General features: G+C 33.3%; 14 protein-coding genes and 1 long non-coding RNA gene across 21 annotated transcripts in view; 4 read left to right on the top strand and 11 right to left on the bottom strand.

Annotated features, from left to right (window-relative positions):
- Positions 1-31,277: 31,277 nt before the first annotated feature.
- Positions 31,278-32,474, bottom strand: LOC116338304. Of its 2 annotated transcripts, XR_004200863.1 has the most exons (5): positions 32,419-32,474; positions 32,037-32,071; positions 31,933-31,979; positions 31,450-31,609; positions 31,278-31,387 (listed from the first exon to the last, which is right to left on the bottom strand). XR_004200863.1 is itself a non-coding variant. In XM_031763445.1 (4 exons), exons 1-4 carry the CDS (start codon positions 32,212-32,214, stop codon positions 31,284-31,286), a joined length of 489 nt encoding a protein of 162 aa, XP_031619305.1. In that variant the 5' UTR covers positions 32,215-32,239; the 3' UTR covers positions 31,278-31,283. The 2 variants fall into 2 exon arrangements, 1 of the variants encoding a protein (XP_031619305.1); XM_031763445.1 differs by lacking the exon at positions 32,419-32,474 and having other exon boundaries at positions 32,037-32,239.
- A 585-nt stretch (positions 32,475-33,059) lies between these two features.
- Positions 33,060-39,739, bottom strand: LOC116338218 (sodium-coupled monocarboxylate transporter 2-like). Of its 3 annotated transcripts, none has more exons than XM_031763342.1 (15): positions 39,557-39,739; positions 36,816-36,939; positions 36,569-36,727; positions 36,468-36,491; positions 36,262-36,397; positions 36,085-36,150; positions 35,675-35,806; positions 35,450-35,477; positions 35,269-35,383; positions 35,060-35,200; positions 34,614-34,731; positions 34,258-34,539; positions 34,044-34,115; positions 33,719-33,956; positions 33,060-33,636 (listed from the first exon to the last, which is right to left on the bottom strand). In XM_031763342.1, the coding sequence occupies exons 1-15, from the start codon at positions 39,570-39,572 to the stop codon at positions 33,356-33,358; spliced, it is 1,932 nt and encodes a 643-aa protein (XP_031619202.1). In that variant the 5' UTR covers positions 39,573-39,739; the 3' UTR covers positions 33,060-33,355. The 3 variants fall into 3 exon arrangements, with proteins under 3 accessions (XP_031619202.1, XP_031619201.1, XP_031619203.1); XM_031763341.1 differs by lacking the exon at positions 39,557-39,739 and adding an exon at positions 39,376-39,483; XM_031763343.1 differs by lacking the exon at positions 39,557-39,739 and adding an exon at positions 39,286-39,416.
- Positions 39,740-39,939: 200 nt separating this feature from the next.
- On the top strand, positions 39,940-44,427 carry LOC116338093 (manganese-transporting ATPase 13A1). The gene is made up of 8 exons (XM_031763154.1): positions 39,940-40,398; positions 40,506-41,178; positions 41,242-42,197; positions 42,268-42,475; positions 42,572-42,919; positions 42,997-43,380; positions 43,452-44,071; positions 44,150-44,427. Exons 1-8 carry the CDS (start codon positions 40,132-40,134, stop codon positions 44,264-44,266), a joined length of 3,573 nt encoding a protein of 1,190 aa, XP_031619014.1. The 5' UTR covers positions 39,940-40,131; the 3' UTR covers positions 44,267-44,427.
- A 209-nt stretch (positions 44,428-44,636) lies between these two features.
- Positions 44,637-51,338, top strand: LOC116338064 (NFX1-type zinc finger-containing protein 1). Its single transcript, XM_031763119.1, has 10 exons — positions 44,637-45,525; positions 45,597-46,240; positions 46,309-46,524; positions 46,595-46,898; positions 46,961-48,061; positions 48,132-48,205; positions 48,294-48,522; positions 48,588-49,668; positions 49,728-49,875; positions 49,946-51,338. Exons 1-10 carry the CDS (start codon positions 45,066-45,068, stop codon positions 51,203-51,205), a joined length of 5,517 nt encoding a protein of 1,838 aa, XP_031618979.1. The 5' UTR covers positions 44,637-45,065; the 3' UTR covers positions 51,206-51,338.
- Positions 51,339-51,788: 450 nt separating this feature from the next.
- On the bottom strand, positions 51,789-58,285 carry LOC116338320 (E3 ubiquitin-protein ligase Su(dx)). Its single transcript, XM_031763483.1, has 14 exons — positions 57,770-58,285; positions 56,646-56,755; positions 56,224-56,514; positions 55,238-56,118; positions 54,927-55,168; positions 54,759-54,835; positions 54,488-54,679; positions 54,326-54,420; positions 54,155-54,259; positions 53,838-54,074; positions 53,256-53,755; positions 52,976-53,174; positions 52,798-52,884; positions 51,789-52,702 (listed from the first exon to the last, which is right to left on the bottom strand). Exons 3-14 carry the CDS (start codon positions 56,276-56,278, stop codon positions 52,520-52,522), a joined length of 2,853 nt encoding a protein of 950 aa, XP_031619343.1. The 5' UTR covers positions 56,279-56,514; positions 56,646-56,755; positions 57,770-58,285; the 3' UTR covers positions 51,789-52,519.
- Positions 58,286-58,438: 153 nt separating this feature from the next.
- Positions 58,439-62,124, top strand: LOC116338322 (ATP-dependent RNA helicase WM6). Its single transcript, XM_031763485.1, has 10 exons — positions 58,439-58,572; positions 58,946-59,174; positions 59,303-59,365; positions 59,442-59,783; positions 59,997-60,115; positions 60,845-61,123; positions 61,217-61,383; positions 61,475-61,563; positions 61,648-61,861; positions 61,963-62,124. Exons 2-9 carry the CDS (start codon positions 58,976-58,978, stop codon positions 61,659-61,661), a joined length of 1,272 nt encoding a protein of 423 aa, XP_031619345.1. The 5' UTR covers positions 58,439-58,572; positions 58,946-58,975; the 3' UTR covers positions 61,662-61,861; positions 61,963-62,124.
- Positions 62,125-62,473: 349 nt separating this feature from the next.
- LOC116338321 (anaphase-promoting complex subunit 2) lies at positions 62,474-65,727 on the bottom strand. Its single transcript, XM_031763484.1, has 9 exons — positions 65,612-65,727; positions 65,100-65,541; positions 64,784-65,022; positions 64,312-64,492; positions 63,835-64,236; positions 63,476-63,757; positions 63,148-63,411; positions 62,912-63,073; positions 62,474-62,840 (listed from the first exon to the last, which is right to left on the bottom strand). Exons 1-9 carry the CDS (start codon positions 65,672-65,674, stop codon positions 62,569-62,571), a joined length of 2,307 nt encoding a protein of 768 aa, XP_031619344.1. The 5' UTR covers positions 65,675-65,727; the 3' UTR covers positions 62,474-62,568.
- Positions 65,728-66,194: 467 nt separating this feature from the next.
- On the bottom strand, positions 66,195-67,280 carry LOC116338274. Its single transcript, XR_004200860.1, has 4 exons — positions 67,144-67,280; positions 66,856-66,959; positions 66,412-66,662; positions 66,195-66,225 (listed from the first exon to the last, which is right to left on the bottom strand). It is a non-coding gene; the product is annotated as an uncharacterized LOC116338274 (long non-coding RNA).
- Positions 67,281-67,958: 678 nt separating this feature from the next.
- On the bottom strand, positions 67,959-70,576 carry LOC116338016 (zinc finger protein 2 homolog). The gene is made up of 4 exons (XM_031763041.1): positions 70,533-70,576; positions 70,337-70,471; positions 70,145-70,267; positions 67,959-69,499 (listed from the first exon to the last, which is right to left on the bottom strand). The coding sequence occupies exons 2-4, from the start codon at positions 70,461-70,463 to the stop codon at positions 68,085-68,087; spliced, it is 1,665 nt and encodes a 554-aa protein (XP_031618901.1). The 5' UTR covers positions 70,464-70,471; positions 70,533-70,576; the 3' UTR covers positions 67,959-68,084.
- Positions 70,577-70,708: 132 nt separating this feature from the next.
- Positions 70,709-73,752, bottom strand: LOC116338051 (glutactin-like). 2 transcript variants are annotated; one of them, XM_031763095.1, is made up of 11 exons: positions 73,377-73,752; positions 73,127-73,286; positions 72,893-73,060; positions 72,676-72,831; positions 72,099-72,620; positions 71,987-72,038; positions 71,810-71,926; positions 71,491-71,690; positions 71,319-71,434; positions 70,991-71,226; positions 70,709-70,928 (listed from the first exon to the last, which is right to left on the bottom strand). In XM_031763095.1, the coding sequence occupies exons 2-11, from the start codon at positions 73,259-73,261 to the stop codon at positions 70,807-70,809; spliced, it is 1,824 nt and encodes a 607-aa protein (XP_031618955.1). In that variant the 5' UTR covers positions 73,262-73,286; positions 73,377-73,752; the 3' UTR covers positions 70,709-70,806. The 2 variants fall into 2 exon arrangements, with proteins under 2 accessions (XP_031618955.1, XP_031618956.1); XM_031763096.1 differs by having other exon boundaries at positions 73,460-73,752.
- Positions 73,753-78,256: 4,504 nt separating this feature from the next.
- Positions 78,257-79,573, bottom strand: LOC116338052. Of its 2 annotated transcripts, XM_031763097.1 has the most exons (3): positions 79,384-79,573; positions 79,191-79,250; positions 78,257-79,099 (listed from the first exon to the last, which is right to left on the bottom strand). In XM_031763097.1, the coding sequence occupies exons 1-3, from the start codon at positions 79,528-79,530 to the stop codon at positions 78,764-78,766; spliced, it is 543 nt and encodes a 180-aa protein (XP_031618957.1). In that variant the 5' UTR covers positions 79,531-79,573; the 3' UTR covers positions 78,257-78,763. The 2 variants fall into 2 exon arrangements, with proteins under 2 accessions (XP_031618957.1, XP_031618959.1); XM_031763099.1 differs by lacking the exon at positions 79,191-79,250.
- A 1,920-nt stretch (positions 79,574-81,493) lies between these two features.
- Positions 81,494-85,459, bottom strand: LOC116338145. Its single transcript, XM_031763229.1, has 3 exons — positions 85,063-85,459; positions 84,418-84,596; positions 81,494-84,248 (listed from the first exon to the last, which is right to left on the bottom strand). The coding sequence occupies exons 1-3, from the start codon at positions 85,140-85,142 to the stop codon at positions 83,560-83,562; spliced, it is 948 nt and encodes a 315-aa protein (XP_031619089.1). The 5' UTR covers positions 85,143-85,459; the 3' UTR covers positions 81,494-83,559.
- A 220-nt stretch (positions 85,460-85,679) lies between these two features.
- LOC116338101 (probable NADH dehydrogenase [ubiquinone] iron-sulfur protein 6, mitochondrial) lies at positions 85,680-86,608 on the bottom strand. Its single transcript, XM_031763170.1, has 4 exons — positions 86,358-86,608; positions 86,149-86,218; positions 85,961-86,067; positions 85,680-85,881 (listed from the first exon to the last, which is right to left on the bottom strand). Exons 1-4 carry the CDS (start codon positions 86,493-86,495, stop codon positions 85,813-85,815), a joined length of 384 nt encoding a protein of 127 aa, XP_031619030.1. The 5' UTR covers positions 86,496-86,608; the 3' UTR covers positions 85,680-85,812.
- A 24,248-nt stretch (positions 86,609-110,856) lies between these two features.
- Positions 110,857-143,457, bottom strand: part of LOC116337993 (neurotrimin-like) — a 49,072-nt gene continuing 16,471 nt past the window's right edge. The window contains exons 2-14 of one of the 2 annotated variants that reach the window (XM_031763001.1): positions 129,578-129,679; positions 128,601-128,724; positions 121,504-121,654; positions 121,385-121,417; positions 120,147-120,287; positions 119,559-119,622; positions 118,587-118,662; positions 118,222-118,235; positions 118,094-118,135; positions 116,566-116,685; positions 116,129-116,302; positions 115,029-115,241; positions 110,857-113,867 (exon numbers count right to left, since the gene is read on the bottom strand). In XM_031763001.1, coding sequence (XP_031618861.1) covers positions 113,593-113,867; positions 115,029-115,241; positions 116,129-116,302; positions 116,566-116,685; positions 118,094-118,135; positions 118,222-118,235; positions 118,587-118,662; positions 119,559-119,622; positions 120,147-120,287; positions 121,385-121,417; positions 121,504-121,654; positions 128,601-128,724; positions 129,578-129,656 — 1,506 coding nt within the window. In that variant the 5' untranslated portion in view covers positions 129,657-129,679 and the 3' untranslated portion in view covers positions 110,857-113,592. The remainder of the gene's footprint in view (positions 113,868-115,028; positions 115,242-116,128; positions 116,303-116,565; positions 116,686-118,093; positions 118,136-118,221; positions 118,236-118,586; positions 118,663-119,558; positions 119,623-120,146; positions 120,288-121,384; positions 121,418-121,503; positions 121,655-128,600; positions 128,725-129,577; positions 129,680-143,457) is intronic. The other variant, XM_031763002.1, reaches the window with a different exon arrangement.
- Positions 123,374-127,315, top strand: LOC116337995 (trimeric intracellular cation channel type 1B.1). Its single transcript, XM_031763003.1, has 5 exons — positions 123,374-123,776; positions 125,523-125,967; positions 126,040-126,105; positions 126,188-126,354; positions 126,443-127,315. Exons 2-5 carry the CDS (start codon positions 125,650-125,652, stop codon positions 126,717-126,719), a joined length of 828 nt encoding a protein of 275 aa, XP_031618863.1. The 5' UTR covers positions 123,374-123,776; positions 125,523-125,649; the 3' UTR covers positions 126,720-127,315.

Genomic DNA, 143,457 nt, shown 5'->3' with positions numbered 1-143,457 from the left:
ATGATAAAGTAACGGTCCGATCACCCGAGTGTATCACTCATTTATAATACAAAAATATTTAAAACATTTTATGTTGTTAGTATTGTATTTCCCAAAGTGATCACTGAGTCTTAAATGTTCAAATAAACTTATTCTAATTCGGAAGTGTTACTCAAATATTTAAATTGACGACCCTAAAAATAAAAACAACAATAGCTGTGGAACGGTGTTTCGAACACTCATACTAGCTAGCGCGTGCATAGATTGGAAATTTCAAAAGTCATGAGTAAATCACTCGGGGAATGGTGTTAGCACTCATTCTGCATGTGTTTATAGTATGAAATCTACAAAAACTCAATATTCCAATGTTGACCATATGTTGCAAGTCGACATGTAGCCATCAGATTTGAACAAAGTTGTTATTAGTAGGTGCGCTCTTGTGTGTGTGGTGTTTGTACCATTGGCATTTACACTGAAAACTCTGGCGTCTGGACTCTGATTTTTTTTTTGCGTTATGTTTTGCCTCACACAGTTTTGTATATTTCTCCACAATAACACCGAATTTAATCAAAATTGTTTCTATCTCGTTCATCCAAAAACTGTGTGCAAAACTGACATGTTGAGTTTTTAAAAGGGCGACGAGAGCGGAAAAAAATCACAATATCAATTTGACATCACTTTTGCTATTCGTGTTCAAACGAATGGAAATTGAAAAAGTGACATTTAAATCACATTCAGATGAAGTTAATATATTGAAACAATTTCCACCGCCAAATGCTTCAAATAAATTGGCATTTTATTAAAAAAAAAATAAGACGAGTGAATGTGAACTAAATTATAAAAAAAGAAATATAAATCAAGTTGCCAAATTAAATGCTTTAAAAAAATGGCAAACATGGAATAGACTCTTCCATATCATTATTTGTTTTAGTTATTGTACATGAGTCATTTTCACCGCATTTATGTGGCAAAAAAAAAATATTTCATTTTCCTCATTCTCTGGCATTTCGTTTTGTTTTCATAATCATCGCTCTCATAATCGTTGTCGGAATGTAGCGAAAATGAAGGGAAACACAACAAAAGTATTTTCAAGTGGACACAAGAGTGGAGATGCAGAACCAGAAGAAATACAACAACAAGAAATATTGTAGCAAAGAATACGAAATGCCGTGCTTTCAAGGAGTAAATTACCTTTCTCGCGCAGATAACAAGCAGAGGCTATACATAATTAATTCATTAGCGTATGCCAAACAACAGGAGCTACATTTCAATTGCAAACGTAAACAAATATTATATCTGTGTAGCACCAGATGGATGATGATAAAAAGGAAGAAAAAAAAAGTGAAGAGAACGAGATAGGAGCAGGAGGTAGTAAGAGAATGTTGTATTGAAGCCTTACAAATACTGTATCTCTTTGCGTGGCATTTGGCTATGGCTTGCTTCTTTATGTACCGCGGTGTACAGTGTATACGGTGTACTCTGGCATTCCACCATCCCACACTTGGCGTTCATATGCCGTGTACTGTACATAAATGGCACACAATTGCTACATAGAATTTGAACACACAAGAGCATAGCACAAATGAGAGGGAGAGAAATACTACACACCAATTAAAACTAAATTAGGATATTTTAATGAGACGTAATTAAAGACAAATATTTTACAAAAATTAAATTAAAAACTTAATTAACAAGATTTTCGTACCATCATCACAGTTTAATCGTACAATAAACGGAAGAACAATAAAATATGTTGGCGCTTGCTTGGGTGACGAAACGCTCTTTCGAACCGATGGTGTGTGTGCAATGCACACGCTTTGGCCAAGTACCAGATGCGAAAGAAATGTTATTGCTGGATTTCGTTCCGTTTATTTTCATTTTTCCATCTCCATCTCATAAAACAATCGAAATGTCTCTATATTCTAGTATCTATTTCATGCTTTCTCATCAGCTTTCTCATCGTTCACATTCTTTTTCTCGATTTTGCGTGCGATCATCATTCAACATTTGAATGTATCCTTTGGTGTTTCCACACCTTTATACCGGAGCCATAGTTGATTGCTACTTTGTTTTCACTTTTTGTATTGTGCTTTCCCTTTCCTCTTATTACTTCTTATTCTTTTGGATTCTGTGTCCTCGTGTTGCATTAGATTTTAATGTGTCTATTAAATGTGATGCGTCAGCAATTGAAGAACATCATTATCGTCGTCATCGCCGTCGTCGTCAGTTATTCGTTGCAATAATAGATCTATTCACGCAAATTTTGTGTGGATGTAGTATGCTATACGTTTAATTTTCCTTCATTTTTATAACTTAAACAACAGGCGAACAGACACACGATATAATTGGATGGAAAGCAAGTGAATATACCTGCAACGTGTATTGTACATTGATAATAATACCAAACACAGAAGCAACGGCAACAACAGCTTTCAGCACAATCAAAATGGATGGAGATTCCAAACGGTGCACGAAAATTTTCAGCTCAAATGTTATGGGTAGTTGTATGCACAAATGAAAATTAAAATGAATGGAGGACAATGAGCTTGGCCGCTTTGCTAATACAGTATTGCCATGATTTCAGAAGAAACTAGTCTACCTTTGTCTACGATATATATAAACCATTTTTGGATTCACTTATATTCGCAATACCACACTACTACTCTCCACATACTGATTGCTGTTGTTGCTGGTAATGGTGGAAGTGCGCGCCCGACGACGTAGAGAATGGGTAAATTTATTAATTCAAAATGTGCGGCAATATCAAGCACAGTATATAGCTTTAAAACCTTTTACCAAACAGCACACGCACGCACACATTTGCTCATTGTGTATGGCATTGCCTTTCATTGTTTTGCAACATTCGGTGAAATTAAGCGTTTCACTTAACTCTTTAAACGGCATTTTCTGCTCTTTGTTTTCGAAATCTGTATTTCAATTCATCCCTCTCTCTTCCTCTAGATTCCAAGACCATCACAGGCTAATATAATAATAGTCTCCGGCTGCACTAACCATATCAAGCATCATCATCATCACTCGCACAAACAAAAACACATAGACACAGAGATAGATGTAGAGAGAGAGAGAGAGAGAGAGAGAGAGAGAGAGAGAGAGAGATTGAAAACATTTCTTTATTTGAACTCTTTTCCTTGTTCATATAATAGCTTTCCTATATGCAAATTCACCTAATTTTCTTGTCTCCATCAAAAACAATTTCGAACACACACACACATTTAGCGATGAAGAATGGCTTGTTTGCGCTCTGTACTGAAACTCACATACATACCGAGAGCATAGCGCACACCGGAGCCATGGCCGGGCATATGTGTGGCTTCGTGCTAGATTTTAATGAGAACCAAAGCAAACGAACGAAACAAAAAGTTAAACATTAACAGAATTAAAAAAGAAATAATGGCATTTGCATGAACGCAACGACGTCATCAGAAGCAGTAACAGCAATTTCTCTTTCCTTCAGACCACACAATACCGATGGAATGAGTTCGCTCACCCGCGCCTCATTCATTTCGCCAAGGAAATTCATTAAATATACGTGTGTACAACTGTACACTGTACATGCATCTGCACTATACCATATAAAATATATGAACATTTACGGCGGAATTTCAATTAAATATCTTCATTTCGATGTGCTGCGTCATGTGCGTTTTTTTTGCTACCCCTTTTTCAATGCTTTAATTAAAGGAACTTTTATAAACTTCAGCCAATATTAAAATGTCCAAGTTCTTCCTTTCATATACACTCACACATGATTGAGAAAAAAAAACGTCATCAAAAAAGCGAAGTCATTTTTGGTCATTTACACATTCAATTAGAAAATCTATTCACAAACATTCACACACTTCACCTCTATTACGCATCTAAGAAGATTTTACCAAAAAACTATATTTTTACACGCGTTTGAATTTCAAGAAAAGCATAACGAACATAGAAAAATTGAAGTAATTTTCAGTTGCCTTGAGGATTTTCCAAGCGCAAGACTCAATCCAATGTGTATTCTTTTTACCACATCAACCTGTATGTATGTATCGGACGATTTTCCATGAACTCAACAAATGTTTACACACATTGAACGTATGTAATGAAAAGTTTTCGTGTGCATCACAAAATTCGTCAGTAAAAGCAGTTTTATTAATAATTAGACTTGCACGGAAATTTGCATGCGAATAAAAAAAAAGCAGACGTCGCACATTGAAATGAAACCGACAAAAAAGCAATTGGTTTTGAAAGCCAAGAAAACGACATACAGCCAAACCAATATGCTGCATGATTCCTAGAGATGCGCATTTTACCTTCAATCATGACCGAACTTTATGCGAATGCACACAGAGTTCAGAAAGCAGAGAGATTCGCACTTGGCATTTTGTGAAAATTGCCTTTTTCGTATATTTATACACGATTGCTTGAATTTCGTTCGAACAATTTCGAACCACGTTGGATAAATCAACAAAACGCGGCCAACTTATGCATACAGGTCCCTCTCTCTTTCTCTCCCTCTCATTCTTCGATCTGCACTGTATTTGCCACACGCTGCTATTGAAAGAAAGAATCCATAATTAACTACGGAATTAATTAAAACTTTTGCTAAAATTGTTAATTAGTGTGTTGCTTAAGTATGCGCTTGAGAGCTGTGAGGAATGTTGCAGTTTTCTTAGTTTCGGAGAAGCAAGCAAAATGAAAAAGAAGAGCACCACGTCAACACATGGAGATATACGCAAAATTTTTGAGATTTTAATTGGTATATTAAAGCATGTATGTGCATGCCACATGTTTTTACGAGATGAAAGTCTACGAGCAAAAGTGGAGCATCATCATCGAATGGCATTACAGTGGCAATATATTCGACACTCAATTTATGAGAGAAAATATATATATTGCACTACACACTTTACTCCAATACACCATTCGATCCAACCAAAGATCCCTTTTCAAACTGGTATTCCAAATGAACAGATACGCACACATATACAAAGTGTATTACTTTATTAATTACCGCTTTCCCACGAAATACTGATATCGCTGTCATTTTTCACTTTTTATTTTATTCAAAAATAAATACCCAAATTTTTGTTCGTAGTTTGTTAAATATGATATATCTCAAATATATGATTCGTGAGAGTTTGTGCATCACACAATTTTTTTTATTTTCAAATAAGTTATTATCCGTATATGCACAAGTATTTGTAGTTTCCTCAGATTACACACTTTTGCCATGTTCAAACACAAATTCCTTCACCTCAGACGAAATTCGTAGTCGAAATTGTTCGGTCATTGTCCATGTGAATTACATTTAAAGTCACGTTCATTCAAGTGTGCGTCTCGTCTCGTTTTCAATTTTCAAAATCAGAAATAGCAATAATTATGTGCAAATACGTAGCCCCATCTAAGCGGTAGGTGATTACATGAATCCGATTCATAGCGGCTTTTTTTTCTGAAATCCGATATTATTTGCAATTAGTTATTATAAAATAGTTTAAAGATTTTATATACATTTATGCTGCGTTCGATGCATACACATTGTATGTACAGAACATATACAGCGACATGAAAGGCGCATAGCATTCAGAGAGATAGTGAAAGAGAAAAAGGTTTCATTTTCCTAATTACGTTCGCATTATAATGCAACCGATGTCGATTGAAAATAGTGATTAATAGCATCGATCCATCTTTGCAATGAAATCCGATGTACACACGCTCACATTTTTGCTCTTTCTCTCTCTCGCATTCACGTTCGCGTCTATAATAATGAGTTCGCCCGTTCAATAGCACCTATCCAATTAAAATACACGTATATACATATTACATTTGAAACCGGCGATGCTATCAATTACGCTACGCCACTCATTTCAATTCAATTAAGATTTATGTCAATTAATCTATTCGCGCCATTAATTAAAATCATCATTGGATCATCATTGGCACACAACACACAAAGTATGTATTCAATTCAGTCGTCAACGCTGTGTCATCGTCATTATCAACAGCAACGAACGAATATATCGTTGCTGTTGCCATTAAACATGAGTGTGGAACAAAAAGAGAGACAAAGAGTGAGCGGATAAAACATGGAAAAACGAAACGAAGATGCGATTGGTATTTAAATTCGATACACCATTATTTGATACAGCTCGTTATTGTGCTTGCCATCTCTCTCTGTCTCTCTGTCTCTCTGTCTCTGTGTGTTGTTTGCTTTTCAGCCAAAAAGATGTGAATTTTTAAACAGCAATTAAGAACACATAATGATTTTCAAATACCAAACGAGAGACGAAAGGTATAATACATCTTGCAAATGCAATAACGAAGATGAGAGAGAAATAAAAAAACAATAACAACCGCTTCATTAAAAGGCCGAAGCAAACTGATTTTACTTCGACGTCATTGCTGTCGCCGTTGTTGTCAACATTTGATTCGATGGATGTTCGGGTATATGTGTATGCATGAGAATCAGAGCCAACGAAAAACTTCGCCATTTCACCATCCATGGAACCATCTGAATAAATATGTTCTGCATGCCATGGTGAATAATTTTTCGGACCACAACCCGATACATATGCTTATACACACTAGAGTGGTTCGGTTCTGTCATTTTTTCGAAAATTAAAAAAACGTATCCATAAAACCTCTGTGTGAAGGTCATAGGAATACGACTAAAAAAAGAATTATAAAAAAAGAATTTCCTTAACGCGCCAAGAGTAATTTTCCAAAAATGTCGATTTATTGTCAATTTTCAATAATTGATCATAATTTGCTAAAACATTTGTATGTCATGTCCCAAGAGCTCGATATGTAAATCTTTTGAAAAATGACATTTTTGGCCAATAAAAACACCTTCTCACCTGACTAACTACTTTCAGTTCAAAATATTTCATCAATGTATCATTTTGGTGACATAGAACTAATTAACAAATTATTGAAAAAATGAACAAAAATCGAAAGTTTTGAAAAACTGAAAACTCCTGGCGTTAGTTCATTTTTTTAAATCTCTTGTTATAGTCGTGTTTTTATGACCTTCCTACAGATGTCATACAGCCACGATTTTTTATTTTCGAAAATATATCAAAATTGAACCACTCTAATACACACATATGCAATCGAACGCACATTCACAGCGCACACACAATATACGTAATTAATTTAAAATTCTTTTTGGCTTGTTAAAATACCTTTGGCCATCTCATTTTGTCGTTGCAATCGCAATTCTGCCAAAGTGGATGATGAATCGCAGAGAGAAAGAGACCAAACAAGAGATGCTGCACACAGGTACACTGATGCAAAGGCATCAAGTGTTACGAACGATGGAAAAAGGTGAAAAAAATGTGCTGCTACATTGATACAGCCTCCAAGAGCGACGACAACTACAGTGGCAAACTACGAGACCGGCAAAGAATATTATAAAAGGAACACATTGATCGAAAGTGATGTTTATCGAATAGAGAATGACATAAATAGGAAATAGCAATAATTATCTGCATGGATCTTTTGCGCTTTAGGCATTACACACAAACATATATATATAACGAAGCCAGAATGCGTTGCCATAATGATGACGATTGAATTCTCAATATTCATTTCGACATTGATTCTCTGATTATATTTGTTGTTGCTGATTCTCTCAGATTTTTTTTTATCGTTTTGTTCTGTTGTTTTTCGTTTTGGATTTTTATCTGTTCGTCATCAGCACATCATTATTCGTGATTTTGTTTTATTTCGGTGCGTATGGATATGCGAAAGTGAGTCCAGAGCAATCAATTTATAGTACTGTTGCTGCTGTTTCTGGTCTCAATATATTCTCGGTGCTTTTTTTTCTTGATTCAATACAATGTCCTCTACTGATGAGGACAACAACAACGACTACGACGGCGGCATTCTTCAATCTTTGTGTAAATTAAAAATAAATTCAAAAATGCAGAAAACAATGATTCCTGCGAAACATCGATCGTGGTATTTTTTTTTAACTTGGTTGCGTTGTTTGGGAAACATTATCGGTAATTGGCTGTTTGTTGACGATATACGGTTCATCGCACCCGCCGAAAACCAAAAACGAATGCGTTATTTATTATGCGATTCATGCTCATGCAACACAGCTCATTATTTTAATCAGTTCAACAACAGAAAAAAAACAATTTTCAAATAGATTCCATGCGTTCGCATCAAAATGCGAAGAAAAAACCAAAATACGCAACATGTGAACATAATGAACTCGCATAGCATATTGATTGAGACCAACATCGAGCGAAATCAAAGAAAATGTGATATCATTTCATATTGTGCTGAAAACCTTCCTTTTTTCTGGAATGATGATGACGACTGTTATTAGCCATTTTCATTAACTTGATCGTGAAAAAAACTACTTTCGGTTTTTGGTATATAAGAAAAAAAGATGCCGAACGTGTATTTTTTCTCAATTAATTCTTTATGCACTCTTTTATTCATCGATTAGTTTCAATTAATGAATTTGCGCAGTTTCTGTCAAACAATGATCGATTGAAATTTGAAAATTCAACAATTACATCTTGGCTTCGCAGATTAAACTATACGTTCAAATTATGTTTGAATATATATTGCGCACATATGTATATATGCCAAAGGATTTTTGTCGCATATAAGCAAATTATATTTTCTCGATTCGAGATTGAATACTTGTGGAATGAGAACAGCAAAAACAGCAGCAGTAATGGGAGCCCAAGTAACAGTAACAATAATATAAGCACCGTTCACATATGCGAACAAATTTGTTGTTTTTTGGAATTCCCATATGCTTCACTTCAAATACAATTTTTGTTCAATTTATTATTACTCGTTGTTTATTTTGTTTCAATAAATTACCACAAAACGAATTTACCATAACTTGTTCAATTTCAAGTGCAATCATTTCACCCGGTGCACACACATCCGGATCGAGCACGAGCACGATGAGGTGGATTGAAATTCCACATGCGAAAATATTTCATCGACATATGGGGTATTTAAGCACATTTTTTTCACTTTCTTTCTCTGCCTGACTCATTGGTATTGCATTGCCCCCGTCTTTGGCGGAGAGGGAAAAAATTGATATATATCAATTGAGGAATCTGTGTAATTGAAATTTGCTACGTTTTGTTTATTAAGGACCATATTCATACATATATGCTAATATCGATTTATTTTTTAAAAGAACAATAATAAAAACCGAACAGTTTAAGTATAAACAATGTTATTGAAATATTTTGCAATGATTCGTATTGAGCGAATTTATCGAGATCCGCCTCGATACCTGCTGCAATTGCAGTTCATTCTGATTCATTGTTTTCCTTCCGCCCCTTCTGTTTATTTTATTTTAAATTGAAGTCATCAAAAATTGGAGCTGTGTATGTGTGTGTAACGCACAGTTTGGTTGCAAAATAGTAGCCAGCAAAATTGTTCTTCCCAATCGAGCGCACCAAAATGTGTGACTTATTAGAGCAAATCGATGTCGACTTGATATATTAATAAATATATGTGAAGGCAGTAACAACATAAAAGTATCGATGATGGGAGAGTGCTTACGAAGAGTCGACTTTTCGTATAACAAAATTTGCATGGTAAACTCAAAATACGCTTCAACGAAAAATGAAACCGCATACATTCAATAATTTTCTCGTAACGTCAATCTCATTCGTTCGCTCTCTTGGTTTTTGTTTTTATTCAAACATGTTATTTAGTGAATGGCAAAACCAAATCAATTGAATTCAATAAAATGCTGCCCCAATAAATCAAATTTAGCCCTAATTAGGTTATTGCTATAGCTGGTATTACATGGCACGAGGGAAGCATGGCGTGGGGGCACTTCCATCGTGTCACCGTAGCATACCATTTTTACCACGATGAAAAATACACGTTTATATATTCAAACAAATATTGGGAAAAACAAACTTCACTGTAAATAACATGATGATTGTTGTCGCAAGTAATATGTCGAAATTACGAACCAAATTTGCCGATTCAATTCGATTTCATTTTATGTGATATAATGATTTTCGAACATAACAAGCAAGCAGCCAAGCAAGAACTGAAAAGGGTATGGAAATTTTCCATTGGAAAACCATTTGGTACACGGGGCATAAATGGCATTTTCAACTATATGAAGTATTCAATTAAAATCATCTCTGAATTTAAATGAAATATATATATAATGTATGCACTTCTACATACCATATGCTTGCTCGATGCAAGTGTGTATGTTTTCGATGTGAATATGCAATTTATTAGTGAATTAATAGTCAATTTGCAATGTCTCAATGCTTGACTTCAATACTTTTGTGCTACATCACGCACATGGAGCATCTCTCGTGAAAGGCAGCAGCACAACTACCACTATCGTCGTGTATATTTCACCAGAGAAAGCTATAAAATATCAAAATGGAAATTTATAATTTGGAAAACGTAGGCAACATGTGCATGATGCGAGCAATTCTCTCCTTTTCCAATTATGGGTATTTGAGTTTGGCAGCATTTTTTCTTCTTCTCTCACTCTGTCTCTCTGTCGCTTGCTCTCTTTTATTCATTTCCTTATCACATGGCATGTATTGTACTTGCCTTTCTTTTGCTCATTCCCTATTCTCGATATGTGTTTTTATTGATGAAAAATAAATTTGACAAAACAACAAAGATATATACAATATATATGGCATGTTTCGATTTCAGGCATTTTGGAAGCCAATATACATACGGCATATATATATAAAAATTTAAAAACGTTCGATGCCATCCAAATATTTAATAAAGTCGCCGCACAAATCACAATACATATTCGTTAAAATTTATAACGCATATACACAATCACACATATGCTTTATGTTTGTTTGTGCCAATCCGTACTCACTTCATTCTCATTCTCTTGCCCATGCAGATTTATGTCGAGAATTTTCTATTGTTTTGCCGTCTCCGATAATACGTTTAAGTTCACATGTATTTGTCCAAAAATTTTAATTTAGTTTTGCTATTGCAAAACGAACGATGAATAGCCAACGAGTAACGTGTTAACCCGAGCAATGCAAGCAAGCGTGCTGACGAGAAGGAGAGCATATATGCACCGATTATGTTCGTTTTCAAAATTTTAAAGGCAATTGAATAGCGGGAATAAGTATGAGCACTCGAAGCACCGAACATTATCATGCATTCTATGAAATTTGTGGTAAACAATATAATACGTTTGCCAAAATTATGTAGCACGCATACGCAGATACGAAGCGATTTTATACACACAGTACTTGCATACACATTACATACAGAGAGAGAGAGAGAGAGAGAGAGAGAGAGAGAGAGAGAAACATTCTCTATCGCAAATGAGGAATGGCAGTAAAGCATTAAGCCCAGGAATAAAAATGAATAAAACTACAACAACGGCAGTGGCTGATGATGACGACGATAGAACAAAAACACTGAATACCATAGGTAAACGCACCTGAGACTCTATACAAAAACGTAATAAACACTTGCGTTTTAAGCGGAGCAGATTTCGGGCGCATTCCATGTGTTTCATTGTGCATAAGCGCGACTCATAAGCGCGTTTTTCGGCTGGTGCACACATAACCAGAGCAGCACAAAGAGGGAGAGAAAATGAAAGAGATTCGGAATGAGAATGGGTGGGTGACGTTGAATGTATAACAAGAGAAAGAGAAAGAGGAGCTGAATGAGCTAATGAATTGTAATATATTGGTTGCAATTTTGGGTTTTGATTGGATTTTAAAGATTTATATGTTATTGTTTAAATTCAAATAAGGGCTGTGGAAACATACATCGACACACAATACCCCCTCAACGACAACGACAATGAAAGAGTAAAAGGGATAAAGGACGAATGGAAAAATTGTTAAAATGGATTGGAATGAAACAGCCGAACAAGAGCCGCATTAACGAGCGTGTTCAAAACGAACAATTCAGAAATTTTGCATGTATGGAATAATAATAACGGGCGGCTAAATAAATTTTGCGCTTAAGAGGGAGGCCAACCGACGCTCTCTAGACATATTATGCCGTTGCTCATTGTTTTGCCAATATCCATTAACAGCATATATATATTCAGTATGAATGTGCGACCGAATTGTTATATGTATAATATTCTAGTGAATATAACTATTGCAAAAGGATCGCTCAAAAATTCATATCCATGATTGAGTGGGTAAAAGAGAAAGGGAGAGATTGTATGTTGTGCTACAAGTTATTTTCGCTGGAGCAACGAATCTCTGTTCAATTGTGAAGGCGCAAAAAGACAGCTCAATAAAAATTTGTTATTCCATAAAGGAATTCAATGCATTTAATAACAACAATTTAATTATTCAGTTCAGAATATATGTTTTTCAGGCTTAATGCGCAAAACTGCAACATGAAACTGAACATTTTGGCCATATATTCAGAATAAAAGTGCAGCGCAAATATTGCAGAACGGTTGAGGTGTATTTTTGATGAATGCATTTTTCCTCTCTCTCACTGTCACTCTCTCTCTCTCTCTCTCTCTCTCTCTCTCTCTCTCTCTCTCTCTCTATCTCGCTTATTATCTCCCTTTTCTGAAAATGCACCAATCAAATTGATGCGAAAAATAGACATAACCGAGTGCCAATCATTGATTACTAATACTAATCAGTGTATTGACCTTTTAATGTACAATTCAAATGCTAATGAGGCGAACACAATTCCAAACTAAAACACATTGTAGTTGTTTGCGAGTGCTCTTTAATTACATCAAAAATGTATTTTAGCCTTATTGTATTGAAAGCACATGATCACATACAGTCCAACTACGAAAATGGAATATACGCTAATTAGTTGTGTATGGAATGTGTGCACTAGGATAGCACCAAAAAGCAATTCAACATCTCTCACACCCGCTCACGTTTTCGACCGACACCACCGTCGCCGACGTCATCGGTGCCGCTCAAAAATCCAGCAAACCGGTATCTCTGCATAGCGATCACACAAATGACGTGAATTTAGCAAAAGAAACACATACACACAAACAAATATATCTAATTAAAGTGAGAAAAGGCTCAAAAAACACGAAAAATTGTGAGCTATAATGTATATAGCCACCGCTATATCCACGAACTTTGCACATAATTCATTTTATATGAATTTGATGGTGGATTACAAGAATCAACCAAGCCTTCTCATAATTATACGTTTAGTGCACGTTTTTAATTTAAAAATCAAGATAAAAGAACCAAAGCGAAATCGAAAATCAACACCAAATTTCAACTGAGAATTTAAGTCTTTTTCTTCTTCACAATGAACGTTTACATAAATATATATTTAGTTGTAAAATGAGAAAGAAAACGAAATAATACACAAAAAATCTATCTTGATTTTATTTTGGTGTTGGCTATGGGTCTGAATGCCGCAAATTATTTTCAAACGGTTTTCTTTCTCATGTGGTCGAATTCAATGACCATTTAAAGAAAAGAACTGAGATGAAATTAATGCATGGGAATTTTTTGGGCTTAAATCTCAATCTCTCGACGTGTCTTATCTGTTATCGCTCGTTTTGATTCTATTATACAGAACATTATGAGAAAATGAGCTGCAATGAACCGTTACACACATACACACCTGAAATATGTGGTCTCTTCACAGTTTGCGAATGTGTTCACATGAATGTGAATGTGAATTTGATTACACATTCCAAAATATATTTCCAAATTGAATTATGTCCGATAACGTAATGGATTTGGTTTATTATGATTGAAAATATTGAGTAATGTATTTTCTACATTGTATAAGTGACGTGCAGACAACAAAATGGTATCGGTTGCATAGTTCATTTGTATATATTAAGCGCATTCCGATATACATTCCATTTTCACTTCGCCATCCATGCAAAACATTGTTATTAAATTTGTCGAAAATTGACTGTTGTAGTTATTGCTAAAATTTATTAACATTTACATGCATATATGAAGTGTAATTTTGTACTAGTAAATATCAGTAAATAATAAGTAAAAATTACATCATTGTCGGTCCAGTTCATGTCACTGAAATCAATTGTTAATTTTTCAATATTAATTATATATAATGAAAAATAATTAAATGAAAAACACTGCACATATTTCTGAAAATTTTATAAACAATCTCTTCTTGCAAACACTTTCTTCAAATTGGATTAATTTTAAAAGTAAGCAGTTGAAATTAACTTTTAAATTGGATGAATAAAAAAAAGGTTAAACGTGTCAAAATCAGTCATTCCCGAGTGGAAAAAAGTGACTAAGTTACTATAGTAATATATTGACTGTAAGTGACTATAGTTAGCTATATTCATGAATTTAAAAATTTTGTATGGAAAACAATCGACTATAGTTACTCAGTCAGTCAGCCGATTATTTTGGAACGTTTTGACTATCGGGTGACTATGATTATTGTCAACTATAGTTAGCTGTTGCAGTTAACCATAGCTTACTTTAATTGATTGAAGTTAACTAAATTTAACTAAGGTTGCTTGTTTTTACAGTCAATAGTCAGTCAGTTTGTCCCCAAAACAGTCAGTCACTTTTTTTGTACACGGGTTGTTAGTTTGATTTGAATAATTGTTTACCCAACATTATATGGAAACTATAGATTTTTGTAAAAGACAGTTTATGCTTTTGGAATTCGTTGTTGATTTACCGTTTTTCACTCTGCAACATATACGTAAAGTTATGTTGGAAATTGTTCTTATTCTTCTCCCTCTTTCACTCGCCAAAATGTATGCTTTTGACTGCTATATTGATTGGATTTTGCGATGAAGTTTTGATATGTTGGTTTTTGGTGTATAAGGTAAGCCTCTTGATTGCCTTGTTCGTATTTCGTAATACAGTTTATTAAAAGTTGCGTCAAGCCATTTGTGTGTGTATGTTTGTGTTTGGTTGAAAAAACCTCAAACATTTTATTACACTTCATTACACTGTCAAAATTCGACTGCAATTTCCAGGAATAACGTAAAACGCCACATTTTCAGAAGCATAATAATTAAAAGTTAATGAAATTATTTTGGTTTATCGAGAGACAGAGTGAGAGGGAAGAATCGAGATTAATATTTTTCGTGGAATTTTCTATACAAAAGTTGTATATTTGGTAGAAAGTAATAATGGAAAATCAAAATTGAATATCCCAGTTAATATTATCAAAATTCAATTAAATCTCTCGCAGCACATTCAGAACAATTCTCTCGCACGGCAATATTAGATGAAATTTGATGAGTTAAGTAGCCAAATGTACACCGAAGTAACATATTGAACCTATTTTGTTATGAGCTTATATTTAGTTTTTGACTGATTCGCTCTTGGAATCACGTCAATGATGATATATACTATTACATGTATCAATTATTTTTCTTCTAAAATCGTGCATACTAGAAAATTCAGAATTGAATGTGTCCGAATAAACACTCAACTTCGCATTTCACCTCTTGCTCTCTCCTGAAGAATTTTCCATAAGTGTGAGCAGGAGGTAAGATATGAAGTTGAGTTTTTATTCTGACACATTCAGAAGAGTTGATGAATAATTGAATTTTGTGAAGTCTGTTTAATAAATTATCGCAAAGCCGCAAATTACATACCAATGGCTTGCGGACTTTGAAAAGTTCTGTCCATAATATTTGTTTTCGAAAAATTCACCATTGTAGCGTCTAATTTTCATTAATTTTAGTCCAGGCCAATAACAGTGCAGTCGAGCTCCATTCTAAAGACTGACCAACGCAGAATCAAAGAAGCATATTGCCAAAAGCACACATCTACAACTTTACCAAACAAAAAGCATATCAGGAAACAAAAGCAATACATTAACTGGCGAGCCTTTATTAGAACATCATTCTTTATAAATTTTGAAAACAAATAAATATTTTCGAACAAACAAAAAAAAATCACTAATTAGATAAATCAAGAGATTCTTCATGAATAAACGATTTTAAATATTCACCTCATTAATAAAACTGAAAATTCCATTATTCTGTGTAACAATTATAAAATTATCGTCCTTTTTTATCAATGTGCGTACAACCACCACGAATCCCTGTATATTAATATAGACGAGAAAAAAGTCGCACAATAATGCGCCATCTGTTGAGGTGGTTATTAATGTATGTAATTACAAAGACGGAATTGTTGGATGGTGTCTCAACTAAATTTTCATATCGCTTGTTTTCAACCACAATTCGCACACGTCACCAGATGGCGTTTTTACAATATGACATCTCTCAGTCATGATGGTTGTGTGCGTATGGATAAAAATCAGCATTAATATGATCTACCATGCAAATCTGCTCACCAAAATATTCATCCATATACACTAGGGAAAAAAACTTCTGCATGTAGAATATGTGCTATTGTTTTGCAATATTCTTCATGACTTAATCATCGCAAAGAGTACAAGGTATATATTCAAAGTGGAATTCCTTTGAAGTAATTTGTCTGCATAGTGCATACACAAAACCGCAGAGTCTATTAATTTTAATTAGCTAATTTTCCACTTCACAATGAATGAAATGTATAATGTTGGTTTTATAGCTATGTGTTGGTTGAAATTTGTGTCAAAAGCAGCTTTTTGCGCTGTCTTTTATATTGTATTTGCCACTCACTCTCTTCCACTTTTTCCATTTTTTAGATGCCATGCTTTTGAAACAATTTTATCTTCAATGTAATATCATAAAACAGGAAAATCTGGCATTTCACCCTAAATTTATTTTTGCACTGCTTGAGACTGGTTAATTGATAACTGGAGCTCAAAGTAAATGAAGTGACACGCAAATTATAATCAAAATGCTTCAGATGGTTTGAGCTGTACAATTGCTTCAGTTTTGGAATTTTGCATGGTTTTAAGCAATCCACATTATGATTGTTTGTAGTGTCGTTATAAAATAAATGCTCCTTTATGTACGTTTTGTTTGAATTTAATCTTCAGTTGACTGCTTGGATTTTTAGCTCATCATTCTCTCACAATTTTATGATATTTTTTGTGAAAAGTATTATTTGGTAAACTTAGTTCTCAGAGTGATTGAATAGACATCATTCTCTTTTCATTTGAGCAGTCTCTTTTATTCTGTCTGACATTGAATTAAGACATTTTCAATTATTTCGAACATGACACAAAACGATTAAAATCTAATGGATGGATATAATTGAACAATATCGAATTTGAACAGTAGCAGAATAACATTTAGTACATTGCTTACGTTTTTTTCATATAATGTTCAGAAGAAGACGGACTAAAAACTTGAAGAACTGCAATGATAGAAAATGTAAAATTTCTGTTCGGCTTTTTTTAACTTAAATTAAGTAGACGTTAAAATCAAATAAATAAATAAAAGGGAACAGTTCAGAGAACAACATCAGGGACATTCATCAAACTAGTTTTTTTTTTAACTTCTTCTAGTACTCTCTTGTTAGTTTTACGTACAGATTTTACCCACATTTGTGTGAATTTGGCTTCGTCATATGGTGGGTTTTATTAGTTTTCTAGTTTGTTGGATCGCCCCTTGAGTTGCATTATTATAGAATTCAATATAATACAATGAAAACATCGTATAAGATATAAAAATTGTATTAATTTAATTTAAATGATTTAAATAACTTTACTCTTTACTAAGCAGTTAAAATTTCATGTATGAAAATTATGTCATATTTCTAAAAATTGTATTGATTTTCCGAGCAAAAAGATTTTCATTTTGTAAATTGGTGCCCCAAAGAATTTTTACTTCAAAGAGAAAATAGCAGAAATTATTATTTGGAATGATGTTGGTCAAGAGATTTACTTTTCTTAATTATTCAGATTCGTTGAAACTCATTGATCTTTTCCAATTTTAATTGATGTTTGTTTTTATTTTGATTCTTATAGACATAATTATATCAGTCTGCCGCATGGCGCCATCAAACGGCTATGTAATGCACTGTGTGTGCAGATTTCATTGTATAAAAATGTTGTAATAAAATTCAATTATTTCAAAAAATATTTTAAATATAATTTCATGATCTTCTTTCAAACAGAATTCGCAGAACAGCATTCATTCTACAATTTTTATTTTAAAATTTTGTCGAGCGTTTAACTGAATCGTCACCCATCTATTTTTGCGCAATGAACATTGTTTCCTGTTTTTGTTTTACTTTCTTATTTTCCACTTTACTTCACCGTTTCTTTTGCTTTTTTATGCGCTTCATAGGTATTTGGTGAAAAAGCCCGTGATAGCACTTCGTTCAAGCACAAAAATGCAAATATACAAAAGTGATGGCACAAAAAAATATAAAAAGTGTTTTTCTGCTACTGCTGGTGTTTCTATCGTTTTTTATTCATTTCTTTGGACTTTTTTTGTTTGTATTTAATTAACAAGACCAATTAAATAATTTTCATTTAAAAAAAATGAAGCTGTTGGCTATTGAAACTGGTAATTGAGTCGCTAAAATTGCCGCCACCACCACTGAAACACTTTGTCAGCGCTTGAATAAAAGGAGCTGGAGAAATGAACAGCCAGAGGAAACGTGCAACTGTTTCCAATTCAAATTTGTCGGGAAATGTGTTTAATTGAAACTCAACAATGAGCTTTAATTAACTAATGAGATTAATTTAATGGCGGCTTAAATGTATTTAAATTCAATGCAAATTCGCTATTTCTTCATTCTATTCGATTTTCAATTATATCAAATCAATTAAATGCAATAAATATGCGAATTTATAATCTTTTACTTTGTGCATGCACATTTTCATTTGAACAAAAAAAATTAATGACATTTTTATATGAGGGGTTTCTCGCCAATTTCGCTATATTGTTATCATGATTGCTCATTAGGATTTATGTTTTAACGAATCTATTTAATCACGAATAAAAATTAATATTTCCATTCGAAATAAAAACATGAATTATTTTTTTCTACATCAAAAAATGCGCTTAATTATTTCCATCAAATCGAACTTAATTAGGTAAATAAACTTGAGATGAACCTTAAGTTTTATAAATTTTGATTAGTTTTATTTCTTGTTTTTCCATGCGTTTTACTTACTTGTAGTTGCATATGTTGAACACAATTAATAAATTTATTATTTTTGGATTCAGAAACTGTTTTTATCAATGGTTATACGAGTACGATAATTTATCAGACTTTTGGATAATTTGAACTTCGGTAAATTTGAGGTAAATATTTTAAATACAAGCTAACACAATTTCGTTTTCGTCTCTCACCAATGAAATTTAATAAAGTTTCTTTCTGTTCGAATTAATTAGATTGTAACAAATGTACTTCATTAATTTTTGTAGTAATTATATAGCGTTCGTGTCGTCTCTCTGTGGGGTTTGTGTGCGTTCTTCAGTGTTCAACAACAAAAGCCGAGCCAAATGGCAAACTCACTGATTCTGATTGTTTTTGATGTGGTAAAAATATATACACACGGAGATTTTCGAAACGGAGGATATACTGTAGCGTAAAATACATTGTGTTCACCTTTAAAACGTAGTGATAATGAGCATACAGTTGAAACAATGCAACGACGATACGATGCAAATGTTTTTATAAATTTCAACTCCAACCGAATGAAGTAAATAAATGAAGTTTCTCGCTGCGCTTGAAGAGCAATCACGACGATAAATATGCATATATAATATTGTCGAATTGCGCGCGTGGTTGTGCTTTGAACTGTGTTTGCCAATGCAACAATATCGAATAGCCAAGATTTTCGGAGTTGATGTGCGACTTAGCATATGAACCGATTCACACAGGCTAATGAATGAGAAATTAAGTTATGGAAATTTTTTAGCAATGTACGGAAACAATATAACACACTCGAAGTACACGTGAAAAGCGTTCCTGAATTGATCCTCTGTCAAATGCCACCGACGGCGATAGAGTTGTTTAAAGTCGAAAATTGATATCACCAGAATGTTATTGAAACTGTTATTGTTTTATTCCTAAACACATATGCAATGTGAATGAAAATGCAATCGCATTTTGAGTAACTTTCGAGTCATTTCGAGCGCGTTTTCATCAAGTTGACTGTTTCGGTATAATTGGAAAATAGTTCATTGTGATCGCTGGCAAAAGAGAGAAAGGGATTAATTACCCCGAGGAGAGTTGAAATTTACCTTACATAAATGATGTTTACATGATGTTATCGACGATTTTCAATCGACAATGACGACGTCGCTCATATAACGAGAGGTTCTTGGTTTAGCGTGTCTTTTGCATACAGTTTGCATGCACTCTGATGCTTACTGAAGTTTCTTGTACACAGTCAGTCGGTTTCCTTCCAGTGAAATTCAAATATTACAAAGCATGCGCCGAATGGGGGACAACAATCAACACATGTTTTCATCATAGTCATTTTCAACGTAGACTTTTCCAATGCATTCCTCCAACTGGGGTAAACAATATGTGAATATCATCAGAACATATATACACACACACACTCCATTCTATCTTCTTTAATCACGCGCAAAATTGGCCGTTTATAAAATTAATTGGTTGAATGGCTTGGATATCTTTTATATGTGTCGCACATTCTTCTTTCGCTAATCGCTTAGACAAATTAACGATGACAAATAAAATTAAAAGGAAACCATGAGTAAATCAGTCAAACAAAAATGAATTCAAATTAGATTTATTGCAAACAACAAAATGCGATTATTCGTGATTCAAAATAGCTATAATATAGAAAAGAATATGTTTCTATTTAAAATCAATTCAATCACGTAATCAGTATAGTTCAAACTCCTATAACGAAGCACAGAGCCTATGAATGTTAGTGTTTGATTGTAAAAAGAAAGCTATATTGGAAATTTTCTTTGATAAAAATCGAACATTCCTGAAAGCAAATAAAACAACTTAAAAGAAAAGTCCGGGATTCAACTCTTTAACACATAGCGTATGTAAATGTGCGGGTGTATCCAAAAGCATCACATTCGAAAATGAAAATCAAAATAAATAAATTGAACTGTATTGGACTGAACACTCAAATTGTGAATGTGACATTTAATTTGTTAAATGAAAAGTAATCAGACTGTCGAATCGAAGATGGTTTGAGGTTGGGGACGGTTTGAAAATTGTTGGTATGGGAGAATATTGAATTAGATTGATGTGTATATTGTATGCAGACTAATTCCATTAGCGCTGTCAATTTTCTAATTAACCCATACAATAATTATTATGATAAGAACAGTTGGCACACGTGCCAAACTCAATTCAAACGAGAGAAGGGTGGAGTTCTAGCGAGTGCGCATGTTTGCACGTTTTGTTTCGTTTCGGCAAACAAAATCAAATTGAATAGAATCAACAGGTGGGCGGTACAAACTCACTGGAAGTTATTCCATATTTTGCGTCTAAACGCTTTACACGCGAGAACGAATGTGAATTGGTTGATTTAAATAGAACTAAAAGAAAAACAATCCATATGCAAAATACCTATGGCCTAAAATACTGAACGATGAAACGTTGTGAAACGGTGTGCGTTAGCAAACAAAAAGAAACGTTCGTTTTCATAAAACTGTAAATGATCACGACATTTTCCAAACTCGACAAATAGTTCATTTAATTTGGCGTCCAATTAAAAGCGACTTTTAGTTGAATTGATGGTATTATGTTTGCCAAATGTTGTTCGGCTTGAACAAATCATTCGTCCAAAATGAAAAGGCCCAAAAAATCTATGCAAATAGACGTGTTGGGCATTTAACTTCTTGTCTTTTCCAATACAGTTAATTTGGTCATAGAATTTATAATTTATTCGTTTTACTTTACGTATGGTAAAAATTACTTCGGTGGTCGTCTCAACTGCATAGGAAATTATTGCCTATTTCGATTCCAGCTGAATTGAATTGCATTTTAAATGAGCCAAATCAAACGAAAAAAAAAAGACAATGTGAAAAATGTATTTCGCGGAACATTTCTATGTGTCAATTAGATCGAGAATAAAACACGAGATTTTCACAAATGTTTGGCACACTGACACATCATTTGATAATTTCCATTTTTGCTATTTTGACTTTATTTTTCGCAACATTCTAAATTGCATCGTTTGAAACTGTTCGAATGACAGTGGCAATTTGTTTAAATGAGAAATTAGATTTGGTCTGGAGCAAAAAATGCAAATGAGTCGTTCATCCGGCTACTTTATTGGCAGACATATTCCGTTCTTAATTTCATAATGAGCTCGATTTCAATTTTATCAAAAATTATTACAGCTGAACGTAACATGCTTCGAGTATTCCGTTGCACATTGCGAAACCAAACCACAAATGTTGTTTGCACAAGAGTAAAAAAATATAAATTTAATAGACAACTACGGACATTCAACTTTTCGCACCGTATTTTTAACCGCTTAAAAATAACTAAATAAATACAAATGTTTTTTTTTCCTTTTTGCATTGCTGGTCTCATTGCAAATGGAAAAAATCGTTTTTCAAAGGTCCGGTTAGAAAAGAGTGGATTACAATTGTGGCGAAAAAAATGTTCCAACAAAAATATGCAATATAAAATTAAACAAAACAATGTTTGCCAACAAGAAAGAATCGTTGATAATTCACGAGTAATCGGTTTACATACAGTGAAAGTTTAATGAAATGAAAAATGAAAAAAATTGTGTAAAATGTAAACAATTCTTATAAAAAAATATAAACACACAAACCCGTTCTCACTGTCGGGAATTTATATAATTCGGTGGTTGAATTCGCATATTTGGACGTATCATTCCTTGGTCGTTTCCTTCTTTTTTTTCTCTATTGTGTACTTACTCCATACAGGATTTGGGATTTGTGTAATACTTTTTCGAATGTGTGGTCACTTGTACAATATGCGGTTTATTTAACGCGACCTTTCTCGCAAATAATTCCGCCGGAAAATCATAACAAAAATGCATACGAACAAAGTGCAAATGTGAAATTCAAATAGAGAAAAACATCGCTCCGATGTTTAACTTTGACCACATTTGCATCTATTTGAATTCTGCAAATCGCTCCCCTTTTCATTTATGAATTTATTCAGGATTGGTGTTTGTACCATACGTTGGCAGTATTTCGCCATTTATCCGGATATGAAAGAGTAAAAAACCATGCTCGATATAAAGTAACCACACAACACATTCGAATATACATTTTTACTCGAACAGTTGATTTTTATTGGTGCTCATTTTCCTCTTTGCGGTTGAAAAAGATTCGTTGTCGTACGATTCGGTTCTTTTATGAAATAAAAAAAAAGTCATGCATAGTAGTTTGGTTCACCAACCGCTTAAATCTCTTTTTTTTTTAGTTGTTTAGGTAAAAATACTCGAGATTATTTCGCTAACCGAATCCGATTTTTATATAAAATTGAGGAACTATTTGGCCAACAATTTTACGAATAATAGAAATACACTTGAAATATATTGTAATGGAGTGAAAGAATTTGACGTTTCAGCGATTTTGAATTGAATACTATTCAAGCATGAAGAAGAATGTTTAAAAAAAAAAAAAATATTCATCAAATTTAGTCATGCTTTATGTGAAATTAACATTGGAAGAAGTTGTTATGTGGCGAATTTTATTTTGAAAGTTTACTAAAATTCACTCAAATCTCATTTTATTTGTTGGATTTCGTTGAGTACTTGTATACAAATTTTACGTGAGACATCTTTCAATATTTAAATGAAGTCAAGTGTTTATAGTTTGTGATTTGGATCGTTCTTGAATGGTTTGGCTTAACCACTAACCAAAACATACAAATGGTACAGTTAACTTACACATAACCTGCAGGCAATCAAACACTCTTGAGTTAAATATAATACCGTAAACCATATTCAGATATATGCATTACATTGTAAGATTTTATTGCTTGTATTATGCAGCGTATTACGTCTACTCTGAATATGTTCAAACGAAGTCAGTGTTTGTTTATTGCTTCAAAAAAAATGGCAATCAACTTTTTAAAGCGTGCATTAGTTTGATATTCCCATGTGAAAAGGATGTAAAAAATTGTCAGTTAACTGACATTTCAACGTGGGTTGTCCGTCAAAAACTCTTTTTGAATAGACATAAATGTTGTACATTTTCTCTTCTCTGTTTCTGACCGGATGTCTACCACACAAGATATTTCACATGGAGTATACAAAATGTGGTATAAGATGCATTTTACGATTATTTTCACGAAGATAATATAAGAAAAGTGAAAAGTAAAACTCGCGAATTTCTTGATAAAATATTCAAAAACAATCTCTTTCAAATAATCACTATGACAGACGATTCTACGCTTTATATGTCTTTCAATAAGGACGTATGGTAGACGTTGTTTGTAGAAAAATGTTCTCTATGTAAAACACCAAATAATGTTCAACGTCATGAAACTACGGAGGAAGGCCAAGAAGTAAGCATTTGGCCAATTCTTGATTTTATTACATTTTGTTTTTGGAACACATTTGCATTAAATTATGATTTGAATTTATTTTTTTATTTTTTATTTTTTTTGAATTTTTTTTATCATTATTAGTATATTTTTATCGCTGTTGCAGGGAATTTAATTGCAAGAAAGGTGGTTGTTTTTCGAGGGACAAGTGATCCCGGTGAATTAACTAAAGACGTTGATCATCATAAGCGCTGTGATAGAAAACTATATAATATCCTGTGGTCAATGGTTGGCGACAAAGACAACCTTATCTGCTTAGGCGCATACAAAGCTTCTCTATCATGAACAGATGTTTCTGTATCTGAAAATATTGATCTTTAAATACGCTGAATCTTTAAATAAAGGTTTCCAGTGTTAGAAAAGTAAATAACTGAGCAGTGAAAGATAAAATCGATTATAAATTTGTATTTATAAGAGCACTTGGAGTTGCCAGATGATTTTACACCTTACTTTCCTTACCCAATAAAAACATACGGTAAAATTATGCTGTAAAAAGTGTTCTTCTTTATATAAAACAGAAAGTAATGTTTAGAACCACGAACGTCTAATTAAAATATATTCTATCCCTTTAAAAAACTATCCTTTGATGTATTCATCCCTTTCGAACAGTAGACGTTTACTAATTAATATAAATATTCCCAAATTATCCAAACGAACATTGCAGGAAACAAATATGTTGAATTTAATTTCGTAAAATTGTGTACGTTTCTTCAATCGAGCACATCAGAGAAACAGTTTGGTTACATCTAGCTTCAGGTTATAAAGCCTGGAAATATAATTAAAAGCTACCATTTTTATCTTTCAAAACATGTATTTATTCATTAAATTGAGGCAAAGCATAAAAAATATGGTAAAAGAGTTAGAATCATTGCATCTAACAATCATTATAATGGATTACGAGGATAAATAAGGTAAAATAACGAATACAAGTTTTCATCATATGATATGTAATTCAGTATGTAAATTATGTGCAATCCCTTTGAAAAGCATTGATTGACAAAACCATGCATTTCGCCGCAATCCCTTTCGTATTCATTAACGACTATGCTAACATTGCAAACATACGCAAAATAAATAAAAAAAACGAAGACCCAAACTCAAAAATAAAATAAAAGGCGAACAAATTAATTTATTTTTAATTTGGCTTTGCAACATATGGGTAACAGAATAAACAACTTTTTAGATTGAATTTGAAGCTTGAACGTTTGAAAATCGCAATATTTTCATTAAATTTATTTCAGTATGAATGACGTTCTCTTTGATAATAATGGTTTCGTTATTTAAATGTTGTTAACCTCATACGCAGTAGCTTGATATCAATGGCAAAAGCTTTAAACCAGTTAAAATCCAAACGATTTCGAACACATCACAAACAGACGACCAAAGTGCATGAGTCGAAGTGTAATTTTCTTCAAGTGAAAGGATTGTATTTATTTTGTTGTTGATACTGATGATGATAGTAATGATGGAAAACATGAAAAATGTTGATTCAAAGTGAAATGTGTATGGAACAGGAAATACCTCTTGGGCTTACATTGCTTTTGCGAAAATCATTTTACGGAAAAAGATGGATGTTTTTGTAATCAGTTTTAATACAATTTTGCAAAGAAACACATGCACATTTTAGTCAAATTTTCTAAAAATATTCCATACCTTATTGAGTTTTAGTTATTTCGCAAGATCTAATTCAAGTAAGTAAATGTTAGCTATACGTGTATATTCAATGAATAAATAAAAAAAATCGACATCAAAAAAATCGGTAAAACTTTACTACACTTATTACAAAACTGAGCAGAAAAAATTAGAAATAACCAAAATGTCCACTCATTTTCAAGGTTATATATAGAAAAAATCCCTGAACTTATTAAAACATCGACGAACACTGTTCAGTTATTCAATTCCCTCAAAATAATGAAGTAAGATAAATCCGTTTTCAAGAGCTGAAATTGAATGTAGTATTTTTATCGGGTTTGATAGACTCACATTCAATTCAAATTCAATTACCATATACAAAGTTGGCATCGAACAATCTATGATTCCGAGCCCATCAAAATAAAACATCATTTGCGAACGACGAATTATAAGACGCAGAATTTTTCTATTTTCAATCGGCATTTCATACCATGGAATACAATAGACAACATCAGCAAATTGTGCTGAAAGCAGCGTTACATTGTTTGCGTAGAAACAAAATATAAAACTAAATAGAATTTCGATAAGCACAGCATTTGAGCTCACAATCATGTCTGAATTTTTTTCTTGAAATACCTATAAAGAAAACAAAAAAAAAAAAATAACATTTTTCACATGGAGAATTTGCTGGTCTCGCGATCTCCTTTTTACCAAGTTTAATTGGAATAGAGAAACCGTTATGATAATAACATGGGCAAAAAGTTGAACAAGAATTGGTATGCCAAGTATATTGCGCGCCTCTTTCATCAGCCTAGTAGAATAAGAAATTTGTTTTTAAAGAATGTTGGTTCATTTGAATGATAACATTTTAATTTACATAAGAGTATCATTGTGCAATTCTATCGTATCGATCAACAACGATCTAAGTTTTGTTTTCTTCGTTGATTCAGCTTCAGCAGATTTAACAACATTAGCAGATGTGTGACATATTTCATTAACAATTTCCTTAAGATCACAAAAACATCCTTCGATGTAGACGCAAATTCCAATGTGAATCGAAACCGTGGCTATAACTTGAGTTACATACGCGATTGTTTCTACAGTTTGAAGCAAGGCCATAGAAAAGAACTCAATGAAATTCGTCGGTTTGAACGGAATTCTGAAAAAAACTACCACATTTTCATCAATTGTCTTCCATTTGAATTTTATTTTGCCTACGCATATGCCAATGACCACGTTCCCGGTTGAAATATCCCAAAAACTTCATATAAAATTGGCATAAATAGTGGAGCACAATTAATCGAAACCGTTGTAAATATCCCATAAATTAACATTTTCCAAACTACACTTTTATTGTGCTCCTCCATTTTAGCGTATATTTGTTGCGCCTTGGAATATTTTTCACTTCCTAAAGAATAAAAACAAGATAAAATTCAAAAAAACATGATTAAAATCATAAAAATAATGACGCAAGACTAGGAGAAGCGTCTTGCGTACAACACAAGTGGCGGGATATATTGCAAATATCGCACATTTCAATTCGATGGTAAATATGCACAAATATATCCATAGTCTAATCGCTGAAATTATCATAAGAAAATCTTATACTCACTCCAATCAACAATCGACTGCAGGGCTGCTAACAGTTTCTCAAGAGAGGATTTATTCACAATGTAACTTATATAAATGATTTCTCCTGATAGCATTCCCAAGCATAAACAACACGGAATCGCAATCACCTTAAAATCCGAATAGTTTTGAAAGCAAAAAATCGTATGAGAAATTACAGAAAGTTTAAATGGTATGCAAAACAGTATGTGAAAAATAAAATTCGGAATTTTCACATTGCCAATTGATATGGTTGAATTGTTTGCCAAACGCATGAAGTGAAACACTTTCATGCAATCGTTTAGAACAGTCATAATTATAGCTGACAGTGTAATAAAAAAGATAAAGTAGTTTAAAAAGAGCACAATCAAACTGATAACATTTTTAATGAAACAAATATTTATATGGAATTTGAGGTAATTAAAAATTCTTCGTAAACATTCTTTATTAATAAAATCACTTGACATTTTCAAAATTCAACCGGAAGAAAAAAATGATATAATTCGAATTATGAGAGAGATTTGATCCAAGAAAGTCAAACATATTAATATTTAAATGTTAAATAATAATAATAAATGAAGTGTTTAAAAATGCAGAACGACATTTCTTCAGTGACCGGTTCGCGCATATTTCCATGCTTGCCTAAATACGCTAGGTAGCATAGATATGCCAAGCATAGCCGCAAACGCAACCGACGCATCGCCGTTCACTCTATATGAACAATACACATGTTCGTTTATGCAGACGACCGTGCGCATACAATATAGCTCGAATCGAATGGCGACGGGTGCGTTGCGGCTTACGTCTCCGCTATGCTTAGCATAGCTATCAGGCATAGAAATATGCGCGAACCGGTCACTGCATTTCTTCGTATGGTTTCATATCTTAATATTGATAAATTGGAAATTGAGTTCATTTTTAAATTTTCTATCGTATCTATTCGTTAGCAAAAACAATGTAAATGTTTTATGTGATTCTTTAAATTTACCAAAACTTCAAAGATTGCTTCAATACTTATTGTAAAGGGTGTTTTTAAAGAGCCTTCTTACATTTTTTTTTTGAATAAGACACACACAATATGATATTTTAACCGTACAGATCATTTTATTTTGTGGAAAAATCCTTTACAATTAATGTAATTTATAACTATAGGTAATTTCTGGCACGTAGCCTCCTTCGCTTTGGGTGGGCCAGCCTATCATACATTCACATATGGTTAATGGTTAAGAATAATAATGAAACTTAATTTTAGTTCAAACTGGAGTGTCCCGCAGAATTATTTCAAATGAAAGTGTCCCGAATATTTGTTTCAAACTAAAATGTCCCTACAAAAAAGATGCATGTAAATTTTCCTAAGTGCCATTTTCATTTGCAATAAATTTGAGGGACACTTCGATTGTAAACTTTTTTTTGAGTCCTATTCATAGACATTTTTTCGGGGGACAGTTTGAGAAAAAGTTTTTTTTGACATTTCAATCATAGTTTTATGTACTATATATGTATGAGAACTGAGAAAAAATCTGTTCAATAGGTATCACATAGCAAGTTTATATGAAACTCTCGGAGACTCGGTATAGAGCACTCAAACAGTGAAAAAAGTCAAGATCGTGATTTAGATGATATTTTTCATTTTTCGCGATTTTTTATACCATCTATATGGGAAGCTTGTATGAAAAACACGGAAGACCGCTGAAATGGCAAATACGAAATTATGTACGGGCGTACAACAGTGTAATTTCACCTCAAGAGCTCGACGACAATGTGGTCGGTCTGTATTTTCAACTATTGGCCAAAAGGAGCCAAGTGCAACCAAAACTGCCGCGTGTCTACTCGTTTACCACGCACTTTTGGCTAAAGTTGAACGACGAAGGATATGAGGCGTTAAGAAATGGTCCAAAAACATCGATATTTTTGATTTTGATATGCTTTTGGCTCCAATGCAACCAACTCCTAGCCATTGGTGCGTTGTGATTGTCGATTTCGAAAAACATTCGGTGTTGAACTATGATTCGCTTGACGCGCCAAGCAGCAATTCGATTTTGGTTAAATTGAAGTTATATATAGCCGCCGAACATAGAGAAAGAAAGAACGGAAAAGATTTTTCTTTTGCTGGTTGGAAGGTTTCCAACGAGTCAAGCCAGCCTCTCCAGGAAAATGGTGTCGATTGTGGCGTTTTCTGTTACCAATATGCCGTCAAAATAAGTGCAGTTCCTTAACCCTCCTAGGTATAGAGTGAAAAAAAAACTTGAACGGATAGAGTCGGTCCATTGGACCGCCCATACAAAATGTATGAAAAGTCTATGAAATGAACAAAATTATATTTCTTTTTTTGTTGAAATTTTCATTATAATTTTTTTTAAATGGGAAAAAAGGTTGAAAATAAATAATTTATGACAAAATTAATTGGAATCTGATGATGCAGTTCATACGGACGCTTTTTGGTGCAGTTCGTACACATCGCAATTTTTTCGGAATGTTCACCACAAACATTTTTCATACATTTGCTGCACTGTGTTCGCGTCCTTCTATTGATTTAAGTGGGACATAAATGACATACACTTTTTTTTATCTTGTTTGGTTTGCGTTGTTGAAGTTGACGGTGCTGTTGAACTGTGCTGAGTACAGCTCGATGCGCTTTATTAAATCCATAAGTAGATCTGCGTGCTATTTGATCATACACCAATGCTTCTGATAATTCGATCAAAAATTTCTTGCGTTGAAATGAATATCGATCTCGTGTAATTCCATGTTTTGCATTATAAACAATGAACGCAGCGAGTCCACAATGTGGAGTCCATATACATTGATCAAGTTCATGAAGAAAGGCCAACGATTTCTGCCTCGTTGACATGAATAGCTATGACACAGTTGATCTGAATGATCAACGCCACCTTTTGTGCTGTTATAAAATGTATTGATTTCATCTTCAGAAACCACACTTTTGATCGACAGCGAACGAATCATGTTTGTGTTTCTTAGCTTATATACACATATACTCAAATTCTTTCTTTTTTATTCTTTGCTACATTGCTGAATCTACTCTATATGCACCGTTTTATAACGCAAAATTCAGAATGTGCACTGTTGACAGTTTTGAATTGTTTTATTTTTTACTGTTTATATGAGGTTTTCATGCATTTTGTATGAGCGGTCCAATGGACCGCCACTATACGTTCTAGGTGAGATTTGGTTTTATCAAATGTCCACAACATATACAATTATTTTATGATAGAAACAGTATGCACATGAATTATAATCTTCTGTACGAATAATCTGCCCGAGAAATTTTGAATTTTTTTAATTTACTTCGATTTTTATTCAATTTTTTCAAAAATTTCGGTCCAATGGACCGCCTCTATACCTAGGAGGGTTAATGATTACGAAAAAACGTATTTGAAAATTGAACAAAATTAAACACTGGACATTTTAACTTAAAAATGATAGGAATTTTTTTTATTCAAAAAGGCAAATAATTTGAATCCATTTCAACACGATATACGTCAGCTTCAAGTTAAAACTAATAAATAGAAGTAAAAAACAACATAGCATTGTATTTTATGTGTAACATGGAACGTTATTAATTATTATCAATGAAAAAAGCGAATTTGCAAATATACATATTTTAAATCGAAGGAACAAAATCGAATATTTTTTTAAAATAATTTGAATTACATTTTGGTTACAATATGATTGAAACTTTAATCGTTATTTTCATTACACATCTGGCGATGTAAATTCATAGCCCGTCGATGCAGAGTTGGCCTCTTTGATGTTTTTGTAGATGGAATACTTAACGATAAACAAATAGGCGGAACCGACTGAAAATGTAATCAAATTAAATCGGGCGAATATAACCGACCTTTTTATCTAGACTCATTACCTGTTATAATGCAGAAAACAAAAAGCCCAATTCCTAATAACATTTGACCATGAAGTGCCAATATTGAATAAAATCCCATCGAAATAACCAGAACAATGTACAAAATAATTGACCCGATTGCACTCGTAATAACATTTAATAACATATAACTTGGTCGATTCTATAAAAATGATGAGCAAAAAAATTGTATGAATTTACCAACTTTACACACAAATGACAACTAACCTCAATATGAACAAAAATTGACATAAAACTCAATTTATCCGAAGTCTCAACCGTTTTTAGGATAAATTTTAGTATGCATTTTTTCCGCTCAAATGCCAAAGTGATATATGTTGAGCACTTAAATATTTGAGCGGAAAAAATCTGAACTAAAATTTATACTAAAAACCATAGAGACTTCGGATAAATTGAGTTTTATGTCAATTTTTGTTCATATTGAGGTTAGTTGTCATTTGTGTGTACTTCAAGAATTTGTTTTACCTGATAAATTCCATAAAGCCAACAAGCACTGATAATCAATCCAAATACTGAAATTTAATACAATAATTTTAATTGAATGAAGTCTTATGATTCAAATACTTTACCATTTAATATCCCATATACAAATACATATTCAATCCTATATAGAAATAAAAATATTAGGCTTTGAAATATAGAAATGCAAGAAGTTACAACTCCAAGCCAGCCAATAATTAATCCACCAGTTCTTAAATCGAAACAGCCAAAAAAATTAGAAACCATTGGTAAATTCATATTGAACATTTTATAATTTTTATTTGTCTCGCGATTTAAGTGAAATGAAGTAAATTTAATCAAATGCTGAACGATTAAGAAAAGAATATAGGACGAAAGATGCACAGATGTTTTTGCCTTACGAACTAGTTAAAACAAGAATGATAAAAATTGGTTATTTTATTTTTGAATACAACGAAAAATAATGGCAAAATGCTTAAAATGCGGACTTACGCGAAGAGCTGTGAGAGAATAGTGAAAATATACGAGTGGAAATAAATAAGCGACACGGTTACTATGTGTACCTGTACGCATGTTCTTCACAACTGTTACCATATGAACTAACACGACACCACAAAATTCTTGCGTATTTCCAAATTTTACTCATGGATGATGTCACCTATTTTATTTATAGATTATTGATGAGACCTCAAAGTTGAAAATGAAAGCCTCAAAGAAAAACTACATATTTTTTGTAATGTTGAAAAGAGGAATATATGTTTGCTTAGAAGAAAATTACACATTGCAATAAAAACGGTCAATAAAAACGATTTATATAAGAATAATACGCAGTTTTGACAAGCGCAAACCTCGTTGGGGCACTTCTGATATATGCTCTTTACATCAAAGGATATGTAATAAAAGCATGTCGTGGATTACAGTGCGGAAAAGTTCATATTACAGGTGACATTGTATTTAAATTTTCTTGCATAGATTTGTTAACAAAAACAAAGTGAATATTTTATTTGATACCTACCAAAACTTCAATGAAAAAAAAAGATTGTTCCAATAAGAAAAATCAATCGCATTTATTTTGGATCCTAATAAATAAATAATGAAATAATTTTTAATAAAATAATTGAAAACTTCGTTCATTCGGTTTCTACAATTTGTTAATCATGTATTTTGTTCTTCTACCAGAGATTACATACGAAATATCACAGAAAATGTTTTACAATGACAAATAGATAACATTTTATACATAACATTTACAATATCCTTGAAAATATTTCGTTACATCAATGTTTAATGTTTTAGCTGATATACAATTTAAAAAAAAATGCGTTCGTTGGTCAAAGACTAAATGTGGATGTGCTATCAAAAGATTTTTTTGGCATTTTTTAAGCCTTGAAGTGTATAAATGTAAAAAAATTCAAATTTGTACAAATAATTAGGTTTGATAAGTATCCACAATGTCAGGAAGATGATGAGTTTCCACACTGTGTGTTTGATGGCAGTCACTTTGTCGGCTATTCTCGTCAATTTTCAGCGTAAATAGTTCGGTTGGCTCCGTTGATGCGGTTCGATTATATTTCTGAACAGCAAAGCACTCATCTGGTAAGAAACGATGTATGACTGGGGATATGAGATCGGGATTGATTTTTCTTAAATCCCGTGGTCCACTGATGTAAGATGCAATTATACCAACTATTAATACTGTTGAAACGCCGACTAAAATTTTGAAAAAAAAAAAATGTATTAGAAAATGATTAATTTGAAAGTGATCGATCATTTGAGTGATCGAAAATCTTACTTGGATTGATCCACATAAATGACAAACGATATAGTGGGAACACATCCGATTCATCTACAACAGGTGGAATCGATGAATTGTAATAGCCAAATGTTTCACATCCTCCGATTGACATGTTAAGTTTATGGGATTGAACTGCTCCCGATGCAATAGCTGCTTGTGTGCCAAATGAAATCCACCCTGACATTATCGCACCACTTATCGCACCACATATAGCACCAACATTATTACTCCATGGCTTTAATTGTGAAATGAAAAAAAGAGTTATGAAAAATCAAAGATTCAAATAAATTTCTGACAAATATTTCAATGGAATAAATTTTACCACAAGCATTCCAAGTGTGAATACACCAAATGTTGTTCCAGCTGCAATAGCTGACAGTGAGGTCGCAACTTCCTAAAGGTAGATGATGAAATCAAAATAAAACAAAAAAAAACACGATTAAAATCATGAAAATAATGAAGCAATTTTTCCAATTGCTGAAAAATACAATAAGTACGGTCAATTTGAATTTAAAAGCTAAGATCAATTGTATTACCAAAATTCCTCCAAGTTTTTCTACAATCATCAAGAAAACGAGTGATAATGCTCCCAAGACTAGTACACTGCCTTTTACAATGGCATTCGATGCTTTCTCAGATGGTTGACTCTTGAAACACCCACGACAAATGTCTTCCAACAAAACTCCAGCTGTTGAATTTAAAATTACGGACAAACTACTGAGTGCGGCTCCGAAAATACCGGCTATGAACAATCCCGGAATGCCACGGAGCTTGCTAACAGTTTGCATCACATAAAATGGAAACAATTGATCATCATTCTGGAAATAAAATCCAAAATAAACTATATTCTCAGGAAAACTCGAAAAATGTTTTTATTTATGTTGAAATTTACCTTAACAAATCCAGCTAAATTTGGATCACAATCATGAAATGCGGCAAAAATTAAAACGCCCGCATAACAACAAAACGAGAGGAATATTATGACTCCAATAACAAATATCAAAATCGATCTAAATTTCAAAATGGAAAACATATTAGAAATTCAATAAAGATTTTTAGTCAGAATGTTTTTTTTTTAATCTTGAAAATTGTCTGGTCCAAAACTGATCCAAGCTTGAACTAATTGATCAATTGCTGCTATCGATCGAAAATTGAACGTACTTAGTGTGTATTCGTCATAGTACACTGTATTGCTATGGGGTATTTGCAAAATATGCATTCACCAGCGTCTGGTGAACTGCAATTATCGATAGCAATAACAAATAAATTAGTTGAGGCGTATTGGTACCGAGAAAACAATTTACAAGGTCAAACCAAATTTTAAAAAATGGTGCTCACTGTCTTGCTTTCTTTATGTTCGGTAGCGACATGTATCGCTGAACCATTGTTTGATTGACGGAATTGAAAGATGTCCAATAAGTAAAGCCGCCGATAAGTACACTCCAGAATGTATGTCTTTCATATAAAGATGGATTAAAACTGTAAAGAAAAAGTAAACATGTTTACATACTTATTGGAAAATGCATTTTAATAAAAGTACAACTAACTTGAACAAAATGATTCGATTCCCTTCTGCTGCCTTCTCGAAAGTATTGAAAAAACCCCCACTAGCTGCAGTGCCCAAGCAACAGACCACCACAACAGATATAAACATCACAATCACTATTTGGAGAAGAAGTCACTAGTTGAAATTGGTATTCGTTTTGATCGATTCGTATTGATAGTTACCTTGCCATGCATCAGTTGATACCACAGCCTGTTATCAAAAAATAAAAATAAAATCGTTTTATAACTTGTTTTCTAAAAGAACCTAACAAAGAAAGAAAGAAACTTTGATTGATCTCGACAACTACTTATGTACACTAAAAATATATTATGTTTTATTAAGTAGATGTTTAAACCAAATAAATAAATTAATAGAGATAAATTATAAAAGTATCACAAAACATTTACCTTAATTCCACCAACAAATGTGTAGAACACACAAACTGCGCACACGATGCCGGAGATTAAATAGATATTAGCACCCGTTACTTGGTTGAATGCCAAAGCCGGTACATACAAAACGATGGGCAAAAATAAAATCTGCAAAAAATTAATTCTTCTTATGAGATACAAAAATTTTACTAATAGAAAAATGGATGACACATGGCGTGATAACGTTGTGTAAATAAAAATAGAACCAGAATTTAGGGAACAATGAAAAGATATTTTCGAATTTTTTAAATACATCGTGGACTCGAGTGATAAGATTACAAAAAAAATTGTTTTTCTTTCATTAAGGTCGATTTGAAGCGATTTCACCTTGGTGACGAATCATATTAATGAGGTTTTAATTATTTCATTAAATTATTTTTGCTTACCTCATCAATCACAAACATAACCGACGCTATTGTACGAACGGTTGAACTAAAACGTAACTCTAAGTACTGTAAACGAAACGAAAATGAGAAAATGCTTTAATATCGAATTCGGTTAATTTCATGTGCACTAACATATAAACCATTTAATGTTACTTAAATATTTTCCAACATCTTTACCTCATACGAAGATCCAACTTGAAGTGTTGTGAAAACAGGTAAATAAACCGTACTAACGGTATAGCCCATAAATACAATTGCTATGATAATTAACCAATATTGTGTGCCGAAATTATATATCTCTGCCGGTGTTCCTCTGCCGATGGAAAAGAAAATATTTTTTAGCATTGGCATTTTATTTTATTGAAGTGTTGATTGTAACTTACAGAATCGTAACACCTGAAATGTAGCTGAAAATGACATAATAGTAATTTGTTGATAGTATTATTTTGCAGCTCTTTGGAACTATTAAGTAATGTCAATTTACCTGGCCACAAGACTCATTGCCACCGGAAACGGTTTCATTTTCCTAGAACCTAACAAGTACTCATTCAATGACTTCGAACCGAAATCACTGACCGGTTTTTTTGTTACTTCATTCTCAACAGGCGCTCGTTTTCTTTTCGCATTTTTCTCAGTTCGTCGCCTAATTGAGTAGAAAACAAATAAAAACAACTATAATAATTAGCATTATGTGTGACACTGTAAGCACATAAATGCTTTTTAATACATACTTGACATATCCAAAGTATGCGCCCGATGTGGCTGATAAAATCAGCATAGCCGAGAATACACAATAGTCCACAATTTGAAAATGGGATTCATTATTAGATGTAAAACCTCCAGATGACATTTTTTCTAAAATGAAAAATACATCTTGTTTAAATTAACAAATCAGTTTGATTCAACTATTTTTTTAAATAAATCAATCTTTTTTTGTTTTATTTCAACCGTCAACCATTTTAATAGCTATCAATTGCTGGCGTCATAGTTGGAATTTTATATGAATATGATTAAATGATTGTTCATTAGATCGTGTTCAATCGTATTGAATTCACGTGACTTCGTGTGATATCAGATTTGATCTTTGGACCAAATGTTTTCCATTAATTGCCGCAATTCTTTCGTTAAAAATGAGCAAACATGGTTGCACGCGTTGACGTTTTATTTTTAATGCAAAAAATTAACGATCAATTTATCAACGTCTATCCATAAAATGGCGCAGTAAAAATCGGCAGAATGTATGAAAATTCCCAAAATATTGTTTTTTTCTGTTTCATCATTATTATTTACAACGAATTATAATGAGAAATTTTCAAAATTGATAAGCTTTTTTCCACAGATTACAGATCCCACATAAAAGACTTGAAAAATGAGATGTGATGATATGACCTAGGCATGAACCAAGAGGTCTTCATTCTACACGTGTGTAAAGAACCATTTACTTGTCAATCATATGACTTTAATAAAAAAAGCTGTTCGTGAAATTCTTTTTACACTTTGAATAATCAAAGTCCCGTTTTATTGAAACAAAAAACATGTCACTTTGCCCATAAGGAAGTTGAATTTTATTTCACGTGCAAGTACACTTAAAAGGATAGAACAAAATTTAGTACGGTGTCAGTATTAACAAGAAATTCTTAAAATGTTTCTCTATCACTATACGGATTAACTCTTTAGCTATACAATTTTATTGACACTTATCCACATCAAAGATTTAATTATTTTATAATTTGAACCAAATTCGAGTGGATTGTGAAACGATTTATTGTACTATTGTTTTGATTCAAATGGCACATGATAAATGAGTCTAGCAACAAACCGCCGTTTCTGATAAGATAGAATGTGAAAAGATGTGATTTGATGTCAAAATGTCTGTAATTTTATTCCGAAGCCCGTGTGAGTCAGGCAACTGAATGAAACTTTTCGCCCTTGATTGAACTGATCAATCGTGCATTTCTCTTTTTGCACTCATTCCATTTTATCAACATGAATGACGTCAAGGAAAAGCATTTCTGCAGTGGGACACTTTTATTTAGTTAATTGAACTCTATTTATCAATTATTGATATAAAAGAAATATGCGTTAAATTAAATTTGGTTGAGTGTTGTGTTGTTTTACTATATGTACTTTACACACTTTGATCACACAACAATGAAAACAAAATGAGACTACTTCGAATTAATCACAAATTTCAACTGAATTGTCTCAATCAACAAATAAATTGACTTGATTTATTGGTCACCGTTTTCGATTCATACGTTAAACGATGAATTTGCAAAATATTTGGTCGATTTGCTTATATCCACGCATAGAAAGAACTTTTTGCAAAGGTTTCACGATCGTAGCATAAAACTTGAATTTTTTTTATAACGGTTGTCTTTCACTCAACTTGTTTTTTCGCGTGAACACATTGGAATCAAAAAAAATATATATGTGAGATTATGACCTAGCTTCATCTTGATTGCAGCTAGCAATGTCGTTGATTACACAGTGTAATTTAGACCCCGCATTTGACAAGATTTTGACTAGATGTGTGATGAAAATTTCGTTGTGTTAATCTTGAAAATAAAAAACTTGTTTGAAGCAACAAAAAACACATATGGCATTTCCTTACATTATATGTTATCGGTATAGGAAATTGACTATTTTGAAAGTGCATTTACATTTATGTAAATAACACAGCGAGTTACATGTTATAGACAAAACGAATCATTTAACGAATGAATCGCAACATATTTAAATTTAGTGACTGAAATTCATGTTATCAAACAACAAAATGAAATCCAAAGGCCATCGATATAAATATAAACCGTAAATCCGACTAAGTAGCGTCACCAAAATCAAATCGTAATTAAATAACAGACACTTTTTTGAATCGCATTATTTTGTGGCATCAAAGGGTATTCATAGCACGTGAAAATGTGTGCGAACATACACGTCAATTGATGCCAATCAAATACACACATATGTTTGTTTTGTTCTCCGTGGCATCTGTGATAAAAATATAAATGTGATTGATGAAAATAGACTATTTTTAACAATATTGCCACTTCTCAAGCAAGAACTTGCAAAATAAAATCATTGATTTATCCATTGAAATCTTCACGGTTTAAAAGTCACACAGCCGGCACTGTTGTGTTATTCTGTTAGAAAATTGTTTCCGCAAAACGGTATAGAACAATAATATAAAATTTAAATGACCTTGTTGAATGCGGGTCGTAATTTTGTGAGAGAAAAAAAGAATTGTTTTCAGTACACTAAAAAAAATTTGATGACGATTTTATTTACAACCTTTCGCAGTATGATGCGAAATTCGACTAAAGCTATGAGTGAATGAGCGCGTCGAGTCGCCGGAATAGACACGATTAATGCATATATACATTCATTTTTGATGTTGCACGTATGAAAGAATGAATGAACGAACAAACGATACAGATATGTGTTTGTATTTAATAGCCAATACGATACGCACCTTGGACTATAAACATTTCAACACATTTTTATTATCACCGATTACTATGTTTATTGAAACTCTCACGTTGTCTTTTTTTATTTGTCACAATTTTCTTTCTTTCATTATCTCTTTACATAACAACTACAAACATGCATTGGTTTATCTTTCTCTCTTTTGATACGATTTTACATGTGCTGTTGACAGTAGCCGTATGAATCGATTTATTCTAATTGAAACTGTCAATATGACTGTTGCGACGGGCAACTTCAGGTCGGTTCACACTAATGGAAACATTACGTATTTTTTACGTGAAGGGGAATATGAGAGAGAGAACAAAAAAAAAATAATGTCGTGGTTTTACGTAAAAATTGACACTTAACAGTGGTATCAGCCGCAACGTCACAGTTTTGACTTTTCCATCATCATAAAACACACGTAGAGTTTTGCTTGTTCCTCATCTGAAAGTGAAAAAAAAAACTCAATTTACATCAAATTGTTGTATTTTTTGTATTAATTTTCACTCAACACAATTGAGGTTGGCCGGTACTTTTGTTTTCTCGTTGAATACAGTCAGCCAAAACCTCACATAAAAAATGACACCGAATTTTAAACAAAAACATTCAATCGACGATTTAGTTCATTATGTCACGCTGCATAAAATCTTACCACTTGCTCTACGGGCCATCGTTTGGCCATTCGTTGTGTTCTACTTAATTTGTTTGGGATTTATTTATCAAACGGATCCGGAAAACTATGAAATCGGACTCATAGCGTTAGCTATCGTGGGATGTTTCCACATATTGACCGTATTATGTTGTTATTGGAGTGTTCATATAGCAGCCTTTCTGAATTGCCGAAAGGTAACTTTGATCATATGAAAAAGTCGAGGAATTTGTGAATTTTTAATCAATCGATTTGTAATATATTCATACTGTTTTTTCATGCCATTTTTTGTATCAATTTTCAGGTGAAATTTGAGTTACCACAGCAAAATGTTTTTGCAAAAGTTGTGCCGATGCCAAATAATGGGTCTCCGGAAATGGTCCAGATTTATAGTACGCAGTTGAATAATGCGGAACAACAAGTGATCTCATGGTTTGTTTTCCAAAAAATCAAATACGTTTGGGATGCGAACAAGAAAACATTTCGTGGCATTGATTTTCCGATTAATAAAACATATGGCGAGTATATGAATAGCAAAGGACACCAAAGTGAGGAAACTGTTGAATTGGCCAATAAACGATATGGTAACAATCAAATGGAAATGGTTGTGCCAGAATTCATGGCATTATTTATTGAACGTGCCACTGCTCCGTTCTTCGTATTTCAAATATTTTCCGTGGGTTTATGGTGTTTAGATCAATACGTGTACTATTCGCTGTTCACATTGTTTATGCTGGTAATATTCGAGTGTACTCTAGTCCAACAACAGCTCCGAAATATGGCGGAAATTCGAAAAATGGGCAACAAACCAAGTTTAATCAATGTGTATCGCAATAATAAATGGCGTCAAATCATGTCCGATCAATTAACACCTGGTGATTTGATATCGGTAGGGCGAAGTAAGAATGATACATTTGTACCGTGTGACGTTGTGCTGCTGCGTGGCAGTTGTATCGTTGACGAGAGTATGTTGACGGGTATGTTGTTGTTGTTTGATGAAAAAAAATCAGAGTTTCTTAATAAAACTCGTTTATTTACAGGTGAATCTGTGCCACAAATTAAAGAATCACTTGAAGCAACCGACGAAATCCAACGTGAACTTGACCCAGAAAGTGATGGAAAATTGTTTGTTTTATTTGGCGGCACAAAAGTCGTTCAGCACACACCACCAACAAAGGTATCACTTCGAGCACCTGACGACGGTTGTATTGCTTATGTTATTCGTACCGGATTTAATACATCACAAGGAAAACTATTACGGACCATTTTGTTCGGTGTAAAACGGGTCACCGAAAATAATTCCGAAACATTTGCATTTATTTTATTCCTTTTAATATTTGCACTTAGTGCAGCCAGCTATGTATGGATTAAGGGAACAGAGGATTTAGAACGTAGCCGTTATAAATTGTTCTTGGAATGTACACTTATTTTAACATCAATCATTCCGCCAGATTTGCCAATCGAATTGTCACTGGCAGTGAATACGTCATTGATAAAATTGGCCAAACTGTATGTGTTTTGTACAGAACCATTCCGGATTCCACTAGCTGGCAAAGTACAAATTTGCTGCTTTGATAAAACGGGAACGTTAACGAGTGATGACCTTTTGGTTGAAGGAATTGCTGGTTTGAGTGACTCCACGTCGGACATTGTTAGTATCGCTGATGCAAGCGAAAAGACGGTTAGCGTTCTTGCAACATGCCATTCACTTGCTCAGCTTGATGATGGTTTGGTTGGTGATCCGCTGGAAAAGGCCACATTAACAGCGATCGATTGGAATTTAACCAAACAGGATTCGGTCATTCCGAAAAAAGCCAAATTTAAAGCCATGAAAATCTATCAACGATTCTATTTTTCATCAGCACTGAAACGAATGTCTGTGCTGGCTGGTTATTTAGTTCAGTTCACCAATGAAGTTAATTATATTGGTACTGTGAAGGGGGCACCTGAAGTTGTTATGAAGATGCTGAAATCTGTACCGGAAAATTATCAAAAGGTCAGTAGTTTATTTGTTCAATTGATAGTTTTCATTTCAATCGAGTATAAACTTAATTTTGCATTTCTAGACATATTTGGAGTTTTCACGACGTGGAGCACGTGTTTTGGCGCTGGCATACAAAGAGTTTGGCACATTGGATGCACAATCGGCGCGTGAAATCAAACGGGAAGATGTGGAAAAAGATTTGGAATTTGCTGGTTTTGTCATCATTTCTTGCCCGCTGAAGAGCGATTCAAAGAGTGCAATCAAAGAAATTGTAAAATCAACACATAAAGGTATTCATTTTTATTTTGTGATGCTTATATTGGAAAGTTTCGGTTCAATGTATTCAATACATGATGTGATTTTTTTTTGTATGTTGTTTTTTACAGTCGTAATGATAACTGGTGATAATCCATTGACCGCATGCCATGTAGCAAAGGAACTTCGATTTACACGCAAAACTATTTTGGTGTTAAGTCAAGATATACAAAACACCGAAGATGATAAGCCAAAATATATTTGGATATCAATTAATGAGGATCAAGTCGAGCAAATCGACGGAAAAGCATGGAAAAGTCTGGTGCAAAATTATGATTTGGCAATAACTGGCGAGGGACTTCAATATTTGTGTGACTATCAATATCAATATTTCCAAAAAATTGCACCTTATATTACTGTTTATGCTCGATTTGCGCCTAAACAAAAGGAATTTATCATCACAACGCTGAAGTCACTTGGTAAGTTTGGAATTGATAGTAAACTAAAGAATCAATAGAACGTCGTACTTAATAGAAATAATTTTTCTCACCGACAGGTTACTTTACGTTGATGTGTGGCGATGGCACAAATGATGTGGGTGCACTGAAACATGCTCATGTTGGTGTTTCAATTTTAAGTAATGCATCAATAAAGAAGAGAAAAGTAAAGCCAGACAATGCCCTATCGTTGTCTTCAGGTTCAATTATACCACCAGCCGGTGGTAATACCGCCGCACAGAATCGCATTCGTGGAGCAAATGATCGATCTGCATCGTCGATGACACCACGGGAACGTGCAATTGCCAAACATCGTGAACAATCACAAGCGCTCATAAATAAAGCCCTAAAAGATATCGAAGAAGATCAAGTTCAAATTGTAAAATTGGGCGACGCATCCATTGCCGCTCCATTTACAAGCAAAACATCATCGATAAATTGTGGTATGTTTCCCGCCATTACCAATATTCACTTAATAGTATATTTAATGTGTTCAATATTGTTCTCTTTGCAGTGACAAACATCATTAAACAAGGCCGATGCACGCTCGTCACAACACTACAAATGTTTAAGATATTGGCTTTAAATGCGCTCATTTCAGCCTATTGCCAATCGGTTTTATACATTGATGGTTTCAAATTCAGTGATACGCAAGCAACGCTTCAAGGCATCTTTATTGCAGCGTGCTTTTTATTCATAATTAAATCAAAACCATTGAAAGTTCTATCGAAAGAAGCGCCATTGCCAAATATTTTCAATTTGTATACGATTTCATCGATTTTACTTCAGTTTGCCGTTCATTTTACCGCTTTAGTCTATCTAACGTCTGAGGCAACCGCTCGCAGTCCACCAAGAGAAGGTAAAGTGAAACTAAACATTGATCTGGCACCAGGCGAAGAAGAGGAAGCATTCAAAGCAAATATCATCAATAGCACGGTGTTTATCATTTGCTTTGCATTACAAGTGTCGACATTCGCTGTCAACCATAAGGGCCATCCCTTCATGGAAAGATTACGCGAAAATAAATTCTTAATGTATACGATAGCAGTATCGAGTGCAGTCATCGTTGCACTCAGTTTTGGTCTATCCAGTTCATTGAATGAAACATTCGAGATTGTCGAATTTCCCGAAGAAGTAAGTGCAAATCAATTTTTATTTAATGATACACAATAGACTAAATTACTAATTTCCATGTTTCCCTCTTTTTTATAGTTTAAACAGATTTTAGTACGAGTTCTCATTGCGGATACTGTACTGGCTTTTGCTGTCGATCGAATTTGTTCATTTCTATTCGGATCTATTCGCAGATCAGATATATTATCGGACTAATCCATTCCATTGAAGAACGTGTTTTATCCAGAAATTAAACATTTTATTTATGTATTTTTTCATTCGATTGTGTGCATTGAAATATGTATTTTTTTGATTTAGACAACTAAAATAAAGATGAATAAATCAAAGAGAAATCATTACTTCAACTTTGTTGACAATTGCTTTTTTTTGTTTTATTTTACTTGAGTGATCATAACGACTCAAATGTCAATTGACATTTGAAATGGAACATTCGCGTCTTACTTTAATATGTATTCATATTTGGTTTAGCGCATACTTCTTGTTGAATGTATACGTATATGTCACAGTGACAGCACAGCTTTTGCGACGTGAATATTATCCACTTTTGCTTTTGTTGAAGAGTTTTCGCATTCCGAATCGGTATAATTTATTTATTTCTTATTTCAATCGAATAATAAGAATAAACATACTTTATTCGTTCTGCCGATGAAATATTTTGATATTATTTCGCTTAGTTTGTGTTTATTCTGAATTGTTATAATTGTTTTTGTTCTCGTTAAATCGGAGTGTAGCATATTGGATGATAACGAACAAAAAAGAATACGACGAAAGAAAAAATAAGAAAAACAATACAGTCGACGTTCTGTATATAACTATGATTTAGTGTAGTAAGTGTATTGAAAAGAGTGCATGGATTGCACAAATATAACACTCCTTTCATCATGCTTCGTCTTCGCTTCACATACACAGTACATGTTGATTTAGTGGGCTATGCATAACGGCATCAGTACTATATTATTTTCAAACCGAACAAAGAAAATCATTTAAAGACAAAATGGAGGATGGGAGGAATAATAAAAAACAAAATCGACCATTTGGTCAGAAAAGACAAAATAATTTTCGCAATGGAGACAATAATGGGAAAAATAAAAAGAAAGAATTCACAGAACCTGCCGGCCCAAGTGGTGGAGGAAATCAAAATAATCGAAAAAAGAATAATGAAGCCAAACACCCGATTGGCTACAAAACACTGGAAACCGTGCTTGAAAAAGTTGAGAACGATGCCGAGTTTATATTGAAATTATCGTCCAAGATGAACGGATTTCTACTTTTGCTCGACCAACAACCAATTCGTCCGGATTTTATGTGTCTTGTTTTGGCGGCTCTTGCCAGAGCATCGAAAAGTTCCACCGAACAAGACACGATTCAATTGCTTGTCCATTTTTATATGGAAATAATTCCAAAATTAAACAGCAAGTCGAATTTTTATTCGGTGCTCAAGCTATACATTTCAGGTAATGAATAAATAAATGTTATTTAATGTTATTATATGTTAACAATTTATTGTTATTCTCATTAAAAATAGATTTTGATAAAAATCTTGCCATTCATTCGCCATGGCGTCAAAAACACGTTGAAGCCATTCAAAATTTGTTAATATTTTTGCGTCGACTCCAATTGACACTATATCAAAAATCATTTGATGCTGTGCGCGATCTAATGCAAAACATAACTGCGCAAATTGAATTTTTAAATCGAAAAGGAAACGCATTGAATGAATTCATCGTTGACATGATGAACCAATTAAATGATTCAGTAGAGAATTTCGAGCAAATGAAAGAAGAAACAGAAAAAATTGAAGTTTTGAGGGAACCACCGGAAGAATTTCGAAAAATCGGAATTTACCCGGGCACCTTCGATATATTAAGCAATCATGAACCATTCATTCGCAAGAATGTCATTGACGGGAAATATTCGGGTGGCGTTGAGCACTATTTGGACGTTCAATTTCGTTTATTGCGCGAAGACTTTGTTCGTCCATTGCGCAATGGTATCACTGAATATCGGAGCCTTAAGGACAAACCAAAAGAAAAGGCTGCAGCGAAGTTTCGCATCAACGATTTGAACATCTATCAAAATGTTCAAATTTATGGCTCGAAAATGTTACACAGCGATCAAGTGTATTTCTGTAAATTTGATTGCACGCCATTCAAAAATTTACGATGGCAGGTGAGTTTCATTTTAAGCATTTTTTTTACATTTTTTTTTATTTAAAATCGTTTGCATTGTTTATATAGTTTAATAAACGAATGATGTCCGGATCGCTGGTATGTCTTTCGCAAGACGATTTTGAAACGTTCTTTTTCGCCACGGTGGGCGGAGCTGGGCCACGCAATCCCGAGAAATTGGCAAAAGGTGAATTTCAAATAAAACTTGAAATCGAAAGTTCAGAAATGCCAGAAATAACACCACTAATCAATTATGTAATGGTGGAATCGCAAGTGTACTTCGAGGTATGTGTACTTTTTGAATGAAATGATTACATTTAATGAATCAAGCATTTAATTTTGACATTTCACGTAGGCCTATCGTCACAATTTAAAAGTGCTGCAATCATTTGGAAAAGACAATTTTCCCCTAGAAAAATACATCGTTAATGTCGATAAAGTCATCTCACCTCCGTCATATTTAACCAAAGATTCTGTCTATCTAATTTCAAACGGTTTGCCCGAAACAGATCCCGAAAGAAAACTGTCGCCAATTGACATGCTGAGCAATCAACAATGGCCGCCGCGTGAAGATTTTAAATTGGACGAATCTCAGTATGAAGCGTTCAAGGCGGCATTAACAAAACAAATGGTTGTAATTCAAGGGCCGCCTGGTACAGGTAATTCATTTCAAACTAACTCTGTTTTATTTTATTCATTTTTTTTTGTTTCTTCAAATTAGGTAAAACATACATTGGGTTGCGCATTGTCGAAGTTTTGCTTGCCAACACTTTGCAATGGCCTATATTGATTGTTTGTTACACGAATCATGCACTGGATCAATTTCTCGAAGGTATTCTGAAATTTTGCGACACCAACGTTGGACAGGAATTGGTTCGCATTGGCGGAAAATCACAATGCGAAGCTTTGGAGAAATTTAATTTGTCCAGTATCAAGTCCAACATGAAATCAAAACGTGAAGTACCCGGGTACATTCACCAAGGCCGCCGCGAGAGCAGTTTTCAATTGCAAGCAATTCAAGCGAATATTACATATCTTGAAAAACAAATGGAACACTTAACTGACAGTGTACTTGGAGATGAGCTCCAAGAAGTAATAAAGAACCTTAATCGGAAACATTATGACCAATTACGTATTCTAGCAAATGGACGTAGTTTTAACGAAGGAATATTGAATTGGCTTGGCTACGTTGTGAAAACGGATACTGATGACCAAGAAAACAATGTAAATAATATAAATAACGATGATGAGATTGACGATGAATTAATACAGGAAGTTTTTGACGAGGAAGTGGAAGAATTGGATGAAGAAGATGTAAGAGCAATGGAAGAACAGCGGTTCATTGAAGAGAGTTCCGATGAACAGGATGAATTCGATGATGATGATGCCGCGCAAGTTCCGTTCCAAGATTTTCATGCACCAATAAATCTCAATAATATCGTTTTGATGGATAATGAAGACGCCGATGGCTTCCAACTCGTTAAAAATAGGCGAAAAACGCTTAAGCGACAAATTAAACAAGAAATTAAGAAATCGGAAACAATGTTGGAGGAACATGCCATAGCAGTTGCAGATATCAATACACTCTTCCCAAACAGTCGCTGGAACCTGTATAGATTATGGAGAAAGTTGTATATGCAGACGTTTGAAAAACAAATTAAAGTTCATCGTGATGCATACCGAACGGAATGTCTTCGTTTCAATGGTCTAAGAAACCAAGAAGACATTGAAATTGTGAAAAAAGCCAAAATTATTGGCATGACAACGACTGGAGCAGCCAAATATCGTCATATCATTGATGGAACGAAACCAAAAATAACTAGTAAAAACCATTGAATTGAATCATTATTTTATTAAATCGACTGAGACTAATAATTTTTCATTATTTCCAGTTGTCGAAGAAGCGGCCGAAGTGCTCGAGGCACACATCGTAACTGCGCTTTGCAAGCAAACAGATCACCTTATTGTGCGTGCTAATCCTTGATGATCGTTTTTTTGTTAATATATTTCATTAGTGTGCCATATATATATTTTATATAAATCTATATTTCCAGTTGATCGGAGACCACCTTCAACTCCGTCCGAATCCAGCAGTCTTTGAACTGGCTAAGAAATTTAATTTGGAAATTTCGTTGTTTGAACGATTAATAAAAAACCAAATGGAATACTACCAGCTGAAGCAGCAACATCGAATGCGACCGTGTATTTCATCACTACTGGTGCCGCACATATACAAGCAATTGCTCGATCATCCTTCCGTAGAAAAGTACGAAGATGTAAAAGGTATAGATGCGCAAATTTTACATTTTTCACCCAAAATTGTACATATATTGATTTTTATTTTACAGGCATTTCCAAGAATATGTTTTTCATAAATCATTGCAAAAACGAAGCGTCCATGCAAGAAACTCGTAGTCACCTGAATGTCCACGAGGCCGAATTTATCGTTGAGCTCTGTCGGTATACAATTCTCCAAGGATACGAGACATCCCAAGTAACTATACTAACGACATACTCTGGTCAATTACATGAAATTCGAAAGCTGATGCGTGCTCAACACTTACTGCGAGGTATTCGGGCGGCCGTCGTAGACAATTATCAAGGAGAAGAGTGCGATATTATTTTGTTGTCTTTTGTTCGGAGCAACGAAGAAGGTAACATTGGATTTTTAAAGGATTCGCATCGAGTCAATGTTGCTCTCTCTCGAGCACGAAAAGGACTTTATTGTATCGGCAACTTTGATTGTTTGGCCGAGAAAAGTTCACTATGGAAAAAACTGTTGACAGATTTGACAACACAAGATGCGATCGGCAATGCATTGGAAATCTACTGCCAAAATCATACCGACTACAAGAATTTGGTGAATTCTAAAAAGGATTTCGATGCGGTACCAGAAGGCGGTTGCAAGCTACCGTGCGGTTATCGTTTGCCCTGTGGTCATTCTTGTGCAAGCGTATGCCACATTATTGACGTAGAACACATCGATAAATACAAAATTTGTCACAAAGATTGCGACAAAATCATTTGTGAACGAGATCACCGATGCCAGAAAAAATGCCACTACGGAAAAGAATGTGGAGCATGCAGCAAAATGGTTGAAAAGTTGCGAGTTGAATGTCAACACTTGGTTCGAGTTTCATGTTCGAGTGATCCATCATTGGCTCATTGTTTCAATCCATGTCAAAAGTCCCGCATTTGTGGTCATAAGTGTAAGAGTCTTTGCGGCGTATTCTGTGAGTCAACACCTTGCAAAGAATTGGTACAGCAAAAGTCCCCATGTGGGCACACAGTAACCATCAAGTGCTGTGATGCCAATATTAGTTCCAGATTATTGAATGCATGCACTTCACCATGCGGAGTCGAATTGATGTGTGGCCATTTGTGCAGAGGTTCCTGTGGTCGATGCAAATTCGGAAGACTACACATAAGGTATATAGTTTTGCACGCATGGAATCTCTTTCAGATTTAATATTTCGATTTCATTTTAGTTGCCAGAAGAAATGTACCAGCATATTGATTTGCGGTCATCCATGTCCAGACAACTGTTCCGTCGACTGCGCACCATGTAGACAAAAATGTACCAATAAATGTGTGCATTCACAGTGTGCGTTCCGTTGCGGAGATCCATGTCCACCGGTAAATTGATGGATTCAATGCAAATAATGATAACAAATAATTGCCATCATTTTTTTTTCTCGATTTTTAGTGTATGGAAAAGTGCAATTGGCGTTGCGAACACTTGCAATGTTCTAAGCTCTGCTCTGAACCATGTGATCGCGAATTATGCGAACATCCAAATACGAAATTGATTAGAAAATGCCAACATCAGTCAATTGGCGTTTGCGGTGAGAAAATACCACGATTGTGCCGAATTTGCGACAAAGATGAAGTTGAAGAAATATTTTTTGGAGACGAAGATGAAGAAGATGCTCGATTCATTGAATTAGAAGATTGCAAACATGTCATCGAAGTAAAAGGATTGATTCTTTGGATGAAAGCAGAGCCCGAATCAGTCGAAACCAATTCAAATAACAACAACAACAACAACCAAAACAGCATTCAACTTAAGAAGTGTCCCAAATGCAAAACTATTATCCGTAACACCAAATCCCTGAACACTTTTATTCAGGCTAGTCTGAGAGATATTGCCGCCGTGAAGCTCAAGACATGTGGTGACCGAATGTTAAACATCATTACTCAACATACTTTATTTGAACGAGTTGAGCACATTTTGAAGGAAGAAAAATTTGGCGAAAAGTTACACGCAACGATGCGCTTTATTTACCAAGAAATTCAAAATAAAACGAAATTAAAAGAACACGAGTTTGCAAAACCAAAACAAACGTTGGTAGAGCTCGAAAACAAATTTGATTTGGTCGAAAGACTTAAAAGGATTGCTTTGGCGTTCGAAGGAAGACAAAAATTGCAACAAAATATCACCACCGAAGTGATTGAGAAATTCGAAAGACGCCTGCAAATGGTTGCATCATTTATAAGGGAATTCAAAAATTGCAATCAGCAACGTGCTGACGTGACAACTGAATTAACAATGCTTGAATTGATGAGTGATGTGATTATTAAGGCAAGTACTCAACCATTTAATGACACGGGGAAAAAATTGTTGGAAGATGCATTTGAGTTCGCCAATAAATATGGCACTGCCACGGAAAGTGTTCGAAAAGAATTTAGAGAGATGGTGCGTGAGGCGAGCAAACATTTTTCCGGTATTGGAATTTCGGTGGAAGAAAAGGAAATGATTTTAAAAGCAATGGGTCTCTCACGTGGACATTGGTACAAGTGTCAGAATGGTCATGTCTATGCTATTGGTGAGTGCGGTGGTGCCATGCAGAGAAGCAAATGCCCTGAATGTGGACAGGGAATTGGTGGCACAAGTCACACGTTGGATAGAGGTAATGCTGTAGCTACCGAAATGGATGGCGCAATACGTCCCGCGTGGCCTCAATAAACTAACGGAGACATTTTTGATGACTCCTATTAGTTAAATGATGATTCAACCATTTATATTTTGTTGCTACTTATTACGTTCGTTCCCAAATTATTAATTTTGGTTTTGATCAAAATCGTAATTAATTATATTATGTAGCATTTTTTAAAAACATTTTCCATTTTTTCTTTATTTTTCATTCAATAAAGTTAAGTTACAATGCATTCCACGATGATATTTTTTTTGATAAACAAAGCTGTGTCATAATCCAAGAAACATCATTCTGTAGTAAGTATATGCTGAGTCAGACAAAAATACAAACACTTTTATAATAGTACCAAAGTAATGTGCGAATTGAGAAAACATTTACTAATCAAATTTTTCGTTTTTTTATTGAAAACTCTGAACTTTACAATCTTTTTTTTTCTTTCTTTTGGTTTTTTATTTTTTAAATCTTTTTAATGATGCAACAGTTTCAAACAAAAACTAAATTATACTTTATTTGTGGGAAAAAAGCAAAAATTTAAGAAAATCTTTGAGATTACCGTGAAAATAGTACTGGATCCGTGTTGTAATTAAAGACTGTCACCAAAAACACACATTGTTTGCTTTTTCGATAATTTAAAGGTTTTATTTTCTTGAATTTCTTTATATCAACAATGATAATATTACCTATAAAGTATGCACAATGACCTCTATCATTTAGATGTTATAAAATGTCTTTGCTCTGAATTATAATAATATATTTATTGATTAAAATCGAATGTCTTTTCCGTTTAAGAGAAACACAACACCTAATTTGCCGCTAGGCGTAATTTTTCATTCTTTCGTGAAAACAATAAGTGAAATTCAAATGTGGCTAAAAAAAAGTTGTACATCCATGACAAACATTTGCTATTTTCAATCATCATCTAATTTATTTTCTATTTTAAATATCACTTGGCCGCCCCAATGCCAGCACATAATCATATTTACAAATGTGTGAAATAGCTCAGATAAGACTATGAAATCGAGCTGAAATTCCAATAAATTATATTATTTTCGCACTATTCCATTTCCACAGTAGTATATGCTATGCACAGTAAATTTTTTTCTTCCTTTTTTTACCTACAAATATTTATAGATTATCTCTGTCTTTCTTTAAAAAAATATTTGCACTCTAACACTTTTTTTAATTTTGTCTATTGGATGCAAACATCTTATTATATACACATTTCAGACCACAAAGGAAATGGGTTCGTTCACCTATTTTCTTTTGTAATATTCAATACAGTTCTGCTAAAATAAATGTCAGATTGAGGAGTCTCTATTTGATTGCATGCCCTCTTTCCCACTTCATTCTTGTCCAAATCCTTCGGTCTCTTCGATGGCATAGTTTAGTTTTTCAACTAGTTGATCATAACTTTTGTACGGTGGTAAATCAAGACGATTGAAACATGTGTGCGACCGTGGTAACCATGTATCTTTACCAACTTTTTCGATGCAGAAACGCTGCGGACCATTTGAGCCCATCAATTCCTTTAGAGAAATACAAGCAAATATGTCGTTTTATATTTTGAGTATATTTCAAGATATTTTCAGCAAAAAACGTATTTTTTTATGAATGTACTTACAGCGAAACCACCAACAGGTACACGACATGTTCCCGTTACGAATTGTAAGAGTCGGGTTCTCTTTTCATTGTCTGATTCTCGCACGAACTAGACGCATAAAGAAAAGCAATTAATTGTATTAATTTTTGAATTGCAGTGGTATGACCATTAAGATTTTTTTGGCCAATTGAAAGCTCACCTGCCAGAACCATGCAACCTGTTTGCTGTTACGATTATAATGGCGATAAATGGTGTTCCGTTGCCAATCTTCAATGTCAATTTCCTGCATGCCACACAACATCAACTCCAATTCACGTTCATCAAAGTATTTCAGCCATTCTAATGGAACGACCTCATTGAATCCTTCTAAAAATGTTCGTGTTTGTTGCTCGATTCCTCTGTTTTTTTTTTTTTTTTCAAATAAAAAAATGAACATTTTAAAAACTTGCTTTCAAAATTAGAAAAAAAAAATAACTAACCTTGTCATTCGCCATTCTGTCATCAAACCAATGTACTCCTCTTTATTTTCTTCAGTTACACGCAATGAGTCGCCACCTTCTTTCAGTTCATGATGTAAAATTTGACCAAGCACTTCGAAATCAACACTAAACCATAGCTCCAAACCACATTCATCAATATTATTGTCTCTCACCCAAATGAGCGAGTTATAGAATTCTGGATCAATTGTTTCAATGTCCTTTGTCGTGAGTTTTTTGTTTAGCATACGCTTGTAGAATGGCATCGTAAAGCCCGAATAGATGAATTTCGAATGGAACAATGCAATCGCTATGAATCGTCCGATAAATTTGAAGTACTGCAGATGATCTGGGTTCACATAGCTAGCTGGATTTATTTGTAGACTGTAATTGTTTTTATTGGCATATTCGAAGAGACAATACATTGGATTCAGCACTTCGTGAGACAATAAGAAAAACCATTCACGTGAGACGCCTCCATAATCGAGCCCCTCTTCACCACGCTACGAGAGAAACGAAAAAAATATTATGTTAATATGTTGATTCATAATCGGATTGGATTGGTCAGATAAAAAATATACTCACGAATATGATGTAAAGTCGACGACGTAGCTCATAGGCTGGCAATCGCATTATCTGATGATATGAATCTTCAAACAGCGTTTGACGGGTCACGGTAATTTTTATGTGAGATGGCAACGCATTGCTTTGACACAAATAACGGAATTGACTAAGTTTCCATCGGAATGAACGTTCATATGCACGTGGAACACCATATACACCTTTGACACCTTTTTGTACACCAGGTCGTGGATCTTCGAACTATGGTTCAAAACAACAAATGAATGAACATTAAAATTTCACTTGTTTATCAATGAGTTTTCAAAAATACACAATCATACCGTTGTTGTTCGTGTGTTATGATCGACAAAGAAGCGTTCACCAGTTGCTGTGTAACGAATTTCAAATCCTGGTGGCAATGGTCCCTCATTCATTAAACTAACCTCCTGCAATGCGTAAATAAAAGTTTTCTATGAGGAACATTTTAATTTTACAATTTTTATTTTTATTACTTGTCCTTGGGTGCGTGGATCTTCCCATTGTGTGGTTCGATTTTTATGATTCACGAAATATACTCGGTTGTCCGGCTGAACTCTTCGTTCCCAACCTATCCAATGAAAATCAATTTACGGAAATTCCATAAACATTAAAATAAACAAATCGAAATTAAATACCATCTGGCAATGGGCCCAAGCCATCATCGTCGTCTGGTGCGGTAGAGCCACCACTCGGCGCAGTTTGTGTTTGATATAAAAATCGTTGATTTCCCTGCGATACAACGTGTGATCGTTGATTTTGCCATGTTGCAAAATGCATCAAACGTTCACTGTTTGGCCGTTGCCATGATGTTGTACGAGTATTATGATCTGAAAGCAAATAATAAATTATTGGTTAAAAAAATGATGCGTTATTTATTTGTCGAGATATTGTTTGCGATACACTCACCTACGTAATAGACTCTTCCACGTTGATCACGCCGAATTTCCCAACCTGGTGGCAATGGAGTTGGTTTTTCCCAGTAGCTATAAACATTTGAAAACATTCAGTCAATCCATTCAATTACATTTAATTTAATCGATGAGTTCGTTAGTATAATTATGTAAGAATACTCACGTGCTACGTGTATTGTGGTCTACGTAATAACGTCTGCCATATTGGTCGAGTCGCACCTCCCAACCTCCAGGCAACTGCTCTTCGTCAGTTGACGTTTGAACTTGTAATTGTTGATCGCCGGCATTTAAATTGGGTGCCGGTGCAACACCATTTTGTTGAGGACTGACTGGTTGATTAGATTGATTTGACGGTGACACTGATTCGGAATTTGAAGTCAATGGAGTTTGGGGCACATTTGGATGCTATATGTTGAAAAAAAAAGCGATTGAAAACCTTCAAATAAATTGAAAACTACAGCATTTTTGATTTACCACAAAATTTCGTTGCATTGATGTACTTCCGTTACATGGCACTATTGTTTGTGATGGATCCCAATTTAAGCCACCACCAGCACCAGCACTACTGCTTCGAATGGCACTTGGTCCACAAGAAACATTTGTAATACCAAGATTTCCCACACTACGGCTGTGTTGTTGTCCATCGGGAAATTCATTGTGACGTCGATTATTCGGGTCATTTGGCGTCAACCGTGTATTTCTCAAGTCATTTATACTTCGTGCACCGCCCAACATAAATGAACCGTCGGCACTTAACGATGGCCCAGCAATTGGATGCCCGTTTGATGTCGCTGGCATATTTGAATTATTTGTCCGCAAACGCATACGTGCTCGTATCCCACCGCATAAAATGCTGCTGCGTCCATTCATGCATGCATTTGTATCTGTTGAACAATTGCTGGTATTGCTTGGAGTTGCAGTGGAAGTGATTGTCATGCCATTGCTAACATTGTTTGTCGAATGAACTGATGATATCGCTGGCACATTTTCGATTTTCAATCCATTTAATACTACAACAAGTTCACCGCTTTTTGTTCGGCCCTCTGGTTTTAACGATCCCAATAGATCCATAACTAATTCTAAATTATCACAACGTCCATGATAATGTTCTAAAATTTGTGCCAAATGCACAATACGTTCGCCTAACAATGAATCCTTTAAAAAACTCGATCGATCCAATACACGAAATGTAATTTCGGACGATTGTGTAACACAAACTGTAAATGTTTCATTCCAGTTTGGTAAATATGTGTGTTTGATGATGTCAGTTTTTCGTGGACTATTGTTATCAATGGATATTTCAACATATGGGTTTGGTTTGAAGATGCCGTTATTTCTTAGCGACGCTTTTTCAACTTTCCATTTGGTAAATTGAGAATAAAAGGAAAAACAAAAACAAAAAAGATAAACAAAGAGAATTAGTTGATTGTTTGTTATAGCATGCAAGCGCCACAACTCACTTGTTATGTTCAACTGATGATATCCTTGATTGTTTCTATTTACATTTTCGGCCATGTTCACACAGATTTGTTATGGTTGGTTGCTGTTGATTTTGCACCGTTTGGCCAAATTTGTTTGCTACTTCGAATGTATGGAATCGTTGTTTGTGTTTTGCTTTATGGTTGTTGTTGTTGTATTTTTTGATGCTGTTATCGCTTCCACTACATTCGTTGTCGATATCATTTGTAGTTTGCACACACGCACACTCTTATTTGCTTACCGTACTTACTTATTGTGATTTGGGAGCCAAACTACCAAATGAACGAAACAATTTCAATCAATTTACTTATTAAATTTGTTTATTCGAACACGCTTGGTTCCAATCAATGAACTGAATCATTTGCTTAATATAGTGAACATTCCATGGTGACACAATACTTACATGCTGTTTGCTCTTTGTGTAAACTACTCAATCATATGCATCGATAAGCGCTCATTTGGTTTTTTCGGAATATTAATTTTCTGATATCGTTTAACAACGTTTTTGCATGCCTAAAACGATGGGAAAAACAACAGTTAATTCTCATTTGAATTCATTTTTCATCGCAAATATTTAAAAAAAAATGCTCATGTGATTATACTGCGTATTAAATTTATGGCATTTTTACCGTTGTGAAGACCACTATTAAAAAAAACAATAGTTCGTAATATTTTGTGGCTGACAAATGTTCTAGACATAAATTTGACCTCGAAAGCCCTTATACTTGACTTTCAAAAAAATCTATTTAAGGACTACGACCGTATTATGAGCGCATATGCGTTTGAAACAAAAAAATTGTGTGTTCAATACATTCCAACCGTATGTGTCACTTTTTTTTACGATGAACACAAAACAATACAAAAAAAATAGATTCGTGATGATTATAGCCACGGATGCATATGAATTCAAATTCATTCGTATTAGTTGGATATTGTTTTTGGTTTCAATAGAACATTTCGACGACGACGACAGCAAAATGCTGTTAGCTTTCATAGGATATTCATGAGTGTCATTAATAATTTACTGAAAATGTAATGTCTGAAAACTTCCAATTTGATTTCATTTGAGCACACAACAAGCTGATGCCAATTGGACTTTTAATTCCCAAATGTATAATTTTCTGCACGATACATTTCCTATCAAACACACACACACACCAAATCACAAATTTTTTTGCGTGCCTAATGGAAAGCCAAACTAGGCCGAATCGAGAGGGTCACAAAACATTTTTTTTTTTAATTGAAAAATACACAATTATGTTTCAAATACCATCACAACAAACACAAAAAACACTGACATTTCAACGAATGAATTCAGTTGAGCCAGCAAAACTTTCTTGTTAATATATACGCGTCATTGAGATTTTTTTCTCATGTTTGTCCCTTTTCACTCGAATTTATAATTATTTACAAAATATTCACGTACAAAATGAAATAATTGACTTAGAATTTGATACAAATATATCGCTGACTTTATTAGCAGAGCAAGAAAACAACAGAAGACAAAACGAACATAGTTTCACTTACATTTAATTGCAGTTATCATGTTTGAACAATATTTTTTTTACGTTCACGTCTTTTTTTGTACAGCGACAATATTATTGCACTTGTCGATATCGCAAAAATATATTTATAGACAACACACAATTTACAATTTACTGATTCATTTCATTAAATAAATTTCTTCCACTTTAATCGATGTGTATTTATTTTTTCTTCTTCTCTCTATCTCTTTTCTCCCCCACTTGATCTATGGTATTGGGTTTTGGTTTGACATGTCTTTTCTTGTTATCTGCTTTATTGTGAACCGTAAAAATTGCTTTTGTTCGTGGCTACAAGACAACTTTTTTTTCAAAACAACAACCACTGAAAAGCTGCTTTTTTCCAGGCTCACCAATCAAAACACGAAAAAAACAATAAAATTAAGTATACAAATCAAACAGCAAGGCAAAAAAGAACAAAAAATTCTTGAATTTCTGTATGTTCGGTGATTCCCACGATATATAAAAATCAACTTATTATTATTGTACGCGAATTGCAATCATTTGACTGTCGTCATTTCAATATAGCTTCAAACTCATTCAGTTAACGTGAACGCACACTCATAACGCAGTGAATAAACCAACTCACTGCATTGGTCTACATTCATTTCATACGTATGGTGTCGTTCACATTCAAACACTGTCACATGACTGTGTGTAAAGTGACGCACAAACAAATTCAACGTATTTGGCGCTCTATGTGTAGACGTCAACTAAAGCAACCAAGCATTAGAGAATCAAAACGTTCAGCCATATTGAAAGAGTCTCTCGTCGAGTTACAACGTATAAGTAAGTTTTGTGTGAATAAATCATTTGAAAATATCTAAATTTAATCAAGCCATCGGAATTCCATTAATATTGAAAAATACTCAACATTTTCTTGTGTTTTCGGAATAGTTGTTATTTTTTATGTGATTTCAATAATTTTTTAAAGAAATTCACCGGCATTTACTAAACCGGCATCACTGAAGCGTAGAGTTTTTTTCTTGGAATTTTAATTTGTGTTTGAACATTTGATTTGAATCAATGTTTGGTTTGGAAATTGCAAGAAAAAAACAAATTTCTTTTAATTTCCGAACAAATTATTAATTGAACGTACTGTTTTGATCGTATTTTAATATCGAATGATTTATTGTTGTATTTTTTTTGTGGTGATAAAAAGGTGAACAAAACAGTAAACCAAACATTAAAGATGGCCGACAACGATGATCTTTTGGATTATGAAGATGAAGAGCAAACCGAACAAGTTGTTGCGGAGACAACTGAAGCACCGAAAAAAGATGTGAAAGGTACTTATGTATCAATTCACAGTTCGGGCTTTCGTGATTTTCTCTTGAAACCAGAAATTCTTCGTGCAATCGCCGACTGTGGTTTTGAACATCCATCTGAAGGTTAGTTCGTTTGTAAGCGTCACACGAATAATGCGTATACGAGTGAATTGATGCGATTCAAATGAAACAAATGGGGAAAAAATCGGATTCTAATATTTTTTTGTGAATTTTGTGTTTTATTTATTCAGTTCAACACGAATGTATTCCCCAAGCTGTTCTTGGAATGGACATTTTGTGCCAAGCCAAATCAGGTAAGGTTGCCGTAGAAACAAATGTGCTGTTGTTGTTGTTTTTTTAACAAATGCTATTTGTATTGGTTTATTTCAGGTATGGGCAAAACTGCTGTGTTCGTTTTGGCTACTTTGCAACAATTGGAACCAACGGAAAATCATACTTATGTATTGGTCATGTGCCATACTCGTGAGTTGGCTTTCCAAATTAGCAAAGAGTATGAGCGTTTCTCAAAGTATATGCCAGCATTGAAAGTTGGCGTATTCTTCGGTGGTTTACCAATTCAAAAAGACGAAGAGACTCTGAAGACGATGACACCACACATCGTTGTTGGTACGCCTGGTCGAATTTTGGCTCTTATTCGCAACAAGAAACTCAACTTCAAGCACTTGAAACATTTTATTTTGGATGAATGTGACAAAATGTTGGAACAATTGGGTAAGTCAAACCGTAAACAAATAAAAAAATTTAACCAATAAATAAGAACAATTACAATGATGATAAGCCACAGATAGGGACATATGAATTATTTAATGATTCGTTATCTTAAACATTTTTTGTTATTCTGATAACTTTCTGTGTTCAATTCTATTGTTATCTATTTGTCATTTTCTAGAATATTTATCTTTCTTTTTTTCTCCAACAAAATAGATATGCGGCGCGACGTACAAGAAATTTTCCGCAATACTCCGCACGGAAAACAAGTCATGATGTTTTCGGCTACATTAAGCAAAGAAATTCGCCCCGTCTGCAAGAAATTCATGCAAGATGTAATTATAAATTAAAAAATTAAACACGCGAACGGTTTTAATCTCACGCGGTCTACTAAGTCAGAGAATCCGATTTGGTGTTGTTGTATGCTGAAAGTGTTATCGAAAATGAAAACGGGGGTCGGTTGGAAATTCGGACGCGTCAAAATCAAACAGAAATTAGAATAACAAAACAAACATAATATCGCGTTATTCGTAAATATAACCCAATATAATCAATATTTTATTCATCAAATAATTCTGACTGCACAAAATACGCGCCTCATACCAATTTTCGTCACTCGAATTTTTAAAAACCACGATCATTTAACGTTTTGATAAAAACACACGGAATATCGGACGCTCACTCGGACGGAAGCGCCCGATCGCAGTGAAGCGAATGAACATCCCAGATCAACGGTCTGAACTCAGCGCGCACATACACGCTCAACAAATCACTTCTTTCCATGTGAGTCATATCCCCTCTCATCTCTCGAGTCCATGCGTTCTAACCGGCCAACCAGAGTTGTGTTCATGGGGTAAAATTTGATATGCGCAAAAAAATTCAACTACCGAATCCAAACGGTTTTCTCGTCACCGCAGTGTTCAACAGCCTGATTTCGTGGATTTCACCGTCGCTGATCCATCTCTAACCAATTATGGTTTGAAGTAATTGGAAAAAATTGACCATTTCCTTTTTTCTCTTTTTCTTTTTCGGTTTATGTTTTCCCTACCTCCAATAATAATTAGCCAATGGAAGTCTACGTCGATGATGAGACCAAATTGACTTTACACGGTTTGCAGCAGCACTATGTCAAATTGAAGGAGAACGAAAAGAACAAGAAGCTATTTGAATTGTTGGACGTACTAGAATTCAATCAAGTGGTGATTTTCGTGAAATCGGTACAACGTTGCATGGCATTGGCACAATTGTTGACCGAGCAGAATTTCCCAGCCATCGGAATTCATCGTGGCATGGGCCAAGAAGAGAGATTGTCACGTTATCAGCAATTCAAAGATTTTCAGAAGGTAAATATTAGACCGTTTTACTGATTTTCATTTGAAGAAAGTCTATTTAAGTTTAATTATAACGATTTTTAATGGTTCGTTTTTTTTTTGCAGCGGATCTTGGTTGCAACCAATTTATTCGGTCGGGGTATGGATATTGAGCGAGTCAATATTGTCTTCAATTACGATATGCCAGAGGATTCCGACACCTACTTGCATCGTGTAGCTCGTGCTGGGCGATTCGGTACCAAAGGATTAGCCATCACCTTCGTTTCAGATGAGTAAGTTGGACGACAATGAGGAAGAATATTTTTCATTTTCCTTCCGATCACATTAAGCTAATTTTCCAAATTTTTTAATCGTTTTGAATAGGGGCGATGCCAAGATTTTGAATGAAGTTCAAGATCGTTTCGATGTCAACATCACGGAATTGCCTGATGAAATCGATCTCTCATCGTACAGTGAGTATTCCGTCTTATCAAAACTCATCAATTTAATAGCAAATCATTGAATCTATTTGTTTTTATGCGTTAATTTTTTTTCAGTCGAAGGACGATAAATCATAAACTGTATTTGGTTAGAATTAAGAGGTGTTTCTCTCCTCAAGAGAACGTTTAAGAATATCTAATTTAAGAGACACAGAACATACATTCAACATAAGAAAAACCTTCCGTAAATTGGACCGTTTCATGAAGACTATATTTTAAAAAAACATGTACTTTCCACTACATGAGAACTAAACTCATCAGATAAACTAACGTAAGTGCTCATAAGACTATCATCGAATTACATCTTTCATTTATTCGATCATTTTATGATTTTTTTTCTTCTAATCTCCATTTTTTGATGTTTTTTTACAGATGTGCTTAGTTAACGGCAATTCTTTTTTAACGTTCTAATCTATCGCAGTAATCTGATTTTAAATTTAGACTATCAAATTCCATAATAATTTCCTTTTTGCATAACAACAACAAACAAAATCATAGCAATTGAATGAGTAATAAACAAGAGTAACAAACAAAGATCTTTTTTAATTGAGATAATTTCTGAAGTGTTGATAATTCTTTAATAAAATATATACAAATTGCAACAACAAAAAATCATTTAAAATTATTCTATGTATTGGTCTAACTTCTTTTGTTCAAACCTGACCTATCTAACCAGCTATCAAGTTCAACGAAATTACAGGCAGTTGTCAACATGAGTAAGTTTTAAATGATAAAAATTCCGATTACCTTTTAATTTCAGCGATTATTATGAGAAGAAATCTTTTACATTAAAAAAGAATCTGGTTTTTGTTTAAGAGGTAAAATGAAACACTATGAATTTTAATTCATGCAAGAAAAACGCTTCAATTTCCATTTTATGGATTTCTGTTATATTTGATTCTTAAGATAATATTGAATATTGTAAAAAAGATTAACATTAAGATTTCTTAATTAGCCTATATTTGGAATAGAAAATGCTCATTTTGGTAGTTGATAAACTCCAGCAGTAAAAACGAGCGCATGTTCTCGAACTTTGAGCTGCAGGAAATTTTTTAGTTCTTCCATGGAAAATTCCACGCCGGGTCCATGCGATGCGAACATTTTTAACATTTGGTGGATTCGTTCCAACGGCATTGAATTTAAATTTGTTAACATGCCAACAATATACGACCAGAACACTTGCAATTCCTCCTCTCGCTGATCATTCGCTGATGCCATTGCACTCTCATTCTCATCATCATCCACATGTTCTGAATTTTGATGGAAAGAAAAGATTTCATTTAGCTTTCGTATAATGGAGAAAAACAATAATAGAAAATACCTTCATCTTGTCGTGCACGCTGTTCAATATTTTCAATCAATGTGAAGTTGTCATTGGACGTTTCTTCAATTAACCCCTGTGCTTGCCAGTATGCAATCTTCTTACGCACTACAGATGCGGCCACTTGAATCTTTTGACTTAAATCTTCTAATCGCCATGAACCTAGAGTGAAATGGTTTAAATACACCTTCAATTATAGAAAAAATACTATTCATGTCAAGCAATTTGTAATTTACTTTGATTTTGAAATTCATAAATGATCACTGCGTGGATGGGTGATACGGATAAATCCAATTTCCTATTTCCTACTTCAATTTCAAGCTCAACACGACCGATGAATGGACGCCAAGATAACGTGCGATTCCCTTTGTATGCTTCATACGACTTTGTATAGCAATCAAACACCTTCTTCAACTCTTCTGGCAGCTCAATTGTGTCATTCTTGAACGGTGGCCAGAATTGTGAAGATAATATCAACGATGATAATTTGAACATTTCCACTGGAATAAAACAAATTCGATTAAAACGTTCATCATTATTTCCTACATTAAAGGTTTTACCAACCATTTTCAGGTGACTCAATCGTCGTTTGAATATGTGTATTGATTCTCTTAGAATCCGTAATATCCTTTAACATTACTTGGCATGTGTGCAACATTGTTTCATCAAAACGTAACTTTAGCAATTCCAAGTTGCGAATCTCACGATCTGGATTGAAATCGAGCTGTGACAGCAGTCTATCGGCAAGCAAACTACGATACTCATTTACAAATACTTCTTTACTGCCATAAATGTCCACCACCATTGATATAATATCGGCCGATCGACTGGTTGGTTTTTGATTTTCTGAAAAAAAGAAAGAAGATTTTTCACCGAATTTTCTATTGACGTTTAAAGTCATTGTGTGACAAGCATGAACATACTGGTACTTGCATCAATGGGATCTGGCATCCAATTTTCCCAATCATCATTTTGACTTGATAGATTTTCCACATACGCCTCACTTTTGGCTAATTCTTCGGCCAAATCGGTTGGTCCATCGTCGGTGAGTGCCGATGCAACACAACGGACTGTATCTTGTCGTGATCGCATATACTGTTTTACTGGTTCGGTTATCGTTTCTAATAAAACTCCCGTACTATCCAAGTGACGTATGGTTTTTATTGCTGCAACGTATCCGGTTAAAATATCTCTGGTATTCACACCAGGATGCAAAAGTCGTTTTTCCAATACATCTTTCAATGATTTTACTAGATATACACGCAAATCAATCTTTTCCAAACATATTTTCAAATCATCAATTGCCGGCTTTGAGTCGGGAAAATCTAAAAATTAGAAATAAATAATTGAAAGATAAACGTTTCTTCAGACTGAACTATGACAATATAAATTTAGCATACCTATAATGACGGTGAAAAACTGATCAATTATGATATGTGCATATGTTTCGTATAAGTAATATTCAAGCTTAATTCGAAACTCTTTCAACACATCTCGAACACGTGCATTATGCGCTTCGATTTTTAGTGATCCTTGATTGTAGATTCGTGTTAACCAATTGATAACCACAGTATCGAGCCACTGAAATCACAAAACGTTTGATTTTACGACTGAGTCAATGAGATTTCGAGCATACGTCCTCAAGGGTAAAATTTAATGGGGGGTAATTGAAAAAACTCGAGAGGGCTAAGCAAAAAAGTGAAGTGTATTTTGTGAAAAGTGTACTTTTTTCGTTTTTTTTTTTTGCTCTTTACTTTTTTGGCGAAAATCCCTACCAAATCGAAAAAAAATTTCGCGAAAAAACCCAGCAATTTCAAAGATTTTCTTCCATTTCTAAAGTTGTTAGGCAAAAAAAAATTCGAGATACTTTACCTGTAGCAAAGCCTCGACGTGTGATGTGTCTAAGATTCCTTTGCACGTGTCTTGTACATGGGTATCGATTCGTTCTTGTATCAAATTTGTCAGTGTGAAGCCGGCCAGTCGATCAAGCAAATCCATTTCGAATAAATACTGATTGGTCTTGTTAAAACCTACAACTAACTCTTGACAACGGCAATTATCACTTTCTTTATTACAACCATTACATTTAACCTCGTCCATTATCTCAACATCTAATAAAAAAAAAATTATTTAATGAAATTAATGAGCAAAAGTTGCATGAAATGAATTGAATTCAATCAAAACTTACCAGTATCTTGATGACTATTTGCGAATACAGTGAATGAAACATGATAGAATGAATGAACGATTTTTGTAAAATTGGCCGGCAATTGTGACAGTAAATCAATTTTTAGCATATTTTTAAACACGTCCAATTCATGCCGATCACGATAAACTGGATTATTGAATTGACATGATGTTTTCATTGGACGAACACGATCTAAAATCCGTTGGAACTTCTGATACTCTTGATGTAATTCGTAAATGCTCAATTGGAATTGATAGAAACCATTTTCAGTGTCATTGTCAGAACTGAAATATTTCCAAAACTTTGGCACAATTTGATGGCGCAACACATAATCAATGTTCAACCAAATTGTTTCGTAAATATTTTCAGCAATATTCAATCGAACCCATTCATCAATGATAAATCTCAAATCAGAGTCTGATACATCGCTTGATTCCTGCAACTGAAAAAAAATTGAAACACCAAATTAATCACAACAAATATCATTGCAATCGGAATTCAATGTATCTTACGCTGTTTTCCAGTATTGGAAACACTTTTACTGATCGCTCCCAAATATACTCCAAATTTGCCATTGAAACGTTTAAAATTGTTGTTATAAGAAGCAACTATATTTGTTTTGTGTGTGAATACTTCAACTGACATTTAAACCAAGACACTTTTTTCTAAAAAAGAGTGCGTTCAATGTGTGTATTGATAAAAATTGTTTGAGGTTATGTTCAACATTGACAAAAAAAGAGGCAACATTCGAATTTTAAACCAAACGACTGAATCAACTGGAAATGCTAGGATTTAAAAGAATTTTGTCATCGAACAAAAGTACCAACATGTTTTGGATTTATTTTACCTTCTTTATTCTTCATTTAGGGCAATCTGAAAAAAAGTTTCTCTCGGCTGAAACTAAAAACTTACTGCTATTTTTTTTAAAACGAAAAATGCTTTTTTTCTGTTTAGACATGATTTTTATTCAAAAATAAGTTCCTGAAAAAAAGTTTCCATTAAATTCGTATTATTTTTAATTTCTATCATAACCTTTTGATAAAGTTGTTGAATTAAAGCTATTTTTTACATGCCATGAGAACACTTTTGGTTTTGACCGAAAACAGCACTTTGATGAATAGAATACCTGAAACGAACATTTTGAAAATTCCATGAGGACCACTTCAAATATGTTTTTAAAAAAATATACTAAAAAATGTGAATCAGTTTAAATTTTAAGATAACTAATCATTGATTATTTCATGTGTCCCTATCTATGTTTATCATCATTGGAAAGACAATTTTAGTAAATGTATAATTGGCAAACAATTACCTTTAAAAATACGTTGATAGATACAGTAGTCACATCAGAGCTATTATCAGCACCGCAGATAGGCGAGCACGATTTTCTCTTATATTCAGGCGCGACCCTTGCAAAATTAAAATTCACAAATAATTTTGAAAATTGTCTTAAAATAAATGCCAGCACTTCTCCAAAAAGTGCCAATAACACCTCTGATTCACATCACTTAAGAACACTAGAAAAAGTTCATCATGAATCATTTACTCTTCCGAGCACACTTTCTGCAATGTAAAAACAAATTTGATGAATTAGATATGTTTTATTTTTTGTAAATAGCAAAAAAATACTTTTTTTAACTCAAAAAGTTCAGTTTAAATTTTAAGATAAATAATCATTGGGTATTTCATTTGTCCCTATCTAATTTTATCATCATTGATGACGTTTAAAGAAAAATAAAATAGCATTTAAACTCACCGAATTTATGATGGGATTACATACATTAGCAAAACGACAGATAACTTCTGTTCTTTGCTGAATTTTATGAAATTCAAATCACATCACCGAGCCAACAACTGAATCTGTAATGATGCATGAAAACGAGAAATTATTTTTGTTGATTTCGAATTTTGGTTCAAAAATCAGATGATTTAAAATGGAATCAGTTCAAATTTTAAGATAAATAATCATTTTGTTTCATTTGTCCCTATCTGTGAATGTCATCATGGTTTTAAAAAAAAACTCGTGTTTTGATGTAAAAATTACCTTTCAAAAATGTGATGTGACACTGAAGTTCCCATCGAAAAATTTATGATTTTTTGATGACAAACTCAAAAGTAATAATCTCAATTAAAATAATAGAAACAAAAAATTCGAATTTTATATCGATTGGAAATTAAAAGAAACGTGTAATTTTTTACGATTTCAATACATAAAATTAAAAGGCTAAGAAAAAACCTGTTGTTTAAGTAAATTGAAATTGAATTTCAAAAAATAATAATATTGAAATAACATAAAAAATAACAATTATTCTGAAAACACAAGAAAATTTTGAGTCTTTTTCCAAATTGAAGAATTTCCGATGGCTTGTTTAAAATGAGATATTTTTAAATAATTTATTCACACAAAACTTATTTGTACGCTTATATCAATCTATATAACTCAAAAAACGATGGCTTTAGTTGACGTATATGCAAAGAGCACCAAATACGTTGTACACACAGTCATGTGACAGTGTTTGAATGTGAACGACACCATACGTATGAAATGAATGTAGACCAATGTCAATCGAAAAATTATTTCGTTTATAAAACTAAAATTTGAGTCGAAGTATTTTAAAAAATCCAATGGTTCACTATTCGAATATTTTATTGGTGTCTTTTCTATAATTACATTTTCATAAACATATGTAATGATTTCATTATTGCCAATTTCGCAATTTATCAGCAAAAACTATATTGAAATTTCAATACTTCAATACTACAATAGTATTAATTCTTTGTTTTTTGAATTAGTAAAGATAAAATTTCCTATGCTCAATTTTATGAAAAATCTTTTGCTTGAAACATGAATACCTTTGTCACGGTAAAATACTGTAAAAAGTAAATTAACAAAATATTAAATTCAATTTGGTTTTTATAATATGGTTTGATTTTTTACTATTATTAAATAAAATTTCTCTTAACAATTCTTTATAATATCTGAATTCACTCATCATCAGTCAAAACGACGATTTCCGATTTTATATTTAAATATGCCTCGTTCAAATGTGATTTCTTGTGTAATTCCAAACGTGAACGTCGCGAAAATGTTTTTGAACATTGTACACAGCCGAATGCCCGTTGGCCCGAATGGATTTTTATGTGCTCTTTTAAATAGCTTTTCAGTAGAAATTGTTTTTGGCAAATGGAACATTGGAAGGGTTTGTTATTTGAATGAATTGGTGTATGTCGATTTAGGCTGCTCTTCGAAGTGAATGTCTTCGAGCACTTGGTGCACTGAAACAGTCGTGTTTCACGGCTATTTTGTTTTTCATGAATTGTCATGTGTATGGTTAAATCCTTTTTCGATGTAAAATGATGTGAACATAATTGACATTGTAATAATGTACTATGGGTGTTCATGTGTGAAATGTACTGTTGACGAATTGAGAATTCTATCGAGCAAATAACGCATCGAAAACATTTGGCCCGTGAATGATTTTGTTTATGGCGATTGAGGCGCGGTATACTTATAAAAGCTGATGGACATTCATCACATGTGTACATCATTTCATTATTTTTTTCCGATAAGTTTTCATTTTCATGATTTTTACTAATATGCATGCCTAGAAGTCGTTTTCGCTTAAAATTCTTTGTACACAAATGACAATGGTATGGAGTCTCATCCGAATGGGTAGTGGCATGGACTTTTAAATATGCTTTTGTCGCAAATCTTGTTAAGCATATGTTACACTGGAATGGTTTTTCTCCCGTATGTAATTTTTTATGTCGAACCAAACTGCCTTTAAAGGCAAATCGCATCGGACATTCTTCACAGGCATAAAGCTTTTCGCCGGTATCAATGCGGTTATAATACTCTGGCTGTGATCGCTTTCTGAACTTCTTGGAGCCAAATGAGTATTCCAGTCTTTGTGACCCATGTTTGCCTTTATCAAATGGTACACTGTACATGCTATTCTCTGCTATTCGAATATTACACTGACTTGCCACTTGTTGATTCTGCTTAAAATTGTTGGGAACATTTTCTTTGAATAAGAAACTATCGCTGATGTCAATGCTATCACTGAGAGTTTCGTTTAAATAAAATCCTTCCTCCAGGCGCATCATATCAATTGTTAGTAAATCGCCTGTCAATATGGCATCCTCATCGGTATCTTCCACACGCATCATATCAATTAGAGATATATCCTCTCTTACAGCATCCGAAAGAGCATCCGCTGAAGTAAGATCCACTTCTTCATCACCAATATAGAATTCCTGTGTATTATTCACGGCTGTAAATATGTTTTGTATTGGCATATCCAAGATTTCACCATTATTTACTTCACTTTCATCACCTCCCAAACCGAAACTAGGTTCGATTTTAACAGTTACAGTTTCTATTCTTTCCATAATGATCTCTGAAAATGTAAAGCAATTGGAATTTTCGTTATTTAAGAAATAACACAATAACTTATTTTGGTTTCAATGAAAATGGATCACAAAACAAAAATATACAGTGAAAATATTGCGTACTTGTATTGACAACCGGTTGTTTCTTTGAATTTGACATATCTGTCAAAGTTGAGCGAATGAAGGTTGGAATAATGTTAAATGATTTTTGGCGGTTGACTTGAATATAATTTATTAAATAAACATCGAAATTATCTTAATTAAAAATAATAGTAATAGAAGCATATGAATGCACAATGGGGTCTATGATTTAACTTTTTTATTTAACCTTTTTAAAAGGATAAATCTTTTTATCGCTGTGAGTTTGTCCATGATACTTTGCTTGTAATCACTCTCTGAACTTCATGGGACAGAATGTTTTTTATGTTTGTATGCCTCAATATGTCTTGACTCGGATCGCACCTCATACGTTTCCCATTTATATTAAATTCATGATTTATGTTGCGACTATGTTCGTGTGCTACAAAGTTTCTTTGTGCTTTAGAACACTTTACTGAATCAAAGGAATGAATTAAAGGAAAGTTATCAGGGAAGACAAAAATCAATAGTTTAATTAGAATGAAGTGAATTTAGTTTTGAATGTGTGACTTTACCAGATATTTCACTGCCCAGTTTATTCTTTACTGTTCGCAAACTATCAGTTTTGTCATTTTTAAATTCATCAGTATCTTCCACACACATTATATCAATTAGAGATATATCCTCTCCGACAGCATCTGCTGAAGTAATATCCACATCTTCATCAGAAACGTAAAATGTTTGTATATTATTCTCTACAGAAATACCATATCCCATTATTTCACAATTCTTTGTTTCATTTGCATCATTAATCAAACTAAAATCAGGCCACTTTTTACACATGATTTCTTCTTTTTTAACTTTGATGATTGTAGCTTCATTAATTGATTCCATAAAAATCGCTAAAAATATATGACAATTGGAATTTTCGTGATTTAAAAAAAATATTATATTTTAGCTTACTTGGTTTCGATTTTGATAAAAACGACTCACAACACAAAATAAAATCAAATATATAGGGAAAATAGTACTTATATTGACAACTGGCTGCGCTTTCTTTCAATTTGATATCTGAACGACAATGTCAAGTTTGAGCAAATAAGGTTAGGTCAATACATAATTTTAAATGATTTTTCGGCGGTAATTTAAATATAATTTATTAAAGAATCAAATTAATGCACAATGTGATTGCAACGGAACATAGCAACTTCCTGTATGATTTCAAATTTAAATAAAATTAAATAAACAGTTTTGTTTGGTTATTATTCTTATGGTTCCTTGTTTCGACAGTGAATTCGTCACGATAATCAGTTGCAAGTTTAAAATCGTTATTAATATGCAAATATGCTCCAAATGGACCTTGAATTAATGTAGAAATTTTGATCAAATTTAGCTGTAATCAAAACGAAAAAGATTTGTACCTATGAAAGGTTGCCACATCAACTCTTTGATACCATCGTCCATGTCATCAGTAAGCTCAGGAACACCATTTGTAGCGAATGATGTCCATAGTTCGATCAATTGCTGTGCGAATTTAGTATCTTTTTCATTTAATTTGGCTACATTAGGAGGATAGGGAAACAAATAAATGAGGTCATCTGAGTGTGAAACGCCGCCAGTAAAAGGATAGTGCGACACATCTGCTTCATATCCGAATCTATTTTCAATTTTCAATTTTTGTTCATTACTCTGTTGTTTTCCTTTCAATTTAAATTAATAGACTTTTTCATTTAGTTGAAGTATGTTTACCTTGTGTGCTCGCCTGCATAATCAAATGAATACACATATGTTTGATGAGGACTGATTCGCGCATTAATTTGTGCAAGTTTTAAAATGGGCGCTTTTAACATTGTCATTCCCAACATCTAAAACAGCATAGAATTATTATACGCTTTGTTGAATATATCATTTAAATACCAACATCAATAATTCCAGCAGCACAGACACCAAAATCACCCGATGATATTTGTTCTTTTGACCAGTAAGTAAGGGAGATTAACGCTTCAACTGTACCAGAATCATCATTGAGTCGGGCCATTTTGCAAAGTGCCTTCACCAAATCATTTGTCATGAAGTCATTGTCATCTAATTTATTTGTAGCAGCCAAAATATCGTAAACCACTGTATAAAAATTAAAGTAAAATCCACTGTTGATAAACTATGATAGGGATCATGTCAAACAAGTCCAGATAAATTGATCCAAATAAAAAGGAGATAAACGTGATAAAAATGTATGGTACCTGTTGCACCATAGGCTCCGTCATCTTTTGTCGCTCCAACGATAATTGGAATTGATTTATTATAAGTTAAAGCGAGGTTCTGTGGTGTGTCTGGCAGTAATTTGTTTGGTCCACCTACTAATAGTATATAAACAAAATAGATTATTTAAACTTGGGTATATGATCTTGATAAATTACTTGATAAAGATCTTCCACCAGATAAAATTCCGCCATTTATAAGATCAATTGTCTGTAAAAATTATTATTGTAATACCATTACAAAAAATAAATGAAAGATTTAAGGATAAACCTGATATTTATCAACAGCTTTCAATAAGTCGTACACATTCATGGTCATAAAGGCTCGATTAAGCGATGTTATTGATTGATTTGGATTTAATCCGGCTACTTGAGCAATATTTTTTGCATCTGTGAGAGGATCAAGCGTATATGCCCAATTCCCAAAAATTGAGCCAGATTGAATGATTGCTTTGTCAAACAGATTTTCTGGGACCGATGGACAAATAACCAGCGCCGAAACCATTGCGGCGCCGCTTGATTGACCAAATATTGTAATTTTATCTGGATTTCCGCCGAAATATTGAACATTTTCCTTTATAAATTTCAATGCCTGTATTGAGTCCATCAAGCCTGCATTGCCGGGAATTTCTTTGGAATTTGTTGATAAAAAACCCAAAGCGTCCAAACGGTATTGAACTACAATTAAAACAATATCTTTTTCCATCAAGTACTGAGGTGGATACTCGTCTGCGTTGTGAAGGTAAAAACTTCCCCCATGAATGTATACCATCACCGGCAACGAAGCATTCAACTGAAAAGCAGAATATTTTAATAAAAATGGCTATTCATGTATATTTTTCTCCTACATTTGTTGTATAAACAGCCATGTTCAGACAATCCTCTAGATCTATTTTTTCACGTTGACTGTATGTCATTTTGTCCAAGTCCTCTAATGTTGGACATTTTGTTCCATAGCTTTCTGCATTGTGAATACCTTGCCACGGTTTAATCGGAACCGGTGCCTAGACAATATGATTACAGTGAATTCAATGAAATCATGATATGGACCATTTTTTATAGAACCTTGAATCGCTTTGCTCCACTTGGTGATTCGGCATATCGTACATTCAAAAATTGGAATATTGTACGTTCGGTCCATGCAGAAAATCCAATCGATCCTTGTATCATTCCATATTTTGGTAAATTTACAATCGCTTGACGTTTCAGAGCGTTATGGTTACGTTCAATATTCTGTTGAAATGTGGACTGACGTTTATTATTTGAGTTTCATTGTAAAAATCATTAAATTTTGCTTACGTCAGATTCGATATCGTTCACATCTAAATTTTGAACTCTCTCAATAAGTACTTTTAATGTATTCGAATCGATTTCACCCCACAAATATTCTGCACATAAGATGCAAATGAACAATATCGTTTTTAAGCACCACATTTCGGCAACGAAATACTTTCATTTACTGTAATTGAAATCAGTGAGACCGAATTTAAACAAAATGCATTGTTTAATTAACAATTGATGCATTCAAGTTGTTTATTTTTTTGTTTACTTTGGGATTTTTTAAAAGAAGAATGTTGATTTTTTATATCACTCGTCAACTCATTTTTTGTTGGATTATACGTGGAGTCGTACCAATAAAAAATGCATAAAATCACTGGCTAGCTTTTTGGCATTGTTCTTTAATCTCCGGTGATGTTTATTTGAATATTGTAAAACACACAACCTTAACCTGAATCTTATAAATTGTCATAAAATTGGAAAAAAAAATCGTAACATTCAACGTGATGATTTTTAAAGGCTGTACTTAATGTTTGTCGATTTAGGTTACACTGAATTCAATTTCTCAAAGCAAAATATTTTACCAACAGCACCAAGATCGGCATATGAATGATCTGACTTCTGCGTGATTACTAAATACGATCGAACTACAAACAAAACGAACACAGCCAATTAATTGAAAATATCATAAAATGTTATCAGTGTTATCAGTTCAGATTTCTTATCATCAGACGAACTCATTCAAAAAAAGACGATGCGTTTTTATAAAATAAAGTTGTATATAAATAAAAAAAATCTATTTCTTATTTAAATTTTCGAATTGATTCTGATTAAGAGATAAACTATGACATTTCTTTTTTTATTTCTTGTTTGTACCAAAAACTAATTTTTCGATAACAAGAATTGGCGATTCAAATGCCAATGTTGCTATCAATGATACAAAAACGGTTAAAATATAATTTCCAACGAATCCATGAAATGTTATTAATTCGCTGAAATAAGGGGGGGATTTTATTGTAGTCATCATAAGAAGCAGCACTGGATAGTTGGATAGTGTAACAAATACATGTCAAAACAAATCCTGAAAATCGGTTGTTTAAAATGTGGGAATAAAACATTATTTGAGCTAAAATGTGTTGATTTTTGTATTGAAACTCCTTTCAAATTGACCATCATTTGACCCAAACAATATTTGGTTTTGTACGATTGGTTTTCACGTTCGATATGGAAACATTCTGAAAAATCTCCGAGTTCGAACATATTTTCGCGCATTAGGCCGGATGGTATTTTACCCCATGCATCTACAACCGAGTTTATAACAAAAAATGACTAATCCGCACCATTAACAATAACATTCAAGCTTCTGAGCGGTGGGCGCTGGTATCGAAGATTTTTTGTTGAAGATTCAACGAATACGACATCTATTAAAATACATAAACATTTTTGTTACTAAAGAACACACTGACTCTGATTTTGTATGTCCGTTTGTATTGCAAATTTTGCACTCAGTCGTCAACCGTAGCTGCTTGTGCAAAATTTACAACACACACGCATACACAGAATCGGTGTCAGTACTAATACATTTGCAATACAGCTATATAGTTCGCTAGAGCTGTGTCAATACAGCAGTAGTAACGAAAATCTTTATTGTCTTTAATAGGTGGCGTATTGTTGAATTTTCAACAAATATTTCTATACAAAAACTGCTTCACCAGCGCCCACCGCTTCTGAGTATGTTTTACGTTTAATTGCCCACATATCAAATCTACGTTTTCCATTTCCAATCGAGTTTAGCTCTTTTCGGCATTCCTCTTCATTTTTGAGATCGATGATTCACCTGAATGGGCAATTTATAGATGATAAACAAATAGTACAGAATCGCATGCGACGGCAGTCTCCCAAGTGACGCAATATCAATTATATTGTGCATTATTTTAGAGTGGCTACTGTTGTGATAAAAAAGAGTAGGAATAAAATGTCATCATTTCTTTTATGGCTAAATAAGTACATTCCTCACTTAATTATGTGCCAAGTTTGAGCGCTATACAAAAACTACCAGATTGATACAAACGAACTCGAACCCGAACCCGAACATGAACGTTGACACCTTCACTACCAGTGTTATTTCTTCACTTGTTCAATTCTGACTCAAATCGATTTGTATTTTTTTTTTGCATAAACAGGAATACTGAAATGAAATAACTGCATCAACGTAAGTCATTTTTTTGCTGTGTTTCAGGCTAGTTTTTAATGTATTTAAATGGTAATTTAGTTACAAAAATAATGGATAATAGTGAAAAATTTAAAGAAAAGAAATTACAGAAACTTGAAAAACAATTGAATTTAGAAATTTGTTAAATAAAATGATAAATGATAAGAGAACTTTATTCTGAGTCTGAATCTGATATAACAATAACATCACGTTCGCTCGATATCACTTGATCTACTTGATTAGGCGTGTGGGAAGTGCTCAGACCCATCTCATCGATGTTCCACACATTTTGAGGCTCAACATTTACAGGGTGGGCCAGAATAACTGCAATTTTTATATGTGCTCAGAAAAAGTATTGTTTTTTACTAAAATTGAATGAAAACTTTATTGGGATTTAGAATAGGGTCCAAAATTTTAAATTCATGTTTTGGTTTTGATTCTTCCTCCGTTTGCACGGATCACCAAACGCAAACGTCGTAAAAACGATTTACACGCGGACCGCACCATTTCGATGGGAATATCGTTCCAAATCTTGACGATTTTCTTTTTAAATGCATCCAATTTTGTGGTTTTCGTAATCTTCAGATCATTTAACTTTGATTGCATGTAGCCCCACACAAAATAATCCAATGGATTCAAGTCTGGAGACGATGGCGGCCATTCGTCTTTATCAATAAAATCAGGCACATTTTCCTTTAACCACTGTTGCACTCTGTTTGCTCGATGTGACGGTGCCCCATCTTGTTGAAACACCCATGGTTCATTACCAAACACTTTTTTGGCGTGTGGCAACAATTTTTTGCGCAATATTTCTTCTTCATACACAGCTGCATTGATTTTAACGCCACTTTCAACGAAAACAAGGGGAAATTTGTGGTCGGCCGAAACGGCGCCCCAAACCATGACACTTGACACATTTTGATATCGTTCAACGACTAAATCATCTTCAGGAATGTCCTCAATTGTCGCTGCGTAAACACGATCATTTTGCGCATTGAGACTTGGCTGCAAAAGGAACAACTTCTCGTCGGAGAAAACGATGTTTGAGGTTGCGGCTCGGCTTAGCAGCTCTTTGCATTTTCGCTTTCTATCTTGCTTATTTTTTTTTTGTCAAACCATGTTTTCGGTTTTTTTTGAATGGTTTCATTCCCAAATCTTCTCTCAACACTCGTCGCATTGAAGATCGACTGATATTGTGCTCACGAGCTAATATTCTGGCGCTTCTTTTGTTATTTCGAAGAATTTTCTTTCGTACCTTTTGGACCAGACCTTTTGTTCGTACAGATCTTTTTCTGCCCGTTTTTCGCTTCACATCGACAGTTCCACGCTCCTTGTATCGTTTTATGGTGCGATGAATAAAATTCAAACTGATATTGTCGATCTGAAGCTTCCGAAAAATATCAATTTGTCGCAAACCTTTTTTATGCAAATTCAAAACGAGTTGACGTTTCACATCCATTATTGTAGCAAAGTAAACAAGAACTGCGCAATAATGTGCATCATCACAGTGGATAACCAAAACATGAATAAACATAACGGTAAACAAAAGAGTGACTGGAAAGTTATTATAGTAGTATCTACATAGGTGCGAAAAAAAATTGCAGTTATTCTGGCCCACCCTGTATATTTTGAATGACCCTTTCATAATTGTTAAAAAACAGTTCAACATTTGCTCGATCGAACGCTGAAACACATGCTACGCTAGTAGCTTCTGGTGTTCGCATCGATATCTTGGCTCTCTGTCAATGGTCCCCCAAATTATCCATTATCCAACATCCATTCATCCATGGATAAATTTTGTTTTTAAAAGGACTGGATAAGTAATATCCATGGATGTTTTTTAATGGATAAGTTACATCCACCATCCATCATAAATTTATTCATGAAAAAAAGAAAGAGAGAGAGAGAGAGAGATCCACTTGGATAGAGGAGAGTTATAGTGCATCCATGGATAGAATAGATGTTAGTTTATCCATTTATGAGTTATATTTTATGGATAAATAAATAAGTTGGATTTCAAAAATACGAATGAATGGATAAACTCTACATCTCATTTGACATTTCATGTGAAGTATTCGATTAGTATATAGAAATACTGGATGATGGATGAAACCAACCGGCTAAGCCTATGAAGAGACAAAATGCGAATTCCCCTCATCTGTGCCATCTTGTATTCCATAGTTGAACTCCCATTAGTTACGATAAATTGAATCGAAAAAGAGAAAAAAAACAACAACAGTAACATGGCTACATAGATCTGTTGACCAGTGAGATATGTATAACAATGTAACGAAAGAATGAAGAAAGCGTATATGTGTATGTATGCATCAGCACGCAGAGATGTACAGCTCTGTGTGGCCGTGCTATTGTTGTTGTTTTTTCTCTGTTTCATTTCAATGCTACAGAATTAAATTCAGTTTTTCGATCTAATTCGAACTAATGTGAGGTGGCGCTGATCAGCTGCGTTCGCATAAAAAATTTCCCAATCTCATATACGCCAACCCCGCTTGGATGAGACATCTGATTCATTTTGGATTTGACAATACAGATCAACAAGTTTCAATTTTCAGTTAAAAACATGTATTCTTCTTTTTGTCAGTTTTTTATTATTCGAATTGTTGAATTCTGAAGTTTAATTCACAGCAATGAAACGACAACAACAATAACACATATTTTTACTGTCAAAATTTTGATGTCAAATGGTGTCGACATTGGTGACGGTTTTTTGAAACAGACTGTGTAATCCATATTCATCGTATATGATCCTACGTAAAGTTCTATACTTGATATAGTTCACATTGACAGTCCAAATCGTTTATGTCCACTAGCGAGGACATGGACTGTGTGTTTCTTCTGTTACATGTACGTTGTAATGGACAAGTATAGTAACATGACGTCGTTCAAATAAATTTAAAAATCCGTCCAATGGTGTCGACACCATCTAGCACGGTAGTAGGGATTTCATTGCTGTGGTTTAATTCATTAAGTTAATTGGATGTTGGGTGGTTTATTCATTAATCCAGCGTCCAACCACATCAAGGATTAAAAGTTATGCAAATGAGTGGAGACACTGAGAAGCCAGTGAGATTGCTCTCTAAGAACTCAAAACGTTCGAGAGTTTGGAAAAATATTGAAAATTGTCGATTTGGCAGAGGGGCATGTGAATTGAAATCATTAGTTCGAAAGGAGGTTTTTATATGACGGCTAAGCCAATTCTACGTACGAAAAGTCAAGATTGAAAGTTATGCAAATGAGTGGAGACACTGAGAAGCCAGTGAGAGTGCTCTCTAAGAACTCAAAACATTCGAGAGTTTGAAAAAATATTGAAAGTTGTCGATTTGGCAGAGGGGCATATCACTATTATTAAAAGCAAAAGTCTATGTAATAACTAAAAATTTCCTTGGAGTATCTATATCATTCATAAAATTAATTCAAACCCTAATTTTCTACAGTGGACAATTGTTGTTCGAATTTTTTTTCAAACACCGCACATACATAGAAACGCTTTTTATCTTCGATTTACGTTTACCATGAACATACCTATTTTCAGCACTTTCATCACTAGAATCATCAACATTCAAATCCGACGAAGTTGAAGATGCTGAAGATGTACATCTCTCGACTGAATCAGGTGGCAAATTTATCGTTGGTCGGATGAGTTCGTTGACCACACGATCCCAAAACTTATAAATGCGTGGAATCATGGCTATCAAATCCCCCACCATTGTTGCAACAATATCTGTGTTGACTTTTATAGTATGCCCGTGCTTAGTTGACATTTCCTGCAAATAAATAGTAGTGAAAAAATATAGTTGAAGTAATGAAAATAGTGGATTTATAGTAAATAGCAACTGTCTTATAATTTTACTATACCATTAGAGTGATTGTTGTCTGCGCATTCTCGGTAGATATAGTCAAATTATAAATTAATTCCTTTCTCATATAGCGCATTTCGTATTTTCCGTTAGGTTGGTTCCAGTTATCAGGCAGGTCATTGATAATTGTGTTTTTATTATGGTAAAACTTTCAGGAATTATTATCTATGGAATAAAAAATGAAAACTTACTTGTCCTGTGCCCACGAACGAAAATTTCTTCGATAACAAACACGCATGTGTTACCAACATAGTTACGTCTGTGTGGTTATGTAACCTGTTTCTATGTTTATTAATCGCCATATTGAGGTAATTTTCAACAAATTTTGATAGCGGCATTTTTCTTTTTTCTTTTTCACATAAAGTGATAAAGGAAAAAATGTTGTACACTTCTGATTTTATTTTGACACATTGACTTTTTATTTTAAATATTGAAGTTGTCTGTGATTGGAACTTTCAAATTTTTCACACTCATACAGTTGCAATTTGCAATCACGTGTGTATTTGTTACGCGTAAATTACACGACGAATTTAAATGGACAAAAAAAAAGAACGAAGCAAAATATCATTTGTAGGTGCACACGATCGATTTGCAATTCTGAACTACCTGATTATCCCAAAAATGATAAAATGTGTGTATGACTTGGGTGTATGAGTGTGAAAAATTTGAACGTTCCAATCACAGACAACTTCAATATTTAAAATAAAAAGTCAATGTGTCAAAATAAAATCAGAAGTGTACAACATTTTTTTCCTTTATCACTTTATGTGAAAAAGAAAAAAGAAAAATGCCGCTATCAAAATATGATGAAAATTACCTCAATATGGCGATTAATAAACATAGAAACAGGTTACATAATCACACAGACGTAACTATGTTGGTAACACATGCGTGTTTGTTATCGAAGAAATTTTCGTTCGTGGGCACAGGACAAGTAAGTTTTCATTTTTGATCGAAGCCTGATCATGCCCGTAGCTAACAACACCTCTAATGCGTATTCCGAGTACTAATTGACGTTTGTAACAATATGGCTGTCACGGTTTGGCAAAATCATAATGAATCGATTAAACTGCGTTAAAGTGTTAAAATAAAACAGTAGAAATAAATTTTTTTTAATTTTTTACATTTTTGAAAATAAAAAATCTTTTGTTTTTTTAATTTTGTGAGATTTTCTGTACACAATATTCAAACATATTAAATTAATAAAAATTGGTTGACATAACCTCACTTTTGTGTCACAATCGTGATAAACCGATTAAATAATTATTAAAATAGTGAAAATAAAAATATTTTAATTTTTTACATTTTAGGCAGGAGAGCGTCATGTTGAATTTTTCTCTATGCTTTGTTGGTGGAAATGTTTTGGGCCTTTCTTCTTCTAGATTTTGTGTGTAAGTTTTCAAACCATCATAACCAATATTATGTGGGGCTAAGCGGTTTTAAATGAAACTCCAAATTTCTTGTTTTGCACATCAAATACGATAGTAAACATTTATTTTATTGAGAATTTGCTGTTTTTTTTTGTTGTTTCAAAGTTATAGTAATTTTTCTATTTTGGATTTTGTGTGTGTATGTGTTTGTTATTGAAATACATATAGTGTGAATGAATTTCGATACATGAAATCCATTTGATCGAGTCACAAAATGCAATGTTCCTTGTTAAATAGATGAACATAAACTAGAATATTAGTGTATTTATGATTTTTGAAATTCTCTCAATAAAGAGAGTGGTAAAAATATACCGATTTAGGTTTTTTCTTTAAATTTCTGTTATTTTTTCCACAAATAGAGAGTGAGTAGCTGTAACATCCAAATACGTTTATATTTCAGTTTTTTCTTTGAAACTGTTGCATCATCATGTTATCATTACCAAAAATTGTTCATGTTTTCTTGTTTTTATCATTTTTAATAAAATGAACAAAAAATATATGAATTACAGAAAAAAAGTAAAACTGAAAAACCATTAAAATTAATCATCTAAAAGAGACATTTTCAAAGTACAGATTTTTTTAAGTGAGTGGTTTAATAATTGGTAAATGTTTTCGTGATGTTTGTAATTCGCACATTCCTTGTGTATTAATATAAAAGTGTGTGTAGTTGAAAGTTTTTTTTGTCTAGTTTAAAGATTTTTGTTTAGAAAAATTGCTTAAAATTGTTGTAAAAATTCGTTTTGTGGCGGAAAATCTCTACCAATTTTCCCATCGACAAAACAGTCCAATGGTAAAATTGATCAATGCTAGATCTAAAACTAAAGAAAAGAATAAAGTTTATTTGAAAAAAAAACGAAAAGGAAAACCAAACTGAAGTCAGAAAATAAACACGATATTTTTATTTTGAATGCGATAGTTTTTTGTTTCAAATAATTTATAAAAAACAAAGTAAGAAATTAAAACAAACATGAATCTATTGGGATTAAAGAATTGTTTTTTTTTTCTCAATTTTCTGTGTGTATTTTTTAGTTCTAGAGTGGTGTTGCGGATGTTCAGATTGTATATAAGTAAATAATTATAATCTTTAACATAATCGGTTAAGTTTATGAATTAAATCATAATGATAAATCTAAATTATGAGAGTTCCAAAAAGGTCAAAACTCAAACTCAAACACGCTTAAAATTAATTGTGAAGGAAGCAAATTGTGTTGAATAGGTATATAATATATTTATCGGCGACTTGTTACTCGTTCTTTTTTTCTTTCGCGAATAAAAAATTTGCAGCTCAGTCATATCATCAACATCATCATCAATCTCTTGTTGTGTGTCTGTCGTTATTCTTTTCAATTGCTTCGCGAATGAAAGAGATCTTCATTTTTTTTTAAAATACGAATGGCATTGCTCTATCATAACCTTGTGTCACAGATTCAGTGTTCAAAACAAAAACCAAAATAGCAAACAAATTATAAGAGAGTGTGAGTGAGTGTCAGAAAAATAAAATCAAATTCCAATCCAAAATGATTTGTCTCTTAGCATGTCCTATCAGTTCATTCTCAAAAAATGAGTGTGAGCATTTGTGTACGGTATGTTTTTATCCGTTTGTCCTATGTTTTGTTTAGTTCTGTATCATTTTTAATCAGACAATATATTTGGATTTTGGCATTTAAATATTTCAGCTCATCTGGATAACGTAAGGCGATGATACGAAATGAAAAAAATAGAAGTGATTGTTATAGTTATGGTATTAGTATTTTTATATCTATACAATACAACAATCACTTCTATTGTTTTCACTCCATATCATCGCCAAACGTTATCCAGATGACAAAATCCAAATATATTGTCTGTTTTTAATATAATCGTAAATTCATTCATATAGAGTTTTTTTTCCTTGTCTTTAAATATACAAAAAATGTTTCAAATATATCACAATCGAAGGGTAATAATTACAAGTTTTTCGTATTATTCATCATTTAATACAAACATAAATGAAATATAAAATTCCTGAATCAAAATGTTTTCAGTACCAATTTTGTTCATTTTCACATATGCATTTGGAAAAATATAACCAAAAATGAAATTGATCAAATCAGTAAAGAAAACAAAATAATAGAGAAAAAACGAATGATTTGCGTTACACGTATTCACACATGCGTTCATTCACTACACTTTGTCGCTATGTTCAATGAACATTATTCATATACACGGTTGACATTTCATTGTATATATTATTCCGAAGGAAAGTGGAATGAGCAAATTGTAGTTAAATTATACACATAACAACGAAAAGGAAAATTAAAAAATAATTCATTTTTCTTTCCAAAATCGATTGTCGTGTAATATCAATTGGTTTTTTTCATTATCATGATGATAATATCATCATTTGTACTAATTCGTTTGTACCAAAAGTGACCCGAATTCGAACTTAAATCGAAAATCGGAAATTTGAAGAAAAAACAACAAATTTACAATTTGACTAAAATTGGAAACCAAAGTGGCTGTTTGTGTTGGTTGTCATAACAAAAAACAAATAATAATCATAATAATAATAATAAATATAAATAAATATTATCTAAAATCATATTTGTGATCGAATTTTAAATTATCAAATTTTAAATGATAAAATTTGATGAACAATTTTTTTCACCTGATGTTTGTGTTAATGATCATGATGGTATGCATGAACGTGCACGTTATCCCTAATCGTTTCAATTGTGATTGAGACAATGCTTTGATATTTTTGCTACTGTTGGTGTTATTATTGGTATTGGTGTATGTAGTGGAATTTTTTGGATTTGATTTGTTTGTAATATTTTTTATGTTTTGGTTACTGTTTGATAGACACAAAAGAATAACGACAACAACTAGTGTGTGATAGTAGTAGTAATAATAGTAGATTGATGCGATGCTTTGAATGCTGAGCTTCCAAATTTCCAGTCACCATAAGTTCTTGGGCAAAGCATAACCGTCTTTGTTGATATAGAAATGACGGCCTGGATCGATGATCCAATCTTTTTTCTTGACCTCAGTGATGGCATCAGTAATACCAAGTGCCCCATTGTTACCAACATTGGAATTGTCATTTACATCAATTCCATTGATCAGTGTTTGAGTATTGGTTTTACCACCAATTGTGCGTTTGATAACGGTTTTCGTATTTCCGTTTGGATCGACCACAGTTTCTGATGAGTAGACGCCATCCGGCTTGCGAGAATATTGATACGAGAACGATTGACGATGAACTTTCGGTCCATCTCTGATACCTTCAAATGCACCTCCATAATGAGGAATGCGAACATTTGATGGATTCGGTCCCAATTCGGGTTGTTTGGCAACACGTTTCTCATCTTCGTCAATGCAATGGATTTGATCCATGACTTTTTCCTCATCGGTCAGTTTGCGTTTTGGCTCAGCGACAGTTGGTGCCATAGTCTTGGCCATAGTTGCAGCGCGCATTTGTTCCAATTCAGGTGATATACGTTGCAACAATGTATGCAATTGATCAGCATAGATTTCACCATCCAAATCAACATCAATCGATGGCTTTACACCAACAAAATTCTTGAAATTTTCAAATCCCGGCTTCATGTACTCCTCACGGAAATTCTCATTCATTCCTTTGGTGTCTATATTAACAATGTTGAAATAATGAAATGATATTATGAAATCATTTTGGTCAAATATCTCTCTATTATATGAACAATGATGAAATAATATCAAAGTCAATTGAAGTGGCAAAGTGAAAAGTAACACAGTGAATAGTTTCTATAATGAATCAAATAATAATAGATTTACCATCGAATTGTTCGAATGCCTTCAACATACGCCGCATTTGTTGTTCGTGGTATTTTTGAATTTCAATTGGATCGGAAAACACTTGGAATCCGAACATCTTGTTGTCGAACAATTCATCGTCAGATTCTTCATCATACCAAATTGGCTTCTTAAAATCATTTCCGAATGCTGGCACTTTGCTATTAAAACAAAAATAGAATAGTAAACAAATGTTGAATCGTGGGCAGCAATTATATAATGTGTTAAAAGCATTCATTTACAAAAAAAAAAAACTATTGTTCAAACATCATCATTTACCACACTGTCAAAGTAAACAAAGATCAGATGATTGAAAACCATACTTCAAAACACTAAAAAAAACATATCAATGAAACATTTAATCGCAAAAATTCGAATGATTTAAAATTTTCCACTATTCCGACACAAAATCAATAAAAAAGGTACAAAACAAATAATCCCAGGTTTATCTCGTACGTAGTTATCATTTTCACCGTTTATCGATTTTTCCACCAAACATTCACTCGTCGAACATTATACATATAGACAGTACAAAGAGCGATGCAAGATTTCAATCCGGGACACACACGGGAGACAAATTTTGTTGTGTGGAAAATTATCGATTTTCAAAATAAAATAATCGCTTACCTCTTGACATTCTTCTCATTAACAGCCGATTCTTTTTCGGCTGTGCCATTCAAGCCAAACATTTTCTTCAAAAGATCCATTTTCCCTGTCCACTTCTCTTTCTCTCTTGTATCACACCGAATTTTTTTTTTATTCACAAAAGACAACGCAAGCGATTTTCTTCTTTGTGTTCAAATTGGAAACGGAAGGGAAATAAAATTAACAGTAAAACGAAAATGATAAATTTCAAACGCAATAAAAATTTTGCAATCGATTTTAATGTTCTTATCACAAGAGTACACTCTTTTTTTTCTTGCTCGACTCGTCAAAACTCGATTTTCGCTTTACTACTACAGCCGTTTTGCCAGAAGAAAAAACTAGTATATATGGATGCAACCAATGATACACACTAAATGTATTGACTCGTTTTTGCTTCTGAAATGAAATCTCTAGAACAAAATATAAATGTCAAAATAATAATGTATCTGTTTGAGTGTGTAAATGTTTGCGAATGAATACATGTACAATCGAACGGCAATACACATGTATACCGCGAGAATCTGTTGAAATTGGGTGCGTTTAATGACATGTATTGCGATGTTGTATCAAAACATTCATAAAATTACATAATAAACTCATTTTTTTCCAAATAAATTCTAAACTTTCGTTTATTTTCGCCTTTTTTCACAGAGTAATAAACTAGTGATTCAATTTGGTTTTAATTTCTAGTAGACAAACAAGCCGCATTCACTGATTTATATTGATTTCACTCTAGTGATGACCTGCTTTCAAAACGAATCGAAGACCACAATAGCCGCAAGCATGAGCTCCAGGCTTATCCTAAAATTTAATTAATAAATTGACAATATAGTAAGCCTTTTTAGTTAAGCAATGCGGATGATTGGAAAATTTTCATTACCAAATTGATGTACACCTTTGGATGACCCAAATTTGGATCGCCACCGTCACAACAAACAACACGTTCAGTACATTCCTTTGGTGGAACTTCGGCAATTAAATTAATACCTATAATAATTTGGAATAGAAATCATGATAAATAAAGTCGATTTCATTTCATAAAAAAATATAAGTAGACGAAAAACAAACCCCAATTCTTATTGACGTAACGTGTTGCGTTTGTGAATCGAACATTTCGATAGTCGTCTGTTTCGAATGACTGAAAATGTAAAGCAATAGGTTGCATTTATTACAAACATTGTCTAGGCAATTGGAAATGAAAATCTTTATTGAAAATAGCTTTTGGTCATTCAGAGACAGATTTAAAATCAATTTTGATACAAAATCATGGATAATACCTGGCCAGTGTGAGTTTCCTTTGAAATTTCATCAGGATTTGTCGAATAAGCTCTTGTACACAGTGTTGGTAATGAACGAACTGATTTAATATTGTTCGATACAACACAATTTCCAATGAATCGTCCAATAGAAGCCATGATTTTTTACACTATGATTTTTTTTCTTTAATTAAATGGAGTTTTTCAATCCGATTTTCTTTGTCAACACGCAAATCTGAACGAGTGAAAAAAAAAACTATGTAATTACTTGACGTTTCAAATGACAACTGGAAGTGAAGCAGTCGCGATAACAGGGGAAGTACTAAACGTACTAGATTTATTTGATTCCAATGACTATGATGGTTCGGAGCGGTATTTGAAATAGTATATATATATATTTCAAGAGTGAAATAGACATACAAAAAGAATTAAATAATGATTTATGCTGGAAATGAAAGAAAATCAAAAAATTGTTTCACAAAGTTGAGTTACATAAATTTTAAGCTTGGGAATTTTTACTGTTGATTTTTCTGATGAATTGGTGTGAATTTTATAAAAAGTATGTTCCAGCGTTGACATTATCAAACGATATCGATATAACCGGTGCTATAAACCGATTAAAGTCCCATTCAAGTAAATTCAATGGAGTTGTTTAATTCGTTACAATAGTGACGACAGTGTGAATTTACACATACAACTATAGACATTGTTCAATAATAAATAGTTAAAATAGACTTCAAGTGAACACATTCATTCCACAATGTACATAATGAAAATTAAGCTTATTTTATCTGTTCATATCACAGCAAAACAGAAGCACGAGCATTCCGTTGTTTTTCCCCCGTATTTTTTGTGATTTCCTAGTTCTTTTGTTATTTCGACGGAATGGAAACAGTATCGCAAGTGATGCTGTGACTACCGCATCTAAAGTGCACCACACCATCACCTCCGCCGCTGCCGCCAAAGTTGCGCTTATATCAGCACTAAAACATTTGTATCGAAATTATGTTTGCCTCTGAATTTTTGAGTCTTCAATTGTGCATTGTATGTGACACCCTTTTATTTGTTCTCAACACTGTGTGCAAGTCTCTCTATTTCTTTTTCTTCTCTGCACAATCTGCATTCATCTCGAATTCTTCATGCCGAAATATGCGAATTGTTAAACAGATTTGGCTGAATCGTGCGCGATTTTAATGTGAATTTATTTACGCTAACTTATTATAAAGTTTCTAATCCCTTGATGTTATAATCTCTTCTTTTTTTTTTCAAAAAAAAAAAAAAATCTATTTAACATTGTAATTGCCAATGCATGCATGGCATTCAAATGCGAACGAAGAGCATTGAAGAAATATTCATAGATATAAATATATGTCGTTTTTAAAGGAATTCTTACACAAACTTTAGATAGCTTTGTCAAAATAGAGTAGTACACTGAATGCGCTTGTCTCATACAGCAAATTTGTGAATGCTAGGAATAAAAAAACCGTCCCATCAAATATCATCATCACAACAAACTGGTTACATATGTCGTTAGTATAACAAATTTTGATTCGACTAAATCTCTCACTCTCTCTCTTCTTTCCACTTTCTGTTACAAATGCATTTTATGTAAATGTGTTAGCATTTTCGAGAGATAATAATTTCCATTTAAGACACAGTCGTACTTAGTAATTAAATTACATTGTTCACAATTGCTGCTTCCGGGGTAGTCTATTGTAAAGGTAATTTTTTTAATTATTCAAATGATTTTCAATGTTTTTGAGCACTTGTCGTAACCATTTCGTAAGTTATCATTGGGAATTATACTACCATTCAGTGGATTACCATTACCAGCCCAATTCAACGCACACAACAAATAAAATATGTACCACAGCGCACATTCATTCAATTTCACTAAGTACTTGATATGCGTATATGGAGGAAATGGAATATGATTATTCCATTTTCGAGTAATGCACTTTTTGAAGAGTATTTTATCCAAAAGACAAGCACATGTCAATTATATTCTACTTTTGAGTTGACCGACCCAGTTTTCACTTTTATCTCAGCAATTAATGACAAGGAGGTATATCAGGTCCTATACATTATATTTGATGTATGCAAATGTATAGTTGAAAACTTTTTTGATATTATTAATCAAAAATAAACGAAAGAATGTTTAGAAAACATATTTCATTTTATTAAAAAAATAAATAGTAGCAGTAGATATTTATGTCAATCAGTTTTCAGTGTTTGTGATCCAAATCGGTGAAAAAATTATTGCGAATGTACCAAAATAGCCATTGTTTGAATACAAATTGTGCATCAACGTTATTATTTATTTATTTGTACGCGAATAAAGTGAATTTTTATGGTGTGATTTCGGTTTGGTGAGTGATAGAAATATCAATAAACGTATAGCTAACATTTTATTTTCTCCACTTGAACTGTGATACTGGGTACTCGAAAAATTTAAAATTTGATTCCATGCGCTATTTTTTGAAGGGTGTTCCTTCCCCCTTTTGTAATATTTCCGCTATTCCTGATTTAAATATTCTTTCATGTCCATTTCAATGTCGGCAAAAATTATGAACATTATCATTTCGTGAGTCAAAGTTTTTCCTCTGATTTATTAGATTTGTGCCATTTTTGACATGAAATTCCCAAAACTAGTTTCAAAAAGAAAAAGTCCCCACTTTCCACAGAATTCATTCGTTCATGATTATTTAAATTGCTGACCATTTATTTGAACAAATTAACTGGTCTAAGTATGTGTAACAATGAAAATTCAGGTCACCATTCAGTTGAAAATGATGTGTCCAAAATCCAAATCCTCTCTGGCAAAATCATGCTATGCCTTTTGTTTACTTTACATGCGTTGATAAACAGGAAGCAATAAAGTGCAGACGGAACCAGCAGATCGTAATCACAAAATGTCGGAAATACATTGATAATATTAATATGTTGTTATCGCTATAAAATATCTGTCTGTGTTGAAATGTGATCATACCCAGAAGAGACAAAACAAATATTGATTTTGTCATTTGTTAGCCTATTGACTAGAGCTTTACCTTGGAAGTAAATGGTTTTTTTTTGCACTGATACATTTTCATTTGTACACAAAGCTATAAACAGAAGATAAATATAATTGGAAAGGGTCATTTGGAAATTGGTATACCGACTTATTTCGGTTGGTTAAGCTCATGATTCCAATATGAAACACACATTTGACTGTTTTATTTGTTGCACATACATACCGACCGCACCTCAATATAAATCTGCCCGCGCTCCTGCCAATGTTCTGCACAGTAGAAATCTCATTTCAAATTTACTGTGGAGACGAACGAATCTCTTTCCATTTTCATCCATTTATATTTATTTAGTTATGATTAGAACATGGTATTCAGGGAATCATAGTACCTACTGCATACCTTGTTGTTTTTTGCACCTTTTTTGTGTTTGTGTTGAGCTTAACGCCCATGTTTTCTGTTTATGTCGATTTTTCATTCATTTTACTGGTTGTGATTTTGTTTAGAGTTTAATGGATAAAACCATACTCTCACAAATCTATATATTCGCGTTGAATGACCTCAAGGCTAAGGGATATAAAACGAAAACATTGTACAGATTTTCTATACAATTCGCCATCCCTTGTGCTCCATAACAATTCGGTAAAAGGTAAAATAAAACCGAGAAAGTGCAGAGAATGTATTGTTGGTGTGGCATTGCCATTTTGCACGGTTCGTAACATTAACTACCGATTTCTGTCTGGAACAGCAAATCGAAAAGCTTCTTGTTTTCGGTTTTAAACTACCAGATTTTATGGAATTTCAGCCTTATCTGTGTATTTCATTTTTTGTCTTTGTTTTGATTTCTTATTTGCGCGCTAATTCGGTAGAAGTGGAATTTGCCGTTCAACAACAAAAAGGAATCTTATTAAATTCTTCAAGTCAATCCACGGAAGTTTTTCCACCATCGTCAGCATTCATTCGAAAATATTCTCCAAACAAACTAACAATAAATACAATTGACCAAATTTATTTGTATAGCGATTCTTCAATTAAACTTCCAAATTTAAAGGGCGTGTGTGCTTAGCTGGTTTCGATTTGGATGCACATGATATTTGGTCAAAATAATCAATCGCATATTTGTGTAATTAACTACATTTTTGAGAATGAATTATTTGAAAGAGTGAAAAAGAGATACGAAAAAAAACGCCGAACAGATCGTTTATTCCAATCAATTACCATTTCAATGGCGAATGCAAGCAATAAATTTAAATATTTTCCGTAACCATCATTTGATTATTGAGTTTCGAATGAATTTTAAATATCCGTAATTTATACTCTCACTCTTTCTCGCCGCACACCCCTCCCCCCCTCTCTGTCTTCGGTGTGATCGATTTTAATTTAAACCAAAGTTAAATTGAATCAGAAACCATGCATCGATGCATGGCCACGGCTATTTTTTCCGCTACTAGAGTCGCGCATGCACATACCTCTATCACATCAATATCTCAATGTCTGGTTCAAACAATGATTTTAATAAGTGCATAATTTATACACGAAAGCGAGACAGCAATTGAGTTGTGAACAATGACCAAATTATAGTTGCATCACTGCGCCGGCCTCCTTCAGCCTTCCGCACCATACTTCTGGTTTCTGTTTTATTTTTTGCACCTGCAATTTTCATATATTGTGACATGTTCATTTTGTTAATTTTTCCGCAATGTAATAATTAATATGGAAAAATGCCGCTTACTTTATTTTCAATTTTCACTCTTTTTTATCCACATTTACTTTTATCCGACCACCACTTGATTTCGTGCATATACCCATCGAAGTACACATATTGCACAAATTGGTTAAAATGCATGGATTAACTGTTTCAAAATTCACTACACAGTATTTTTCGTTGGCATGTTCTTTTTGCCCTTTTTTCTGACCTATTCTAAATTCGATATTTATTTGTTTTCAAGTGAAATGTATTGCGTCATTACAAATCCAGATGCAGCTTAATTTGTGTGTATGCGAGAATTTCGATTCAAAATGGTAGTAACTACTACCCCTTGTTCACCGAGTTTACCATTGCAAAAATTACAACTACAGTTATCACTAAAATGTCATCGTTGCATCGACCTACATAAATGTATTAATTTAATGGTCACTTTAGAGTTTAAACAATGTTGGAGCCGAACGTTTTGATAAAAAAAAAATGTTTGTAAATGTTTAATTACAAATTGATCACATCGAATTGATATTATACGTTTATGCACACATTTTTTGAATGTTTTTCCGCTTAACCCAAAAATGATGTATGTACAGTTTTATTAATATTGGTGAACACGTTTAATTGAACTGAAGCGAAGAAATTATTTATTTGTTGGAAAGACTTTTTTTCAATGTAACATTTTTTGTGGATTTTGACTGACAAAAAGTGCATTATCCAGTGTTTTTGCGTATACTTGAAAAATTCTGATTTTCAAAATTACTTCCTCTTCGTTTTTCTATTGAATATTTCCTAATTCGAGTTTAAAAGTTTATCAAAAAAAAAAGTTAAAAAAAATCGACGATGTCATCACGCAATGGGTGTGTGTAATTTATTGCATCTAGTAAAAAAAAACGACATAGAAATAAGCTGGAGGATAAACGGGGGCATCAAATGAACAGCATTGGGACAGAGAGAAAAGGCAAATGAGACGTCTCCCCGATGAATTTTCCACATAAAAATGAATAAAACCTTTTGATCGAGACAAAATGAGAGAGATAGAGAGAGAAAGGGCGGGAGATGAATGTTAAGAAGTCGAAAAGCCCCTTGCAAATACCCACTTTACTTTGAAGCTTATTCAAATAGAGTACATTTGTATAGCGATTGCTCGCGATGGATTTATTTCATATTATATGTGTCGAATGTTTGCGCAATGGGTGAAGCGATATCGAGACAGAAAAACATTTTTTTTGGTGCAAATTCCCGCACGTTATAGAATGCACTTCAATATGTACGTAAAGAGAGACAGATAATGTATTTTCCATTCGTATGTTCCATATCGCTCTGTGTATGTTTATTCCTTAAAGTCAGAGAGCGGCTTTTGTGTGTGAAAAGTTTGTTACATTGAATTTGATTTGAATGGATTGAAATGCCTATAACATTATGACGGTTTACGCTTCAATGGTATAATGTGTGAGCGCATTGTGTTTTTTTTCGTCTTCTTCTTCTCTTTATCTCAAAGCATTGGCATGAGGCATGAAAAACAACACATATAAGATTCTACGAACTTAGTAGAGCACACATCACATGCAACAAATACTGCTTTTGGTAAATAACAATGACTTGTGCATTGTGTATGTCGGTGTTTGCGTTTAGTCCTTTTCTTCGACTCTATTATTGAATGAACGCTTTTATTTAAATTTGACTTTTTCTCGCTTTTCCAAATCAAACATCATTATTTTTCACATGGATTATTCGTTTTCCATACACACGTTCTCTGTATCTCTTCTTTCTTTCTTTTTTATCCATTCAAAAGTCAAGCAATAAAAATGCTTATTTGTTTGATAGAATCGGTCCTTAGACATTTTCGGATCGAGTGGAAAATCCATCGATTCAGAAAAATGATGACTCTCAAGCAGCAGTAGTAAAGAGCGAAATTATACCACAATCGTTTCTTGCGAACATATTTGAATTGTGAATTTGTGTGTGTGTGCGAGAGAGAGAGAGAGAGCGTGAACGCTATGAGATTTATAATGTCGATCAAGCCTTTGTGAAATGCGTTTCCTCGTCGTCGACAATAAAGCGCATAAACGATTCAATGAAAATCTCTTTTATATGCGTGTCTGTATGTGTGTTCGAAGCGGAACAAGTTAATCACAATAATCTCGTTTAAATACGACCAAATAATAATGCTTTCAATGATAGTAATTTTTTATATATTCTGGTGCAACCTGGCACTCGAGCATATCCTCTTTCAGCTCCATTCTTAAAGAATGAAGATGCATATCGGGATTAATTACATTCACTTCAAATTGAATTTAGGCAATAAAAGCCAAGAATGAATTGATTGAAAAACGAAGTTAATTGCTGTATTTTGCACTAATGAATGCCGTTCGTTGACCTATTGTTGCTCTGTTTCAGCAACAAAATTCCAGTAGCCAACAACATGTTCAACACCAAATGTCGACAGTTCAAAATTAATGATATGTATGAATTTTAAAACATGTCAATCAAACGAATTTGTAACAATTGTTTTTCCTCAATCCGAATTCAAATTCCCTGTAATATGCAGGTTTTTGTGTTCATTTGTATTTCAGAGCGGATGCTTTTAGTTGCTGTTTATTTTACAATTTTTTCCATGTGCATTTTTTTTTGTTCGATTATCAAAAATCCAATTTCATGTTGGTTTGGTTACCGGTGTCAACGTGATGGTAATTATTTTATTTAAACGAGCGAAAAATCACTTAATTCGGTTCTTGTTTCCAAACGCATCAATTTTTTTTCCAATTCAAAATGTAACATTTAAAATTATTTTGAAGCCATTCATGCATGCATCCAAAATGAACATGTTACAATGCGCTGGCCGAAAATGTATATGTGTGTGTTTAATACGAGCAATTTAAATACATATACAATTCGTACAAAATATAATGCATTGTTGCAGCAGCATCAACAGTAGTGGCATCACCACATTTTTAGTGTGCGAAATTGGTCGAATGCAATAATAACTAATAACTACATTGTGAATCGTTTTACGCGCACTCTGCACGACATCGAATTGTTGCCAATGTTCAATGCTTTCGATTCAAATGCCAACAAACAATATTCGGTTGGAAAACTATTGTGCGTTTTCCATTCAGTCCGTTGTCCAATGTTGCGACAATCATACACAGGCACACACACATTGACACAAATAAAAACCGACCCGAGTCAACACAAACCTGTAATAAAACTTTCAAAATCGGTAACCGCAATCAGTGTAAATACCGTCAGCCACGTAACATTGGAGACAGATTGAATGGCTTTATGGATTTCGGGATGTGTGCTTGTGCGTGTGTGTGTGTGGAGTCAACATTTTATATTAGGTATTAGCGTTTGATCACATTCGCGGCTTTATTTATTCACATTCACTTTATGGCAAATAATTTAATCAATGCTGTCAATAAAATCCGCGCCAAACAAAACATTTTCACTCCGGGAATTTTCCGGCGAATTTCACATTACAAACAATTCAAAACGTTTTATGCAGATTGATACATTGCATGAATGTAAATTTTCTCTTGTTTCGTGTATTTTAAATGAATATTTATTCTCTTTTTATGTTTCGATGATTGATTGAACATTTTAATTTGTTGTTTCTTTGCTTCCTTAGACAAAAGCAGTTGAGTATTGTCAAATTGACTTGAATTTGATTTAAACAAAAATATTGAATTAAATTCAAGTATGACATGGTATCATTTAGGGTGAACAAATATTCAATATATTGCTTAAAATAAATAAAATTGAAGTAATTCAACCATTTTATGATTTATATCCGATGATGATTATATTTTTTTTAATTCGATGTCGATACAATTTTAAAGTGCAATTGCTGAATACAATGACAATGCTATTCATTATTGTTGGAGATTGCATTCGAATAATTGTGATAAGAGTCTAATTAAAAGTTGTATGAATGGAATAGCGATTTGAATGCAGAGAGTTCAATTATATTATTGAAAATTATAGTGTGCACGTCCCGCATATTTAAAATCACCTGCAAATCTCCTAATTCGAAATTCGGTATTGATTTCACCATTTTTTCTCTCTCTCTCTCTCTCTCTCTCTCTCTCTCTATTCCAAATCATTGGCTCCACCGCCTCACCTCTCATTTGAATCATTGTTTCACAACCCCACACTTGCATTGAAACTTATCTAGCTCAAACTACCGGATAACCACATGTGTGCGGTACAACTGGATCAAATTGAATTTTGTGCTTGAGCCGAGAGGAAGAGACAGGGCGAGTTTCATTCAACGATGATAACAAAAATAATTTATGTTTTACGCATATTATCCCCACTGTTCATTGGCGCTTGTATATATTGCATTAATTTTACATTGTACGAAATGGTGATTTTCGATTACAATTTTATGCATAATTCATTTACATTTCCATGCTGGAGACTTGAATAATTTGCAAACATTTAGCACAGAATGCACGCACGCACTCTGTATATGTGTTACTTTTGGCATAGATATAATTTAATAGCGGGCCAAACCAGCCCGAAAAATATATATATACAATAGTCATGGTGGTTTTTGCATTGCTGTACATTCGTAAACAGCTATTTGATATGCATGAATCGTGAAATGCATGCGAAACGTCATAAACTGGTGAATTTAAAATGTGCACACATTTTTCCAAAACATTACGAATTCGAACAACCAAATGATGGTTTTATCAAAAATCTGCGACCATAAAATGCATTTCGTTGCAATCACAATCAAATTCAATTAGAACATTAAACTAATTATGTTTTGTCGAAATCACACTTTTCCAAATGGCCTAAGACCATTTTTCAATGCAAAACATTGAGGCAGAACGAAATTTGGACACCCGTTAAAACTATTATTGAATCGTATTGTAGTCAATCGAACAAATTGGTTTATTTTTCAATTGTTTGGTGTGGTTTTCTCTTTCCCATTCTTTTTTACTTGAATCTTTCTCTTGTTTCTATCTCCATTCCTTTTAATTTCCCTTGCGTCAACATTTCGAATGTGATCACACAATTATTCATTATTAATCAAAATGATGATGAAAAAAATATACATGAAAATTGAAAATCCGTTCATTCACCGGCGGTTCGTTTTGATTTGAAAAATAATTTTCTTCCTGTTTGTTGGCTGAAAACGGTAATGAAAAATGAAACAAAGAGTCAGATCGAGAAAAGAGGAAAAAAAAAGAATGCGGTTTTATGATTGCTGCACGGAAATCTGATGAGTTCTGATGACTTTTATGAGTTCAATATGCCTGGGGTTTTGGCACTTGGTAATGCCAGTGATACTTGGTTCGATGGCAAACAAAGAATATCTTCTGCTTCTCAAAGCAGTGCATCCGACATGTCAAATATTTTCACGTGCATTAAATGGAAGTGGGCGCGTGCTTACCTCCAACGTGATATTCAAATGCGCGCGCTCAACTACAATCACATGTGGTTTTACAGTCACCATTGTCTTTATGAATATGCACGTAAATAATTCTGTTACATTGTGGTTTATTAATGTATTTAAGCGAGGTAATGCCACAAAAGACTTTTTCTTCGAGAGTGGGAGAAAGAAAAATAAACGGAACAAGAAATGCAGCCAACGAAAATTAGGAACGGAAACAACGAGAAAAATGAATGAGGCAAGCGCTGCACATTTCAACCAAAGCAACGAAATGACAATACACATAGAGACGATATATATATATCACATGGGGAAATAATTAGTAGTAGCAACAAAAGAATGGCGGCAGTTTTTGAGATCATACACAGAGAGAAACGTAAATATGCTCTGCTGCACATATAACGCGTCTGATTAATTTCTTGCTTTGGGATACAACCAGCAACAACAATAGTTGAAAAAAAGAACGAACGAAACAACGAAGCATGTGCGTTTTTATTCGAACGCGCTCGTATGGTAACAAAACTAGTAGAGAATGGAAAAAAGATGAAGAAAAGAATGCGACCACACAAAAATATAATTTGCCGTCTGCCATCCGCTACTTCGAACCAATCGATCCACATGCACAAAACAATAAACATATAAGTCATAATTTTCCTTCCACTTCTATGAACTAATTTATTGTTCTTTTTTCTTATTTCTTCTTTTTATTCTTCATTATTTCGATGGTTGTTATTGAATTATACACATTGCCATTGTTATTCGCATGGCCAAGACATGGCTGAAAATTACTGCCGCAGCAAATGTGAAATTGAATTCACAATTCGATATTCGCCAAATTGTGAGTGTGTGTGATTTTCTCATTTCGATTTTCTTGCTCTGACACATTCCAAATTGTGGTACATCGTCGTTCAATTCGCCTTCACTACACACTTTATTTGAGAGAGAGAGAGAGAGAGAGAGAGAGAGAGAGAGAGAGAGAGAGAAAGAGAGAGGAAAAGACATGTTTTTCTGGTCCGATTTCTGCATTCGAATATTATGGATTGCGTTATTATTTTATTTATTGTCGTCAGTCAACCACGAATAATGCAATTCTGAAGTTGTATATCGGATCATTCCTTTGGTTTTGAACAACCAACAAAAAAAAGCAACATACATATTTTATAGTATTTTTCCTGATGTGGAACCATTTTCGGATTAGATGACAGTGTTGGCGAAACTAAATTTTACCGCACATACACACACAGTTGTAGCATTTGAAATTCAGAACTCTTCTCAATTGAATTGGCCAACACACAGAGAAAATCACCGCAGGCCAAAAATAAACTTTGATTGTTTGCTCATATTGACATCTCTGTGTGTACAGAGTTGAATCGTCGATAAGGGCATACCAAAATAGCTCGTTGCCATCATTTGCACCTTTTTTTATTGTTTAACACGTTAAAATGTCAAATTATAAAAACGTTCTTTTATTAAGCTTAACTTTGTGGTAAGTCTCGTTGAGATGTGAAATTTAAACCAAAATAAGTACGAAACATTCAAATTTAAAAATCGTCATATTACAGTTTGGTCCACCCTGGTCTCTGCCATTTACTTTTCTTTTTTATCATTTCTTCTTCAGTGTTCATGCACTTCCTGGTTTTGGTTACATTGAGCGTTTGATATAAAACGATATGATAAATTAAGTTTGGAATCACTACGTACTCAAGATAGTGACAGTAGTTTGATTTGAAATTCGTTTATTTGTAAGATTCCAAAAGTCAATCAGCGAATAATTTTCTTGACGGATTGCTTATTAGTTATATATATATTGCACAAATATAGTTTGACTTTCAATTTTCATCCGTTTTCGATCCATATATTTTACAGATTTGATGCTTTATCAAACTTAAAGCAAAACATTGATGCAATTAAGTAAAGGAAATAGAAATGAAACAGATATGTTTTTGAAAGCATCCTTTTTTTTCAAAAAAAAAAAAAAAGGGAGCATGCAAAAAGATTTAAATTGCCCTTGTGAATGGATTTTTTTCCATAAATGTCAGTCAGACTGAGTGTATATTCGATCCAAATATCCAAATTGAATTTATATTTCTTTCACCGATTTCACTTTTTTCGGTTTGCTTTTGGTGTGTTCATTTTTCCCCTTTTTCTCGTGACTGTTTATCTAGTCTTTTGTTCACAAAGTCATGGTCTCTTTTGTCGATTTGATTTGTTTGCGATGTGTTTTTGTCGATATTCTGTACTTCTTTTCCCACAATCATCATCGTCTATCGAATGCTATATTGAAAGTACAAAGAACGAAATGGAAAATTAAGTTACGCTGCGACATCAACGGCAACGGCAGTAACATCGCTAAAATCGTTTGCACATTCGTCAACACCGTACTCTCTCTCTCTCTCTCTCTCTCTCTCTCTCTCTCTCTCTCTCTCTTCCACTTTGTATGTATGCATGCTCATAAAGTGAAGTGTATCAATTTATCTTTTTCCTCTGGTGTATCGGAAATCTAATTTTCTCTTCAATTTGAAAAGAAAAATGTTCCCTTTATTTCGTTCGGTGGCTTTCATTCTATGTGTGCATCAAATGCTCTCAAGATGATTTTTTTTTCAACTTACACACACTGTCTCTCTCTTCCTCTCCGTCAATATTTCTCTTATTTTTTGCAGTCCTTATTTGTCGTGTTGTTTCTTGTTTGTGGTATTTGTTACTGTTTATTTGCCGCTTCCTTGCCAAAGTGAACCATACTTGGATTTTCGTCGCACGTTCGAACTTTTTTTCTACGTGTATCGGTCTTCGGTGTTTGTTTTCACTTACACCCCCTTTTCTACATTATATTCAAAAAACCACGTGAGTGTGGCTTTCATGAACCGTTCAAGCATAAATATGTAATATATACACATCAGAATAAAAAAATTCCGAGAGCTCCATGTAAAGTGAAAACTTATCTACTTATCAAGTCATCTAGGGCTTTTTGAGGTAACAATTTTATTTACTTAAACAGCACAATTGTTGCATTGTCGGCTTTTGCTTTTACTATTTATGCATACACACACATAGTCTATTTGCCACAAAAATCGGAGACGAGAGAATATGAATAAATATTTGGCAAATATGAAAGCGGTGCACAAACGATGAAAAATGGTACATACTTGAAGCTCGACGTCATCATGCCGTTTATGATAAAATCATATGAAAATCAAACGATTGTGTTAAGTGTCAACATATTTTGCAGAAAATTTACACATCCAATTGAATATTTGCACATGGTAAGGGATCGATTTCTTTTCCTAACATTACTTTATTGCATTGGCTTTCGGTGTCAATGTGGTTGAGGTTTACCTTTCGATCTTCATTTTTTGAAATGGAATTGATATTTTTTCCAAGAGAAGGCGCATGCCTTCCCTGAACGAGATCCTTATGGAATGATTCTAAAATGTTTTCAGTTTATAATGGTTTTTGAAGAGCACACCTTTCTCACTTCATTTTGTTTGGCTTTTTTCATCATGGTTCGTTTGTCAAAGTTTTCCCTGTGTAAAATGAATTGATTTTAAATACATTAAAGGAACTTTGATGATGTGTAATCGCTTAACAAAAAAACTTGAAATAAAAAAGCGTATTTTAAATCGTTGAATATTGTTCATTGAACACCATTATGTTATGAATTGGAAAAAGACCGTATTGGATCTGTTGTTTTACTTACTTAGTTTAGAATTATAGTTTTTTCTTAATTATGTTGATGCTATTTTTGATTCCAAGTGATTCACATGTAAACAGATACTGCCAGTTGTAGTTTCAAAATAATAAATTCTATTGTTTACTTTAACGTTTTGCCGACGAAAACTAAACAATATACGTATAAACTTGTATGCGATGAGTACCGTCATCATTACCATTATGACATTGTTGTTAACCCAGCTGCGTCGAGCTATCGAATAAAAACTGCCTTCATCTGAGTTCATCGTCAATACTCGATAATTTCAAAGAAAATAATTTTCACGCAAATACAATGCTATCATTTCTATTTCACGTGACATTTAGTTTTTTTTTTCTTGTTGTCCGCTAACAAAAGGAAAAGTTTTCTATTTGTGTTTCTGCACGATATGACATGAACATAGGGAAAGAGGAAGAGATGAAGAATACGAGCGAAAGATTTAAAAACATCGGATAGTAGCATTATGCGAAAAGCAACAAAAAAATGCACATATAAACTTTCTTCTTGTTTGAGCATATCGAAACTTTACACAAATAATTGAATCGGGTATTGAGTTTGTGAAATAAAATTCAATCATGTTTACACACGACGAGTGCATAACTTTTTCAAAAAACATTTTGATTGCACTCCACTCAATTGGTACCGGAATTTATGGAAAGTTGATCATTGGGAAGTATAGTATCGTTCCAACATTACGCCGGTTTTTATCGCTGAATAAAAATGAAGCGGCAGCAGCAGCAGCAGAAAACAACAACGAATAAGAAAATCGAGAAGAAAAAGATGTTTGTCAATTGCCCTTAAGGACTCTTCGCGACCAACTTCAAAAATTCTTACACTCGTAATTGAATTTATCTTCAAAAACAAGACCGTCACATTTTATACATATATAGTTTGTTATTGAATTCATAAGTCGAAAAAAGATTCACATAATTTGCCATTTTATCAGCACGAGCTCACAAAACAGTTACCAAGAGGTTGGCAAGAGAAGACTTTTCAACCAAAAAATTATTTTTGTCATATTTGAATATGAACAGTTTTGCTACATTGTTCAAAAATTCTATGGTAATAAATAAGAATATGTCGAATGTTGGATGGTCTGTTGTATCATAAATGTAGTACAGTGTGGCCCGAGAAAATTAATTCAATATAGTTAAAATTAAGTAATTTTCATAATATAATCACAGAAGCAAATTGAAATAACGTTTCGAAAATAAATTGTAAAAAATAATAAAACAATTATATTTTAATAAGTTCGACTTATTTATTTCTCGACAAATGTCTTTACATGCATTTCTTAAAATGTTCAATTTCAATACAGTTACTGCATATAAAGTGTTATGTGTACAATTTTCACCATTTAAAAGTGCTAAGAAATTGCTAAAGCATACGTTCAAATTGTGCATTTAATGTTTGTAAAATGATGGAAAAATTCCACAAACACTCTCAATTTTCATAAACAATAACTGCTGTACAGTTTGGTATTTGCAACCAAAAAAAACGTGAATTTGCGGATGGAATTGTGACCGGGTTGCACAAGCACAAGCATTGTCTTGCACCATTGAACGAGCAAACAAGAGAAGAAGCATATGCACAAAATAATATCGCATGTAAAGGGCTAACCAAGAATATAGCATTCTGAAGAGAATCAGAGATATGGCCATTCCGCGAAGCATGGTGGAAAAATTTGTGTTGGAAATGAAACAATTCAGTTTTCTCTCATTTTTACATCTGTTTCTTTTTGGTGGTATGCTTTATTTGATACATGCGCGCAGACACACGCACACAACAATGATGATATTACAGAGCATGGAAAATAGTTTGGTTTTTATTTTATTTTATTTTTTCTCTTGAATGTGCACTTTGTGCATTTTGATAGTAGATTTAAATGTGCCCAACAATAATTATGTTGCATTCTGCCAGCCACGAACGCCCCGAATATATGTGAATACACAGCCCGTGGCCCAACATCGAAGTGTACAAATGTAGCGCATCCGACACACAAATAACTCCAACGAAACAGGAAAAATCCGGGTAAAGAAAGGAGTTCGAAAAATATTTTCGCAAAAAAAATGAATGAAAGAGAGAGAAAGAGTGAAATGAGTCAAAAGTTGCGCACAACATTTTTAATTATTCCAAAAATATTTTGCAAGTTCAGATGGAATTTCAATTTTTTTTTGTTCTTCTTCTGCTGTGACTGAGAGCACGGCTCTTTTTCTTGTTTGTTCACAATGTTTCATAAAATAAATTATAATTCATGACATGATGCGCTTGTTTCACATTCTGCCACCACAAACACAATCATAACGTAATTTTGTTGTATTTTATGTGTACTTCAATTTGTTTTATTGTTAGACTGCTGCACTCAAATAAATTTACATTTAGTTATTTATTTGAATTATTTTCTACAATCGTTTCATTTAAAAGGCATGGAATTTTATATAAATAAATTCAATAAACATGCCAATTCACCACGATTCGTTCATATCAACCCCATGGGGTTTGAAGTCACCCGTTCTAGCTTATGGTTGTATTCGTAATTGAAAAGGCTTTCTATTTATTTTAATTTGATTGCACTAATCATTGTACTTACCGCATCGATTGTCATGACAGGTATCTCATGTGAAACGAGAGAAACATGAATCGTTCTGAATAGCGTGTAATTGGAGAAAATTGTAGATCCATTTCTAGCAGAACACAAAATTAAATAGATTCCTATCACACAAAGATCAATTTGCACAAATAAACAACAAGAAATCCTAATAAAAAGGTATTCAGTGATATTAATGAATCTTATTTTCTAAATAAACAACTAAACAAATTTGTTTGTGGTTTCGAAATCTGATACGATTGGATATTATATTTATAGTTCAATTGAATTTGCAATTAGATGAACAGGTAAGAGTAATTGTGAGCTACAATCATCCTTTAAAAAAATACGGATTCAAGATATTGAGTTAATATAAATGAGATACTGAGCTCGTGTTCAAAATAAATCTGATACTGAACGAGATTGAAAATAAAAGTGGTGTTTTCAACGCGAGCCAGTATCGCATTCATTTTATCTCATTTATTTCAACAAATTTTAGCTATCACAAGGAGAGTATCATATACTGTAAATTCTTTATTCTGATTAAACCAGATGATACAGAAAATTGACCAGTATTTGAGAATTGAAGAAACGAGTTTAAGTTGTCAATGTTTGAATCTGATATGTTTTGGAATAATAGTTTTTTTTTTAAATCCCGATTTCGTTCCTAAATTATGAGTTACTTGAAAAAAATAATAATTTTTTAACAATTTCACATAAAAATAATAGACCGTACCATGTGTAGATATCACTGAATTTTATCAATGTTGTGAAATGTTCTGAAACTTCAAGTTCATCATCAATAACAAGCAAAATTGTGTTGAATGTCTGGTAATTTGTGGTGTATACAACATTACCTGCTGCAAATATTTAACTTCAGAATGCAATATGTTGAACAAAGTTTCAGTTCAATTTGCCTCCTGTGGATCCTTAATGTTTCATAATATCTTTAAATTGAAATATAAAATTGGCATTCATGTGAAGTCTGATGTAGAATTTGTTCGCATGGTAGTCGTTAAATTTATGAGTTAAGCAATGTTACGTTGCTCATTGATGATGATGCATATCCGTTAAGTACAATGGCATATACTTTTTAATACAATTTAATTAATGTTTGAAATTCAAATCTACTAAATCAATTCAAGTGCAAAAAGCATATACATATGATAACATTACCTCACAACACACTCTAATTAGTTGATAGGTAATTTGATGTGTCTAGTATAGTATATCATATTCCATCACGTAGCGCACAATATGCTGATGTCTGTGTGTTAATCAAGTATGCATCTTGACTTTGAATTCTATATCTAATTACCACATCAAATCCAATACACATCACTCGTGCGAACGTTTAATATCATTCGTATCGTGGCCCATCGCCCGTTGTATGAAACATTTTGGATTGTAAATTTGTTGTGACATTGAACAACAAATGAACGATTAATCTCTGAAAAGTAGCTGAAATCGATGCAGAGAGTATGCAGAAGAAAGATAGAGTTTAAAGTGCTTTCAAAGTCTCGAATGTGGAAATCTCGAGAATCCACATGTGTTAATTAAAACAACGGTTTCATACAACGCATTTTCGCAATGAAAGGTGAAAATCAGATTAAGTTAAGAATGATCTATTTTGAGACTTTATTATGAATGAGCTCAATTGTTTAGAATGCATTCTTATGTGAAAGTATCAAGAGAAGTGGAAGAAATTTCACATTTTTAATAATCAAAAAATGCCAAATAAATTTCAATAAAAACCCGATGTGAACGCATCATTTCGAGAAAAGTCTCACGCTTTTAATGATTTTATTCAAATCGATTCCATCTGAGGATGTTTTTTTCGTCATATCCCAATTAGTTTAGCCGTTTATACTGTAAGCGAGCAAATGTTTGGGGAATTTAATAAGAGAGTGCACTGAATTGGCTTAGAGTCAGCAATTCACCAAAAGACTTACTATGTTCGGTTATAATGAATGGCAGAGAAGCGCATAAAGGGAAAACATCCGAAATTAATTATCGAAGCTTTGCAAATCTCTTCAATTAAAGACAGATTAGAAAGATATATGTTTTGCTATTCGCTATTTGTGCGACTATCAGTTGAATGAGTGATTATGTTTGTACATTAAATGGAGTGAATAACAGCCGAGTCAAATGGCAAAGTAAGACGTTGTGCGTTGTGTGTGTGTTGTTAGTCTGGACTATGAAGTGTGTGCTTCCTACATAAAATGGTTTATGACTAACATTCTGCTTTGGAAAATCACGGCGAATTCGAAGTAGACGCATCGAGTTAAAAGCATATCAACTATAAGAGGGATAAAAACCCGCATTTAGGCGGGTAAATAGTTTGAAAAATTACTCACGCATTTACAATAAATGTTCATCCTTAAATTTCACAACTAAATTCAATCTAGAGACTATGTTGAAATAAAAATAGGATTCGGAAATTGATTTTGAATATTTGATATGCCAAATTCATTTATAAAATAACATTTCAATTTGATATCAGACCTAAACTGTTAAGAGTAAAAGAAATCAGAGAAAGAATCCAATAAACTGTCAAACATTGAAAGCGAATATCTTTTTATGATGTTTTGACACTTTTAATAAACCGTCGGCCAGAAAACTGAATAGTAAATAAAGTCAGCTTTTTCGTTCAGCTAATGATTTTTATCTAAACCGATTGAATCCATTTAATCACAAAAGAAATGTCTGACAATTTCATTTCTTCAGCTCCCACAAATAAGGATGATTTACTATTCATTCACACTGAACTAAACCGCATTGCAAATTCATGCGAATTGTGTATGTGTGTGGCTGATTTTTTATGTGAGATTCTTTTCATGACGATGTATTCGCGTCATTGGAATCTATTTGTGGATAAAGTTGATAAAAAAGGAATAACTTCAGCCGCTCACCGTGTATACACTCTGCTCAATGCATAACCAATATATAAAAATCGGATTATTTCAAAATGTGACATGATTCAAAAATCAGCACGCGCACAGAAATGTCTACTAAACCGTTGCTCTGATTGCATACGGACGGATATATGGCATTTCAAGAGCTAGGCTATTGAGATAGAGAGAAATATATAGAAAAGAATAGAAAGATTCTTCGCTTATTATATCAATGCTATAGAATTTTATGAATTTTCTTTGGCCATAAAAATGCTTTTGAATAGAAATTATATGTCCATAGCATTCAATCATGGAGATAGAGCATTATTTACAATTTTTTTTCTCTGCCACTTCTATCGCCCTTTTTTTGTTACAGCGATAAAATCGAACGGATGAGAGAAAAGAGAATGGCAAAAAGCCCCATTTGTGGTAAAGACGTATAAAAAATGCATTTTCAGACACAAAAATGAAATATTGGCCGAATCGAAAATGAAATGAAATAAAACATATATTGAGTTTCTAAAGCGATATTCTGTCTATGTCATTTTTTTTTTTTCGTGGTGCTGATGTGCAATGGTACTATTGATTATTTACAAATAAAAAAGATAATCAGACTTTAAATATCGAACTTTTAAGCAAACAACCGAAGTGAATGGTTGTTGAATGAAGAACTGATTGCTTTTATTTTACTAATGAATTAGCCACAGAACTGCACCCATACCGACTCTTACCTCTTTTTTGTATCCACGGAATTGATTTACAATCGCGAATAGTCTGATAATCATTTTTTTCTTCTTGCAAATAAGCACTTTTACTGATTGAACTGTCTGGAAAAGTGTACTATACAAACAAAACATTCAGAACTTACCTTTTTTTTAAATATATACTGTTTAAAATGAGATTGTAATCACTTTTAAGCAAAAAAAACGCATCTACCAAATGAAATGAAAAGTCCAGCCTTAAATGAAAATGGGATATCATTTTTTTCTTTATTTAGATGTTGATTCTTTTAATATATAATTATCTAATAGTTTTTTTTTTTTTGTAATTTTACAGTTAATATAATAAAATGTTATTGTCATATGTTCATCTCTTTTTTCTTTTTTTTGTGTTTAATTGTTAACGCTCTCTCAATCATTCAGCATTTGGTTTCTTGTGACGATACATCATTGTAATAGTTGCTCTCAACGAGTCCTGCGACTCGTTGGCATGTAGTAATACTACTCAATCTGTTTATATGCAAAAATAAAATAATTTAATATAAGTCCATTTCATCCATCAATATATTTTTCAAACATAATTTCTTTTTTTCGTTCATTCGATGCTTCCACTCACATTCAAAAACTCTATGTAGTTTTTGTATTTCATACAATTTTTTTATTTACTAACGTCCGATTAACGCCGGTATTCACTCGACATTTTTGTGTTATTTTTATTTTTTCAAATGATTTTTGGAACGATAAATTTTGCAATGAATGAATTTGACTTTACTGTGATATATAATGTTTATAACTTTCGAATGATTGTGCTGCAAATCATCCATTCAATTTCGATCTTCATAACACATAAAATTCATTTTTTGTGTTACCGACACACACACAATCGGTCGCGAATACGTTCCTGTATGCATTTTATTGTTATTATTTTATTTATTTCGATGGTATTGACCTCTATGCAGACGTAACATATAACACGATACCCACACATATAGATGACAAAGTGAGGATGATTTTTGGAGCTGCTTCAACTGTTTGCCATTGTGTAATAAATTAAATATTAATTCGTGCATATCTATGAAATTTTCGGTCTGATCAATTTTCATACATTCGTATTATGCACACATAGACACGGTGCGGGAAAAGTGCAACGCACACATTCGGAATATATATTATCAAATGTGAGGGCCGTTTTTTAAGTATCATCAAACAAAAACAACATATTTTTTTAGTGGAGAGAGATGAACTGTATACCCCTCTACTGTAATCAGTCGGTTCAAACCATTTTCGTAAATTCGTTGCGATATGTTTTACTCATTAGAAAAACAGTAATCCATACTTCATTTTCTCATATTTCAATCCACTCTCTCTTGCACATGAGCTTTTGTGTATTTATTATTCAAAATGTACATATTTTTTTTACATATTTTGAATCGATTTATTATTACAGCATTTAAATTGGATTACAATATGCTCATTTGTGCTTATTGTGTGTCTGTGGTTTTTGTTTCACCTTTTTTCCCCCACTTCTTCCATTCATTTGGCGAATTTCACGCTGAACAACGTACACAATGCAATGGCGTATGCATGTATCGAAATTTATTTATTTCAATTTGATTAATGTCAGTTTTAACTGACTCAATTCGAACACTTGGACACAAAACATCCAGACTTTTTTTGACCAAATAAAATTAAACATGTTTGAGTGAATAATAATCATTTGGAAATGACATGGATACTTTCATTTGGAGAAGATCCAAATAAACGAATTGAAATTCAAATGGATATTTCTTTGATGGAAAATTTATTCAAAGTATTAGATTTACATGCGATGGAAACTTGAAAATTGACAAAATTAATTTTCATTTCTATGGAATCCGATTTTGTCAAGAGCCTACTTTAGAATTCATTTTTTATTCGAAAGACTTTCCGCAATTGTGTGAAATGTATATATATTTCAAAAAAGTCAATGTCAGGAAATTAAACTAAAATTATATATAAAAACCGCTTATATTTTCTTTCCTTTTGCAAATAAAAACAGCAAACTTGAGAATTTTAATTGAATACAACAAATGTTGACGTCATCGTCATATGTAAGATTTGAGTTTTCGTCGGCTTTTTTCAATTTGTTGATTTACTTCAGAAACATTAATACGATATGATGGTTTGATATACTTTTGAGGTTTTGTTCTATCAAAAAAATGGAAATGGATTGAATCCAATTAAAGAATTCTTTTCTTTTAGATCTTTACATTTTTGGTCGATCTGGTTTGAAGTATAATTTGATTGAATTTATGAAAAGAATATTGAAACCAATTGAAACGCCCATTTTAAATTCATTTGATAAATGATATATTGATGGAATGATATGCAGAACATGCGTGTGTGCGTATGATAGAGAAATGTGCCTCTCAAGTTTGAGTGATTAATAAAATTTAATAAAAATATTCAATCATAAATTTCGATGCTCAAAACATTAAATCATACCAATTAATTTAACATTTTTGTATGATTTGTTCTGCTTTTTGCCACTTGCCACAGGATGAAAAAAAAATTGTTGCAAATTATTTGTTTGCGAGTGGAATTTTACAAATGAGGTCCCATAAAATGTTGTACAGCCGCATCATTTAAAACAAAAATAATGACAATAAAATAATCATTTGAATACGCATTTGTGTAATCGTCCAATGAAAAATTTAACAAACTCACGCGCACCCTCTCGTCTGGTCAAGTGTCGGCTTCGATTCGCTATTTGTTTTTTTTGGCTTCCTCCCAATGTGTATGTGCGGTCATACAAAAACATCGCTTAATGAATTAATTACGAGTAATTCGATTTTCCAAATATTTCGCTTTAATTGCTAACACTTTTCTACGTAATTTGGGTTTTTGTTCAGTTTCAATGTTTAAGGTTCATCATAATCAATGATATTATAATAACTAACAATAAAAAGTTTATAAGTTATGAATCAACTCTACGTTTAGTGTGTGTGTAATGTGTTGTCGTTTTATTGGATTTTGATCCATATCGTTTGTTAATTAGCTTAAATTCAATTCTAATTACTTGTGTGGAGTGGGGGAGGTGTATAGTTTAACTCCCATAATGCTGATTTATCAGGTTCGGTTATTACGTTCATTATACATTTGATACAAGTTCATATTTTATAAGCAGCAAACAAAAAAATGTACAATTACAAATATTGTTGTTTGTTCTTGTTTTTTTTTTTTTAAATACAAATTTAAATATGTTACGAATACGAGTACGGAAGACCTCTTATTTACACTTAAAATTCAGTTTCTTTATTATGTTTCATCAAATTGTTTTTAAATGTGGGCGCGTGGTCCGGCAAACCTATTTTGCATGAAACAATTTAAGCAATTTAGCACACACACGATTACGTCATGATAAGACGACAAGGGAATCAACCAAAGAAACAACATCCCTTGTGCGCTTAAGATAGACAGACAATAGAATAAAAGAAAAAAGATGTTTAAAACAAAAAAAGTATTAATTTTGCATTTGGAATGTATTAAAGATATATTCCAAACAGAAGCGAATGTTATAATTTACTATAGTGCTTTGAATTATTCTGGATTTGTGTTTTCTCTTATGAGAGCCAGTGCACTTATGCAATTAAATAACTCCATAGAATGTCGAAAGAAATAGTAGTACATCCTAAAAGCATTTAACCACTAAATTCAAATTGTATTGAAATATTGAACGAAATTTATGAAATGAGTTAGTCACAAAGGGAAAAGGAGAGCGATGGAGAGTCGACACACTCTCTCTCTTTCTCGGTAGGTTTTAACATGGAAACTAAATACAACACTAATTAATCAACTGGGTAGATAATATTACCGATTACACTGGATGAACTCAATTAACATTGATCACATTGCTGTGGTAATGGGTACTATAAATATAACCGAAATTATATCGAATATCCATTGATTCGGGGAGGATTAACTTGGCCATTAAAAAATGATAATCATATACCAAGCCAAAAAACCAAATAGAACTTTATGCTCCACTTGTAATCACACGCAATGTTAACAGTAACGCTTAGCCGATGCCTTTGCATTATTACAGACCAGCTGAATTTATGGACACTTTTTAGAGTATTTTGTAATTTATGTAAATTACCATCCAATACACGAAACTTTACGCCCCCTAAATTAATGAAACAGTGCCGTGCACAGGGATAGAGAAAAATCTAATAATTCGGTAGTCGAAACGATGGAAAAATTACAGAAAGCATATATCGAAAATGAATGTGTATGAAAATATTTCATTTGATTTGCATCGAAACTTTATTCAAATTCACATGAACCAAGTCGGCGGAATTTTTTTTTACTTCAGCTCATTTCTAAAGTTGCTTTTTGTATGATGTTATTTTTACAAAAATGAATAAATCGATTTTAAAACAGTTTCTGTTAAAATTTTCATTCAATCATGAAAAATTTATAAAAAATATATTCAACAATGAAAAAAATAATGACCGAATTGATTAATTTTGGATTATGAGCTAGAAAATTGTAATTAAGTTTTTTTTTTATTTCAAAAAAACCAACACCGACCCAAAAACCATAAAACAAACAAAAATTGGTTCAATTGTTAGACCTTCTAGTTAGAATGACGAATAAAAGCTTTTTAAATGGCTTTTATTTTCCTCCATTTAACGCACGGTTTTATGGTGAGCTCACACTAACAATAGATAAATCGAAATTAATTAAACAAAATTGAGCTAGATTTTTCATCAGAATTATCTGGTTTCGGTTGGGGATTGTGCTGAAATGCAAGATTCGTACATATACCGAATAAATATCATTTGACGTTGCCACATGTTTGTTGACACAAACGTTCTTTTTTTGCTATATCTCATGATCCGCGTATGTACAGTGTACACACCATACAAACACCAAATGTGTCAACAATTCCGGAAACGTATCTTGGGAATGGTCAGAGAATACCACTTTTACAGTTAGTTGAAACTATTTCGTGCTAGAAGTAAAAAAATGGCCAAAAATATAAATAAAAAGAGAGCCGAATGAAAATAAAATCATATTTATCATTTTTGCATTTTTTCCGGGGGAAAGTACGATGAAAAACACAATGCATGTGCAAAGAAGCGTCAGAAAATTAGATTTACATACACAAAGTTCTCTCGCTTGGCAGGGCAATTGTGAGCGTTAGCGCGCGCATCATGATTGTGTATTGTGCAATACACGGATACATAAACAACACTCTCTGTTGCAAACGTTGCATATCAAAAGACACGACCGCTATTACATGCACACTTCATATGCTTTTGTGTGAAACATTACAACCAACGCGAAAATTGAAAAAAAAAAATTGGAAGAGAGAAAACGCTAAAAAATCAAAACGAATCAACCTAATTTTCGCTACACATACACACAGGCACAGACGGAAAATTAAAATGCAAACAACAAAAACTTGTTGATAAAAAAAGTGGCGTTAGTCGTGTTCACTACCATAAATTGTGCTTATCGGCAATGACATTTTGCAAATTTGTTAAGGTTTTTTTTCGTTGACATTTTTTTGCAAAATAGTATTTCGTATGTGCTTGGAACTTCCAGTGAAATGACACAGTTTCAAAATTTTGTTCGTTTCCTCACGACATTTTTTACAACCGACCGAAACATACCATTTGGAACACAAAGGAAAGTTTAATCTGACCGAGAGAGAGTGAGAGAGAGAGAAATGTCACATCACTTGCGATAAATTTTGACCAAAAGATTTTATTGTGCTCATAATTTCGCGTCTAGGTAGATATACTCATTTGGTGTCCAGGTAAATGATGCTTATTTAGTGTTCAAGTTCGCAAAATATAGAAAATTTTTAAGCTTCAACACTGTAACTGATCGCAGTGGCATCATCAACCTAGATAACGCTACTAACTTATGTTTATTTGTTATCATTACATAAATTGCACTTTATTTAATTTAATAAAGTTAAATGATTCGAGGCTGTCTTGTGGTTTGCAATTGGCTAGAAAAAATGAAATTGCCATTCGTGGTTTTTGTAATGAATGGTTTTCGTTAAACAACTCATATGGTAATTCTCCATTTGAAAGTTTTTTCTTGTAATTTTCACTGCAATTCATCCTGTATTTTAGACATAAACTGAGAATAATTCATTATTGCATTTAAAATTACGTATTCCGAATGAGCGACAACAAAACAAAACTATGGCAGTGGTCGAGATTTTGCATGGCCACAAGGACCGCATATCTGCATATTCGTGTGTGTGTGAATGTGAATGTCAGAGTCAAAATTGTATCCCCTTAATTTGATTCAATATTTATATACAAATGAAAGTGAAAAATTTATTTCACTTTCGGGTTTTGCGTAATTTTGACACGATATAGCTATTTTGAGTTTTTGTTTTGCTATGGTGCTTTTTTGCACCATAATTCGAATAACATATTTTATATCCATCTAAAAAATATTTCACAACAATTTATCCCTTTTACACATTTAGCTTTTATTGATGTGGATCCATTTATAAATGTGCATGATATGTAACACTTGTTCGTAAGGTGATGCCATAAGAAGTAATTTCCGAAGCGTTCGTTGAGAAAACATCAAAAAATATTTCTTTTCCGTTCAACTTTCTCTCATTGGAAGCTTGATGGTTTTTCACTTTTGCACATTAAAATTATCTGGTTAACCCTTTCTTCGAAGAAATAATTATAGTAATACATACATGTATTCTTCTTTTGCATTACCTTGCCGAAAATTGTTTATCATATCATATAAACAATTATACGTTGATTCATCATGGTTTTTATAGTTAGAATTTGACTGAATTAGTCTTTTGAATGATTTTTTGGTTATTACTTTTTTAAATTTTAATTATAATTTTTCGGAACATGATATATAGATGATTTATTACACACTCTAATTTATTGGATTATTCTTCACTGGTGTTTTTCCTCTTCTATTTTTTGTATTTTTTGCATTGTATTGATGCAAAGTTTGAATTTAATTTTGTTAATAATATAATTTAATTAATTTGGAATCAGAACGACCGGAAATGAAATTATGTGATCATTAAAAATGAATATGTACAAAATGGATTTTTTTTTAAATTATGAGCACCTTCCGTGTTCATCGTTGTTCAGCCCCATCCGAAAAATTCGTATGATTTTCAATGAAATAATTATTAGACTAGTTGAATCATTGACATCAACAACATAATAAATATCAATGACATAATGATTATAATGATGGCAATAAAATGACCAAAATGCAAACCGAAAAAACAGTAATGTCGCTGAGATTCGTTGTTAATTTGATGCTACTACTCGGATGATAACCAAACCATCCAGGCCGATTTGATGATGACATGTCACCTGAACTTGTTTGTGATGTTCGCGATTTATCGATTCCATTCGGTATGTTTCCGCTCGTTATGCCAATATTTCCCGTTCCACCAACACCGTTACCGCCAACATTTCCACCAACTCGACCACCGCCAGGACCTTGTGTGAATACTATGAATTGCATATACATTTCGAATTTATTTCTACAACAATTGCTACATCATGAATCGAGACAGTTGCCATTGGAATATTGCTTACGCGACTGTTTGAATACAATGGCAAAGAAAATGGCAACAAAATGCATGCAAAAACTGAAACACAAAACAACAGACAATGGCAGTAGCATCACACGCGCACAATTCACAATGATCAGCAATAGCGATTGCTATCAATTGCATCCCCAGTCCATTCTCTCTCTTTTATCTAACTAGCGAGAACAGCGCTTATTTAATTAACGATCATAAATTAAAATTTAATTAGATTGCGACGGCGGCACAACTAGAAAATGGCGATTACACCATTTGGTTGTAGAGAAATACCAAGTAGATTTTTTTCTGCTGACACACATATTCCAGACCAATGGACAAATGTGCCTGAAATGAAATCCCGTCGCAGTATTGAACATATTTCTTTCCTTTAAATTGCTACATGATTTCAGTTGGTCAATGGCAGAAATTCAATTAATACAGGCTTTCAGAACGTCCATAAAAATTGGCTTGAGATTTTATGCGCGACTCTTTTTTTTTCTTTCTTCCAGACCATATTGGCCTTGACATGTGATAATTTTACATTGTTCGAAACAGAGAAGTGACGTAAATTTTAACAAAATTGATGAGAACAATACGAAAGAAACAATGCATCCGATACGGTCGTTTCATGTTTATAAGTATAGGAAGTTTAGCCCAAATCTTGCTCTCGTTAAAAGGAAGAGAACACAAGTGGATGTTGAAAATTAATTGGGAAAATACAGTCTTCAAGCAAATAATTGTAATACAGCAATAAACAATAAAATGTAAATTGTTGATGGAGCAAAGAAGAGAGAAGGAGTTAAAAAAAATGGGGGTAAAATCCATTAAAGCGGTAAAATCTACAGTAATTGAACTTTATGTACATGGAGCATCAACTATTGTCGGTTGAAATTTACTTGAAATTGAATAAAACAACGGACGATCGGATGTGTGTGCTTGAGCATATGGTATGTGTTTGTGTCTGTGTATGAAATGGAATTGCTGCCGTTTTTGTTGGATGGACAACAATTACATGCCTCTATATTATTTTACTTATTGTTCTTTTTTTCTTACATATTGTGAAATATATTCGTGATAAACATACCTTCGATTGAACCACCACCGCCACCGCTAGCCGCTCCGGCAATCTCGTTCTCTTGCAAATTGTTCGGTAGTAATATTTCTTTAACTCGGTTGGATGTGTCATGACCTTTATGGTTATGATTTTGATGCTGTTTGCGCCGCGGCGGCTTTACCGTTGTATACACATACGGTGTTGGTGTTGTAGTTGTAACAGGTCGCGTTATGAGTTTTAGCTCTGTCAAATGCAAATATATACAAAAGCGCAATTAGTTTTATGTAAACGAGAACTTTTGTATTTCTTTTTGTTTTGTTCATTCCATCGACGGCGACAACGTTGGTATGCTGGATTAAACGAAGCAGTTAAAGGTAATGTGGAGAAAATTACCCCGAAAAACCGTATTAGCTTTTAACACAACTGCCATTTTCAAAAGGCATGCAATGCTGTTGCTGCTGTGCAAATTGGTAAACAATACACAATATGTGTCATGATGGTGTATACACAATAGCTCTCAATTTCGCTTGCTTGCATTTGCTCTCTGCTTATAATTATATATATAAATAGATTTATGGATATAAAAAGTTTTAAAATCTGGCAAGCGCAATAAAATTCGAATAAAAGAGAGCGTTGATATAAAATTTTCAATTAAAAATAACAACACTCTCATTCGAGTATGAACGGAACGTTGTTGTTGTTGTTTATGATATTTTGGAAAATGCAAAAACGTAAAACGCACCAACTTTATGACATTCATTAAATAAACAACATTCGTCAAGTGAAAAGGAAATGCGCGCGCTCAATTTTCACTTAACTGAGCACAACACGGTGCCGTGCTGTGTGCTGAAAGAGCATTAAGATTTTGGAGTATACGACATTTAATTAACAATACTTCGATGACATTTGTTGATTGATACTAGAAATGTTCGCGAAATTGATCAATTGTGAGAGACGAAAACAAGTGGACTTGATCCAGTTTCAAAAGACAATTTCCATTAAATTTTAATTATTATGGGATTTCAAGTGTAAAATTTTCGCGGGCGAGAAAACGAACAATTCAATTTTGATGAAGAAATAAAAGTTTTGCATTGACTTTATTTTCATTTCTAGAGGGAAAAAACACTCACCTTGCAATCGAATGCGAGCATCTTGTTTACCCAATGCATTCACTGAGGTACACGTGTACTCGCCAAAGTCATTTTTCTGCAAGTTCTTTATGGTCAAATTCAACTGCCACGTGAAACTGTTTATTATTCGCTCTGAAATAACGTATTTTGCGCCATCGTGCAACTTTAAACTCCCTAGTGGAAAAAAACGTATTCGCTTTAATATTCAAATCGAAAATGTATCCATAGTCGAACAAAATAAAAATGTTGACCGCTAAATAGTAAACAACAAAAAGAACGGTGGCATACAAACCCCAAAGCAGGGGTCAAATAAAGAAAACTCTTGGCAATGACAAATAAAAAAAAGCACAACAAGACAACAAACTTTCGACAGTTGAAAGACACCAAATAGAAGAAAGAAAAATTAGTCGACATTAATGTCTTCATCGTATACCTACCATCGTTTCGATACCAGCCGTTTAATGGTTTCGGAAATACTTCAACAATGCATTCCAATAGAACGTGACTCTCGACGGGCGCTCCAACAACATGATTAACAGCTTTTACGAGCGGTGGAACTGTTTTTGGGAGTATAAAAATGAATGAGAAAAAAAATCGCAGTCGCACATAAAACCAAAATCGAGCAAGAAATAAAAGAGAGAAAAAAATAACATCGAATAACACCACACACACACCATCAAAATACATAATTGCTCTTGTTAAACGAAGTAAATGGGCACACCAAATTTGTACGGAAAATTGAGCCAGTGGCAACGGCAGCAGGCCACAAAAACCGTTTGCTCCTTTCATATATTAATGAAGCGAGAGTGAAAAAGAGAGAGAGGGAGAAATGCTCGGTCATGTAGAAAAAAGTGGAACAGACTCACGCCGAAATGCTCTTTCGATGCCTATTTTATAAACACAAGATAAAGTAATTTTTGTTTTCGTTGTCGAGAAAAAAAATATGCCATGATTTTTTCTCCCGTTAACCCACATTTTCTGTTTATTCACCGCATTACTACAGACATTAGCCGTTTGGGTTTGTTTGTGACACTGTTATACAATTGTTATGATTCCTCACCACTTAAAGTGAGAGGCATAAGTTGAGAAAATTTTGTGAAATTAAAACGAGCGTAAGCTAAAATTTAATTTCGGTCCCAATCAAATGGGAGCGAAGAGTGATTCAAGCGGCGAAAAAATCATCTGCTCAAATTGTCATGAGTCATAATCGCCAACAGAGAAAGTGAGACATGAAATGGAGAATAAGACCGCGTGGAGTATTTTTATGGTTTTGGTCATTTGTCGGTCGTCCATTTCAACAGCGAGTATAATTACACTTTGTTTGTTCTTCTTTCGATGGAAAAACAACGAAACGTTTTGTTTTTGAAAAATCACACTTCTCACTATTATCTTCATGCCGCCCGAGCAAAAAAAAAACGCCAACACCGAAAGACGAAGGTAATTTCATTTCATTTTACTTTTGGCAATTAGGAATGATTTATTGCTATTTGAGTGTGCAAAAAGATCACCACCGGAAAAGTGTGCGGCAAAGAAAAAATACATAAATAAATTCTCGTTTAGTCATTATTTGTGTGTGTGCTGATTTTAAATCCGATTGATCTTTTGGGAACTGTTCACTTTAAATCCAGTGATTTGAGTCGACTTTGTAGCAACTTTTTCTTTTCACTTCACCATTCTCCGGTCGTATCTACATGCTCTACGGCCATAAATCTTCAAATGTTTTGGATTTTGAAATTCGAATAGGAGAGATGTAGCACAAGCATTCCTGTTGTGCTTTTTGCCCGACCAAAAAAAAAACAGGGCATGATTCTACGGCATTAAATCGTGGTAAAAGAGCATAAAAGTGGTTTTGATTGTGGTGTTACACCATCATAAAAATGTACTAAAATTCAATTTATATATATAATATATTTCATTTCCACTATAAACGCAAATCACAAACGATAAATTCGTGTATGTACTTACAATTCACTTGAACATCGTATCGTTTTGACACAGTGGGCGGTACTGAAAAAGATTTGTATACGGGTTAAATGTTTTTAACTTTAAACTAGTTATTTTTTATTAATTTATAATTAAAGGATATTGTATACCTCCATTCGAAGCGCTGCAGCGATTGTTAAATTATTATAGAGAAAAAAATAGATGTATAGAAAATATTATAGTAATGTTTGTTGAGTGTGGTGCAAAAATAACATTCTTTTTCTTTGATTTCGCTTAATTTGGGCAAGAAGTTTTGGAAAATTTCACCGACAAGCGAATAACATTCCGAGAATATTTAAATAGTTTAATTATTAAAAATAGTTGCGCTTAAAAGATTTTCAAAACAAATCCAGCTGACTAATTAAGCGAGAACAATAGCAGCTTTGGCCAATGCAGCTTAATGCATAACCGAAAAATGTTATTTATAGACCACAACCAAATTTATACATGAATAAATAATAGTTTAAAATCTCACATGCACATATAGCCACCATTGTCTGTTCTTTGAACTTGATGCAGCACCAACCTGCTCCCTTCGACTTGCTTAAAGTCTTTATTGTCCATTACATAAAATACAAAAAAAATAAACGCAAATAAAATATTGAAGATTAGTCGCAAGCAATGAAATTGTCGTTCATTCCTTTTGAAACATTTATTGGATGATTTTAATTTGTCTTCATCGTTCGCTCAAGATTAGTGTCAATTTGGGAAAAGGAGTGAGTTTGAGTGAGAAGACGAGAGAGATTGAGGGATCGAAGTCATGGATATAAATAAGAAACAAATGAAATTATTTGTCAATATCATCGATTCAATTAGATGCTGTAAGTGGTTTTGTTTGTGTGTATGTGGTAGCGATTGTCACATAAATTCCTCTTCAGCATTGTTGCATTGTAAAATTGGAATGAAGACATACCGACAAAAAAAGGAGAGAAAATGTTGAAACAAATGAAAGAAAGAGAGAGAAAACACATCAAGTAAAAACCCATGGGACAAAGTGATGTGCACGATCCACTGTGGTGTATGTGTTTGTTTTGTCTTTGCGTAGTTCTCATCTCGAGTTGGTATCAAAATCACGAGATATGCATGTGAACCAGAATAAATCTTGAGAGAAGATTAAGCTAATGCGAATGAAAAGCAATAAAACAAATAGCATTTATCTCACACATAATACGTTTTTGAAAAAAAAAATGCCGTTGAACAGAAGTAAAGAAGAGAAATCCCAAAGACACACTCGAATCCGATTGTTCCCGTTCTCGATTTGTAGCTGAAGCATTCAGGGAAGTAACACACACAGTGTCTTTAGATTATAATTTGCCGATCTTAACTCATGCGATTTCAACGAAGTATAAACAAAGTCTTTTTTCGCTCATTCTCCACATTACAACATATACATACAAATATACAGATAAATAAATTAGCTTAAGTAAATAAAATGTGGCATATTTACATTGTTTATCGCGTCCTTCGCTACGTAGAACAATATCCTTGCCACCCTCACGTCGCCATATTGTCTGTTTCACCAGGTCGAATGTGTAATGAAATCAGATTGCCGTGAAACGACAATTTGTGCATGCACGGTAAAGACAACAACGGCAAAAAATTGAGAGAGAGAAAGAGAATAATACACATACAAAATATAGAATAGAATCAAATTGTTGTACAGATATAGATATGGCAAATAAGAAAGAAAAAATAATGAAAATCGGGTACTGTTGCCTGCTATACGACTCCGCTGGAAATGGTTTTGGCGTGCTATGCCACAAGAGCAACATATAAAACATAAATTCCCAGTTTAAGATAAATCAGAATTCAATTTGAAATAATTTATATATGTGGCCTAACCGATGCCGCTCTTTTTTTCCATGTGCACACATATACACTTGAGAGCAATAAACAGAAGATATCGTTTTGCTATGTGACTAAACATTTGAAATTAAGTATAGCATCTGAGTAACAGCCCGAACAAAAAAAGGTACAAACAAATAGAACTTGAAAATTTCAAACGTAGGCCCCTTTACAATTGCACGATGCTTACCGTTGGCGTTGGGACACCCGTTGCAATGCATACTAATTGAATTTGTCCGCCTTCATTTGTGACACTTTCATCCAGGCTACTTCCATTTGTATCGGCTTCATTGAGAATATCTGGCGGAACAACGACATTTAAATGGCCCCACTGTAACAAAAACCGACAGATTCGGTTTCGAATAATTTCATTATGGTGACCGTTGAAGAACACAGGAAGCAGGTCGTGAAAAAGAACAAGAAAAATTAGATAAAAACAAATTAAAATAAATGGCTAAAAAATCAATCGTGTTTGTGTTATCAAATCTTTTTTTTCTCTCTGATGTCCGTGTACTGGCGTTCTCGTTCGTTTCCCATTCCGTAAATTCTCTGGCGCATTGTCGAAATAAAGAGCATCGCACAATCTCTAAATGAATAGTTTCAAATAAGAATGAACGTCGACAACGACGTTGAACGCATAGTAAAACTTTAATGTGTGATAACACAATGGCAATGAATTGAGTAAATGAAGGCAGTAAGGCAATGTGCGATGACTCTCACGCAACCAGATTGGAGAATGAAAAAGAATAGTTGGTAATAATTGAAATGAGCATGTATGTATGTGTGCATGTGTGTTTAGAATATGTGATGGAACAGGACATTGTTTTTCTATCATCGTTTGCAAGGAGCACAGATGTAGAGAGCGAAGAGGAATTAGGAAGAAATAGATATCTGTGTGCCAATGCAATTGGCATGCATGCATGCACTAGATGTGTATAAAATGCTTGAACGGCAATGCATCCGTTAGAAAAATGGCACACGTAAACGATCTATGTGAATGTGTTTGAGAAAATGGAAAAATGGCTCATTCAAACTTATCCATCTTATGACATGCTCTTTATTCTGCACGTTATCTCTTCACCATTCAAAAATTAAAATTCAACATGCATTGAACATTCTCCTCATTATATTTATGTGATTTTCTACTTAATATTAACGCACATTTCTACCAGATGCCTAATAATAATATGCAAATTGCATTGTGTGTGCAAATGTATGAGAAAAATGCTCACATTATGCCGGAAATTCAAAATGCCAAATGATGATATGGTGATTAGAGAACGAACAGTCATGGCAAAGCAAATGAGAATAGCAGTCACGAAGTGTACGAATCCAAGTAATTTTTTCTTCGAATCTCTTTTCTATTTGACTTATTGTATGTTATTTTTGAAAGATTTACGGGAAAATTACACAATGTAATCGACTTACCTGACTTCGCATTGGATCTGTGTTGACTTGACACTGGAAATGTGCGATAGAACAAAAGACCAAATTGAGCATTTTGCTTTGGTTCAAAGTCAAATGTTATCCATAGAGAATTTTCTTACCATATACGATCCAGAATCATTGAGTTGCACATGAGATATGTGCAGTTTCCACGTATTGTGACCATTATGTGTAACGGATAGACGAGGATTCAGTGCAACCATTAGTGTATGTATTGCTAAAATCGCTTTTGAATCGGACTTTATCCATGCCTGAAAATGAAACTCTGAAAATGAAACTCCGAAAATCAAATCCACCACCTGAAAATGATACCCACCACCTGAAAATGAAACGCACGCATCATAATAAAATTCACATTTATATATAACTAATATTTGATTATTTTTTTTTATTCATTTAGTGAATCTCTTTACTCTCTATTATTCTCTGCATGTCTCTCTGACTCTGATACTTTCTTTTTATGTCCTTGGTCTTTCACACTTTCTTGTTTCACAAATGTCGAAAGGCACATAAACGTGCGCGTCAAAGAAAATCGCTTTCGCGCACAATAAATATTTTAACACCCATTAAAAACGATTACTAGCATTGAAACTTGAAGTTTTTGGTTTGGCAAAAAACTTTGCTCCAGTCAGTTTCGGTCTGAATACGTTTCTCTATCTTTTTGTGCGCTTTGGTAAAATGTTGAGGCTAACCAAACCAAAAGCATAATTGTTTGAAAATGGGCAAAATGGACGGATTTTAATAGAAAACGCATCCCATATACTCTTTACGTATAATATACGCTTGAAAACAATTGCTAAAATGCAATGCAAAGAACGGAGTTTTGCCACAAGGCATAATTTATCAAATGAAAAGAATGTCCTACAAAAGAATACCTAGCGAAACATTAAATTAAAATGGAAAGATATTGCAAATGAAAATGGGTCTCATTCTCTTTCTCTGTTGAATATTATATGAATATACAAGCATTGTTTCTGTGGCGGCGTTGCTGACATGAAAAGTAGAAAACAAATTTCAATTGTTTTATTACACTTTATGTCCTTATCACTTCATAAATGGAACTGTTGCGACAATTTCTGCTTCAAGTAGGGAATGCAATGAGTGGAGAACGAAAAAAAAAAACAGAAACATACGCAAAAGTTAAGTGATCGCTATTGAATCTGATTTTCAATGGTTTCATGTGTTTGTTAGTTGCAGTTTTATGGGAAATGCTATCAAGATGTTCGAAACGACATTTTATGCTTGCAAAATTTTTCCGCACTTAACACAATGCACACATACACACAATGTCAATGTGGAGAAACCAAAAAAATTGCCAACTCCGCAGAACATTTCAATATAAGAAGTTGACGAAAAAGCTTTACGAATGCAACTTTGTCTCAACCATAAAGTGTGTGAAGTGGCTTTTTAGCTAAAGTGTGAGTGCGAGTGAGAAATATAGCTAGGTGCCGTATATAATAAAGTGCTGTGGTCAAAAGTAGCCAATGTCTCGTTTTCCTAGACTTAAAAAAAGGCCAACACAATATTCAATGCAAACAAAAACCCAGGCACATTTGAGAATGATTTTATTATCTCTCAAGAGGAAGCTATTTTATTCATTTCAATACAAGAGGAAACAGAAACAAAAAAAAATTCCAAGAGTTCTTGGCGAACTGAACAATAGAATATTTAACTATAAAAATGTTCGTTCATTTAGTAAAGAAAATTAAATCACCCTACTCAATTTGAAGCAGTAAGTGTTTTGAAACCCGCAGGTAAACGCTTTTTTTCAAAATGCATACACCAGAACAAAGACACAAAGAAGAAGAGAAAGAAAAAGTACTGTTTAAATTTACCGCTTCATTGAGTATCGAGCACCAATCTAGTACTTCGAATTTCCAGTGTGTGTATATGTATGATGAGATGGAATGATTGTCATTTCTGACGTGTATCTGTGAATGCAAAGCGTCAGTATAGTTTTGACATGAATATAGTTCATAGCTACATTACTGACAATACTAAAATTAGATTCATTTGTGTGCTTTTTTTTACAGTGATCGTGTCGTCGAGAGCCGGTCGACCAAAGTGACTGACGAGCGTGAAAAAAAAATCACACAAACACATCAAGTTCTACTGTTGTTGCTGCTGCCGTGAAATAAATCTAAATTTAAACGCACAGAGCAGCAAAACAGTAAGACGAAGCATCGATTGTGGACCGTTGCGGTGATTCTTTTTCAATCATTTCATTTTTAGCTCGTCTCGTTCAGTTTCCCTTTTCGGTTTTGTGAAAAAAAAACTGTTGTTTTCCATCAAAGAATAATTTGCAGTTTTCAGGACGATATTTATCACATATGTTCCGGAAAATGTGTTATTTTCTACACTGAATGTAAAAAAAGTAAGAAATTTCCACCGAAATATAGTGAAAATCAATGTAAAGTGTGTATATTTAGGAGAAAAGTATTTTTGTTCGCTGAACATTGTGAAGAAAAAAAAAAGTTTCCGGATTTTTTCGTGTGCATATATAAAAAAAAGTGAATTCATTTAATCTAAATGCATTCTGAAAACCAATTAATTTTTCAAAATGTGCCATTTACTTCATAAACAAATTAAAAAAACTCATTCACATGAGTTATATTGTCACAAGATATTGAATTGTTATTAAACATTGTGGCGACTTTCGTGACTTAATTCATAATTCAAATTGAATTTTCCATTCCATGATTTGATAAATGCGATGAGATAATACATAGCGTTTCTGATAAGCCTTAATGTAATTGCTTGCTGCGACGATCGGTATTCTCTTGAGAAAAATCGTTGTTTGTGCACCTTTTTCCATGCCATAGGAATCTATATAAGAAAGTTTATTATCTTTGTCATGAGCTCTGATTCTGTACGCTGCTAACAATTATTTTCATTATGTAATTTTTTTCTGTGTTCATCGAATGCTGTAAGTCATGTATGCTGGGTTCTATGAAAGAAAGCAAAAGCAGTTCATAAAACCCGTCGTGTGAGACAGAGAGTTAAAAGCTGAAAAAGAGATAATTTGGCAAACTTTTTTTTTTTATTATTCTAGTGTGAAATTACATGTGCGATTTGCAGTGCGTTTGTGTACTCGTTCGACTTTTGTTCCGTGACGTTGTTGTAGACGAATGTGAATTATTATTATTGTGGAATAGTTATTTATAAATAAATACGCCGGGACTTTTTGATCACTTGTACGCCATCACTTCTGTTTTCTTTCTGTTCAAAAAAGCGACTTTTCCTATGACCATGTGACACAGCGCACAATATTCAGCCGAACAATCATTTTCCACCGAATATTTGCTTGAATTTGCATTTATTTGTCTGTCAAAGTGTGTGCGTCTGTGTGTATGTTGTATTAATTAGATCTGTTTTTCTGGTTTGTTTGTTTGTATCAATCGTTTGATAGTCTACCCGTTTACTCTTAAGCCACTCTCCCGGCTTCGAATTGTTCCGGAAGCCGTATTGCATCTGGTTTTGCATTGCACGGAAGAATGACCATTGAAATATATATCAATTTACAGTTGTCCATTCGAAATGGCAACAAGACTGAATAAAGCCGCGGGAATCTCTTCATCACTCACAATGACATATTTGTTTTTCATTTTCCGAGCAATTGCCTATGTTTCGTTTCTCTATGCTCATTTTCATTCGGTTGCAGTACAATTCGTGTATGTGCGATTGCTTTGACAGAATTTATATGAAACCATTGGACGACGAGCTTGTGTCGCCGCAAACAAAAAGAAAGAAAGAGAGAGAGCAACACGGTGAGATTGATACAGAAAGATAGAGCGCGCAATTTCAAATGCAATGCCTCTTTAAGCCATTGTATTTTAACGATATTATACCGCACGTCACACAAACCAAACTGAAAAACGATACTATGAGACGACAACAGACAACGAGTATCACAATTTTCGTTTGAATGTTCTGAAGTGTGAAGTGAATTTGATTCGATTAATATGCCACGCAATCATTGTATTCGAGAACACTGTAGCATTTATTTATACAAGCTCATTCAGTATATTGAATAACGTTCTGTCATCAACAATATAATAGTTAACTGAAGCGTGTTCGAAATAATAAATGACCATCTAAATTTCAATTTTTGCATTCATAGGTACATACATACACACATACACACACATTGTCTGATCAAGCGAAATTTTTACAACCAAATATTTGATTGTTAAATACCAAAACAAAAGCCGAACGACAACGAAAAGCGAAGCAAAAACAACATTAAAATGGATCCCGAGGCATTTTTGGACATGGCCAATCAGGTCATTAAATTGAAAATGTTCCCGTATTTTGACATCGCACATAGTTTACTCTGTGCATTGGCTGTTCGAGAAGATTTGGGCCCTGGTGCGCAAGCATTTTCGCGAAAACATCCATTAGCATGTTGGTTGTCGACGATGCTTGTCATTTTTGCCGGTGGAATGGTGGCCAATGGTCTATTGGGTGAACCAATTTTGGCACCGCTTAAGAATTCACCACAACTTTATGTTGCCACAGTTGTGTGGTATGTCGTTTTTTACACACCATTCGACATTGGTTATAAGGTATGATTGAGAAAAATGTCGTATTTTTTCCACTGCGATATTAATTCCTTTCTAAACGAATTCAATTTAAAGGTTGGAAAATTTTTGCCCGTTAAAGTGATTGCATGCGCTATGAAGGAAATTTATCGATGCAAGAAGGTAACATAAATAGCAAAGAAAATACGGAATTTGTTTTTTTTTTTCATATACTATGTCTAAAATATAAAACTTCAAAACATAGATTCATGATGGTGTAACACATGCCGCAAAATTGTATCCAAATGCTTATATTATCATGATTATCATTGGAACGTTAAAAGGAAATGGTGCCGGATTCACAAAATTAATCGAACGATTGATTCGCGGTGCTTGGACACCGACTGCTATGGAATTTATGCAACCAACATTGTAAGTAGAAAAACATTCATTTTGCCAAGATCAATTTAAATCACATATCATTGAAATGAATAAAACTTTTTAAATGAACATTTTTCAGCTATACAAAAGCGTCGGTTGTTGCATCACTTATTTTCGTATTGGACAAAAAAACTGAATTGATTTCAGCGCCACATGCTTTGGTCTATTTTGGCATTGTGATTTTCTTGGTCTATTTCAAACTGTCATCGATTTTGTTGGGCATTCATGATCCATTTGTGCCCTTCGAGAACTTATTCTGTGCTCTATTCCTTGGTGGCATCTGGGATAGTTTGGCCAAATTATTGGGACGTGGTCAAATCAAAGAAGAACCAAAAGATGCAAAAAAATTAAATTAATTTATCACATAAATATTTATCCAGTTTTCTAGTTACCTTGTTCCCCTAGTCACAAGAAGTTCTTGCCACAGAAATGTTTTTTTTTGCGTTCATTAAGCCAATGATGACAACACGGCTTATTTTCATCGAATGAGATCTACGGCTTTTTGATTTTTAATGTACAGAAAATAATTTTATGAGAGAAAAAAAAGTGAAAATATTCACGCGAAAATGAGAAAATGAAATATTCTGTTGATGCCAAACATACTGTGGGTGGTATTTGCTTTGGCATTGTATTCACAATATTTCGACTGAACAAAAGAGACACAGCGACGATACCAAAATTCATCATTTTGATAAAGTATTACATAAGTTTCATATGCTATTGACGATTTTCAATTCAATATTCAATAAAGTTTTGAAGTTATTTGATTTGGAATGATACAACATATATATATATTAGCCCTGTGAAAAGTATGCACATGATTCTAGAGATATCACGATAAATTAAAAAGCTACTCTACATGTAACACGAAAAATATGTTCAACTTATGACTTAAATTTAGAGATTAAATAAACTTTTTTTCTGTGTTTTTTTACGATTGATAACAACAAAATGGGGTTTTTATTAATTTCAAATGAATTTCGAAATCATTCATCTCTGCATCAAAGTTTTCACTTATTGGTCAATAAGTAATATCGTAAGTATAAAATGAATTTACTAATAAATGATGCATATCAGTTGATAATAATTAAATGTGACGATAAGCAGCTTATTATATTATAAGCAAAAGGAAACCTTCAATTCTGTTGACATATAGTTCCTTAAGAAATTCTTTTAGTCAATAATCTTCTGCATTGAACTGCATTCGGTGATTGTTTTATTTATGTGGAGTCTTGTACATAAAGTATATAGCAAGTATAAGTAAGTGAGTGATTTATTTTAATATAGTAAGTGAACCTCTGGTATTCAATTTTATATTGATATGTACAAAATAGTAATCAATACATCGAAATGTAACGTTGATGAAATAGGAGACTAGTCATCGTATGAAACCAAAATTAAAAGTAATTCTTAATTGAATTTTTGCTGGCATCAAAAGACCCGCTTCGAACATTTCATTTTAATCTGATTATTCCAGTGGAATAATAAATCTTAACATAAAAGACATTCATCTTGTGCTTTCTTGAATGGTAATAATCAAACGTTTGTATTTTCCAATGGAAAATTATGCATTAATAAATACATCAGCGATATGAATTTATGATAATGACTTTGGTCGCCAACACATTATACAATTTTATGCAAACAAATTGGCAATTGGCGTTGTATATAACGAATTAAAATATTCAACTCTCAATCGTCTCTGCATTTGAATATAGTGATTTGTGTTATGCAATTTGTATTCATGTTTTGTGAAAAGCGACAAAGCGAGAGAGAAAAAAACCACGTAAACAATATCATTTCGAACATAAATTGCTTCATGGCGTGGAAAGACTAAATTTTCCACTTAAAATGCAACTACATGAAAAAGTGTGTAAGAGAATGAGAGCGAAAGAAAAATCAATGAATAGCAATCTCGGTAGTGTGCTATTGCGAGTGAGCTCTATCACATGGTAAATAATAATTACTTTAAAATTCTTTTGTGTACCATGCGCAATTCAAATAGACTTGTAAGCAAAGAATGTGAAATCCCATAATTTATTGCATTCACTCGACGAATACTGAATGTTTCACTGCATCTCATTTGATACACAAATGATATTATGGTCGACGCCACACAGTCACATTGAATCTCAATCAAATACAATCCAAGAGAAGGACCAACGGTGGATAGAGAGAGAGAGAGAGAGAGATGGAAAAAATTGGTAGATGGAATATTGTGCAAATTGATGTCACTCACCCGATATTGTTGTAAATTTTCAACAACACATGTAAATGAAATGTCACGTCCTTGAGTCACTGTAAAATTATCTAATGGAGCCAAGAACTCCGGTTGTGGTTCTAGTTGCTGGATGCTTGTGCCTGTTAAAAATAAACGTATACACATTAAAATGAAATGAAACACATACACAGAAAAATGAAAACATATTAAGAAAATAGATAAAGAGCAAAAGAGAGGGACGAAGAAATAGACAGAGAAAAACGCCTGGGATATACGATAAAGATTACACCGTTTTGATATACAAGTATTTTATGTCTTTTATACGTTCGCATTACCAACAAGCCAGGAGATGAAGGAAACGACGCTTGGGATGAATGGATGAAGACGAAAAAAAAAAATGAATTTGAAGGGAGAATAATGTTTTACAGGAAATTAAGGTGCTTAATTCTTCAGATTCATCAAGATGTTTGGATTATTCACAAAAGCGTTGCGGACAGCATTTTACCAAGAATCACTTAACATAGGTATTTTTTACTTTTATCTGTACGGCGAAACATTTTTCTTCTTATTTATATTCAAAACAATCAGAACTTTTTATTTCCGCGTATTATAACTGTTGTTATGGCGGAGATGTGAAAACTATTATGAAATAATCACCCGCAATATTACAAGTTTTTTTGTTTGTTGGCTTACATCATTTATGGAAATAAACTGAACTTTCGAGCTTAGATTGAAGTGAATATTATGCGCTTTCGAATACAGCTCAAAACACCAAAATACAGTATTGTGATTATTAAGGACTAAAAAATGTGGGTCCAAAATCGATTTACAGTAAAAATCTGATTTTCGATTAAAAAAACATCAAAATGTATAAATTTCACAAAAATTAAAATTTATACCAAATAAATTTGGTTTTAAATTTTAAAAAAAAATGTATAAATATTTCAACCCAAAAAAACTCATTCGAAATGTATGAGTTTATTAAAAACTTACCCTGAATAAGTAAAGCACTGCATAGGAATTGAAGTAGTATTTTCAAATAGAATTTCTTTAAAAGCTTAACGTTTGCCATTGTGTTCCTGTTTGGGGTAATTCCTGAAATGAATGTAAAAAATATGCTTTATTAATGTGTGCATTCATTTGTCAGTGCGATTTAGAAAAAGAGAGTACGCTTGATATTTTGATAAATCGAAATAAAATGAAATATAGAGCTGTTGAACTGCCGCCATGGTTCCACGAAATTTGCATATTTTAAAAATGCTAGGTGTTTTGTTTTGTTTGTTTGCAAAACACCAGTAGACACATTTCATTTTTCTTCTCTCAACTATACATTTTATTTGGTCCTTTGCTGCTGGTTCGTTCATTAACATGCATGTAGACTAGAAACTTTTCCAAATATTCTATATTGATACAGTTGTATAACAATTTATGCCAAACATGAATGGGAATAGAAAAGGCATTAAAGGATATTCAACGCTTGAGTGTTTGGAAGCGCTTGTAGATTCTTTGACCGATTCATTGTCATTGTGAGTGTGATGCAGAGAATGAGTGAGTGAGGGAGAGAAAAATGTCTGCAAAGTTTCAGTTGCCGAAGCTGAAAATGTATGCAAGTCGTGTGCCTAATTTTGTCGACAATGAAGCAATAAATAGAAAATTAAAACAACAACCAAATTACAAATTTCGGACGGCATGTTTTTGGTTCGGTTTTGTCATAAATAACGACAAGAGACAAAAAAAGAGACAACAAAATATGAATATCATCTATAAAAGTCAATTTCAATTTTGATCACAATGAAAAATGTCGAATTTTCTCTCTGTCCTTCTTTCATCTTTTCGGTCGTCCTTTGCTGTTAGTAGCCGACTGCTAATCAATTGAATTAAATTAGCAGACAAAGGATCGATATTGAAATGTTGGTGCTCTTTTTAAGTGAATTCGATATGCTCTTTTTGACGATTTCGTCGAAGGGACTTTTTGGACCTATAGAAACTGATATCACTTTGAAATTAATTGATTAATTAAAAAAAAATTTAAATGATTATTTAAAGATTGATATACTAAAGAATTTGTCTCTTTTTAATGTTTTGCATAGCTTAAATTCTGAACAACATTCCTGACGAAAGGAAGGTAAACATAAAAATCTCTTATTGCAAAATTTCAGTTAATTGGTGTTCTAAATCGAAAAGTCCACATCAAAATGGACAAACACACATGCACACAAGCAGAAGAAGAAAAAAGGAATGTGGTGAAAGAGGATTTAATTTGATTATATTGCTGCTGAATAAAAAAAAGTACACGCTAATCTAATTGAAATCGATATCGCGCTTTTCGTGCGACACTTTCCATGCAATAAAACTTGTTGTTGGCTCACACAGATTTTACGCTCAATGGCAACCATGAAGTAGCATTGGTGTCGGCGGCCGTTTTATGAACGAATTCTCGTTTTCGCTTTATACAAACAAAAAATAACAATAATTTAACTAGTTTAAAAACAAACTTAAAGCACATCGCGTTTCAGAAAAACGGGAAAACTTCGACACAACTTTCCGGACAGAAAGAAACTCTGTCTTGTGTTTTATATTGTGTTTGTTGTTCTTCTTCTTCTTCTTCTTCTTGTTATGAGTGTGTGTGTGTGTGTTGTGTTCTTTTATTGTGCACAACTCAATTTCAGTGCTTGGTCCGTGTTTATTCGATGTGCATTTCATTTTTCGTCCTCGTTTGCTCTCGCACTCTCTGGTGCCTTTTTGATTCCATTCGGCTTTATTCAACAGAGACGTGCAAAATAGAAAAATACCCAGATGTTTATTTGAAATAAATAATACTTATTGTTAGTATTTTTTTTTCTTCTTTCATTCTGGTTTAAATTCGCTTTTTCGAAAGTTTTGCTCGAATAGCGCGAACGAAGCACCAACAACACGCTTCACAAACTGCACACTGTTCGTAGTTGTAGACGTTGTCGTTATGTCAATTTAGCCGCTTCGGCTTCCTTTACGTATTGGAAATCTCATGTTTCGCTCTTTTCTTTTTTCTTCTTATTCACTTTCTTAAATAAAGCGTCGGAATTATGTTCTTGCATTGAAAATACTGTTTGGAGTTTGTTAGCTCACTTCCTCTCTCTCTTCTTTTTTCCTTTCAATGTATGAACGTTATTCTCACTAGTTCCATGTATTCTCTCTTGTTGCATTCCGGGAGTATTGCTACTCCATACCAGCAACAATTTGCTTTCTCTCATTCTTCGTCATGTTTTTATGGGATAAAGTTTTGCATAACTGCATCATATTGCAAATTGTTCGGCGTGCTTTTGCAATAAACGAATAATATTTTGGCTGCGCATCAATTCTTTTTTTTCGTTTTTAATTTCATCGCATTTTAATTCGTTTTTCAAGTTGTGCTAGTGACTCACTAGTAGCGAAACATATTATAAATTGAATGGACTCAATAATAACAGGATAAAAGCTGGCTATAACAACGAAACGAATCATTGAATTCTTTTGCCTCCTTGGCAATGCAATAAGAGAGCAGTGTCGAATTAACATTTCAAATCCGGACAAGTCATTTTGTTAACTCGCTGTGTTTTCTATTGAAATTATTTGTAATGAAACTGTGCTCTGAATCGAGTCATGTACGATGTGCGTATAGTTGGGGGATTTAGTGAACTGAAACTTTTTGTGTGTCTGTGCTGTTTTTGGTATGGAAGCATGTGAGTTTAATACGGGCAAATCCTTATTTTGTTGTCGATAATTATGAAATTTTATACACAGCCAATAGAAAGTCGTAAAATTAAATGCGATTTGTGTCGTTATTTCTGCTGTTATTATGTTGACTTTGTCTGAAAGCTGTGCATTTTTGTTGCCGCTTGAGCTTCTTAAACAGAATTTGAGTAAATCGATTTCATTGGGCTGGAATGGCATGATGTGTATTTAACGCAACAAAAAAAAAACGACCAAACATACAACATTCCATCGGAAATTTTCGAGTTTGAGGTAAATAAAAGCTTTGAAACAAACGACAGCGGTTATTTTTGGCACACAAACACCACTTGTGCACTCTACCAGTCTTGTTCATTCGTTGACTCTTTGAATGTTCTGCCAAATTCGGACTCACGTTATAACTGAATCAAATCCGATTTCGTACCATTTGGTGCACACACACACATTTTCGTTCTCTTTCACTTGTACGGCATACACACAACAGCAACAGCAAACGAAAACTGATGCCGAAGCACTTTTAACTATTTCTAATAATAATTAATGGATTTAATAATAATAATAAAACCTCTTAACATTCTGCTTACTTTCACTTGGCAATAAACCCCGTTTTCATTTTGGCAGCATTTATTCGCTACGTTCCACTCATAGTCTTTTCCTTGTTTCATTTTCTCTTTTACTCTTTCCCAAACGTTCGTCGTTGGCCAATCAACGAACACGGCAACATGAAACAGCACAACAATGCGATTACAAATTGTTTCGAAAAAATAGAGTTAAAACGAAATTGAAAGAGAATGATAGGGCCAATGAGTGAGCAAAAGAGTAAGATAGTTGAAAAGTTTTTAGTAAATATCGTAATAAAGATTATCGTCTCGAATTATTTTACTCTCTCTACTATATATATATGTATATTTCATGACTGCAGGCGAGGAAAGGTGTCAAATAAACATCGAACTTTGCACATAATTTTCGACGCCTTTGTCGGTTGTCGTCGTACCAAAATCCATTTGAATCAAAAGAAAATAATTATTATTATCGCTTAAGCCTTAATTTTAATTATGAAACAATTTTTCATTTAACAAATACGACATTTACACAATGGCAATTTGAACAAATTTTACCGAAAATTCAAATGCTTTGGCATTGCTCGTTTTCATTGTCGGTTATAAGAGATTATAAGGTTGAAATTCCGACGAATGTATAAAGATTCTATTTATGAGTCAAAGATTGCCAGTTTGTACCAACTCACAATGCACATTAGACTGTTTTGTAATCTTGCGTCGCTAATTAGGCTGGCTTAAGTGTAAAATATCTTTAAAAAGTGGTATGTTTTTTTCCGGACATGGATTATACCAATTTTGCAGAGAAAAACGTGTAATCATCAAGTTCCGCTGTTTAAAAGTGTTCATTTCATCGTAACATAGACTGTCTTGACTTTTCTATGTACCCAGCGAAATTCAGATTGAATAAACGAATTGTGCGTTCGGTTTTCGTAGTAGTTTGGTGTTTTGCGATACAACAGTGAATTGCTTTAGTTAATCTTGGCCTTAGCAAACAGATTTTCTCACAATGTCTTGGTGTTTGTATGTATTTCATTTAATTTGCTGTAGAGAAATGGCCAAAGCAACAGGATTAATGAGGAACAATGAACCTTGTTGTTTTTTTTTTCTTCACATCGGTTTATCTCGAATGAACTTGATGTGCATTTCAATTTCCATTTGTGTATGTGCACGAGCCTTTATATTAAGCTTAAAATCCATTTGTATTCTTGATAGTTTGTCAAAATCATATATCAGACGGCTTGAATATTCATTTCCTTTTGTTATTGTGTGATAGAGTGTATGATAGCGAGGGCGAGAAACAAAGAAGGGAGAAAAAGTGGATTCATCATCGTGAACTGTTGAGCCAGACACATCAAACGTTTATTTGCCATAATCAAATCTTTGAAATCCTCATTCAATCGAATGGAATTCCCTCTTCATCACATTTGCACTCTCTGCATTGCGTAGAATGTAAGGATGGCCACTGTTCGTCGGACAATGTTGTGCATGCACGTCAATTGTTGAAGAGCATAGCAACGTGAAACATCGGAACGGATTGAATGCTGACGATGAGTCTGTTTTTGTGTTGAAAGTGAGTCGACGACACTCTCATCAAATCGAGCCCAACATTCTTGCATTCATTCACGTGCAAGACACAAAATTATCTCTTAAAGATGTGCCGAGCGTATAAAATACACATCGTTAGAGCGATTGGGGTCTGGGGTGTATAGTACGTGCAATTTCCACTAGCTAGTACCATTTTATTCAAATCTCCACTTTTGTGGTCATTTATCTCTTTCATTTGGGCATCGCGTTCACAATACTCTTGGATTACGATAATTTCATTTTGACACAAATACACACGTAAAAGAATCAATATTCAAAGAAAATACGTAAAATGAGCATGGTGTTCATTTTCTTTTCATTTTTGACCGACGAACCAGAGAAAAAGTCAAAACTTATCGCAATGTGATTGTCGGTATATTCAGGGTGAGGGGCGCTTGAAGGGCACCTCATCAAAAATGCACTACATCGATTTGATGGTTGAACATGGCACCTCGAAACTAAACTAATCGAAAATTACTTGAAGAGAAAAGGTCGACTTTTAAAACTCTCCATATCGTCTACGAATAACGAGGGTTCTTCTGTTTAACTGAAGGTAGACGATTGAATTTAACCAACAATGAGTCGATACAAATGAAAACTATGCATGTCGATCTGAGGCCCATGAATGTGTTAGAAATAGTTGAAAGTGAATCTGTTCAATTTGTATACAAACACAAAATAACACAATGTATGCCGTTTGTTTAATGCAATCAAATTTCGTTGTTGTAGCACAAATGGTCTCGAAATCTAATGATGGCACTTGTCTCGTTTGCTGACGTTTGCTACTTTTTTTTCGGTCTCAACGTCTCAATGTGGATAATTAAAATGCTATTTCTATTGACCGAGATTATTCGTTGAACGAAGGCGAGAAAAAAATCATGTATAACAAATGCAATTAAGAAAAAGTCCCTCGAATCATTTACTAAACAAATTTTTCTCACAGATTGAATGGCAACAAAGGCAAAAATCAAAAACAACATTGATTCTTTTTTCTCTGTCTTTCTTACTACATTGCGACGACATTCCATAGACGAGGTCTTGAGTCAGGGATTCGAGATTGACTTTTGCTCCATTTCTCGACGGCGTTTTTATTTCAGAATGGGAGGCGATGCGAATAAATAAGCGCATAATACTATTCGAATTACAACCCCCGGTAAGTGTATTAGAAATGGAAAGGTTTCGAAATAAAATCAAAATGAAAGATAGAGAGAAAAAGAAACGGGGGAGAATGGTATTGTATATGTCGTTTTTATTGCTATTAAAATGAGAAATGTACCCGAAGAAGAAGTGAGAGTCTACTCTCTCTCTCTCTCTCTCTCCGGTTGTGTGTGTGTGTGTGTGTGTGCGTATAAAGCCTGTGCCGCATAGTGACTTCAAACAATACATCGCATTATCTTGTAGTTGAACTGAAATGTCAAAAGGAATCAGATCACGAACAAACAAAAGAGAATCAAAATCAAGAGCACAGTTTTTTTTTTGTTTATTTTGTTTTGTTATGCAAAAGCAATTCTGCTTTGTTTGTTTATATTTCAAAATAATGATGACAGCTGAAACATGTCGAGTAAATAAAGGGCCAACAAACACAGCTCTTTTTGTTGTTGTTTGTAACTTTCTATTTCAATTTTATGCATGTTGTTCGTTTCTAAAAAAAAGTTGCAATATGCAAAAAAAGCTAATGACTTTGGTGGTCATTTCAGGTCATTCGACCAACTTTACAGATTATGTGGATGCAATACCTGCCACTGCCTATTTAGAAATACACAAAAAATAGTCACACAGAATGGAGGAGAAAAAAAAAAACAAGTAGACACGAGTCGTGAACTTTGTACCTTGATTCATTTTCACTATAAATTATTGGAATAAGAGAAAGGCAAAGGCAGAGGAAGCGTGCGATGTAAACCCGTTTAATACGTTATAATTTTAAAACTCCAACACTCGATCACCGGAACACTGGAAGAGATAGGTGCATAAGACAGAGAGAGCATGTATGCATGAGCTGGCATTAAGACATTGCCAAAAAATTAATAGTGTATCATTAAGAAAATTTATTGGACCATGTTTCCATCTGAATAAACATCATATTAAAACGATTCTGTAGTGTTGTAAAGGGTCCTGTCCTTATAGCTAGTTGCTGAAATTGCAGGAATTTAGTTGGCACAAATTCCACACTTTATCGACTTCACTCTTGTTTCCTCAAAAGTTGACTTTTTTTTTCTCTCACTCTCACCTATCTATTCATTCGCTTATCTTGTAAAACATGTGTATGTGTTACATTCATCGCTTAACATTATATCAATTAATTCGTACGATCATTCGTTTTATTTTCAGTGTTTTATTACAACTGAATATACAAAAGTTGAAAGAAGCAAAATAATAGCCATCGGTGTGTGTAGAGGTAGTAGGTATATGAAGGGGAGAGAAGTGGAAATAGAATATGAGTGAGTAAGAGAGTTAAATTGTCGAAACATTTCCGAATTTCGTTGATTAAATACATTTCAGAAATTGGTTTTGTGCTCAATGTATAATGATGATTACAAAAAGCCGAAAATCCTTTTCCAAAATATTTTTGCAATTGAATCTTTTCAAGTTCTCGTCGTTTCACATAAGAGCCGAAAAGATATTGTATGCAATTTTATTAAATGAAAAAAAAAACAGAGTTGAATGAAACAAAAAACAAACATAGTCAAGCATATTAAATAACACAATGTAAATGCGAACGCGCCCAGACAAAAGTTAAATTCAAGTCCTTCCTATTTGTAGAAATAAACTTACCAGCGACGGTCGCAACGAGATGAATGAATTGACTTCAAAAACCATATGAAATCGAAAAATGATGAGAAAATTTGAGAGAATGAGAGAACAAAACCCAGAGATAGAAAAAGACTACCTCTCCGAGATAAAAAAAAACCGAACCTCGACTTAAAAGAATGTCTGGATAGTGGTGATGATAGTGATAATCATGATGATGAGTTGAAAATAAAACGAACCAAATATTCCATTTCACTCACATTCTGTCGGGCACGTTCATGCAATCAGTTTGTGCGAGGGGTTCGGGCGAGTAAAAAAACGACACCAAAAAAAGGGATTCAAAAGCAGATTTTCTACCAAAAAGGAATTTAAAGTGAAATGCCCTAAGTTGAAACTATTTGAGAACTCATAAAAGTTATATTAATTTAGACAATGGAAACTTTTCAAACGTCATTTTTATCCATCAAACATTGTCTTTGGTGTGCATTTTTTTACATTCATTCCTTCGTTCGTTCCTTCTTCTTCTTCTTTGTTGCTCAGTTTTTTTTTCGGTATGATGTTCACAAACAATTCGTACGGAAATATTTGTACCAATGGAGTGGTGCAATCTCGGTAAAATGGTTCTATCTTTGACTGTCGGTCGGTCTTCGTTTCACCATCGCTATGGCGTCCAATCTATGAAAATGTTTGCCAACATGCAATGATGACAAAACCGTCACGATGCAAGATTTTTTTCTTTATTATTTTGCATGAAGCTAACGAATTGTTTAATTTTTCTAGTTAGATATTTTCGTTGGATTCGTGTTTTTTTTATCTCTTTTGGTTAGTTGGGATACATTTCACATTGGCATCGTTATTTCATGCAAAAAATTTCTTCTGAAATTGTCTAAAAATTATTTTATTTTCCGCTTTTATTCAGAACAGTGAGTTGTAGTTTCTGTTTTCGTCGAACATTTAATAAGCTTAAATGATTTAAATTGATGTGAATTGAAGTAATGTGCAGAAGAGTGGGGTTTCCAACGGCGTATTATTGTCGAAAAATGAAGAAAAATGTTCATATCAACTTTAAGGGGACAGAGAGAGAGACAAAAAAGAAGAGAAAAAAATCTTGCAAATGGTTATACTCTATAATAGAATAAAGTTTTTACGTTACGCAAACCATTTGCATTCTCAGCTGCAACTTACATTGTTTGTCCAATGTAGCTGGTAAAGTGTGTGAAAAGTATGAAAAAATGAAAAAAAATAATACCTATCATTTCAACAAGGATCGCACATATTTGTAATGATAATTTATCATTGATCAAATTGGATTTATTGAATAGTTTGGCCGATAAGTAATATTGATTTTGGGTTATTACAACTGAAAGCTGGCAAATAATGCACTTAATTGCATTTCTTCAAACCAAAAAAAATCTTCTCATTCTTCGTCATTGAACGACTCATGCCTCTTCCTTCTCTGAAGCTGATAAATGTTTTTTCCATTTCATGTTTAAAATGTAAAACTGCAATATTCTTCTGTCAATAGAACCAAAAAAAAAACATTAATTAATCTTATTCCGTGCGCATTCCATTTTTCAGGGTTTTTGATCATTATGAGAGAGAGAGAAAACAATTTTTCTTTCAAGTTCGACAACAACCAATAAATCAGATTGCGAAGTGATAACACATCAACAACTTTTCTGCTGCAATAATTTTCAACTACTTTCATGACATATATCGACGAAATTAAAAGTAAGTTTCAGCAAAAAATTTCTAATGATAAAATAGTTTTGCACATGAAATGACGTGTGTGGGTGTGTGTGTTTATCTGTAGAAAAACTTTATATAAGCGAAAATAATTGTATTTATTGAAAGAATAATTAAAAGTAATAATAACCATAAAAAATCATTAATCGCTTTTATAGAAAATTAATGCATTAACGTTGAACAAACAAAAATAATAATCTATAAAGATTCAAAGGCTATATAACCCAGGGACTATTTTAGGAAATTTCCAACTAATCCAACCCCTTGGACCCCTGGTCAGAAGCTATGAAAAACTGACAAATTTAACACATTATATGCTTTGAACTTGAGCCATATCGACTTTCGTCAAACAATTTATGAAAATACACAGAAATTGGTAATTTTCTATACTTGAGCCACTTGTTAAAAGTCTTATCACAAAAGCGAGCGAAGCGAGCTTTTTTTCAAGATTTTGAAAAATTACAAGCATTCCTTTGCAATAAGTCCATTTTATATATTTTGCAAATCGAAATTGTCCTCGTTTTTTTCAATGATCTCACTAATTTACAAAAATTTACAACTACAGAAATTGAAATTTACAACTGCATTTTTCAATTTAGAACTGCAGAAAAAGATACTAACTGCAGCTTAAAATAGTCTCTGATATAGCCGTTAACTGAATATATTCGCATTAACTCATCATTGTATTTGTTGTTAACAACAACAATAGGCGCCGGGTACAAAGTGGATAATGATTTTCACATAAATTGGCCATTAATGTAATGAATACACGCGCCTGTGGCTTTTGCATTCAATCTCATTTCGCTTATTCCCCCAATACATTGTTTAATATAACACATTATTGTAAAAAAAAATTAATATAAAAAATTGGTTTTGCCAATTAATTAAAAAAAAAACACCACTTCCTCTTCGCTCGATTGTAACCCTTCGTCTTCATGAATTATGTAACGTTAAAAGTATTTCTGGAATTTAATTGGATCGATTTTATTCACGATTAAACTATAATTTCGAAGTATAAGAATGATAACACGAAAAGGTACAAATGGAGAGCAAAAAAAGATTACATGAATGCAAACAATTGCCATAGTTACGGAAATTTACGCAATAAAAATCCATAAAAGTCGAAAACTTTTCAACAATGGAACATACAGCAATCCAGCGTGCGCGCATACACACAAAATGGAATGTCGAGCCTTTACAAACTTCGGTCGGTGAATAGCATATTTCCGAACGTAACAACAGAACAGATGAGAAAAAAACGAATTGCCATGTAAAAAAGATGAGAGGATGAGAAACCATTTAATCTCGAATCGAAAATCATAAAATCAAATTCTCGCATTTAAAAATCAACATAGCAAATTAGTGTGTGTGTGTGTTGGGTACACCTGTTGATATCAATTTTCCGTTTTTCACATTGGTTGTCGGTGCCATTTTTCTCTTGTACTGTTTTGCTCATTGCACACTTTCAGGTGTTTTCAAATACCCACTTCATCTTTCACTCACTTATTCATGAGGTTTTACGCACCAAGACGAAAAAAATCTCGTCCTCGCTTTACTTTATTTTTCTTGCGGATACCCTTTTTTCCGCTGCTACAGGCATACACATAAAGTTCATGGAGATTTCGATACGGTGAGAAGGAGGTTAATTTTACTCCAAACATATTGAACCAGTGGAAAATATAATCTCACATTCGAATGCGTTATTTTTACTAACTTCTTACTTGTCTGATTTTTAAATACATTTAAAATTGAAGCACAAAATCCAAATCTGTTGTGTTTTAGTTAAAAACAGTAATAAATTCAACAGGATGTATTCTCTAAAAATATTTATAGTATTACAGAGTCGATTTTTTTTGGGGCTATCACAGGCAAAATGTTCATTTTAAAAAAGAAATTTCAAATGCTGACATTCACCTATATTTTTTGTAGTTATTTTCGTTGCATCCGTTGAATTACAATATCTCGTTGAATGTTTTCAATTCCAAATTTATGAACAACAAGTTTCAGATGACTTAGATTCCAAACGTTTGTGTGGATTCAATGTAAAGACTTTACACGGTTGTGTTTATCTATGTAGAATTGTAGATGTAAATAAAATTTCGGAATTTTTAGCATGAAATGTTGCTTATGTGAATGCCACAGTATTTGGTATGGGTGTGTATGTGTACACAAATAGAGAGAGATAGAGAGACGAAATAAACGGCTTTTCACTGAAAATTCCAAACAAATGGCAACAAACATAACGTTATCATCGCAAAAGCGTTGGAATGTGAATGAACACAGAATAAGTGTATGCATAAATACGTCATAATCTGTGCTTCACTTTACAGTGAGTGCATTTAATGCAAATATTTCACAAATATATATGAATTGGCCACTCTCTGTCTTCCTCTCCCCCTCTATGTGTGTGCATTTGAAAAGTTAGCTTTCTAAGTCTCTTCATACAATGTGTTGCATTCCCTTATATATATTCATTCAGTAATATCCTTTCATTTTGCAATTGAGTGAAGTCTCCTTTCTCTATAAACAATATCATAACGCATAAAAGAGACATGCATGCCTGTTTCTATTTGTATAAACTGCACTAAGTCAATGTATGCAACAGAAAGTAGGGCCGCCCCAAAACACAACACACTACTGTTATGGCTTTAGTATTTGCACAGCATACAAAATTCAATCTGTAGAAAATATGTTATCACTTTTAGTTAGAGATACCACACCAAATAGACGTAAACCAAATGTTATGTAAATGTTAAATAATTGTATATTTGTTTGTTGTAATGTTGGCATAAGATGAATTTCATATTGATCGCCAGAAATAATCGAGCAAAATATTTAATCTGTGCTTTTCTAAATAAATTCCGACCAAAAAAAAAATGTTCCACTAAATGCCCCATTTTGATGTGGCTACTTCAATATCTCATGCTAATTATAAGTTGAAATGAAAATTATTACGCCAAAATCGGACGATAAATTCCATCTACTCCCGAAAAACAACAACAATAACAACACAAGAAAAAAAATAATCGGGCCACTTTGTGCATTTGCACTCTGTGTTGTATAACATATTTTTCCTGCGTTATAAATCAACTCGAGTTTTCTCTGTGCACCGAATTCTGCTATGCGCTTTTTATCAGCATATTTTTTTAGATTTTTTATTTGTGTGTAGTTTGATATCAATTTTTTGGTTGCACTTCTTCCGTTTAACGAAAATAGAAAAAATACGCTCATAAAGAGAAAAAAATTGGACACTTGATGAGGGGTAAACGCTTCAGTTACACTAAATAACTTGCGCCAAAAAATTAAAAAAAAAAACATAATGCAAACAATCATGTGCGCTCATTGCATTCGTAAGAGAATGGGAGAGAAGGAGAATGAAAAACTGCACTACAACCATTACTGCTGCTTCTATTGCTGCAAAACGACAACAGAGAAGCAACGTGAGTGAATCAGCCATGGTTTTCATCGCGTAAAATGTTGAAATGACCATTTCACAACGAATATGTATAAATCACTGCAAATTATAGCGCTGTCATAATCGATGATGTACACTCATTTTCATTTGCATACACATAAACATTGCACGAGAAACGAAAGAACGTTGAAGAGACGATGAGTATGATTTTCGGTTGTTGAGCGCTTATGCATGCACACTTTGACAAAGTCAAATGATTTTTGTGCGAAGCGTACGCGAGCCTCGCACATGTTCAAAACAAGAGTAGCCATCGTATATCGTTGAAAAACAAACTTGTGTACAATATGGACACTGCAAACAGAAAAAAAGATCACCACAATTTCAAAAATATAAACTACCTAAACGATTCACTAAAATCAAATGAAATTCAACATGACCGGCTATGAACAGGGAATGACAGAGACAGAGAGGAAGAGAAACAAACAACGAAAAGAAATATGAACTATTCAACTGTATGGCCGAGTCTATCTATTCGCGATGCACATATTGTACGCAAGCTTTGGTTTCTGTTGATGACTGTGACACCCTCAGCCAACGTTCTAACAGTAATCTATCATTTAAAATTCCACAAACTGCAGCAGCAACACAAAGAGAAGTGAAGATAGGGGGAGAGATGGGGAGAGAGACAGAAGGCACGCTGCATTCAGCTAGTTCTGATTTTGATGGAAGCAATGGAACATTTTGCTATGCAATTTATGACATATATGTTTGCTGTCGTCGTTGTCGTTGCCGCATCAACATATTCACCAATCGTATATTGTATGCATTTATGAGTTGTGGCCGCGATAATAATAAGCGATAATTTTCGTAACGAAATTTTAAATGCTATTTGATTAAAGTAAAAAGCATAGTAAAAAACCGTTCTGTTTGTTGTTCGGCGAGATTTTTTGTTGTTTTTTTTTTTTGTTAGCGTATGTCGGGAAACCATTTATGGTCGAGCTTTTGAATCCGTTTGGAGATAGAGCTACATAAATCAATGAAGTGAATTTTTTTCCATCGCTACTGCCAACCAAACCACTAATGACGTCAATCACGAAGTAAACATTTCAAAC

Source organism: Contarinia nasturtii, unplaced genomic scaffold (assembly GCF_009176525.2).
Source record: "Contarinia nasturtii isolate CC-2019 unplaced genomic scaffold, AAFC_CNas_1.1 Cnas_scaffold_350, whole genome shotgun sequence".
NCBI classification, from domain to species: Eukaryota; Metazoa; Arthropoda; class Insecta; order Diptera; family Cecidomyiidae; genus Contarinia; species Contarinia nasturtii.
Note: the sequence above shows the minus strand (reverse complement) of the source record. Positions and strands in the feature narration are given on the sequence as shown.

Coding starts and splice junctions, on each gene's coding strand:
- LOC116338304 (XM_031763445.1), bottom strand. CDS start 32,214: ATGTTCAATATGAATTTACCAATGGTTTCTAATTTTTTTGGCTGTTTC. Junction 31,980..32,036: donor TGTATATGGGATATTAAATG/GTAAAGTATTTG, acceptor ATTAAATTTCAG/TATTTGGATTGATTATCAGT. Junction 31,610..31,932: donor GGCTTTATGGAATTTATCAG/GTAAAACAAATT, acceptor TCATTTTTATAG/AATCGACCAAGTTATATGTT.
- LOC116338218 (XM_031763341.1), bottom strand. CDS start 39,466: ATGTATATATGCATTAATCGTGTCTATTCCGGCGACTCGACGCGCTCA. Junction 35,201..35,268: donor AATCGAATCATTTTGTTCAA/GTTAGTTGTACT, acceptor TTTTCTTTACAG/TTTTAATCCATCTTTATATG. Junction 34,116..34,257: donor AAAAACTTGGAGGAATTTTG/GTAATACAATTG, acceptor ATCTACCTTTAG/GAAGTTGCGACCTCACTGTC.
- LOC116338093 (XM_031763154.1), top strand. CDS start 40,132: ATGACACCGAATTTTAAACAAAAACATTCAATCGACGATTTAGTTCAT. Junction 41,179..41,241: donor TGACGAGAGTATGTTGACGG/GTATGTTGTTGT, acceptor GTTTATTTACAG/GTGAATCTGTGCCACAAATT. Junction 42,476..42,571: donor TGTAAAATCAACACATAAAG/GTATTCATTTTT, acceptor TGTTTTTTACAG/TCGTAATGATAACTGGTGAT.
- LOC116338064 (XM_031763119.1), top strand. CDS start 45,066: ATGGAGGATGGGAGGAATAATAAAAAACAAAATCGACCATTTGGTCAG. Junction 49,669..49,727: donor TTCGGAAGACTACACATAAG/GTATATAGTTTT, acceptor ATTTCATTTTAG/TTGCCAGAAGAAATGTACCA. Junction 49,876..49,945: donor GCGGAGATCCATGTCCACCG/GTAAATTGATGG, acceptor CTCGATTTTTAG/TGTATGGAAAAGTGCAATTG.
- LOC116338320 (XM_031763483.1), bottom strand. CDS start 56,278: ATGGCCGAAAATGTAAATAGAAACAATCAAGGATATCATCAGTTGAAC. Junction 54,075..54,154: donor ATAACACACGAACAACAACG/GTATGATTGTGT, acceptor TTTGAACCATAG/TTCGAAGATCCACGACCTGG. Junction 53,756..53,837: donor GTCGACTTTACATCATATTC/GTGAGTATATTT, acceptor TTTCTCTCGTAG/CGTGGTGAAGAGGGGCTCGA.
- LOC116338322 (XM_031763485.1), top strand. CDS start 58,976: ATGGCCGACAACGATGATCTTTTGGATTATGAAGATGAAGAGCAAACC. Junction 59,784..59,996: donor CAAAATGTTGGAACAATTGG/GTAAGTCAAACC, acceptor CCAACAAAATAG/ATATGCGGCGCGACGTACAA. Junction 60,116..60,844: donor GCAAGAAATTCATGCAAGAT/GTAATTATAAAT, acceptor AATAATAATTAG/CCAATGGAAGTCTACGTCGA.
- LOC116338321 (XM_031763484.1), bottom strand. CDS start 65,674: ATGGCAAATTTGGAGTATATTTGGGAGCGATCAGTAAAAGTGTTTCCA. Junction 63,758..63,834: donor TCCCATTGATGCAAGTACCA/GTATGTTCATGC, acceptor TCTTTTTTTCAG/AAAATCAAAAACCAACCAGT. Junction 62,841..62,911: donor GCGTGCACGACAAGATGAAG/GTATTTTCTATT, acceptor ATCAAAATTCAG/AACATGTGGATGATGATGAG.
- LOC116338016 (XM_031763041.1), bottom strand. CDS start 70,463: ATGGAATCAATTAATGAAGCTACAATCATCAAAGTTAAAAAAGAAGAA. Junction 70,268..70,336: donor TTGTGAAATAATGGGATATG/GTATTTCTGTAG, acceptor TTACTTCAGCAG/ATGCTGTCGGAGAGGATATA. Junction 69,500..70,144: donor ACTGGGCAGTGAAATATCTG/GTAAAGTCACAC, acceptor TTACATTTTCAG/AGATCATTATGGAAAGAATA.
- LOC116338051 (XM_031763095.1), bottom strand. CDS start 73,261: ATGTGGTGCTTAAAAACGATATTGTTCATTTGCATCTTATGTGCAGAA. Junction 73,061..73,126: donor TGAACGATATCGAATCTGAC/GTAAGCAAAATT, acceptor ACATTTCAACAG/AATATTGAACGTAACCATAA. Junction 71,435..71,490: donor GTGCTGCTGGAATTATTGAT/GTTGGTATTTAA, acceptor ATGCTGTTTTAG/ATGTTGGGAATGACAATGTT.
- LOC116338052 (XM_031763097.1), bottom strand. CDS start 79,530: ATGCCGCTATCAAAATTTGTTGAAAATTACCTCAATATGGCGATTAAT. Junction 79,251..79,383: donor CGTTCGTGGGCACAGGACAA/GTAAGTTTTCAT, acceptor TATATGAGAAAG/GAATTAATTTATAATTTGAC. Junction 79,100..79,190: donor AGACAACAATCACTCTAATG/GTATAGTAAAAT, acceptor ATTTATTTGCAG/GAAATGTCAACTAAGCACGG.
- LOC116338145 (XM_031763229.1), bottom strand. CDS start 85,142: ATGGATCTTTTGAAGAAAATGTTTGGCTTGAATGGCACAGCCGAAAAA. Junction 84,597..85,062: donor AATGAGAAGAATGTCAAGAG/GTAAGCGATTAT, acceptor TTGTTTTAATAG/CAAAGTGCCAGCATTCGGAA. Junction 84,249..84,417: donor GGCATTCGAACAATTCGATG/GTAAATCTATTA, acceptor TTGTTAATATAG/ACACCAAAGGAATGAATGAG.
- LOC116338101 (XM_031763170.1), bottom strand. CDS start 86,495: ATGGCTTCTATTGGACGATTCATTGGAAATTGTGTTGTATCGAACAAT. Junction 86,219..86,357: donor AGGAAACTCACACTGGCCAG/GTATTATCCATG, acceptor TTACATTTTCAG/TCATTCGAAACAGACGACTA. Junction 86,068..86,148: donor TTACGTCAATAAGAATTGGG/GTTTGTTTTTCG, acceptor AAATTATTATAG/GTATTAATTTAATTGCCGAA.
- LOC116337995 (XM_031763003.1), top strand. CDS start 125,650: ATGGATCCCGAGGCATTTTTGGACATGGCCAATCAGGTCATTAAATTG. Junction 125,968..126,039: donor CATTCGACATTGGTTATAAG/GTATGATTGAGA, acceptor TTCAATTTAAAG/GTTGGAAAATTTTTGCCCGT. Junction 126,355..126,442: donor GAATTTATGCAACCAACATT/GTAAGTAGAAAA, acceptor AACATTTTTCAG/CTATACAAAAGCGTCGGTTG.